Source organism: Cyprinodon tularosa, unplaced genomic scaffold (genome assembly GCF_016077235.1).
Source record: "Cyprinodon tularosa strain WSP-4 unplaced genomic scaffold, ASM1607723v1 ctg656, whole genome shotgun sequence".
NCBI classification, from domain to species: domain Eukaryota; kingdom Metazoa; phylum Chordata; class Actinopteri; order Cyprinodontiformes; family Cyprinodontidae; genus Cyprinodon; species Cyprinodon tularosa.
Window position 1 is genome coordinate 735,115 of NW_024039403.1, and position 114,443 is coordinate 849,557.

General features: G+C 39.5%; 3 protein-coding genes and 4 long non-coding RNA genes across 9 annotated transcripts; 5 read left to right on the forward strand and 2 right to left on the reverse strand.

Moving 5' to 3' along the window:
• Positions 1-49,741: 49,741 nt before the first annotated feature.
• On the reverse strand, positions 49,742-54,564 carry mmachc (metabolism of cobalamin associated C). 2 transcript variants are annotated; one of them, XM_038309091.1, is made up of 5 exons: positions 54,435-54,564; positions 54,087-54,296; positions 51,280-51,432; positions 51,003-51,179; positions 49,742-50,310 (listed from the first exon to the last, which is right to left on the reverse strand). In XM_038309091.1, exons 1-5 carry the CDS (start codon positions 54,522-54,524, stop codon positions 50,128-50,130), a joined length of 813 nt encoding a protein of 270 aa, XP_038165019.1. In that variant the 5' UTR covers positions 54,525-54,564; the 3' UTR covers positions 49,742-50,127. The 2 variants fall into 2 exon arrangements, with proteins under 2 accessions (XP_038165019.1, XP_038165018.1); XM_038309090.1 differs by having other exon boundaries at positions 51,003-51,182.
• A 2,508-nt stretch (positions 54,565-57,072) lies between these two features.
• LOC119799276 (anti-sigma-I factor RsgI2-like) lies at positions 57,073-74,214 on the forward strand. Its single transcript, XM_038309093.1, has 4 exons — positions 57,073-57,252; positions 67,345-67,842; positions 69,649-69,800; positions 73,284-74,214. Exons 1-4 carry the CDS (start codon positions 57,171-57,173, stop codon positions 73,326-73,328), a joined length of 777 nt encoding a protein of 258 aa, XP_038165021.1. The 5' UTR covers positions 57,073-57,170; the 3' UTR covers positions 73,329-74,214.
• A 2,788-nt stretch (positions 74,215-77,002) lies between these two features.
• Positions 77,003-90,539, reverse strand: LOC119799274. Its single transcript, XM_038309089.1, has 12 exons — positions 90,286-90,539; positions 89,472-89,539; positions 89,266-89,308; positions 89,023-89,171; positions 88,221-88,302; positions 87,642-87,813; positions 83,184-83,257; positions 83,024-83,100; positions 82,839-82,939; positions 82,587-82,675; positions 82,367-82,513; positions 77,003-80,133 (listed from the first exon to the last, which is right to left on the reverse strand). Exons 1-12 carry the CDS (start codon positions 90,287-90,289, stop codon positions 79,994-79,996), a joined length of 1,146 nt encoding a protein of 381 aa, XP_038165017.1. The 5' UTR covers positions 90,290-90,539; the 3' UTR covers positions 77,003-79,993.
• Positions 90,540-98,258: 7,719 nt separating this feature from the next.
• On the forward strand, positions 98,259-98,561 carry LOC119799251. Its single transcript, XR_005282830.1, has 3 exons — positions 98,259-98,311; positions 98,391-98,426; positions 98,496-98,561. It is a non-coding gene; the product is annotated as an uncharacterized LOC119799251 (long non-coding RNA).
• Positions 98,562-98,565: 4 nt separating this feature from the next.
• On the forward strand, positions 98,566-99,429 carry LOC119799249. The gene is made up of 4 exons (XR_005282829.1): positions 98,566-98,638; positions 98,750-98,803; positions 98,887-99,051; positions 99,124-99,429. It is a non-coding gene; the product is annotated as an uncharacterized LOC119799249 (long non-coding RNA).
• Positions 99,430-99,961: 532 nt separating this feature from the next.
• On the forward strand, positions 99,962-100,408 carry LOC119799278. Its single transcript, XR_005282837.1, has 3 exons — positions 99,962-100,011; positions 100,104-100,222; positions 100,311-100,408. It is a non-coding gene; the product is annotated as an uncharacterized LOC119799278 (long non-coding RNA).
• A 62-nt stretch (positions 100,409-100,470) lies between these two features.
• Positions 100,471-101,658, forward strand: LOC119799277. 2 transcript variants are annotated; one of them, XR_005282836.1, is made up of 7 exons: positions 100,471-100,538; positions 100,602-100,695; positions 100,774-100,879; positions 100,939-101,043; positions 101,115-101,169; positions 101,296-101,412; positions 101,501-101,658. It is a non-coding gene; the product is annotated as an uncharacterized LOC119799277 (long non-coding RNA). The 2 variants fall into 2 exon arrangements; XR_005282835.1 differs by having other exon boundaries at positions 100,477-100,695.
• Positions 101,659-114,443: the final 12,785 nt, after the last annotated feature.

Genomic DNA, 114,443 nt, shown 5'->3' on the forward strand with positions numbered 1-114,443 from the left:
CCTAATTTTCTAAATCAAGACTATGATGGACCAGATTTAGCCAAAACACCAAGGTCTAAATGATGTCTGGTGTTTGGGGGGATATGGGTTTAGCAAAAAAGGTGATCTGTGAGAAGTTTTTTTTTCAATATAGAAGAATATTTCAGTTTGTTTTTTAAGTTAAATTAGGAATGATGTTAAATGCCCATACATGCTCCACAGGAACGGGGCATTTGTTCGTCTCCCAGGATTCCAAGTGGAAAAATTATGTTGTTTGTCCTCACAGCTTTTATAACACATCATCTGGGCTGAAGTTTGTTTTTGTTCCTGTTCTTTTTTGCATATTTTTGCAGTGTTGCAGAGTATATTCAATTCAATTCAGTTTATTTCTGTAGCACCAATTCACAACACATGTCATCTCAAGGCATTTTACAGTTCACCAGATCATCCAGTCAGACTGGTTCAAAATTTTCTATCTAAGGAAAACCAGTTGATTGCATCGACTCATTGACTCTTCAGCAATCCCTCACACTAAGCATGCTTCTAGCGAAGGTGGAGAGGGAAAACTCCCTTTTAACAGGAAGAAACCTCCAGCAGAACCAGGCTCAGTGTGAGCGGCCATCTGCTGAGGCCGACTGGGTTCAGAGAGACATATGCAGGCCCTAACTCTGGGGTTGTTGGTTTTTGGGCTCTATTTTCCTGCCTCTGCCTCCTGCCAAAAGTCGTTTTTTTCCCTCTCGCCTCATTAAAGTTAGAGCAAAAAAAAAAATCAGTTTACTGATGCTGGAGCCAGAGCTCGCACCGGTGCATAGCTAGCAGTAGTAGGTTTATCACTGGGACTGGTGAGGTCGTTGAAAATTGAAGAGATCCTCTGAGTGGATAACAGCCAGTCGACAGCCTTCGTTTTGGATTTATTCTAAACACTAAAAATAATGTTTGAATGTGTTGGTTACAGGTTTTCACAGGGGACCCTTGTTCAGTCCATCTAATCAGCTCATTACAAGTCAAAAAAGGGTCATTTCCAAACCACTGCAATACCCGTAAAAATGCAGGAATGTTACCTTTCTAGATGCAACGGCACCTCTGACAGCCGGATTCAAGAAAATGACTCCAGTCCTGATTCTCTATCGTACCTATATTATTGCCCCTCTAATAAAAAGCTGACGAAAGCACCAAAGGTAGCAGAGTTTGGGGCAAAGGTCATCCACTCTTGCCCCTCCCCTACCTGTTTTCTAACCCTTCTGACTTGTATGTGTTTATTTCTCCTTTTTGCATAAAAAACAGCCCAGTTCCTTGAAGATGCAAATTAAAACATGATTTATCCAATTACTGTCACGGACTTTATGCTCTTTTTCAGGTAAAACTAGTTTGACATTTGTAGTTGAGCTGATGAACTAGTCGTTATGCTCTTAGCTATGCTCTAAAAAACATTTACCGTATTTTCACGACCATAAGGCGCACCGTACTAAAAGGCGCAGTCTCAGTTATGTGTCCCATTTCTGTATTTAACACACACATAAGGCGCAGCGGACTATAGGGCGCATTTTTTATATACAGGTACAAGTCCTCTACTACCTTTAAATAGCTCTACTGCGTATTTTAAAAATACAGCGGGCCCAAAACTGAGTATGACTGTGCTTTATTCATGTATTTATTACAAATTAATCAAACCTGGGAGCTGGCCATGAGACAGACACATCGCAGATGACACAGCGCTGTGATGACTCCTAAATTAACTTAAAATCCTGAAACCTGCCGACGGAATATGTTCGCTTTTATTGCCGGTATCCTGGTGCCTGCAGTTTAAATTATTTAGATGAAAAACACCTGCCAGCCGCCGCGGTGAGGCTGCTGTTGAAGGGATTTACTGTCGGTGTACCGCTGGTATGTGGGGGTCTGAGCGCCTCCGACAGAAATAGATAATCTGGATGAACTGACTGCAATTAAGTTTTCAGGTGGACTTTCTCACTTAAAAACATATTAAAACTACTTTATTCCCACTGATCACAGCAAATATAGCTGCAAGATTTAGATTATTTAGATGAAAAAACACCTGCCAGCCGCCGCGCTGAAGAGGAGACGCGCCCAGAGGCTGCTGTTGAATTAAGTTTTCAGGTAGAAAAATAGAGCGGGAGCAAAACTGAGTATGTTTGTGCTTTATTCATGTATTTATTACAAAGTATTAATCAAACCCATCAAAGTCATCATCCTCTGTTTCTGAATTAAACAGCTGTGCTAAATCAGACATGCCAGTTTCCCATCTTCGCTGTCAGTCACTTTCCGTGCAGCGCAGCTCCTCAGAAATAATGCCGGCTTTTGCGAAAGCTTGAACAATAGAGCCAGCAGACACGTTAGTCCAAGCATCTACAATCCATCCGCAAACGGTGGTGTAACTTGCCCGGCGCTGCCTTCCACTTATCCTGAAACTGTGCTCTCCGTCTGTCATCTATCGCTCCCACGCCGCTCGCAGCCTTACTTTGAACGGCCGCTTTCACACCGATGTCGAGCGGTTGAAGTTCCTTTGTCAGACCCCGGGGATAACGGCGAGCACAGCGTTCATTTGATTCATCTTTTTTTTTCACATCGGCTGTGAGATGGGCCACAGCGATGGTGATGCGTGGAAAAAAGCACCTGGTCTCCTCACATACACCTGCCTTTCATCATCTCCCCAGCCCGTTTCATTTGCGTTAATATCATATGTCATCAGAGCGCTGTGTCTGTCTCGCTGTCAGCTCCCAGATCAGCTTCTCTGATTGGTTGATGCGGCGCGTCCAGCAGCAAAACTTCAAATTTTCCATCTCGAGCAGCAGCAGCGCGTTGGCGGCGCGCTCCCGACGCGCTGCACCTGCAGCTCAAAACGCGCTGCAGGACCTTTTGCTGCACCTATACGCGCGTCAACCATTGACTTTGCATGTAAACTCGCTGCTTCTGCTGCACCTGCTGGGTTGAACAGCGAGCACAGGGTTAATTTGTTTCCCCATGTTTTTCACATCAGCTGTGAGATGGGCACGCATGGAGTTACATATTAACAGCGATGGTGATGAGTGGAAAAAAAACACCTGGTCTCCTTACATTCAGCCACTCTTTCATCATCTCCTCAATGAGGTGGTCTCAAAAGTCGCAGTTACAACACACATAGGGCGCACCGCACCATAGGGCGCACCGCACATTTTGAGGGGGAAAAAAGACGTTTAAGTGCGCCTTATAGTCGTGAAAATACGGTACAAATAAATATGTAATGATTATATTTGTAATAAGTATTATTTCAGCAGCAAAAGGATAAAAAGTGCTGTTTCTTTGCTCTAAAAGCAAAGTTATTACAGTAAAACCAAACTTAACAACAACAGAGTGTTGGTGAGTGTAGAAAGTTATAACTCACTTAAAATATTAGTATTGAAGTTATTGATGCTATAACAAACTATTATCATAAACAGTTTTAGTTGACTAATTCCAGTTTGCTCAGTTCAGCTGATGACCCTATTAACCTTCACTGACGAGGTCTTTACTTTATAATAACCTCCTGTGAAATTTTAATTTTCCTACTTTAAGAGAAGATTGCTGAGAATATATCACACTCTGCAAAAAAATGGAAATCTAAACAAGTCATTTTGCTTCACTGGGAAAAATCTAAATCTAGATAAGTCATTTTTTCTTAAAATAAGTGCATTTGTTCTTGGATTGAGGAGGTAAAAGAGACATTTTGCCAATGGAACAAGACAATTTACATTTAAAATAAGAAAACACAATTACATTGTCTTATTTCAAGTGCATGTTATCTAATTATCTTGTTTTAAGAGTAAAAATACTCATTCCATTGGCAAACGGTCTCATTTACCTGCTCAAATTAAGGGTAAATACACTTAATTTAAGACTATTTTACTTATTTCTAGGTCGTTTTTTCCATTGTTGAATAAATTGCATTTTTTCTTGAATTAAGGAAGTAACCTAGACACTTTGCCAAAGGAACAAAACAATTTACATTTAAAATAAGAAAAAAACAATTTCTTTGTCTTATTTCGAGTGTATATTATCTAATTATCTTATTTTGGTGGTAAGAATGCTCATTCTATTGGCAAATCATCATCAAATTACCTGCTCAAATTAGGGGTAAATAGATTTTTTTTAAATGTATTTCTATATGTTTTTTGCAGTGCAAGTATCTCATTGAAGGGAACATTTCTGGATGTGGGAGCGCAGGTTTGCTGCTGGGGATGTTGTTGCTCAGATACTCACTGCTGAAGGTGTTGATCTTTGTTGTGATCCACACACATGATGAATGAGCGACCGAAACTACCCTCCACTCTTAATCTCTTGACACATACTGCGCGCGTGCACACATGCTGGAAAAGATATCATTTCACCTGCTGTTTAGAAATCAGAGTGCTGTGATGGCTCACTGCTAAAGCTGCAAAAATTCACACATCCCTTAAGAGACCTCCATGTAGGTGTGTGTTTGTGTGTTTATGTGCGTCCAAACAGGATTCCTGACACAGAATCTGATCTATTGTACCTGCTGTCTGTTATTTGTTTTGTTTTGTTTTTTCTTGTGTTTTCTTTAAAATTTTCTTTTAGTTTTGTACATGATGAATCATAAGCAATAAAGAATTACCGAAGAATTCTGGTTTCACTGAAGCTGAGTGTTAGAGTTTGGGGCTCAGAAAGAGGTCTGGATGAGTCTCTCATCGAGCGGGAATGCTATGACTCAGAACTGTGAAATGACCACAATTTGAGTGTTTTTCTCAAATCACATGCATACAGTGCCTTGCAAACGATTCCTTTGAGCCTTGAAATCACAACATGTAGGATTTCTATTGACAGATCAACAGTAGTGCATACTTGTAAAGTGAAAGTAAAGATTACATGGTTTTACAAATAAAAATCTTTAAAAAAATTTGAATGTTTTTATATTGAAGACGTTATGCTGAAACAGACTTAAGCCATTAATATTTCCAAAAGTCTTTTAATGAAATGCTAAAATATTTGCTACAGAGATTGGTGTCTGGTCATATTCAGAATTTAAACTTCTGAAATTACTTTAAATATGAAATTATGTCATACTTTTGAATAAATGATCAGTGAGTAATTTTCATGTGAATGTGCTTTACTGGAGGCTTCCATGTTTGTCAAAGAACACTACTGCCACACTGGTTTGTGACGTCACGGTGCGGTATCGGCTGTTGATCAAGTCCCAGTGCTGTATCTGGTGTTTGTCACAACGCGCTATTATCCAAGTCATCTTGAAAACATTCTTCTTCCAAATGTTGGCTACATATTACGTGTTTTTTCTCTGGCCAGAAGTTCGATGGCAAATCCTCCCTCTTCAAGTTGGCGATCCAACGACCAACCCGTCCGTGGAGGATCAGGAATCAGAAAGGTGAAATAACTTTTTTTTTTCTTTTTTTTTTTACCCGATGTATTCCAACATCCAACTTCTTCTTCAATAATTGTTGTTGATTGCAGATGTGTCTAGTAGTTCCCATTGATTTAGCTTGTAAAGCGGGGAGAATGGCGCTAGGCTAACCGCACCGTGACGTCACTGCTGGAAGATAGCAGGAGGGAGGGGTTACTATATTTGGGCAAAAATGGCCGCTCCCAGACTCAGTGATCACTGCGAAAATTATTATTTAAATTTTTTTTCCTGATTAACGCTAAATTCATTAAATCACTGTGAGCTAGTGCTGTCAATATTATCGGGTTATTATCGTGTTAACGCGAGGCCATTTTAACGGTGATAATTTTTTTAACGTGAGATTAACGCTATGTGGTTTTATGGTAAAATTTTCCAAGTACATCCCGCTGCAGCCTGCGGAAAGGCGGGGCTATTTTCCCCCAGTCTATGCATTTCTCATAGGCTTCAAGAGCGGAGCTCCTCAAGGAAAAAAGACGCTCATACACTGGGTGACGCTAGTGCCTTTTCTTTAAGCTCCACCACCAACAAACAAGTTGAGTGTCTGGTAACTAGTAGCAACCTGAAATACGCTGAGAAAACAGATTACTGAGGTGAAATGGAATCTCGTAGCAGCACTCTTGCTGTCTGTGTACGCCACAGGTCGGTATCGTGTGTGTGTGTGTGTGTGGGTGGGTGTGTCTGTGTGTGGGTGTGTTTGTGTTCTCATTTTTGTTAAGAGGCTGAAAAGTAACTTTCTAGAGCATAGACTACCTCCATCTAGTGATGTCGGTCTATTGATTTTGATGTATTGATTGAAAATTGTTCATTATTATCTTGGTTAATTAACATCTAATGTTAACTGTACTACATTTTATAGCAGTAGGGTAAAATGCTTGTCTTTGTTCAAAAGACTGTATTAACTGTAAAGACTGTCTTTTACATCAGTCTGTTTTCAGGGCCTTTTTTTTGCCTACATATTTGTTATTTTTTGCTACATGCCTCCCCATCTTCTTGCCATATGTTTCTATGGCATAAATCAGTGTCTGTGACCTGTTTTCATTTAAAAAAAGAACATTGGCAAAAACCTAGCCTGTATGTATTTTTTGTATGTCATCGAGAGTATTTAAATGATTTTCAATCAGAAAAAAAATTTGCGATTAATCGCGAGTTAACTCAGGCATTGACGCGATTAATCGCGATTAAAAAAATTTAATCGATTGACAGCACTACTGTGAGCTTATTAGTTTTAGGTATAGATAATGATCCATTAATTATTCCTTGCTGACTGGACTTTTCAGTCAGCTGGCTTGCTTACGTACAATTTTTTTTCTAATAAATCATGATGTTGTAGAAAAAAAGGTTTACCAGCAACAACAGTCATTAAGGGTTTAATATGCTTCCTTTGTGCCTGGATGGATAGTAAAGTCACCAACTCCATCCTGCTTAAGCACCAATTACTTTTTATTCTAAACCCAATTCATATCTAACAATATGAATTTGCTCCACAAGAACAGTAGGACTGCATTAAAGGGAGTAAAGTAAAAACAGTAAAAAAAAATTAAAAAAGGCCATAAAACACAGCCAACTACTTACCTTATTTTAGTAAATAGAGTCCATATTTTATCATTTTGAAATACAGGAATATTTAGTTAAAATTAACAGATGGAAACTTTATTATAAAATAAAGAATATGATTTTTACTTTTAACTCTTCTAATTGTTTTCATGGCATTGTTCAGGAAATTAATGTATTTGTTACACGTTTTTTCCTCTACAATATAATGAGTCTCTGAAACTGATTGATTGCACCCATTCCCACTCATGTTGTGGTGCATTTGATGTATAATCTAAGAGAACCAGAGGAATCCGATCCCACCAATGCACCAAAATGTCCACTTTCACTGTGGCACATGCAGAAAAATGACCCTCTATCGTACCACATTAATAGCATAATCTACAGCAGTCTCACGTAACACATTTTATTTCAACATTATTCCTTTGAAATAGAAAACATGGAGCTTTTCCAAGAGGGAAATTATATGAAAAAATCAATTTCTAATATGTGAACTGCTAACAAAAGATCAAGGTCAAGGTAAACTTTTTAAATATTCTAATAATTTCAATAACAATAATCTTTGGTCATTTTCCATCACACTTTATCCCAAGCGGGGTCGCGAGGGATGCTGGTGTCTATATCCAGCTGTTTATATGCAAGAGGCGGGGTCCAACCTGGAAAGGTTGCCAGTCCATCGCAAGGCAACACAGAGAAAACCATTCACACCTAAGGAGAATTTAGAGAAGCCAGTTAACCTAACAGTCATGTTTTTGGACTGTGGGAGGAACCTGGAGTACCCGGAGAGAACCCACGCATGCTCAGGGAGAACATGCAAACTCCATGCAGAGAGACCCTGGGCCGGGAATAGAACCCAGAACCTTCTTGCTGCAAGGCAGCACTGCTGCCCACTTCAACACTGAACAGCCCAAGAATATGACAAAAAAATGATTGTATTAAATCCATATAGCTGTTTTTAACCTGTGATTTTATTCATAAAATATAAAATCACACTGATATTTGCAGACCTTAATTTAGCCACATTAGAGAGCTTGCAAGCATGAAGGTCCAGTTTAAGGTCCTACAGTCCTGTTTTTGGATTGTGGGAGGAACCCAGAGTACCCTGAAAGAACCCACGAATGGACAGGGAGAACACATAGACTCCATGTAGAAAGATCCCAGGCCGGTGAATCAAACCTTCTTGCTGCAAGGCAGCAGTGCTACCCACTGCTCCACTGAGCAGCCCTAAAACTGATCAAGTCACAAAAAATCTCTTCTTTTGTTTGACTCATGGTATAAAGTGCGCTGTTTCTGGAAAATTAATCAAGATTATACAGATTTATTATTTACTTTAGTGCAAACTTGTAAACAAATTCTGCCTGGTATAAAAATCTTATTCTGTAAGGACCTTAATTCTTGTCTCTGTTTAGGGATTTTATGTTTAAAATGAGAGAAAAAGAGAACAAGAGAAAAGAAAGATGAACACACAAACATTTCTTTCTCTTTCATGTCATAATGAACAGTGACTTTAAAACCGAGGCAGCTCCCGAACCATGACTTATCTGTTCTGTTTACACCTAATCCACTGCTAGACATTAGCTTCTGTGTAAACAGCTTAGTCTCCTTCAACTATATCAGAGGCGTTTCAGGTTACAGCAGAGCTAAACCAAAGATTTCATACAGCTGCTGCTCCACATTTAAAGGAAGAACCACAGCAAAGAGCCTGAGAGCTTCTCCTGTCAGCCCTGCAGCCTTCGTTCACTACTGGAAAAAAGCTGACTCCAGGGCTCAATTTGGCTTACTGACATCATAGAAACAACATCTTATAGATCACAAATAGTGGCAGGGAGTGTCATGATGGGTATCAGGGAGGCCCAATATGCAGAACACTGACGACACGGATGGAAAGTTTAACAGAGTTTATTTGCAAGTTCACACATATAATAAAGACTGATGCAATGGTTCTGGGCTGGGACCGGTTCACTGGCGTCTGTGAGAGAGACAGTTTGGTTAGCGAAGGCTTGGCAGAGACTTGACTTGATTGTGTTCAGATTTGTACCTAGATGAATGTAGATGAGGCTTTGGGAGCGGAACTGTTGGGTCCGGAGAAAGCTTGGTTTGGCAGAGTCCTTAAGCTGTTTCAGCGTCTTACTTCTAAAGGCTGGTTTGACCTTGGCTTGTGTTTCCAGCTCGGAAACCTGAGCTGCTAGGAAATCCAGAGAGTGAGTCTTCAGGTTTGGCTCGGAGGGCAGGCTCAGCAGGTTAAGCTCTTCCAGAGCTTCACAGGAGGAAAAAACAGGAAACCAACTGATTAAGACACTGCGGCGTCGAGGCAAGGTCTGAAGGCAGCTTAAGTAGTCCAGGTCCTCCAAATGATATCATCAGCTGCAGGTGTGCAGAGCAGCTCAGCAGGGAGGATCCAGGGCGGACTCTGCTGGAGAAAAGGTGTATTTCTCCAGCTCCCAACAGTACCCCCCCCTCAACGACCGCCCCTTGGCGGTGCGGAAGAGGTAGACGGGAGGGAACGCTCATACTCCTCGATGAGAGAAGGGTCGAGGATGTATGAACCAGGAACCCATTGTCGGTCCTCCGGACCGTAGCCCTCCCAGTCGACGAGGTACTGCCAACCGCGACCTCGCCGACGGGAGTTCACGATCCGGCGAACGGTGAAGGCCGGATGTCCATCGACTTCCAGGGCGGGTGGAGGGGAGTCGGATGGAGGGCAAATGGGACTAGAGATGACTGGTTTTACCTGGGAGACGTGGAACGTAGGGTGAATCCTGAGTGTCGGGGGAAGTTTAAGACGGACGGCGGAGGGGTTGATGACTCGAGTGATCTTGTATGGGCCGATGAATCTCGGGGATAATTTGCGGGACATCCCCTTGAGGGGGATGTCCCGCGTGGACAGCCAGACCTCCTGGCCGACCTTGTACTCGGGGGCTGGACGTCTCTTGGGGTCTGTGAACCTCTTAGAGGACTCAGAGGAACGGTTGAGTGCTTGGATGGTCTCTCTCCAAACACGCTGGCAACGACGGATGTGGTGATTGACAGTCTTCACCGATATCTCTCTCTCGTCTGCAGGGAAGAGAGGTGGTTGGTAGCCGAGGCTAACTTGGAAGGGAGACTGACCGGTAGATGCAGACTTGAGTAAGTTATGGGCGTATTCTATCCAGGTGAGATATTGACTCCAATCGGTGGGATTATTGGAGGTGAGACAGCGGAGGGTGGATTCGAGGTGTTGGTTCATCCTCTCAGTTTGACCATTTGACTGGGGATGATAGCCAGAAGTTAGTGACACTTTACAATTTAGAGCAGAACAGAAAGCCTTCCAAACCTGTGAGACAAATTGGGGACCACGATCTGAGAGGATGTCCTGGGGAATACCATGGAGGCGAAAGACGTGCTTGATCAGCAACTGGGCGGTTTGATAGGCCGTAGGAAGCTTTCTGAGAGGGATCAGATGACAAGATTTGGAGAAACAATCTACGATGGTTAAAATAGTTGACATACCTCGAGACTCTGGGAGACCAGTGACGAAATCGATGGCAATATGGGACCAAGGACGTGAGGGCACAGGGAGCGGTTGCAGCAAGCCGGAGGGTGGCTGATGAGAGGCTTTGTTCCGTGCACAGGTGGAGCAGGCTGTCACATATTCCTTTACATCTCGATGCAAAGTGGGCCACCAAAACCGTCTTGAGATCAGTGAAACTGTTCGGCTCACTCCCGGATGAGCAGAGAATCTTGTCGAGTGCATACAATGAATGAGACGAGACCTAACAGACGAGGGAACATAGGTACGGTTAGGTGGTCCATTACCTGGATCAGGTTCTGTGGCCAGGGCAGCGTTGATTAAATCTGTTATCTCCCAAGTGACCATTCCAACGGTACATGAGGCAGGGAGGACAGGTTGGGGTGACTCAGGTTGATCCACAGCGTAGAGACGAGAGAGAGAATCGGGCTTGGTGTTCTTAGATCCAGGTCTGTAGGAGATAATGAGATTAAAACGTGAAAAGAAGAGAGACCACCTTGACTGTCGAGGAGTAGCTTGTTTAGTGGACTGGATGTAGGCAAGATTCTTGTGGTCAGTCCACACCAGGACTGGATGCTCTGCTCCTTCGAGCCAGTGTCTCCACTCTTCCAAAGCCAACTTAATGGCCAAAAGTTCTCGGTCCCCAACGTCGTAGTTGTGTTCTGCGGGAGTGAGTTTACGGGAAAAGAAGGCACAGGGATGGATTCGTTGATCAGAGTCGAGTTTCTGAGACAAAACTGCCCCTACACTGGAGTCAGAAGCATCAACCTCTAGGATAAATTGCTTAGATGGATCTGGTTGGATTAGGACTGGAGCTCTGGAAAACAAGGTTTTGAGTTTGTCAAAAGCTGCTTGTGCCTCGGGGGACCATCGAAAAACTCTATTGGAAGAAGTTAATGCAGTTAATGGGAGGGCGGTTTGGCTGTAATTTCTGATGAACCTCCGGTAGAAATTAGCGAAGCCCAAAAATCTTTGTAGCTGCTTACGGCTTTCTGGAACGGGCCATTCTAAAACAGCTTTTATCTTCTCTTCAGAAGGCTTAACCTGCCCGCCCTCGAGCTCAAACCCTAAAAAGGTAACTGAAGATTGGTGAAACTCACATTTTTCAGCCTTTACAAAAAGTTTATTCTCTAGAAGTCTCTGAAGAACCAGGCGGACATGTCTCTTATGTTCAGATAGATTCTTGGAGTAGATTAGGATATCATCAATACGAATACAAACACATTGAGAAAGTCTCTGAGGATGTCGTTCACTAGGGCCTGAAAACATGCGGGGGCATTTGTTAAGCCGAAAGGCATGACCAAATACTCGAACTGGCCCAAAGGAGTCTTAAATGCCGTTTTCCATTCATCTCCTTCACGTATCCTAAGGAGATGATAGGCATTTCTTAAATCGAGCTTTGTGAAAACGGTAGCTCCTTGTACAGGCTCAAAGGCTGAGGCGAGAAGAGGAAGAGGATATTTGTTTTTGATAGTGATTTGGTTCAGGCCTCTATAATCTATACAGGGTCTCAAAGAACCATCCTTTTTTCCAACAAAGAAAAATCCTGCGCCCAACGGGGATGAAGAAGGGCGAATTATTCCTGCAGCTAGCGACTCGTTAATGTATTTTTCCATTGTTTCACGTTCTGGTTTGGAAATGTTATAAAGTCTACTGCTGGGTAACGGAGCACCGGGTAATAACTCGATGGCATAGTCGTATGGTCTGTGTGGTGGAAGGGACGAAGCACTGATCTTACTGAAAACAGGAGCCAAATCATGGTAATCAGGGGGTACCGGAGTAAGATCAGGGACGTCCATCTCCCCCCCACCTCTAGGGGACCCCACAGCGGGAGCTGCAGAACGGAGGCAGGTCTCGTGACACAATGTGGACCAGGACTCCACATGACGATCGGCCCAATTAATATGGGGATTATGCTTCTCCAGCCATTCTTAACCCAGTACCAGTGGGGAACATGCGGATGAAAAAACAAAGAAGGTTATGGACTCTCGATGGTTACCTGAGATTAGAAGTTCAAGGGGTTGAGTTTGGTGGGTGACTTGATGAAGTTTTTTCCCATCAATCGCAGAGACTCTGAGAGGCTGGGTTAAAGGAACCGTAGCAATTTGGAGCTGTTGGACGAGATCAGAGTCTATTAAATTACGTTCACATCCAGAATCAATGAAGGCTGAAAGAGAGAGGCTCTGGTCGAGGAAAAACAACGTGGCAGGTAGCAAAAGACGAGGAGGTTTTTCATTTTCTTCATGGCCCGTCAGACTCCTCAAAACCTCTGACGGGCCCCGGCTTTTGATTTTTCTGGACAGGAAGCAATGAAGTGTCCACTCTCACCACAATAAATGCAAAGTCTGCCCAAAAATCTCCTTTGCCTTTCCTCAGGAGACAACCTTGTGTGTCCAACCTGCATCGGCTCCATCTCAGTTTCTCCAGGATGAGTAGCCTGAACAGGCAAAGGGAGAGGCTGGCTCTTTGGCTTTGGTCTGGATAACTGTTCTGTGGGGGCAGAAACAACAGTCACGTTATTAGAGGCGGGGGCAGAGGAAAATAACGCCAAACTCTTATGTTTGCGGCTGTTTCTGGCCCGAATCCGGTTGTCCAGTTTTATAGTTAATTGGATTAGTTCTTCGAGTGTAGCCGGTTCATCGCGGGTAGCCAACTCATCCTTAATATTTTCGTTTAATGCTTCGAAATAAGCACTCTTTAAAGCACCCTGGTTCCATCCGGAAGCAGCTGCTTTAACCCGGAAATTTATAGAAAATTCGGCCACAGAAGAATTTCCCTGTTTTAAATGAAGCAGAGCTCGAGAATCAAGGGTTTGGTCAGTGTCTTGGTTGAATACCTGGGAAAATTCAGAAACGAAATCTGAATAGTGACAGCTTAAGCTTTCATCTGAGGCAAATCTGGCTTGAGCCCAAGCCAGAGCTCTTCCTGTTAACTGGGAAAGGATAAACGTTATTTTCTTGTGGTCCGTGGGAAAACTGCCAGGAGAGTTCTGGAAAATGAGACGACTTTGAAATAAAAATCCCTTGCAATCAGTTACGTTACCAGAAACCTTCTCTGGGAGACTTGGGCGGAACTCGGATGACGTCACAGCCGGTGACCTAGGCGGAGGAACTGGACCCGGAAATGGTTGGGTTGCTGGAGCGGTGTTAGCATTACTCACGTAATTTGCGTAGCTTTGGAGCCTCTGGTTTTGCATCTCAATATGTGTGTTTAGTTCATGGAGAGCCAGAGCGTGTCCATGAATTTTAGCTTCTTGCTCCTCTAATCGACGGAGGAGGTGATCTGCTGGGCCTTGTGTTTGGCCGCAGTGTTCTGTCATGATGGGTATCAGGGAGGCCCAATATGCAGAACACTGACGACACGGATGGAAAGTTTAACAGAGTTTATTTGCAAGTTCACACATATAATAAAGACTGATGCAATGGTTCTGGGCTGGGACCGGTTCACTGGCGTCTGTGAGAGAGACAGTTTGGTTAGCGAAGGCTTGGCAGAGACTTGACTTGATTGTGTTCAGATTTGTACCTAGATGAATGTAGATGAGGCTTTGGGAGCGGAACTGTTGGGTCCGGAGAAAGCTTGGTTTGGCAGAGTCCTTAAGCTGTTTCAGCGTCTTACTTCTAAAGGCTGGTTTGACCTTGGCTTGTGTTTCCAGCTCGGAAACCTGAGCTGCTAGGAAATCCAGAGAGTGAGTCTTCAGGTTTGGCTCGGAGGGCAGGCTCGGCAGGTTAAGCTCTTCCAGAGCTTCACAGGAGGAAAAAACAGGAAACCAACTGATTAAGACACTGCGGCGTCGAGGCAAGGTCTGAAGGCAGCTTAAGTAGTCCAGGTCCTCCAGATGATATCATCAGCTGCAGGTGTGCAGAGCAGCTCAGCAGGGAGGATCCAGGGCGGACTCTGCTGGAGAAAAGGTGTATTTCTCCAGCTCCCAACAGGGAGGCAGATATTGAACATTTGAAACCTTTTTTGTGTTTACTCTGCATTCTTGGTGTGTTTTTGCTGAACTGGCCTGCAGGAGCAGAGATTTTAAACTAATCTATAGCAATAATAAAAACCTGAAACACTTTGCCTGTTGTGTGGCTGCAGGTTGCTCACTAAAGTCCAAATTCAGAAGAATCAAATTCGAACTGTTTGCAACATAGAGCAGAAGACAGAGGTTCGCAGATGACTTTAGTGAATGTTTTTTTCTTCTGAATGTTTTCTCTCTCTCCTCTTTATCTGTCCTCACACCCCTCTCTCTGAGCTCCAGCTTGGGAAACAGCATCCAGCCCCTCCACTTCCCTTTCTGTATCTTTCCACTCCTTCCTCCTCTGACATCAGTTGTTCTGCCAGCAGCTCAGTCGCTGCGCTAACACCACTGGCAGGGAGGGAGCTCTAATCCATCACACCACACTTGAAACTGCAGGATCTCCCAGCTTTGGCTTTTCTAAAAGCTTTCCTTGGAGGAAGGCTGGAGAGGCTGCAGAGAGACCAAATAAAAAAGCCACATAGACCTACAGAGGAACTGCAGACAAACAATATGGTGACAAAGTGTTCCCCCTTACAGTACCAATATACATTATTTTACGCTTTTAGTCATGCTTAACTTAGACTTATACAAACTTTATTGTCATTTTTGTACACACAGGGTGTATACAAAACAACATTTTGTTTAGTAAAGCTCTCGGGACATTTCCATTTCTAAAGTGCAGCAGTCATAAAATATAAACATGGTGATCAAATGTAAACATAAGACTGGGATAAGATTTACAGTTTTCCAACAAATAGCGCTTTTGTTTTTGTTTTTTTACCCAATTTTATACAACATTCAGCCATCTGATCGCACTGGAGAAAAAGCTGTTGTAGAATCTGCTGGACCTGCATGGGATGCTTCGAAGCCTCTTCCCAGAATGCAGCAGGGTGAACAGTCCATGATGGTGGTGTGAGGGGTCATCGATGGTGTTACGGGCTATATTGTCTATAATGGAGGGAAGAGGATCCCTTAGCTTAAGCATTTACGACTGCAATAAAAAAGATTATTCTGTGCATCACACTTATCCCAAGCAGGGTCGCGAGGGGAGCTGGTGTCTATCTCCAGCTGTCTACGGGCGAGAGGCAGGGTACCCTGGACAGGTCCACAGTCCATCACAGATACAAACAACCATTCACACTCACACCTAAAGGGAATTTAGAGAAGTCAATTAACCTAACAGTCATAGTTTTGGACTGTGGAAGGAAGCCGGAGTACCCAGAGAGAACCCCTACATGCACGGGGAGAACATGCAAACTCCATGCAGGAAGACCCCAGGACGGAAATCGAACCCAGAACCTTCTTGCTGCAAGGCAGCAGTGCTACCCTCTTCGACACTGAACAGCCCAAGAATAGATCACAAAAGCATGATGTATTAAATCCATAAAGCTGTTTTTAACCTGTGATTTTATTCATAAGGGCAACACAAACTCCACTGATATTTGCAGACCTTAACTTAGCCACATTAGAGAGCTTTCAAGCATGAAGGTTCAGTTTAAGGTCATGCAGAATATCAATTAATGTGAAGCTGAGACTTTGATTTGGCCAATCCAAAACCTTCTTCATTTATTTATTTAAGCCACTCAGAAATGGACTAGCTGGTCTTGAAGCAGCAAAGCAGATCCATCCCACAACCGCAACCATGTTTAATTTCATTTTTATTTGTGATGTAGCAGAAGGCTTGGGGATTACCATATATCTTTTAGAAAATTAATATATTCTTTTTACTGGGTAAACTTGTCAGTAAAGCTAAGAAAGGACAGGCTGGGGTTTCAGAAGATGTTCTAGATTTTTTTGTGTTTTTTTTCCTGGATCCATCACTGATGCAACTTTGGTGTAACTTCCACCTGCAGCTGTCAAGAAAGTTGATTTGGTTTCATGAAGCTTAAACAATTCATTGGAATAATCGATTATTAAAATAATCATAAACTAGTTTAGTAATCAATTAATCGTTAACTGGCATACAAAGAGTGTAAAAAATGCTTTTAGCTGACAGAGCGACTCACTTAAAGCAGTAATTACATCAAAATTGTAAAAATAAAAATACATAAACTCCTCTAGTTTAAAAGTTTTAGTTTTACCTGGTTTAATTTTCTAAAGTCTTCTTTAAGGAACCTTTGGCTATCTGATTATTATAAAAAAAAAAACAATCGACAGATTAATCAACTTTCAAAATAGCCGTTAGTTGCAGATATTTATAACTTTTTTTCTTATTTGTTCTTTATGGACAGGAGCTGTTTTTGTTTGTTATTTTATCAGCTCTTCTAGCATATGTCATGATTGAAGAGATTTTAGGATTCTACAGGTCTGTCAGGCTTGGGTGTCGTCAGGAAAGTGATCTCAAAAGTTAGGTTAAATAAACTTAATTAATTAATATAACAGGTTAAATTTTTACTTTTCCCAGTCGGGTGAAGTCGGTTTGCAACCTTTTAATTCTCTAAAAATTGTATAGGGATTTGAAGGCTGCCTTTTGCATTTATTCCCATTATCTCTATCTGAGATTTAAATATTTAAATAAATTTGATGAGGAAAAAAAAGAAAATCCAGAGGAATTCTATAACAAGGGGAAAAATGTTCTTAAAGGAATATGTTCACAACCCTTAAAGTACAAATCCCCATAATCCCAACAGCAAAGCAAGTTTCAAAGCCGTTTGGGATAATAGTGTGCATTTGTAAGTGGGTGACCATCTTTAAGTTTGTGTGTTCGTTTTGATCTGATCCCTTCATTTCTCTAAGGGCAATTTTAGAGCAGGAGCATGAAGCATAGAGTCCATCTAATGCAATAAGTCAATGATACGTCCCATCATTGCACAAAACTGCCTTCCAGGGGAGGCATGAGCACTTTCTCCCCCTGCAGATTTCTCCTTTTCCAACCAGTTCAACATTTTAACATTCTGGTTCACGTCCCTTCATTTCACACTTGATGACGGTGCTGCAGTAGATAAAGTTATAGCAGAGATGAATCCGTCCTTCCATTTATATTAAGTGGTGTAACCGCTGTGTGGAATAATGTGTAGAAGAAGGTGAAATGCTCTGCATCACATTTAGACTGACCCCACTTTATAAAGGTACATATAGAGTTGCACTTTGTAGCATTAAAGACTCTCTACTATGGGGCATTATATGAGCAGAAAAGAATATGATGGTTAGCAACTATGTTTTCCTGTGCTTCCTATTTAATATAGTAGCAATAAAATGGGTTTTGCGATTTTTTTTTCCATATGAGAAAAGATAAAAAGAAGGTAGCAAGAATTTCATAATCTTTGTGTGTTTTAGTTTAAACTTTTATTTATATTTTCACTTGAATTGTTTGCACATATGACTGTTTTGTATATAATCTTGCTGCATATTTTTAATGCAGTAGTGATAGAAATGTCTTAAGATATATTTTTTTCTTCCAGGTTTAGTGTTTTAGTTTATGAACTATTAATTAGTTTCTATTTCGTTCTCCTAGGTCAGTTTTACTTGATCCATCTAGATTAGCCTGCTTCCCTCAGCGTTCATGCTTTCATTTTGCTACAGTTGTTGCACATCTCCACTGAATAGCTCCCCTGGGTTCTTCGTTTTCCACCCGTGTATTGTATGCTTTTATTGCTAACAGCAGCTCCAAAGTGCATGTCATATCCAGTTTTCTTGAGTTGCAACTAAAACACAGCAACAGCTCGATCCTTCATCCCATAAACTCTCAACATTTGCAAATAATGCTGCACCATGATGGTTCCCCATTTGGATGGTGTTCTAAATTTGAGGTTTAATGATCATTTTTCATCTCACATAATACTTAAAGTTACTGCTTGTTTTGATCCTTTCTCTTCATGATGCTGATGTATGTCTAAGGTTCTGTATCAAGCACCTGAGATCATAATAAAAATGTTGTATTTGCAGTTATAGCTATTTAGTAACTCCAACTGTCCACGGGCGAGATGTCGGGTACACCCTGGATAAATGGATGGATCTATTTACATGTTCAGCAGCTTTAGGACTTTGGGTCATTTCAGTCATCTCAGACTTTTATTTGACAAATATCACCTACTTTGCATTGGTCCAACACTTGAACAATCCCAATAAAACTCACTGAGGTCTATGGGTGTAATGTGGAAAACTATGAAAGTAGTTCATCGTTCTTCTGCAATGGAAAGAGTCAGACGAAGTAGTTCTGGCATCTGATCAGGAAACTTTATTTGATGGCTGTATTCCAATAGGAACAGGCCCAGGGGCAAACCCAGAACAAGCTAAATAGAATTTATTACCTTACTGGATTTTGAATGCCTCCGGTTCCCCCAGAATGAGCTGAAGAGATCCTTTGGGAGAAATATATGATATGATGGATGGATGGATGGATGGCTGGATGGATGGATGGATGTTAAAATGTTAAAGGCTGTTAATTTCCCTTAACCTTCTTAAAAACACCATCTATAGGAAATACTAACAAACTGCTCTACAGATTCATTCAGATTGCATCAACAAAACAAAGCAATAATATGAACATAAAGCAGATTAGATTCATTGAAAATATAAACTCTGCACTTAGACAGAGGGAAGCGGCTGCCATAGGGAGCATCAAAGCACCCTGAGGTTTCTGTAAGGCTCTTATTTTCTTTGTCTCTCATCTCTTTCTGTTCTCTCCCTGAACACATTCAAAACTGATCACTGAAGCTAACTTCTGTCCATCTTCTACTTCTAGCTGTTTAAAAATGCACTGTTTCATATTTGGGGTTTTATTGACTAATAATTAAAATAGTTCTGTTTTTTGCCATGGCTTTAGATTTTTTTTTTTTTTTTTTTTTTACTGATCCTTTCTTGTTTTTCTGCAGCACTGCAAATGAGCAACATTGTCTTTTTTGTCAGGAAGGTGATTGATTTAGCCTCTGTACCAATGGCCTGGCAGCGGAGTCACAGAAAGATTGAAACTAAACAGAAAGCTAAATTACCATAACTGAAATGTGCATTCTTTTTTCAGTAAACACTGCTCATCGTTTAACCCCTTCAAATCTCTTTTTTTTTTTTTTCCATAATTTCTGAAGTCATGTGCCTTCTGACCTTTTTCTCCTCTCCTCTACCCTTTCTGCTTTGCTTCTCTCCATACTGATTTTATCTACATCTGGTCTTTCTGCTCTGCCTTGTCTATCTACTCTATTTTTTAGCAGGAACAGCAGCTTTTTCATCCAATGTGACCTCTGCCAGGTTTGTCAGATAGCAAGGTTAGGCCATCTTTACTGGAAACCTAATGTAGAAATAATGTGGAGGTAAACAGAGTGACATCCAATCAGAAAGCCCATCTACAGGTGCTGGTCATAAAATTAGAATATCATGAAAAAGTAGATTGATTTCAGTAATTCCATTTAAAAAGTGAAACTTGTATATTATATTCATACATTACATACAAACTCATATATTTCAGATGTTTATTTTGTTTAATTTTGATGATTACAAATGACAACAAATGAAAATCTCAAATTCATCATATCAGAAAATTAGAATATTACTGAAGACCAATAAAAACAAAGGATTTATAGAAATGTTGGCCAACTGAAAAGTATGAACATGAAAAGTATGAGCATGTACAGCACTCAGTATTTAGTTGGGCCTCCTTTGGCCTGTATTACTGCAGCAATGCGGCGTGGCATGGAGTCGATCAGTCTGTGGCACTGCTCAGGTGTTATGATAGCCCAGGTTGCTCTAATAGTGGCTTTTAGCTCTTCTGAATTGTTGGGTCTGGTGTATTGCATCTTCTTCTTCACAATACCCCATTGATTTTCTATGGGGTTAAGGTCAGGAGAGTTTGCTGGCCAATTAAGAACAGGGATACCATGGTCCTTCAACCAGGTACTGGTAGCTTTGGCACTGTGTGCAGGTGCCAAGTCCTGTTGGAAAATGAAATCTGCATCTCCAAAAAGTTGGTCAGCTGCAGGAAGCATGAAGTGCTCTAAAACTTCCTGGTATGTGGCTGCGTTGACCCTGGACCTCAGAAAACACAATGGACCAACACCAGCAGATGACATGGCACCCCAAACCATCACTGACTGTGGAAACTTACACTGGACTTCAAGCAACGTGGATGAAGTGCCTCTCTTCTTTTACTCCAGACTCTGGGACCTTGATTTCCAAAGGAAATGCAAAATTTACTTTCATCAGAGAACATGACTTTGGACCACTCACCAGCAGTCCAGTCCTGTTTCTGTTTAGACGCTTCTGACGCTGTCTGTGGTTCAAGAGTGGCTTGACACAAGGAATGCGACAGCAGAAACCCATGTCTTTCATACGTCTGTGTGTGGTGGTTCTTGAAGCACTCACTCCAGCTGCAGTCCACTCTTTGTGAATCTCCCCCACATTTTTGAATGGGTTTTGTTTCACAATCCTCTCCAGGGTGCGGTTATCTCTCTTGCTTGCACACTTTTTTCGACCACATCTTTTCCTTCCCTTCGCCTCTCTATTAATGTGCTTGGACACTGAGCTCTGTGAACAGCCAGCCTCTTTAGCGATGACCTTTTGTGTCTTGCCCTCCTTGTGCAAGGTGTCGATGGTCGTCTTTTGGACAACTGTCAAGTCAGCAGTCTTCCCCATGATTGTGTAGCCTATAGAACTAGACTGAAAGACCATTTAAAGGCTTTTGCAGGTGGTTTGAGTTAATTAGCTGATTAGAGTGTGGCACCAGGGGCCATCAATTTTGAACCTTTTCACAATATTCTAATTTTCTGATATGATGAATTTGAGATTTTCATTTGTTGTCATTTGTAATCATCAAAATTAAACAAAATAAACATCTGAAATATATGAGTTTGTATGTAATGTATGAATATAATATACAAGTTTCACTTTTTAAATGGAATTACTGAAATCAATCTACTTTTTCATGATATTCTAATTTTATGACCAGCACCTGTATCTTCTGCACCCAATAGGTGTGATGCTGAAGTCCAGCAGCTAAAGGCAGAGAATATTTGTCCATGTAAGCAAATCTCAAATTTTAAACATTGTGGGGTTGAAATACTGGCTGATGCATTCCTCAGTAATTATTGAAAAGTAACTGGGGTCACAGGCCTTCTACTGACGGGGGGTCAAACATGGCACTCAGGAGCCACAATGCCATGTCTGATTTCTGCTGCTAGCTCAGTGGAGCCTCGATTGATCCTGATAACTCAGTGTGTCAATTTGGCAGCGATAGAGAATAAAACATCAGCTGAAGCATCAACTATCTCTCTCCTGCTTCTACTGCTGTAACCCTTAAAGGTTGATGATGTCACACCAACTGATGTGAATCATTTTTGATCATTCTGTGTTCACTGTGTAAACTCTCCATTTTAACTTTTCTATAATTGTCTCTTAGCCATTAATTTAATTTAATAAGCCAATAGAAGAAACCTTAGGCAAACCAAATTCAAACGCCAAACTCCAACAAATTTATACTGAAATGTTATTTGGAGCAGACCCCTGCACACATTTAAATCATTTTTATAAAAAAAACAAAAAAAGTTTATTAATATTAAAGGGTTATTAAATATTGCAGTTACTCATTGGCTTTTTTTCCCCAGTAAGTTGACATAGATATTAGGCAAGGCAAGGCAAATGTATTTGTATAGCACAATTCAGTACAAAGACAATGCAAAGTGCTTTACATGATTAAAATACAGGAAGATAAAACAGAATCAAAGCAAGTAGGAAAAAAAATTATAAAAAATGCAGAAACAAAAAAGAATATTAAAAACAGTTGGACTAAAGAAAATATGTTTTAGTTGAACTGTTTAACTAGAACAGTGGAAGGCAATCCTAAACAAATGTGTTTTTAGTCTTGATTTAAAGGAACTCAGGCTTTCCGCACTTTTACAGTTTTCTGGAAGTTTGATAAGTGGAGCATAGGAACTAAATGCTGCTTCTCCATGTTTAGTTCTGGTTCTAGGTATGCAGAGCAGGCTGGAGCCAGAAGACCTGAGTGGTCTGGAGGGTTGATACACTGATAGCAAGTCTGTGATGTATTTAGGTGCTAAGCCATTCAGAGATTTATAGACTAACAGAAGTATTTTAAAGTCTATTCTCTGAGATACAGGGAGCCAGTGGAAGGACTTTAGAACTGGGGTGATGTGCTCTACTTTCTTAGTCTTAGTGAGGACACGGGCAGCAGCGTTCTGGATCAGCTGCAGCTGGCTGATCCACTTTTTAGGCAGACCTGTGAAAACACCGTTGCAGTAATCAATTCGACTAAAAATAAACGCATGGATTCGTTTTTTCCAGATCATGCTGAGACATTAGTCCTTTAATCCTGGAAATGTTCTTCAGGTGAGAGAAATCTGACCTTGTAATTGTTTTTAAATGCTTTTGGAGGTTCAAGTCTGAATCCAACAATTTTGCAAACCCTTTTGCAGCGATCTGGAGAAGCCTTTGACTGAAGACACTCTGTTAGTTTTACAGTTTTTGTTTTTTTTTGTTATTTGCTAAAATGCTGTTAACTTAACAGATAAGTTATGCTTAAACAGATAAACTTCCGGGTGTCCATGAATAATGTAATTATGGTACAAAAATTACTTAATTCTATCCTTAACTCACTAAAGAATGCTAATACACAAAAATAATACACACGTCCTAAAACACGAAATGTTTTAGGAGTTTTCAGAGATAATTTTGACTTTGATTTACATTTTTTCCATGTAAAAATTTTTTTTTTTATCACGTCATCATGGGACATGCTCAAACCAAATATGGTTAAACCATGTTTATCTGTATTTTAGTTATTACTTTCTTTAGATTAAACACTATATACCATAATGTTAACATGAAAGGAAAACATAAAACTCAAAAAGACTAGATTTATGTTTAAATCCTAAGCTGAAATATTTAGCTCCTGGAAGTAGCATAGATCCCATTCCTGGTGCAGATCGTGCACAGAAAGGATTTAAAAGAACTGATTTTCTCAGGAAATATATTATTAACCTTTAACACGTTATATTTTAGTAAGCTTACTATTTCTGGAGAGGGAAAAACTTAATTTAGGTATTTTTTACAATATAAAATTGAGGGCAACCCGGAAAACCTGGATATCTGGATGCACAAATGAGCTGATGGTACGGATCGTGCTTCTGGGACGGATCGGGTAGTGAAATCCCTGAACACACTTTTTCAGTGGGGAAATACCCTTAAACAAGATAATCTGATAGAGGCTGGACAATATCTGAGGCTAATGGGAAGGTTCCTCTTTCAGAAGCACAAGAACCCAAAACTGAAGCTGTAGCGTACTGTTATAATGGTTTTGGTTCTGTTTAAGTTTTCATTTTTGGTTCTCAGTTATGCTTTATTTTAGTTTATTCTGTGTTGTTGTCTTTAGGTTGTTTTTCCATTGCTTCAGTTATCTCCAGGCCCTTCTCTTCTTGTTTTCCTCTTGGCCATTCTTTATTTTCTAGTCATTGGTCTTATTTTCCTTTTGCTTTATTGAAGTTATTTTCCAGTTTTAGTTAAATCCTTTTTACTCCTTGTTGCCGCTCTCCTTACCCCTTAGCTGCTTCTGTCCACACCTGCTCCCAATTAGCTGACCTTCCCACTCTTTGTTCTCTTTACCATATATACTCCTCCTCTGCAGTTCCTCATTGCTGGATTCTCTTCCTTCCTCATGTATGTTTTTGCCTTGAATCTGATAGTTTTGGATCCTGAGTTCCTTCCCTGGATTTGTGTTTCTGTTACCATCTACCTCTACACTCAAATCTATTAAAAAAAAAATAATTTCTGCCATTTTTTTTCTCTGCTTTTGGGTCCTTAACAAACATCCAATAAACTTGACACATACTCATTTAGAGAAAAGGGTGTTCATGTGCTGTAATGGTTTATTAAAAGTGGCAACTTACCTCCAGCAGGAATGCATTAGTATTTACATTTAATATCATTTGCAAAAAAGTAGCATAGATTTGAGTTCCTAGAACATTTTAAGGTATTAAAAAATAGCATTACTTTTTGTTGTTCTAACGCCTATATTTCTTGTAACCTAACAAAATGAGAAAGAGAGTGTAAAGGTTTTTATAAAAAGTTGTTAGGTTCTTATTTTCAAATGTCATGCAGACAGCAAATAAGGTAGAAGTGGATAAAGTTTGTATGGTGGCTCATCCAGAATTTCAGCTTGAGACCTTTCTTAGCTGAAGCAATAATTATAATCATCCATTTGCAGAATAGAGCAAAATTATTCATTTTCTGTTTCCAGTGATTAGATAAGGGAATCCTGAGACAGAGATGTGATGAGAGGTGTTTCCAGCAGCTTTCTGACCTCGACATGCTGACCTCCTCTCTGATAGAAAATATCCCTGCAGAGCTGAACTCCTTCAGAAAAACAGAGTGAGAGTTTTTATTCAGTGGACGTATAGAGGATAAGTCGCATTTATACTTTTAAAACATTAGAATGAATGAGAAATAAATCAAATTAAAGGAAATTGTTTTGGAAAAATAAAAAAGTCAAATTATGATTGGAGCGATCTTGTCAGACCGAGACAAATTTAGTTAAATATAGTCATCTTGCTTTTAAAAGCAATTGAGTCCTAAAGTGCTTTCCTAGCTTTACATTGAGCGCTCTGTCAGGATGGGGAGCCTGAATCTGTGCTGCGCTACAAGAGAAGGTGAAAAAGGCAGATTAAACCTCAGAATAGCAGCTCAGAGTTCCCTTTAATAGAGCTCGTCTTCCTCCGAGACTAACAGCTCATTACCACAGAGCTTCCCCTCAGGACCCCCCCCCTTATTGTCACCAGCTTCTAACCCTTTTCTTCAAACCGCCACATCTGCATTAACAACTGTTAGCAATATTACAGTAAACATCCTTCATCCTCCTTTGTTTTATTTCACATTTTTTCCTACTGTAAAATCTACCTTTCAGTCTGCCTTCATCTTTCAGCGTAGGACTCACACACACCAGCTTCGCCTCTGTTCCCCTCTGTCCCCTCGCAGGGCGGCTCTTGTCGACAATTTTCCTGATTTGGAAGGTTTTGATGAGAATTCCCCACCTTAATCTCCTCTGTTTCCTTACTTAACCCTCCCAGGGGCTTGTCAGAGCTGCTCTGACCGGCACACACCCACTGACGCGCTCAAAAATGACTACATCACCATCACTCCCTTGCACACACTTGCTTTAATGTACACTTAATGAGGTCTCTCTTTACTTTTTCCTCTCAGTAAGGAGTCATAATTATCATTCTGGTGCTCGACTTCAGTGTCATATTGAATCATAGGCTAAAAAATCTTTGAGCTGCTGTCAGAACTTTGTCAGACTGGATAATTATCCATGTCAGTATCAGGCAGAAACAAAACATTAAAACACCAAAGAGGTCTTAACCAAATAAATGGTTAGTGGAGAAAATAAATTAGAGTTTGTTTTTCTGCTTTGCAACATAATTCTTCTTCACATATCCGCCGTTGATATAGGTGGCGTCCCAATGAATTAGAGGTTCTGGATACGGCCTCATTAGGCAAGCTTGTGATCAGCTGCATCCCTTAAATTATCATCTCAAAACACTCTGGGCCGGATCTATCAAAGGTTTGCTTGTATTAAAACGTGAGCTATTTCACTGCGCACGCTAAAAAATGTACAAACTGATCTATCAACAGCGTGCTAAAAGGATTTGGTCTTTAAAACGTGCTAAATAGCGCCTCTTATCCATTCAGTACGTTTTCTGCAATGAATATGCAATATGGGGCGTTTACACGCAAAAGTGCGTCTTGTGGGAGGAGAACATGTAAATATATTAATTTAGCACTCGCAAAGGGATTTATTAAACCTGAAAGCAATTTTGCTAACGGTATCTGCTCTATAATTAACACGTTTCAAAAGAAGGTGCAAATGGTCTGTATGCATAATTGCGCACACATAGCAGCGGTTATTGTCGCAAGAAGGAGACATCGAAATGAAGCAAGGAGACGCAGAGAACGCATTTTTTCACTCCGTGTGAATATTTTTGGAATGAACGAGGAAACGATCATCAAAACGTATCGTTTATCCGGCATTGCCATTTTGGAGCTGTTGGGGGAACTCCGAATGGATTTGGAGCCAGCCACAAGGAGGACCCACGCAATACCAGATATCACAAAACTCCTTGCAACATTGCACTTTTTTTGCATCTGGGTCATTCCAGCGTACGGTTGCAGCGAGAGCTGGGATCTCCCAATCTCGTTTTTCCGACGTTCTAAATGCCATGTCGCCCTGACGCCCTACCGGAGAACCCCGACCTCTGTGCCTGTGGAGCAACATGCCAATGCTGCGGGGATGCGTACGCGCAGTAATCTCATCCACCGTCACTTCTTGTGAGCCATTTGGTATGTGCATTTTTCTACAAGCCAATACAAAACACCTGTTTTTTTTTTTGTTTTTTTTTTTTTTTGTTTTTTTTACTGCAGTGAAGTAGAAATTCAGCCACATACCACCTTAGGGAATAAAGGTTGCCAAAGTTTTTTTTATATATATATTTATATATTTTTTTTTTTTTTTTGGAGGGGGTGGGGGTGTCGCTGTAAGATTTAAATTTCTTAATGCACTAGTTTGTACAAACTACAAACTACTTTGCCGCAAAACCACAAAACGCGCAAAACCATCATTTAAATAGGGCGTCTCCAACAGTTTTGCACCTGCCACCAGTTACGCAATCACTCTTGTTAAATCACCCGCAAACCATGGTTCAGCCCCTCGCGCAAAATTCCAGTTTGCGAGCGCAAATTACTGCACGCAAAATTGTATCTTCATAAATCCGGCCCTCAGTTGGGTAAGAGGTGCAATCATCAGAGAAGCAGCGAAGAGACCCATGCTACTGTATCTCTGGGGATCTGCAGAGACCCATACCTTAGGTGGAAAAATAACTTTTAAAAAACACTACAAACATCAGGCTATGATATAAAAGAGAAAAGATGAAAGCTATCTATTGTTGAAATAAAAATGGCCCAATTCCATTCTCAAAGTGTGGTTGTAAAAATAACTGCGAGAATCTGAATAGATTCAATGACATCAAAATGAAAGTTCTTTACACAGAACTTAAACTGAAAAAAGCCAGATGAACAAACCAGCTAAACCTTAGCATCTAGCAGTGGCACTGGAGGGTAGAGAAGAGCTAAATAAGGCCAGTTCTGGAATAAAAACCTGTGTAGGGCTGAAAACACAGGGAACTACAGGGAGGTTCTCCATCCAGCAGGAGAAAACCATCAGCATCCTTTATTGGATGCTGGATTTTGTGGCAATCCTTCATGATGAGCATGCATGTAGCGACAGTGGACTGAATAACTGGAAGAAACTAAAATTTTACAGATTATATGTCAAAGGTTTTTAAAAAAAACATCAATCCTCTCTCAGCACTTCATTATTGTTGATCCACATAATTGAATTGAATATATATATATATTTTAAAGATTAAAGTGAAGGGGCAAGCAGGTGGAGCAGTGGTTAGCTCGTACGACCCATGTACGGAGGCCTTAGTCTTCAACGTGGCCGACCTGGGTTCAAACCTAACCTGTGGTCCTTTGCTGCATCTCTCTCCCCCTCTCTTATACCCCCTTTCCTGTCAGCCTACTGTCAGAATTAAAACAAGCCACTAGCACTGCAAAAATGAAACAACAAAAAAAAAGATTAAAGTTGCAAATTGAAAAATAGGCAGAGAAACCCCATGGGGTGGGAATACTTTGACAAGGTGTTATTCTGTAACCGTATTGACCTCTGTGAAATGAAACCCGTTCATGCATTGCAGTCAAAACACAAATAAATTCTGCAATCCTCTCAGAAAGTGCTGAATCAGGCCTTTGAATGTTATAGCTGCACCACCTGTGTGATGGATAGTGTGTTGAGCCTTTTCTGGCTAAAGGTGTCGTCTTACTCCCTATGGAGAAGCTGGACAGAAGAAAATGACCAAAGGAGATGTTGTGACTTCTAGTCATACTAACTCATTTCGCCTAAATAAAAAAAATTAGCTGTGTCAGTAAACCAGGGCCTGGTTTTCTAGAAAAAAAACAACACAACATACCTAACATAGACATTTGTGTAGAATCAGATATTTTTAGACATTGGAAGAAAAGTTCTTAACCTAGAATATTCTTATCTTTAACCATAATCCACCTCAGACCCTCTCATAACCAGCACCCTGCCCCACAAACTACACACTTTACCCCAGTAAGATGATTTAAAGAAAAATGTTCTCCAGTATTTGCCAGATATACAGGTTTACAGTTATACTGAGGTCTAAAAACAGCCATTTTACAAATGAGTGGAAAAAGAAGGAAGGAAACGGCAGGAAGAAGGCGATAGGAGAAGAAAAGGCGTAATTTAATTTTTCCTGTCCTCCAAATAGCCTCCCTCTTTTCACCAAGAAGCTTTGCTATTGATCTGACATAAGAGCTGTGAGTGCAGATGAGTGCATCCCTCCTCAGGACTGATTCAGCCTGACTGAGCTCCAAATGTCAGCGAGAGTAAATGAAAAATCCCTTTGAGCCTCGTTTGGAGGATTTACAAGGCCGATCGTCACATGAATCCTGACAGCTGGAAATGAGATACGACATATGAAGAACATCTGCGCGAGCTCGCTTCACTCTAAAATCACTCGGTTTGTTTTTGTTTGCATAGTTTATAATAACTAAGCACCATAAATTGTTGTGACTATCAAAGTTAAAAGTCTTTTCCTTTGGTCAATTATGGGATTTATACTGCAGGATATGATTTTATTTTTGCATCTCTCAAACAATAATGTCCAGATAACTTATTACTACCGATGGAGGTATCACTGTGTGGATATGGCAGGTATATGTATACTGAGGGGAACTGCTGTGGAAGTTATTCGCCAAAGACTGAAACTATGGGGCTCCATTTGTAAAGTTAACCTGTCAAAAATTATGAGCAATATTAATGGTTATTTAGCGTGTTTCAAGAGGAAAAATAAGGGGTTTATTTATTTCAAAGTCATTTTTTCTCTACGTCATTCATTCATTTATAAAAATCTTACTTCGTTAAATCGACATTAATTTTGGAGCTAAATATTTATTCAACAAACAAAATATTTAGTTTGGGGCTACATATTTATTTTAAAAAAACTGAATATTTAATTTGCAAACTAAATATTTAGTTTGGGGCTAAATATTTACTTTATTTAAAAAACAAAATATTAACTACAGGTGCTTGGTTCCAGGTACTTAGAGATTCAGAAAGCCCATATTCTTATCTTCAGCTAACAAAGTATACATGTCAGATGAAATAATACTACTTATATTTCAGCGATAGTATCTAGGTGCCACTTTATTGTCTCTATTATACTATATCCATTGGTTGTGCTGTTCTTTTTACATCTCTTTACAGGTGATGAAGGACACTGAAGATGTTTTATCATTGTCTCCCTTTTATCTCCTCTCTCTTTCATCTTTTCTCCTTTTTCCTGTTTTTCCTTTCCTGTTCTACTTACATTGCAGTGTCCATATAATCTGTAAAACTCCCTGGATGAATTATAATAAAGCAATTTATATGCATAAATCAAGCAGAACACTCTTGCGATAGCCCTACTGCTCCACTTGTGAAAGTAAAATCTGTCGGCCCCTTTTTTGTCATCTAGACAATTATTCTTATTGCCACATTGCCAGACAGGACACTGTTAAAATAAAAAAATAAATATTTAATTTGCAAAGTAAATATTTAGTTCTTAGCTAAATAATTATTTAACAAAGTAATTTTTGTTAGAAATTAATGAATGAAATAGTGAAAAAATTCCTTTGAAAAAAAAATAAGCTCCTAATTTTTCTCTTAAAACATGCTAAATAACCATAAATATTGCTCCTAATTTTTGAATGCTTCACTTTACAAACAGCGCCCCAAATGAATCGCTTTCAGAACACAGACTGATATATGATGGGTTAAGATTAACATTTTAATTAAATTTAATTTCAGCTTTTCGCTGCACTTATGAGAGAAAACGACACAAGGGCCACAGGGCTCATATTCAGAAAAAGTGTTGCAGGATTTTTAGTCATACTAATTATATTAGGTTGCAAACAAAAACTTAAAAAAAAATGTACTGCAAGGTTTTGGACAGATCCATAAAAAATGTTAAATTGAAGTAAAGTTATAAAACAATCCAGTGTGTCACGCATGTGTTCATCAGCTATGAATATGCAGCAGATCAGAGTCCACCTGTGCTTGATTAGATCTCTCTGTGATGGTTTGGGAGGTTTCTCAGAACAAGAAGCATCTTGAAGACATGGAAAGATAAGGAAGAAATTGACAGAGAATTTTAAAACAGCATTAGGCTTTGATAAATCAGTATATCAAGCTTTAAAGATCTGGAAACAGTAGATTAGTAAACACAGAGGAAGCTGCTGGCGACCATCAGTTCAAAGGTAGCTTCAAGACAACACTGAGCTAAAGGTCATTTCACTGTGTGCTCAGAAAATTCAGATTTCTATTCATTTCTAATTTCATTTATTGATTTATGAGTCCTGATTTTCCATTTACGTAATAATAAAGGTTTTTATTCAAGGTTTATTCATAAAATTTTAATGTTTTTCCAGAGTGTATTTAATTTGTTTCGAATACATATTTTCTGACAGCAGCTTTTCCCAGACGAACTTTGTCTTGTCAGAGCCATCGTTTTTCCATCGTGTTCTCTTTCTTTGCAAATAAATAAAGTGCAGACTGAATGAAATTCATTTATCTCATTTATTCAATACTTTTTTCAAACAATAACAGTTTTTTTTAAAGTAATTAGTGTGAACTTGATATAAAATGGTACTAGTTGTTTCATAAAAAAGTAATTGGGTTTAAAGGAAAAGTCCGATCAGCAAAGAATAACCAATGGATCATTATTTATACCTAAAACAAATTTTTGTTACAATCACTGAGTCTGGGAGCGGCCATTTTTGCCCAAATATAGTAACCCCTCCCTCCTGCCATCTTCCAGCAGTGACGTCACGGTGCGGTAAGCCTAGCGCCATTCTCCCCGCTTTACAAGCTAAATCAATGGGAACTACTAGACACATCTGCAATCAACAACAATTATTGAAGATTTCCAGAGGACTTCACCATTGAAATTCACCAGAGCTATAGTGAAACTGACAATGCCCACGTGCATGGCAGCTGGATGCTGGAATACATCGGGTAAAAGTGGAAAAAAAGAGTTATTTCCCCTTTCTGATTCCTGATCCTCCACGGACGGGTTGGTCGTTGGATCGCCAACTTGAAGAGGGAGGATTTGCCACCGAACTTCTGGCCAGAGAAAAAACCCGTAATATGTAGCCAACATTTGGAAGAAGAATGTTTTCAAGATGACTTGGATAATAGCGCGTTGTGACAAACACCAGATACAGCACTGGGACTTGATCAACAGCCGATACCGCACCGTGACGTCACTAACCAGTAGGTGGCAGTAGTGTTCTTTGACAAACATGGATGGCTCCAGTAAAGAACATTCAATGAAAATTACTTTGAATTAAAAACACTGATCATTTATTGAACAGGATGGAATAATTTCATACTTAATGTAATTTAAGAAGTTTGTTTTCTGAATGTGAGCGGACTTTTCCTGTGAGAACAATGGAAAGGCTGAAAATGGACAAAGACCAGGAACTGACCCCAGGACAGCGTTGCGGTGCTCCTGCTCTAACATCCTGTTATAGATTGAAGAAACATTCCTTGAGCTCAACTAGGAAAAACACAAAGTTTTAGTTATCAGTGCAACATTCAAAGAGAGAAACTTTCAACACCGGTCAGTGGCAGTAACACACATAACTGAGCTCCATCACACTCATTCATCAATAGAAGGAAACCTTTATATTCATTTTGAAGCAGAACGGTGCACATACCTGCAGGATGGCATTAAATAGAGTCAAATCTACAACTCCTGATGCTGGTTTGGATGATTGTCAAAAGGCTATGAGGATGAATTGATTATGATATCATAAAATTAAACAATTGCTCTCTAGAGCAAATTAACTTTTACTGCTAAAGAAAAACGTATCGTTTCCTCCCTTGGAATATTTTAGAGCAGTGAGTCCCTGACCGCTGATTTCAATTTGTAGAATTAGAATAAGTGTTAAAATATCAGAAAAGCTCTTCCGTGTTTGGGTGAGAGATGAGTTAGATTGTTCAAGACGAGAACAGAGAGAGAAACGGATGGACATGATTGACCATCTGATGGACACTCAGAATCATCATGTTTGGTCGGGTCTGATCAAACCTGCCTGAGTCAGATTAGTCCAGATTCATTTGTGTTGTTTTTATTCAGCTTCCAGCATCAGGTAACGTCCTCTGGGCAGTCAGAAGCTCTGATGACTCCAATAATTGGATCTGTGACAGTAAGCAGATCCACAGTAATCAGGTTCAGTAACAGAAAACCAGTTGTTTTCTGTTACTGAACCACTAGTTTGGTGTCATTCTGGCAAAATGACATCAACATTGAACATATCTGGACTAAATTGTTCTACTTTAACTACAGGTTAAAATAGCTTCTGCTACTTTAATGTGGCTTATTCTTGAAAATTAAAAAAGGATTTTTAGTGGCCTCTAATCTCACCATCGTCGTCGTCATCATCTTCAAGAATAAAGTACAACATAAAAATATAAAATAAGGCAATAATAGGAATCAGTTTTAGCTAAATAAACACATCACAACAGTTAAGTCCTGCCAGGGTTAAAAGCAGGCGAATAAAAGTAAGTCTCCAGCTGTTTTTTAAAATTTGGCGGTGAAGGAGCCTCCCTAATGTGCAGCGGGAGGCGAGGAGCAGCGACAGAGAAGGCTGTCACCCATCTGAGCTTCCTCCTAAAGCTCGTACCTGCAGGAGCTGCTCTTCTGTTGACCTGAGGGACCAAGGAGGCAAGTAGGGGTGAAGAAGCCCAGAGAGGTAAGATGTCACTAATATCTCCTTATATTGTCATAAAGCTGATCCTCAAACCCAATAGCAGCTTTAAGAACCTTGTTTTTATCAACAGCTTTTAGTTGATAACATTAATAAAATCAGGAATAAAGTTCATTTTTATCTGGAAGATGGACAATTCAGGCCTTAGACTGAGGGGTGCATGTCTGCATAGTTGTAAAAATGGTAATAAAAACATTTAAAGTTTTTACTTTTCTATGTTAAAATGAATTTTCCTCTTACCGTGTACAATTGCTTGTCCACTCTAAAAACAACAAGCTAGGATTAGATCAGTGCAGATTGCATATGCATATGAATAAAACTCAAATATAATACCTTATTGCTTCACATCCAAGCCATCTGTGATTAAAACAGTCCCACTGTTACCTTCACTGCAAGCCCTGCCAGTTAAACGTAGGAGCAACGCACATTTGGTTTACTTTGTGTTGTGTCAGACTGGAGTGCTCTGAGAAGTGCTCTCCAGCTGTGCTCAGCACCGACAACTCTATTTATAAAGAGAGCGCGAGGCGTGGGAGAAGAGCTTTATGTAGTGTCAATATTTTAGACGGTGGAAAAACTACGGTGATGTGTTACCAAAGTCAGAGAACAGAGAGATGCGCGTGTGTCTGAATCACACTCACGTGCACACGGTGGCCTGGCCTATAATCATCCCCATTTAAAATGCTAATTTGCTCTCTCCCGCAGGTGCCTGAGTGTGTTTTAGACTAAATTGCTCGTCATAGCGGGTCAATCTGAGCTTAATGAATTCATGTGTTCTCTCATTACAGTTACTGATGCAGGATGTCGGACGGCAGGCAGGTGCTCTGAGCACTTGAGGGTTTGAAAGCAAAGCCTCCACCTTCTCTTTGCCTCCTCGGTTCACTCAGATGAAGTTCCACATGTGCCCATGAATATTTCACTCGCTCTCTTGGATAAGACTTGCCCTTTGACCTTCTTCATTACAGGCTATATTTTACGTAGCTCAGTGACTCTGAACTACCAGTCAGATAGGATCACGAGTTCTGGGGTGATCTAATCCAAACCACATCTGACTCTGAGGTTAAACAGTGAAAGAAACAGCTTTTCTAAATAGATTGACTCTTCTTCTCGTTGACTAAGCTATACATTTTTAATTGCCCTTAGGCCTGAGCTTCTTCTAGGCCACTCTGGCACTGTGATTAAAACTATTTTATGTAGCTGTGCTTGGATGTTTAGGATCAGAGAATTGGCTGTTGGCCAAAGAGTTGATGTTAAGTTTCATTTGATCAATCCTTTACTTGTAACCCTCCATGGTTTGCTTCACATGGCAAGCTGGAATTTATAATATATATTTTTTAAGAAGCTCTTTTATAGAGCTAAAAGTTTCTCTGATAAACACTCTCCTTTCGGCTTTGGTTTGTTTTGATGGATGTTTCAAGTCTAGCAAGGTTTGCACATGTGATGCATTATTTTTTATGTTGGATAAAGAGATTGAGGTTAAATTACACTTAGAGAGATTTTATCTGCTAATAAGGTGAAAATAAGATAAGTGGCATTCCATTTTATTTTAAGATATTAGATTGAGTTAGGAAAGAAAATGATTTTTATTTCTCTATCCAATAAAATCTCCCTAAATGTAATAAAGTCTGATCACAGAACAAAAACTGTTTGGGATTATGGAAGGTTAATAACAATTAACATTAATAACAACTGAAGTGTTTATGTTTGCTGTTAATGATGCAAAAAAAAAAGGCACCAATTTACAGAAGTAGCCATTCATAATTTCCCCACTTTCCTTGGCTGGTCCCCATAAGATTCCTTTTTTAAACATCCATATTTGTACAAAAATATTCTGTGGTTATTTTTTAGAAATTAAGATCTAAAGAGAAGCATCACCTACTGGTCAGACCCTATAATTCAGTGAAAGGATGGAGTCAGAATTAAAAAATATGCACGCCCAGGAGAAGGCCGGTGGCTGGAAGTTGGAGGGGATTTTGCTGCCATTCAGCTGGCATTTGGTCAGTGTCACGTCTTGGTTGTTTGTGGACCCAAATGCAGAGGCAGGGAGGCAGAGGTGAGTTCTTGCAGATTTAATCAAAGGCAACAGTTTAACAAAGGCAGGAATCCAAAAATCCAACTAAAAATGTAAAGCAAACCAGAACCATGGAGACATCAGGGGAAACCAAACACGAGGAGCCAGGGAGAGGCGAGGTATGAAGACGACAACATGACAAGCCAGCAACAACAAGGAACCAACCAGGAGTGACTGCAGAGGAAGAGTAAATGTAGCTGACTAAAACAAAGGCAGGGCTAACGAGCTGACAAGGAGCAGGTGTGATGAGACAATGAGGGAGCCAATGGGAAAGGAACACACACAAGAGGGCAACAGAGGAAAACAACAGAAAAACCTGAGAACTAACATAAATCTAGAAACTACAACAAAATAGGAATTAAACCAATAAAACTAGGAAACATGGAGCAAAGTAAAGCTCAACATAACCAAAACTGTTATGTGACAGTCGGGAAGGTCCATTTTGAAAGGCTGCTACTGTACACACACACACCAAAATCCAACTGATGAAGCGCAGTTGTTTCTGTTCAGGGTAGACATGCGTAAGCATACAAGTATTCATCATCTTATGCTTTTTGCTAAGTTCTCTGCTTCATCATTGTTTTCTTGCTGCAGGCTGAAATCAATGCATACAGCTAAACCTAGAGAATGCAGGTCTGACTCTGACACCGAACGCTTTATCTCCAACCATGGGAGGAAGGCTGGTCGTAATATTTTCTAAAAGCTAAAGGGTCTCCTGGCCAATCCTCATCGATTCTCTCGTGCTACAGTATGGTACCACTGCCGCTGGCATTAATCAAAAATGATGATCCTCCAGGGGGGAGACTTTCTAAAGGATTAAGGAAATGAAAACCAATAAGAGGGAAAGAGAAATACATCACGTGTACAAAGGTTTCATGGATTATGTAAATGTGGCTGCTAGCTGTTTGTGTTCCAAAGAGAAGCAATAAGGAATCAATCTTACACAAGTGACTGATTTACAGTTCATCAGCAGCTGTGATGTAATGCCTAATGCATGGCTATAAATTAGCTCATTCAGCGGTGGAGGCTTTAACATGACACACAAACAAACCATGTGATAACGACAAACCTGCAGAAAACAGCAGGAACAGTTTCCCTCCTTTAGCCTCGGCCTCCACACTCTGACACGTCCCACTGACTGTTAGGTTATACTTTGAACAGGCTGTTCATTTTTTTTTTTGTTGTTTAAAAATATGAAGTATATATTTTTTCTAATTTCCTTCCTAAACTATTTTAATATCCAGCAATATTTGACTAATTTAGTGGCTTGTTGTCTTTAAAAGTGAACCACCTTCCCAAACTCAATACTTCTGCAGCTCCTGAGACTTTCATCCAGCATTTCCTTTTTTTTTTTACATGTTACTCCCCACAAATGTGACAAGCTTATGTTTCACCAGCAGTGTCCTCAGTGTTCATCTCAGTCACATGTACACAGGGGGGATTTACAATTAGGCAATGCTAGGGAATTGCCAAGGGCCCCAAGTTCCTAACCTGACTCCGCCAGATGGATTTGTTCCGCATATCCATCTGGAAACCTTCCGTTGAAGTAATTTTGGGAAGGGGCGAAAATACTGGTTAGCTGATTGGCCTATGTTGGTGATAGACGGGCCAAATAAACCAATCAGATCAACGAAGCATATGACGTACTAGCAGAGCGACGACGAAAACACAACCACAAGCCAGCCTATTCTTGCCGAAACCAGTCGGGAGAAGAGCAAAAACATCTTTTCCTCTGAGAAAAGCCTCCAGAGCAGTGTTTTGCTCTTCTTTCAGTAAAGAAATACTCTGTAATTCCGATAAAACTTGCTACGCTAACGCTAAAAATAAAAATTAGCGTGGCTAATTTTTAAAAATTAGCGTTAGCGTGGCTAAAAATAGCCACGCTAACGCTAGTTTCATCGGCTGAAGCCGCCATGTTCTTTAGACTGAACGGTCGCGCTTCTCATTGCGTCACACCTCAACCCGCCTCAAAGCCAACGCTGATTGGACGTTTGTTTTGGTGCCATCAGAACGCTGATAATATTGTGTCTCAGCCCCCCCTTCAGTGTCCACCATATTGGATCAGTCAATTTGCTGCACATGTTCAGAAAGGTCCAAACAGACAGCAGCAAACCATTTGAAAACAAACGATGCAAAGAGCAGTGTTGCCAACTTAGCGCTTTAGTCGCTATATTTAGCCACTTTTCAGACCCCTCTAGCACTTTGATTTCTAAAAAGCTCCTAGCTCCAAAATCTAGCGACTTTTTTCTGCTACTGGAGACTTTGGAGACAACATCTAAAAGCAGCGAACTCTGCTCTCCAGAGCGAGTAGATTGGTAACCCCGCCTCCTGCTCTCCTCTATCTTGTCTGCTGTCGTGATTCATGCAGCTATTATTTCATCCAAATGAAAAATGGAGAACAGATAAGCAGATCATGGCTTGTCTACAGCGAAAAGAAGGACTGGGTTATTTACTTTGGCCTTTTTGGAAACACAGGAAGGAGCAATCAGCTAAGTGAGCTTAGTGCTTGGAAAAAATCTTTCATTCCTTTAGAGACAGCATGAAAAGTCAGCTGAGTACAAAACATAGAGAGGAAAACAAGAAGAAAAGGGACAAGAAGAGAGGGACACAACCTAGAACAGATAATGGATGTCTATTCTATTAACATTTCTCTATCTGGAGAATGGGGCTGTTTGATGTGTTGTCTTCTCCATTCAGAGGGCCCCCTGCCTGTCTTTGCCTTGGGCCCCATATTTCCTATATCCGCCCCTGCCTGTACACATAGGATGCCTCAGGTTTTACATATGCTTTTAAAACCAAACTCTGCTTTAAGCTTGTCCACCACAGAGTCCGCTGGGTTTCCTGGTGTTAATGGTTCACTAATGAGTTCTAACAAACTTCTGAGAACAGCTGGATTAATATTAAGATTAGATTTCACAAAGACTGACTGGAATTTCATGCCGTATCAGAGCAAACAGGCTGAATATTAACATGCCATACTTATCCAAACCATTTAGATGAATCCTTCTACTTTACAGTGATGCAAAAAATCATTATGTTGGTCTATCAGCTAAAGTCTATATAGAATACTTTTGTGGTTTTAATATGAAAATGTTCATCTGTTTATAAAAAAGGGCAAATATCTAAATTTCTCACATTTGTCAGGTAAGCAGAATGAAGGATGTGGATATCCAAATTAATAAAATCCCCCTCAAAACTCAAAACAAAGGACTAGTGCAAATGATAAGCACATACTGGGAAAAGAGAAATAATGTTCGGAGGATGTCTGTATTGGCGCAGTACTTTAGTTAAAATTTTATTTTTAATGGATACTTAGCTTTGAGCCAACATTTGTGGCATATTTGATTTCACACCACATAGTCTAGTTTATTAAAACTAACTCTGCAACAACAGACATATAAGACTTAAACCTCATTATTATACCTTTTCCTCAGTGTTGGAGCTCAGAGATTTAAATATATCAAATTCTCAGGGGAATTAGGCTCATCTAAAAGAGGGGATTATGTAAAGAGAATCTCACCTGGTTGATTTACCTCCAGTACAGAGGAAGGGACATGGTGTCAGGTGTTGGCCTGCAGATCTCCCCCAGAAAGAAACTGGTGAATCGCTAATGTGTCATGTGGTATCCATATTGTTTTTTACATTAGAACCTCAAATTTTAACGTGTTTTATTGGTTTATCACCTAAATCTACTCCCCAAAATTACATGCAGCTCACAGAACGAGAACTCTTGGAAGGTTTGTGTTTGACTTTTAGAAAAATAAGTACTGAAATATATCAATTATTCCGAAAAAAAATTAATAAAGGTGTGCTTGCCCAGGTTTCCTGCCTGCATTTCTGTCTTATATATATTCCCAACCAACTGCTCCAATAGTAAGTAAGTAAGTAGGTAAGTAAAGTTTATTTACATTCATTTTAATTCAGTTTATTTCTATAGCGCCAATTCACAACAGATGTCATCTCAAGGCATTTTCCAGTTCACCAGATTATCCAGTCAGATTGATTCAAAGTTTTCTATCTAAGGAAAACCAGTTGATTGCATCGACTAATTGACTCTTCAGCAATCCCTTACTCTAAGCATGCTTGTAGCTACAGTGGAGAGGAAAAACTCCCTTTGAACAGGAAAAAACCTCCAACAGAACCAGGCTTAGTGTGAGCGACCATCTGCTGATTGGGTTTCAAGGAGACAGAAGCAGAGATACAAAAGGCAACTGTATAGGCCCCCCCTGTCCAGGAAACACACAGCCAGGCAGATGAGCTGTGGGCCAGCTCCTAGAAGAGAGCACATCCAGTTAGTCACAGTCAGAGAAACAGGACTACACTGGAAAACAGGCCAAGCTCCAGCATCTAGAAACAAAGGTGTTGATGGCAGCAGCACAGCTGATATTTCTCTCCAGGATGGAGTCACAGCCAAACAGGAACAGACCAGATGAAGCTACTATGAGAAAAAGCAGAGAGAGCAGAACGTTAGAGATTGAACTAACAGATTCTGCAGAGTGGGAGAATAGAGATAGAATGAAGCAGAATGATGAAAAAGGGGTCCCTATGTCCTCCAGCAGTCTAAGCCTATAGCAGCAGCATAACTATAGAGATAGCTCAGGATAACCTGAGCCACTCTAACTAGAAGCTTTATCAAAAAGGAAAGTTTTAAGCCTAGCCTTAAAAATAGACAGGGTGTCTGCCTCACGGACTAAAACTGGTAGTTGGTTCCACAGGAGAGGAGCCTGATAACTAAAAGATCTGCCTCCCATTCTACTTTTAGAAATTCTAGAAACCACTAGTAAACCTGCAGATTGAGAGCGAAGTGCTCTGTTAGGAACATAAGGAACAATCAGATCTCTGATATCAGATGGAGCTTGGCCATTTAAGGCTTTATATGTGAGAAGGAGGATTTTAAATTATATATAGCACCTTTCTCAAAAAAGTGTCAGTGCTGTACAACATGAGGCATTAAATTAAAAAAAAGCACCTTAAGAAATACATATAGACAAAATAAAAACAATCATAGCAGCCCTTGATAAAAGAAGTCTAAATTGCCTGGTTAAGAAGTAGTTTTTTTTTTTTAATCATCCATGGGGTTCACCAAGCACAGGTAAAGAGGCAGAGCATCCCACAGTCTGGGTGCGACAGATTGAAAAGACTGCAAAAAAAAAAAGTGAGGATGAATCAAGTTGCAAATGTAAGAGGGAGCCTGTCCATGCAGGGCTCTAAAGGTCAGAACCAAAACTTTGAAGTTTCTGCCGTATTCAATGGGAAGCCAATGTAGAGCTTTAGGACAAGGCTTATGTGAGCTTTTCTAGCTGTACGTGTCAACATCATTGCTGCAGAATTTTGCACACAAGTTGCAATTGAGCTAGGCCTTTTTTGTTCAGACAAGTGAACAGGCTATTTCAGTAGTCAGAACGTGATGACACTTATGCATGGATGAGCATCTCAAGGTCATTTTCAGAAACTAAATTTCTGAGTTTTGCAACGTTAAGCAGTTGAAACAAACAGTATTTTATTAACCCTTTATAGGGCAAGTTACTGATTTTGATCACTTGCATCCCCCTTACAAATGGAGTCCCCCCACCGTCCCTCAGTGAGTTCTAGAACCAAAAGATCTAGATCAGGTATTCAGCAAAAATACTGCTACATGGCTGTGTATCTAATTTTTGCATTGGACCAATTAGATGAGCCCTTGAATGATATATTACCTACTGTAAATTAAGTTAAAAAATGAAAAACTAAGCCAAGAAAAAAAAAGTAAAAAGGTCATTGAAAAGTTAAAAAGTTAATAAGCCTAGTTAACAATTATATTTAGGTTTATAAACTAAAGAATGTAAGTGCCAGTATCAGCATTAATGCCTCTAAGGTTATGCTGGACCAAAAAATGGGTTTCTTTTACTCAGAGTGTTTTTCATGAATTTCATAATTTCATATTTCAATTTTATAGAAGCACTTTGTTATTTTTCTTAATATATTCGGGCAAGTTGGCGTTTCTTGTTATCACATTGACATACATTTTTCCATCAAAATATCCTATTTTTTGAATGTTTGAAGCTAATAAGGTCTTATTTCAACAACATGATTGACTTGAAATTTGGATTTTCAAAGTATTTCAGAGTGCCCTGTAAAGGGTTCATTGTTTTTTGTGCTGCTCCAGAGACAAATACTACCTGATGGACTTAGAGAAAACAGCCAGCTCCTTTATTCGGATGGCAGTGTTTTGCATGAATGCGGACGCGTTTGCCACATTAGAATCAGCTTTTCATTTTTGCTCAGAGATCATTTGTAAGGATGAGAAAACCAGAGGAGGAGCAGAAAGAAAAGAGGCCCGCCAGCATTATCTGATCTGATATCCAAATCGATCTGATGCTTTATTTAACACATGGTTTCAGTATTTGTGGGTGTGAAGGAACAAACATTCCTGCTTTTAACGTCTTATTGAGGCTGGTAATGAGATGTCTTTCCAGACTCTCTACCATTTTCAATCCTTCTCCACATCTTTTGGATTCCACTGTTTTCAACCAGCCATTAACTGGCTGCAGGGGGAACGCCTGAGATGGACTGTTGGTTATATAATAAGCTAAGAAAATCTGAAAGGGGGATTTTTGACATTTAAAACCCTCTAGAAACACGATGAACAAAACGTTTTAAAGACAGAGAGACCTTTGAGTGAATGGGAGACTATTAGTCGCTGCTGATAGGCATGGTGCAGGAAGAGGAAAGAGTCTAACCCTCTATTTAAAAAATCCTCTGTTATCAGTATCCCCCCCTCAGTATTATTTAGTAGCTGTATGAATATTCAGCTACATTCCCAATCTGTTTCTGCACACGCTGAGCTCCTAATTCCTCTGTTGCTGGTTCGCTGCTGGCCTTTCCTCTCCTCTTGTTGGCTGATGTCTGTGGGCGGATAGCGCTGCTTCACTGATCCTCAACCCATGAAACACCACTCATCCTGTCTTTCTCCTTGTTTTCATCCGAAAAACTCTCTTGGTGCCACATCTTTGTTTTGCAGCACGCAGCTGCAGGCAGATAGAACATTTTTGCCTTTAGATTCCAGAGACACATCGACCTTTTGGGGTTAAACAACAACAATGCTCAACTTTATGTCAGTTCTAGAGGCCATTATCATGGCGAGATTCTAGAACACTTCAATGCATCAGCATTTTATTCAGTAAAATATGGCTGATTTGAAAGTAGCTCCTTCATATTATACATATCTTTTGATCTTCCTCACTTTCTGTCACACAGCACTTTTTCTGGAGAAGACCACAGGCTTTTAAAGAGCTGTACCAACAGTAAAAATCTGAAAAGTGAGGAAGACATTTTATTCAGCTCTTTTAAATCTTACACTCCTAAATTAAACTCATGGTCACAGTAAGGGAGATGCAGAGATTCACAGTGGATCTGTTAACAGAACAGTTATTAGTAATGCTGCCATTTCCTTTCAGGAGAGCAGAAATAGGAAAACCAAAGTGAGAAAGACAGCATTTGGAGGACAGAGCAATCTTCCCTAACTGATCAAAATCACCACTGCACGACACCCTGAAAACAGCATTCCCATTGTGAAACATGGTAGTGGCAGCATCACGATGTGGGGATGCTGTTCTTCAACAGGGACGGTAATGTTGGTCAGAGTTGATGGAAGAATGGAGCTAAAATCAAGACAATCCTGAGATGAAAAACAGGTTGAACTCTAAATCATGTCACAGACTCTGCATCGCACTGATAACACCAAACTAAAACACTGTTTTAAAGTTAAGACTGTTCTATTCATATAGGGAACAAACTGAATCTGCGTCAGCAGAGAAGCTCTCCCTCCACTATGAGGGAGTTTAGTAAAGATAATGGGGCAGAAACACAAACAGCTAGTAGATTTTTACCATAAGACTTAACTGTTACTTGTTGTTTCTGGTCAGTTAATGCATATAATGCAAATTCAAAAGTTTCTAACACGTTTTACAAAAAAAAAAAAAAAAATCCAGTCACCACACAAACAGAGTCAAAGTTATTGAACACTGCTGTTAAGTTCAGTTTGTTGCTGTTGTTTTTTTTTACCCAGATGATCACATTCAGTCATTAACTAACAGCTTTTTCTCCCCCTGAACAAGAACCTGGCAACAGTCAAACAGTTGACTGCATTGACTTTAACTTTAGAGCAAAAGCTCAAACCGTGAGACAGCGAGGAGGAAAACTCCCCATCAATAGGAAGAAACCTTGGACTGGTGCTGCTGGAGTAGTACTGGTCTAGAAGTACTTTCTACGCTAAAGAAAATGGAACTACTGATTTAGAGTGATGAGTACTAGTACTGTTCTATTTACATTGCAGTGTCCATATAATCTGTAAAACTCCCTGCATAATTATAATAAAGCTATTTATATGCATGAATCAAGCGGAACACTATGGCGACAGCCGTACTGCTACACTTGTGAAAGTAAAATCTATTGGGCTCTTTCTGGCATCAAGACAATTATTCTTATTGCCACATTGCCAGACAGGACACTGTTAAAAAAAAAGAAAAAAAAGAGTACTGAATACACATGCAAAAGTATATTTTGTTTTTAGAGGTGAATACATTTTATTATTCTTATCGGGGGGGGGGGGGGGATTCACCATTTGGCAATACTAGGCAGTTTTCTAGGGCCCCAAGTTCCTGGTCGCCCCATAAAACTCTGTTTACATGTATGGTTAATACAAGTATTCCTTAATATAAATATACTTTTGCTAAAATACCAGCAGCAAACCATTTGAAAACAAACGATGCAAAGAGCAGTGTTGCCAACTTAGCGCTTTAGTCGCTATATTTCAGACCCCTCTAGCACTTTGATTTCAAAAAAGCACCCAGCACCAAATCTAGCGACTTTTTTCTGCTACTGGAGACTTTGGAGACAACATCTAAAAGCAGCGAACTCTGCTCTCCAGAGCAAGTAGATTGGTTACCCCGCCTCCTGCTCTCCTCTATCTTGTCTGCTGTCATGATTCATGCAGCTATTATTTCATCCAAATGAAAAATGGAGAACAGATAAGCAGATCATGGCTTGTCTGCAGTGAAAACAAGGACTGGGTTATTTACTTTTGGAAACACAGGAAGGAGCAATCAGCTAAGTGAGCTTAGTGCTTGGAAAAAATCTTTCATTCCTTTAGAGACAGCATGAAAAGTCAGCTGAGTACAAAACAGAGAAGAAAACAAGAAGAAAAGGGACAAGAAGAGAGGGACACAACCTAGAACAGATAATGGATGTCTATTCTATTAACATTTCTCTATCTGTAGAATGCGTTCGTTTTACAGGTGCTGGTCATAAAATTAGAATATCATGAAAAAGTAGATTGATTTCAGTAATTCCATTTAAAAAGTGAAACTTGTATATTATATTCATACATTACATACAAACTCATATATTTCAGATGTTTATTTTGTTTAATTTTGATGATTACAAATGACAACAAATGAAAATCTCAAATTCATCATATCAGAAAATTAGAATATTACTGAAGACCAATAAAAACAAAGGATTTATAGAAATGTTGGCCAACTGAAAAGTATGAACATGAAAAGTATGAGCATGTACAGCACTCAGTATTTAGTTGGGCCTCCTTTGGCCTGTATTACTGCAGCAATGCGGCGTGGCATGGAGTCGATCAGTCTGTGGCACTGCTCAGGTGTTATGATAGCCCAGGTTGCTCTAATAGTGGCTTTTAGCTCTTCTGAATTGTTGGGTCTGGTGTATTGCATCTTCTTCTTCACAATACCCCATAGATTTTCTATGGGGTTAAGGTCAGGAGAGTTTGCTGGCCAATTAAGAACAGGGATACCATGGTCCTTCAACCAGGTACTGGTAGCTTTGGCACTGTGTGCAGGTGCCAAGTCCTGTTGGAAAATGAAATCTGCATCTCCAAAAAGTTGGTCAGCTGCAGGAAGCATGAAGTGCTCTAAAACTTCCTGGTATGTGGCTGCGTTGACCCTGGACCTCAGAAAACACAATGGACCAACACCAGCAGATGACATGGCACCCCAAACCATCACTGACTGTGGAAACTTTACACTGGACTTCAAGCAACGTGGATGAAGTGCCTCTCTTCTTTTCCTCCAGACTCTGGGACCTTGATTTCCAAAGGAAATGCAAAATTTACTTTCATCAGAGAACATGACTTTGGACCACTCACCAGCAGTCCAGTCCTGTTTCTCTTTAGCCCAGGCAAGACGCTTCTGACGCTGTCTGTGGTTCAAGAGTGGCTTGACACAAGGAATGCGACAGCAGAAACCCATGTCTTTCATACGTCTGTGTGTGGTGGTTCTTGAAGCACTCACTCCAGCTGCAGTCCACTCTTTGTGAATCTCCCCCACATTTTTGAATGGGTTTTGTTTCACAATCCTCTCCAGGGTGCGGTTATCTCTCTTGCTTGTACACTTTTTTCGACCACATCTTTTCCTTCCCTTCGCCTCTCTATTAATGTGCTTGGACACTGAGCTCTGTGAACAGCCAGCCTCTTTAGCGATGACCTTTTGTGTCTTGCCCTCCTTGTGCAAGGTGTCGATGGTCGTCTTTTGGACAACTGTAAAGTCAGCAGTCTTCCCCATGATTGTGTAGCCTATAGAACTAGACTGAAAGACCATTTAAAGGCTTTTGCAGGTGGTTTGAGTTAATTAGCTGATTAGAGTGTGGCACCAGGGGCCATCAATTTTGAACCTTTTCACAATATTCTAATTTTCTGATATGATGAATTTGAGATTTTCATTTGTTGTCATTTGTAATCATCAAAATTAAACAAAATAAACATCTGAAATATATGAGTTTGTATGTAATGTATGAATATAATATACAAGTTTCACTTTTTAAATGGAATTACTGAAATCAATCTACTTTTTCATGATATTCTAATTTTATGACCAGCACCTGTATGTGTTGTCTTCTAAATTCAGAGGGGCCCCTGCCTGTCTTTGCCTTGGGCCCCAAATTTCTTAAATCCACCCGATTCTTATGCACTACTTTGTGTTGGTCTGTCACATAAAGTGACATGACATAACAACGTAATGCTGAATGCATTGCTGTTTATGGTTCTGATCCGAAAAGAAAAAATATTTAAAGTTAATGTGGCACTTAAGTCTCTTATCCTCATCTGTATTGTATAACACATCAAACTTAAGTGTTTAAACTACATAAAACAACTCCTTCTCTGTTCAAAACATCCAAATGCATGAAAGACAAGAAAAGAATATAAAGGAAAAACTTTAGAATATCTCTCTTGCTCTAAATGTAATAAATAAAAGTCAGAAGTTTGGGTTTAGAGGTGCGACAGCTGTAACTTTCAAATTAAACCTTTATTTATGACCAATAAAGCCACAAATAAAAAATGAAATTGAGTGCATTGTAGTTTATTTTTTATGAAGGAAATGTTAAGGTTTGCATCAAACTGCAGCTCCAGATATAGACAGAATAAGGAGATAGAAGAAGGGGGAAAAGAAGCTGGATGGGGCAAAGAAGGAGGTATTTGGGAATTTAATTAAGTCCATGGTCTGGCTCTCTGCAGGCCTGCGGCACACTGCTCTAAAATGCTGATTCAGTACACAGATCCAGCAGTACAGGAGACAGAAGGAGGGGAGAACAAAAAGAGATGCAATGAGGCACTAAGGAGTAGAAGAAAGTGTTGCAATAAAGAGCCACAGACCTTAAAAATAAAAGCTGTGTGTAAATTATCTGTTGAAGGAGACCTAGTTAGAGAGCCGCAGCGTTGAAGCTGTAAACCTTGCTATAAAGTGCATGGCAGGTTATCTGCAGTCTGTCCCGGACTTCATCAAGCATTGAACATTTTCCAGATGCTTCAGAAAGAGCAGAACTAACTCCAAGCCTGCAACAAAAGAAGACAACACTGACACCTAGAGGTGTAAGCATGAAACTGACTGCAGCTGAGGACCACCATCCAGACATCCATACAGTCCAGAGGGGGAAGCCTTAAAGCATCTGTTAATAACCCGATCCGCTGATGGAGCTGAAAAACTGCATGTTTGAGACTTAAAGCCAAATTGTTTCCCTGTTGGCAGCAGAGTAGAGGGTTAGTCACAGTTTAGAGTCGTCAGTCTGTCATCAGCCTGGAGGACCAAAGCGAGAGCTCATCTATAATGCATCAAACTGTCAGTTAAACCTGAGACAATACAGGAGTGAGATCAATGAAAGGCTGCACTACTTCTTTACTATTACACAGCAGTTTTATTTCTCCTCACAACAATAGTTTTGACCTATTTTAAACATTATTCAAGTTTCTTTTTGGTGGCAACTGTTACTAAACTCCATGGAGATGAAAGAAAAAATGATCAAACCTACCATGTATTTGCTGTATTAACTGTTTATTAATACAATAATAGCCTTGATATCAGATCATGTTTCATTGTTGCAGGTACGCTCTGTGTCATCTGAGGTTGGAAACTAAAAGCCTCACCTTGCCTTCCTGCTCCGTTTATTACAGAAGTAAAGGTTTGATTTAATGAGGACAGTTTTTTACAAGGAATCACTACAGTATTTGGGGTCTGGAATACTTATGGATTTCAGGACAAAGTAATAACTCACATTTTATACTGATGTATAATTAATAAGGATTTATTGCTTACTGTTCCTTTAAAGAGCTTTAGTTTTTGGAGACTTGTTTTCTGTGTGGCTCACTTAAGACCCAATCACTACATTTCAGTAAGGCTGAGTTTGGGACTTAAGCCCAGTTCCATTTCTCTCACTAGCACACGGTTTTGCACTTTCATATGTAAGGTTAGTGTGTCCCAATAGTTATAAGAGCTGGGGCGAAGTGCCCTCCACATGGGCGTAGGTTTGCATAGGGACCATAGGGACATGTCCCTACCAACATTTTGGACCGACCTACTTGTCCCTACCAACAATTAGATGTGAATAACATGTTTATAATTTCCAATACAGCTTTGTTGCAGCAGTAGAGGAGTTCTGAATGGAGGACATTGACAGACGAAAACATTTTTGATCTAAAATGCAAAATGTTTCTATATATTTTTTACAATTTTGGTATAATTCATGCTGTAAGTGGGTGTCCCTTGAATCTATTGAAGTTTGGTGTCCCTTGAATCTTCTATTTTGATTTGTTTCATGATACAGAGAGAATATTTAAAAGATAAGAGTGGGTTTAAGCTCTGTTTACCTCTGCACAATTCTATATCCTCAAAAGAAATAATAGGATAAATCCACATATAACAGACATATCTAGACTATACTTTGTTAAATAGGCACAGATTTACCTTCTGTCTTAGTTGCTGGTAATTTCAAATGCAAACCTTTTCAAAGAGGAAAAAAGTCCTAATTCCACATTCATCAGAGCCAGTGATGCTTCAAACATTGATAAACAGCATCTAGTGTGTGTAACGCTTATAAAATTTGTATTAATGTTGCAAGAAATTTTGATTTTCTCTTTAAACAAAATACACCCTGATTTTCACGTCAAGCATACAAAAACGACAATGCATATTTTTGCATAGGAACAATGACATCAGACCAATGGTGTCCGTACCAAAGTTAATATCAAACCTGCACCCTTGGTCCTCCAACCCTTAAAATGATCCATTCAGACCGATTGAGGTCGGGAGCTGACTTGGAACAGAGTGGCTTCCCAGAACTCATTTAGTGAAAGGAAAAATGCTGTCCGGCTGTTGAAAAGAACTGCATAGATGCAAGTATATTTTTACAAAAAAAATATATTTTGGGATATCTTAGACGTAAATGCAACTATTCCTTGTAATAAACAAATCTACCAAGAGTTTTTATTTTCAAGGTAAAGTAGGAGGATTCTGACCACGGTGGGGTTGGTTGGAGGTTGGACGTTCGGGCTCCGCAGGGTCAGCAGGATCTAATTCACGGTTGATTCGAGTTTTTTCACTAGGCTGTTACAGCGAGTTGATTTCCTGTCCTGTGTGGGATCATTGCTCCGTTTCTGACCCAGTTTGAGTCCATCCTCAGCTGTCAAACTCGTCTCACACTGGAACGCCCTGAGGAGGTTATGTTTGGCTCATCATTGGAGGACTAGTTAGATCCTGAGGCTGTTTGAGATTCAAGATCTACTCTAAACATTTGACTGCCACCATAGTTGATTATCAATGTTCTGCCGAGGAGTCATGGGGCCACTCAGACTTAAATAAAGGTTCCATGAAGATCTGAGCAGGGTTTGGTTTGGGGCCTCTCATATACCTCACTTGATTGAACAAGTGTTTTCATATTTCTTTAGCTGTTACAGAAATATTTTCTTAAGAGTTTTCAGTTGGAAAAAAACAGGACTCCCACAAAAATATGATTTTTAACCCTTTGAGGAACCAGTGGCAGACAGTGGGAAGCGCAGCCTTTAGCCAATCCTACTGGCTTCTATCTGGTGTTTAGGCTTTAATAAAGAGTCTCAAGTAGTGAAGAAGTCGAGCTTATTGTTGTTTCAGAGGAAACTGCAGAATAAAGATTTTTACTCACAACAGTTTACATAGTGCATGGTTTGATGGCCGTTTATCTATCGGCTCTTATTCTTTGCCTGCATAAATCAGATGCAATTGTCAGCTGAATTTATATTTTCTATGTGGGGCCCCTGGCCAGCAGGGGGCCCTAAACTGACAATGTTTCCTAGTACCTGAGCATACTGTTTCACTTGATTAGAAAAATATCTTCGCTTTGGCTTAAAATGACTTTTAACGGAGTATCAGCAGCTAAAAACAAACACCGGCCTAAAACTGAAAACTGAAAACATGTCGGATGTGATCAAGCGGCCGAGGTTAAGGGACCAGAATGAGTCCAGGGTGTCAGCCATGTCCGTTCGCCTGGCTCTGTGTGTGCGGGCTGAGATTAGGTTGAGCATCGTCTTTTGGGAAGAAGCCCCAAGTGGTGAGCAGGGTGAGACGCTGGGCAGGGGGGGTGGAGAAGTACTCCTTCTGTCTCTCTGAGTAGATCTGCTCAGAGGGGATGATGTCTCTGTAGCTCCAGTCCTGGAGACAAAACCAGGAAAATGTCATCATAAATAAAATGTTAAATAATCTGAGCAGAGAGCAAATCTAACAGATTACATCATTTACATCATCTCAGTCAGGGATTATACACTTGTTAAATGGTTAATCATCCATTAGACTCATATAGCTTAAAAACTTTACATTCTTTCAAAAAGAGGTTATGTTTAAATATAAAAACGTATCTTGAATTAAAGACTAGGACTGCAACTAACAATTCATTTGCAAATCAATTAATCTGTTGATTCCTTTTTCAATAAATTGATTAATAATCGAATAGCCAAAGGTTCCTTAAAGAAGACGTTTTACAAAATTAAACCCGGTGAAGCTAAATCTTTTCCACTTGAGGAATTCTGAATAGAGAGTATTGACAGAGAACAAAGTTTATCTTAAATGCAAAATGTTTATATACATTTTTGTAATAATTTCTGCTCTAAGTGGGTCACTCTGTCAGCTAAAGACATGTTTTATAGTCTCTACACAGTTAATGATTAATCGATTACTAAATTAGTTGACGATTATTTTAATAATCGGTTAATCTGATTGTTTCAGCTCTATTAAAGACTTTATTCTCAGCTTCTGAAGCACAAAGGAGCTGAAATTGTTACAGAAAGTTCTTAAATCTCTTACATGTCTGCTGTTTCCCTTGTTTGTCTAAAAGTTGAGTGGTTTACCTGCCAGTGGAAGTTGAACGCCTCCAGCAGCTTGATCCTGTCCTCTCTGGAAGGAACGCAGTCTGGAGGAGCGGGCTGCACCAGCTCAGACCCAACCGTCACTCCTTCAAACACCAGCAGGGCTCTTATAGCGAACCAGCCCCCCAACCTCGGATGGATGCACACTCCAAACATCTTCTGCTGAGCAAACGGGTTTAATGAAAGCCAGTTGGAGGAACAGCTACGATAAATGATCCAGTGGAGAAACCAATGAGTTTGGACCAACAAACAGCCTTACTTTTCCAGCCCAGGGCTGGTCTGTGACGACAGACTGTTGGTAGTAGAACGCAGCTCCAGATACGTGTGCAGCAGTCTGCGCTAAGAACTTTGGCTTCCTGCTGGGCAGCAGCTCGTAGTCGTACCTCACATCCACCTTCAGCTCTGGAGAAGTCTGAGGGAGAGAAAGAGACAACGTTTAAGTCTACCAAATGGACCAGATTTAAGCAGAGCGAACAGACATGATGGAACATCTTAGACCGAACATTCATCCCACATGGACCCTACAGACTCAAACCCAGAGAGGAAAGGTCATCTTTAACACACAGAAGACAACCTTTCAGATAACAGCTCAGAGAACTGGAAGGGGAAAGTTCTGCTTTCCTAAAAGGAATGAAAAAGGACAAGTTAAAACATTAACGCAACAATATTCTGACTTGTGCCACAACTTCTCTGCACATCCTTGAGATCCCATGAGAGCTACAGCAGGTCCCATTCCACCAGGGCTGCAACAAACGTTTATTTTGCAAATCAATTCATCTGTCAATTAGTTTTCAATTAATAACTCAGATAGCAAAAGGTTCCTTAAAGATTTTTTATGAAATTAAACCAGGTGAAACTAAAACTTTTCCATTTGAGGAGTTCTGGATAGAGCAGATTGACAGCGGAAATGTTTTTTTTTAAATCATAAATGCAAAAGGTTTCCTCATTTTTTTTTTTTTTTTTTTTTTTTTACACAATCTTGGTATAATTGCTGCTCTAAGTGGGTCACTCTGTCAGCCAAAGACACACTTTAGAGTCTCCACACTGCAGTAATGATGAATCGATTGCTGAATGAGTTGACGACTATTTCAATAACCAATAATCATGTTAATTGTTTCGACCCTACATTCCACACACAATCAGCATGGAGCTATGAGACTTTCATCTGTATATAGAGCTAAATGCATTCACACTTAAAACTTACCCAGTTTTGCCTAATTTTAACCATAAACTTTACTGTATTTTAATGGAATTTTAGGCAAAGACATAAACAAATGCATATCTGTTCATCAGATTATGACGGATTGTTTTAAATGATGTGAAAAGAGAACATTCATAGCCAGCCTCTTTCAGTTTGATACCAGTAAATAAAATCCAGAGCAACCAACTGCCTTCAGAAGCAGCTAATCAGTTTTAATTTAATTTTAGAATATAATTCAGCTGTTGTTTGAAGGCCTGAGAGGTTTGATAGAGAATATTAATGAACACAACATCTCTACTACTGTTTGCTCACCTGTGTGCTAAATGTTAAACTCACCTGATTTATATGAAACTATAATATTCAATAGAAATTATTTACTTTTGAATAAAAAAAGGATCAAATTAGGACAGTTTAAAACATGTAAATAAATATAAATATCGGGTAAAAGGCTTTGGCGATGTTTAAGACAGGCCTAGATTATAAGAAAACATCCCAAGTTTAGAACATTTAAGCTCAGTTTAATCCAACATCAAACTGGTAACAGGTAGGAGGAACTGTCAGTAGAACATCTACAAGTTCTACACTTTACAGATTTGGTATATTTGGAGGAGGAGAAGAAAAAAGCAGAAAGAAGTTTTACTTTCATGGCACCACAGCCCATGTGAGAGACGGTGCTCTGTTCCAGGGCTGGGCAATTTCTATACACCTGCAATTTAACATAAAGCTACGTTTAAATGGCGGATGCACTCAGTTTAGGTCACATTACACTTAACAAGAGTTAAGTGTAATCCTCTAACCCTTCAGGTGGCGGTAATATGCTTAAAGTGGAATTGCTGCCAAACAGAAGGAAAGAACGAGTTGCAGCTAGTATGCAGAACCATGTGTGAAAGAAGTAAGAATGTTTGCATACAAAGGTAGGTCCTGTGACAACAAACCATGGACAATTAAGCTTTGAATGGCATGAAAACAATGAAAACCCAAAGTGAAACATCTAAATGCTCAGGAGAATTTAAATAAAATTACAAAAGTGATTGAAAAATAAAAAAAAATACAATTTTAATTTTTCGCAAACATTGTTTAGAGGACACTTCATTTCAAATATGTGAGCTACTTAAAAAAAAATGTATGCATGATGGAAAACTAACACTACACACCACCCTGAACAGATCACCCCAACAGGGGAAGCATGGTAATGGTTGCATCATGCTGTAGAAATGCTTTTGTTCCAAGCTATTTTTTTGTGATAATGCAAACTCGTAAAGGTTCAAGGAGAGTGAATAATTTCACAAGTCAACAGCGCTTGTGCTGAATTAGCTGCTCACACCACAAAGACACGACTCACTACCAGCCTGTGAGCCTTACAGTTGGATTTACATAAAATTTCTGTTTCTGTAATAATATGTCACACTATCTAAAATTATATAATAAACATATGACCATATCTGTAAGTGACTATCATCCAAAAATTAGTCACAGAGAGGAGAGCAGGGATCTGTTCATCGCGCTGAATCCAAGGAGGAAACCTAAAGCTTTACTGCAGTTAGGGATGTTTATTGTACCCTTTCTTTCTGTGAAGCATTGTACAATAGGTAGACTTGCAGACTTATTTAGCTTTAAACTTGCAGTCAACAGAAATATTGGCACCCAGCCTTAGCCTCTCTTTGAATCAAACAAACAAAACAACCCCAGAATAGATCCAGGTGATATTTATTAGACAATCATTCAGCTCCAGACACATGCCAACACCCACTTACATCTCCACCCACACATGCCCATACGTACCTCTAACACATGCACCCTACCCTTAGAGACAAGACAAAAAAATGCATCATTGCCTCTACAAAATCTTTGCCAGGGTTGCTTACTTCTTCTCTTACTCGTTGAACAGCAGTGGAGACACAGTGCTGCACACATTGGTCTATGGGGTCACTGGGCCTTTGAACGCCCCTCTGCTCCAGGAAGGGCAGGAAGGCCTGATCAAACATGGCAGGAGTGCTGAGCACCACCACAGCCAGGGTCTCATCATGGTAAGGGAGGTGGAAGGAAGGAGACAGCACAGAGTTATACCAGCCAACCTGTACACACAGAGCCACAAAGGTACAACAAATACAAGCTGAACATGTTAAACAATCAATAATAATGAGAAAGACAAACATTTATATTTATCTCAGAAACCGATTCAATATTTAGGACTTTTAACAACGCTGTCCTACCTTTAGAGGGTAAACCTCAAAGCCTAGTTTAGTTAAACAGCTGTTTAATGGTTCTATAACACCCTGCACACTAACAGAGGGAGCCGCCATTGTTGCGTTGGTAACGACCCGCTTGGACTTCTGGGATTTTGTGTTCTTTGCGAGACACACTGAGAAACAGCCTCGTTTCCGCTTTATTTTTTTGCAACACAATGAGTAAAATCATAAACAATTAGAAAAAAAGCAAAAAATTAAAAAAATAAATAATTAGCGATGTGTCAATACCAAGAGGCTTTTTATCTGCCTTTTTTACTTCGACTAGCTTCCTCCTAAGATGCATACCGCCACCTACTGTACATGAGTGTGTAGCAACATTACTTTACGTCTATCAAATTCTATTTTTTATTTTGTATTCTGAAGATAAATAAAAAAAATGCTTTCCTTAATCTGCAAATAGCATTTATAGCATTCAAAAAATATCCACTGGACTTGGTTTCGAAGATTTGAAGATGTTTCGCCACCTCTCCAGGAAGCTTTCTCAATTCAAATGACTTGGATGACTGAGAATCTTCATCAGCATTTCCCAATATTGCTTTAAGACTCCATTCTTTGCCTGTCCTTCCAACCATTCTTTTCAACTTCTCACTTTCATGTTCATAAGTTTTACAGTTCATCAGTACGTGTTCTATATTTTATTTTTCTCCACGTCCTTCATATTTATCATTATTTTCCTCCCTATTAATTTACTTCGATTAACTAACGAACAACAATACCCATAATTCCTTTCTGCTGACGCACTACGGCACTCTGTAAGGTTACTTTCTTCCCCGTAAAATTGTAGCGCCCCCTTCTGCTATGAAGTGTGTACTACAGGTACTGGATGTATAAAAAAATATATATAAATAATAATTAAGGATTTCAGTGAAATGAACGCTCAATCAAAGAAAAAAAAAGAGTAATTCGAAAGTTTTAAGCGCCTATAATCTTTAGAAGCTGCCCGGCAGAAATCTTCATGTAGAAGTTGCTTCTGTAGAAGATGAAAATGTAAAGCTGGAGAAAAGGAAACATTAGAACAGATTGAAGATTAAATCATCGGAAACTATTCCCTAAATTTAACAGCTCAACTATTGACATAACTCATTATTTTGTCTCATCTGGTGTATTTCTGCATACTTTTGTATTCTAAGTAAAACTTCCAAAGCATATATTTATTACTTGCAGTATTAAATTATGGTACAAACAGAATTATTCTGTTAATGTATTTAAAGGAGAAAAACGGTAAGATACACATTGGGAATAATAACGAAGCCAGTTTCGTGACATTTTACGTAGTTGTATGTAAACGTAATGGTAAAAAATGGCCAGCAGATGTCGCCAGATAGATTCAGTGGTTCAGAAATCTTTACCTGCCCGTGAGGCGTTCAGGCTTCTTAAAACTTCACCTGAAGAGAAACCAGACTTTTGGAGGTCCATAACTCTTTCAACCATGATGTCAATTAGCTATTAACCTGTCTGATGCAATGACACCCCTTCTTCCAAAATCACCCCAAAACATACTTATTGTTATGCCTTTAAAGTAGTTTCTCTCTGGGATTATTAAAGTGTTTCTGATTCTGATTTCTGATTAAATATCTAACATAAAACATCTTTCAGTTGTTTTCTTTTATCATATATGCCAAGGGTGTCAAACTAGGGTGCCAAAGGGCCAACCATCAAGTCCTCATGTTCAGACTGGACTCATTTAATTAGCTGACTGGAGTCTGCTGTGATACTGCTTGGTTGGAAAGAAAACCTGCAGCTATGGCCCTTTCTGGAACCAGTTTGACATCCCTGATCTTTGCAAAAACTTCTGGAAATGCAGAGGTAGACTACAAAAAGGGGGCAATGTGTAAGTTTTAATAGTAATCGTAAACATATGACTGAAGTGTAGAAACAGCCAAGATGGGAACATTTTATTAACCTCAGTCTTATAACAGTCCAGTGTGGCTGCCTATTGTGGGAACTTCCACTTAAAAAAACCAAGCATCTCTCTGGGGAAAACATTTTTCAGATGTTTAGAAAGGAAATGAAAATAAGCGTTTCTTGCCTTCACATTTTTATTTAACCACTGATGGAGTAATACATTTTTGTTTCTTTATTACCCATCGCATCCTCTGTGGGAAAACCCCATGAAAAGAAAGATTTTACCATTATAGTTGGTAGAAACCAGTTATTTCTAAGAAAGATAAACACAAGAAAAAATAGAACCTGAGCACAGAATACATCTGAATATTGATTTAAAACTAAAAGATGAATTATCTTAAATATTTCTATAAATGATAAGTAAAAGTGTAAGTCACGATAGTTTGTTTATTTTTTTTAATGTCACCGCTGAATCGGACCAGTAGAAATTAAGAAAGAGAGCTGGAAATAAGTTAGGCTACTGGAGAAGAGGCTCTGTTATGATAAAAAGTTGTTAAACTTTGTGAAACCATCGATCAGCCGGAGTGATCGCTCCTCCAACCAGCAGCAGACTCTAACAGGGAACACGTGGCACTGCTGCTGGGCAGAGCGCGCGCTGCGAGCAGCGGGCGGCAGCTTAGATCCTCCTCACTTCCTCCTGTCCACTGAAGCTGCTGCTGCTGCTGACAACACGCAGCCCAGCCCTCCGCACATATCATTTACCAACAGAAAGCTTCCCATCGCACCGCCAAGCCGGCAGAGGAGGAAGTCCTGACATTTGACAGGAAACGATACTTTACGGCCGCTGTCCTTCTGATGATGATGATGATGATGGAGGCCAAACTCTGGATGACTCTTTCTGCGCTTCTGCTCCTTCAGCTGGGAGCCGCTACCAGTGGTATGTGCTGTTTTTATTTCATAGAGCTGAACTTCTCATCAGGGGCGTCTCTAGAAAGTTAAGTGAAGGGAAACAAGATGGGGGCTTAAAAACAAGCTGGGATTTCACAGCAAAACCTTTAAAGTCGTTGGGAAGTCATATTTAAATGTCAAATGATTCTGGCTTAAAAATTTATATAAATTAACTCTTTATCAACCATATTGTCCCAAAAGTTAGAAAATTTGTATTAAAAAAATAATTCCTGTGGGTTTTTTTTTATTATCTTATGCAGGCCAGTTAGTTATATGTCAGCCTGAACACCTAAAGGGCTGCTTATCATGTCGCAGTGAGCTTCTCTCAGGCATGATGCAGATATTTTTGATTTATGCTCCAAATTGAAGCTTGGTCTGCGCTATATTATTCCACGCCAGACTTAAAAAAAATGCGATCACCTAAAACCTGCTTTGTTACAGTAATGCTTAAATGTATTCATAAGCATTTAAACGTTTATTACCTAAATGTGTGTGTGTATGTGTGCTTCCTTTATTCACTGGTTGCACATCACCTCCTCATCTGCCCAGCTTCCTGTTCTCTTTTTCAGATTATGCAGCTATACCTCTCTCACATCCGGTGTGTCTCTTTCAACCTGTCCTCTGCTTTTAGTCCTGCCTGTTTCCAACCTCTTAGTCTTTTGTTTTTCAGTCGGCTCCTCCCACATGAAAGCAAAAGGAGCTCCTGACATTTGAAAAGCTTTTTATTACCCTGAGCTGTCTTCCTAAATGGACAGAAACCAGCAGGACTCTGCAGGAGCACATTTATTGGCTGTAATTGACGAGTGTAGAACATTGTGATAAATGACACATCTAATTTTATTCAGCAGCACATTGTCATTTTACTCACTTTAGGCTAATTGGCTACCTCTGCGCTACAGCAGACTATGTAGAGCATCATGGAGGCGAGGGTTGCAGCTTCAGGCTTTTTTACTGTGAAAGGAAGGAGAGAAACGGCATTTAATTACCTTTCTCCATGGAAATCTCCTCTAAGCTGTCAGAGCAAAGACAGACTTTTGAATTATTTGGCCTGTTTTACCTTTTTCTGTTCTTTCTTTTTCTATACACTAAACTTACTAAAGCAAGTCTCTACTGACTAATTATTTAGTTGGGGATTTTTTTTTTTTAAATCCAAACCTTATATGAACTTTTATCAACACTTTTCAGCATCAAAGATTACTGGTTTAAACAAAAAGCAGCTTTTTAATAGCGATGGCATTTATTAAGAATAAAATCCTCCCTTCCCTGTTTAGGATTTACGGATATAGATTTTTTTTTCACCGCTGTGGGGATTTTGGCGAGCTCTTCTTTGCAGTATTGTTTTGTTTCCGCCACCAAGAAGGTTTTTGTAAGTAGTAGCTTATTGTTTGGGGTCACAGCACTACACCTCAGATTTAATCCAGACTTTGACTAGGCCAGAAACCTTTACTTTATTTTCATAAAAGCATTTAGGGGCTGACCTTGTGTCGTCCTGTAGAGCCTCTTTCCCACTGATAATACCAGGTTAACGCATGTTTTTCAAACATGGGACGACCCGCTAACAATCGGCATTTTGGTCCCTTCCCTCTGGCAAAAAAAGCTGGGAGTAAAGGGCTGGTTATCCTCCCGCAGCAGTGTGTCGCAGTGAGCTTGTCGCAGGTATGATGCAGATATTTTTGATTTATGCCCAATTTTGAAGCTGGTCTGCGCTATGTTATTCCTCGCCATAACGCAAGATTGTAGGTGTCTGTGTGGCGGTTTGAAGAGCTTGTTTGCCGTCGACACACAGTTCACCTGTTAGTGTCCCGAAAGACCAACCGTAACAAAGAGTGTTTTAGCTTCGGGAGCAAACCAACGGACCGTCGCACAGAGCTACAGATTAGAGTCCTGTATGGTGTCTGGGATAGTGTCCCAGGTGTGCCAGGCGCTGTGGAGGGCACTATAACCAGAGTTTCTGCCATTAGGTACCAAACAGGAGTTTTGGAGAGGTGCACCAAAGTGCCTGTGGAAGGGGGGAGGCCTATCTGCGTTGACTATGACACATACTCAGACGACCTGGTTTCTGAGCATAAACCAGGCTTAACACGTCAATGGCAGCTGCGTGGCCTATTTCCCCCCACAGCTGCGTGTAACTCCACACATGTTGCTCTCCATTGTTTACTTTCCTGATTTCTGTCGCACCGGTGACATCATCAAAACTAACCCAGCGATATGATGTCACCAGACATGGCTGCAGGAGGACCGAGGCCACGCAGCTGCCAGCGAGGGGTCAGACCAGCTTTTTATGCCAGTGGGAAAGGTGAAAGGTGAAAAACCCGGGTTAACCCGGTATTTTCAGTGGGTAAGAGGCTTTAGACGTTAGCAAACTTTCTTGAATTTTATACTGCGGTATAGAATACTGCTTTTTCAGCTCTTTCAGCCGATTACATGTTGGACAGGCTTTATCTTTGGGATTTCTTGCTTCATTATGCTTGCCAGTAATCACGACTTAGTGTGGCAAGGGAATTTAAAGTGCTTAGCTTTTTCCCAAAAGTCCAGGTTGGTTTTGATAGCTTTTTATACTTTTTTATGACCTAAAAATGTCATTTTTTTCCCCCTCTGGCTGTCATTCTCTGACATTTTTAGTGCAGAAGCATTTGTTTCAGTCCCATAACTCCCTAAGTTCCTTCTATGCCTCGATATCGCCATTCAGTGTCTGCTCTGGTGTAAAAAAACAAGCTCTGGACTGAACTCTACCAGCAGCGATTGCTGAAATTGGCAGCGTTTCCTTACTGGCAGGGTCAGGATATAAGGAAAGCATATTTTTCCAGGAACATGCTGCGTTGGTCCAAAAGTCAACGAGTAATATCGTGATAGAAGCAGGAGCTAAAGCGTCTTCATAAACCACATACACACAGAAACATAAACATATATGTTTAAAAAGCCCAGCCTTCTACCGCAGAGCTTGACCTGAGCAGCTAAAGCCAGAGAACAAGGGCTGCATTATCCAGTCAAGCACCTCAGTCTATTTATCAGCTCTGGTATCATCCAGAGTTCAAAAAGGCGTCTTTCTCTCGCAGCGTATTCTGTTGAGCTGTGTGAGTGATTATGGAGGTAATGAAAGGCATCAGGGTAGTGTGTTAGTGAACGCTAATGATTTCACATTAGATTAGTGTTCTGGTTTGCATCAAAGAAAAACAGGGAGGAACGGAGATGAAGCTTTGTGAGACGGTGATGAGGCCAGAGGGACGGCCGGAAGCGTGCTGTGCTTCAATGACCCAACATTGCTCACACCTTATTGAGACAGCAGCAGCATGGAGACGTCTTTCCTTAAACACAGAGACTGGAACTGTAAATATGCACCAATGAAAGCAGATATTTACATTTATAAACAGTGAACACTGCAAGGATGTGTCATGAACTTTTCCTGTTTTAAGTTCACTAGGGTTAACCAAAATAAATTTCGCTCGCAAATTGGGATTTAATATACCTTGTGCTTTTAAACAATGGCGTCTAAGGCAGTGGCCCTCAACCTTTTTGTGTGCCATGGGCTGTTTTAATGTTACACAATATTTTCATGGACCGATCTGTTCCAGATATAACCAAAATAAAAGTGAAGAAACTTTCTGAAAACACTATTACCCCCATTTATACTACCCTTGAAAAACCGATCCATGCAGAGACCGGTCCGAGCTCGGATCAGTTAACCAGGCTGAGCTCGGTTCTGATGACCGTTTACACGGTCCGTTAATGGGGTAAAAATGGGGTAAAAAATACCCCATTTACACTACCCTTGAAAAACCGTGCTGAGACCGGTCCGAGCTCAGTAACTGAGATAAATTGTCGTGTGTAAATGGAAAGCAAACTGAACTGAACCGAGCTAGACACAACCGGACCGAGCTGACTGCAGACCAGTTCCAGAGGTGGGCTCGGCTTGGTTCTCTGATAACAAGAGCGCATGAGCAGAACACGTCATCTCCGTCTGGCTGCACATCGCGATTCAAACTCCATTCCAGTAGTTGGCGGTAATGCCCCTCCGGAAACGGAAGAAGAAGAACTTCTTCTTCAACTATAAACATCGAAATCTTCTCCACGCAACATTTTAAATAATGGCATTTTAAACAATAACACCGAAGTACAGCAATAATAATCAAGCATAACTTTCTGAATGTGACAGGCACCGCCATTTTGATTTGCTTGATTCCCTCCTTCTTCGTCTTCTTCTTCTTGTGTTTTATGGCGGTTGGCAAACAACTTTTGGTGCATTACCGCCACCAACTGCTTGATTTCCTCCTTCAATACTGGCAGTAATACCGCAGATCGTCACTAGGAGGCGAGGAGTCGAGATAGCGTGATGTGTAAACGGTTGTCAGAACCGAGCTGGGCCTGGTTAACTGATTCGAGCTCGGACCGGTCTCGGAATGGATCGGTTTTTCAAAGCTAGTGTAAATGGGTCTTATGAGTCTGGGGGGTCAATGATCTAAGATACAGATACAACAAGCAGAGATGTTCTGATACAATTTTTTCACTCCCTATAGGACTGATGTTTGTGTTGTACCGATACCAGTTTGTTCCTATAGAGCGCACCTCACTATAAGCCACGCCCACTTTTTATTTTATTTTTTTTACTGGAAAGGCATGAAACTGGTGGTGGAGTGGAGATGGATGAGGTTGGTTCAGTCCATGACTGCTGTATGGAGAGATCCAGAGGACTGTGAGCTGATACTAGTGCTTCACTCGGGGACCTGGAAGATGGAAGTCCAACTTGGACAACACAGGTTGAGAGAACCTGTCCATGATGAGCAAGCATGAAGTGACAGTGGAGAGGAAACACTCCCCATTGGGAAGAAACCTCTGGCAGAACCAGGCTCAACATGGCGGCCTTCCGCCGGACCGGTAGAGTTGAGACAGGGAACGCAGTAAGAGTCCGGGAGGAATGACGCTCTGATGAAGCTTTAGCTACTATGGTGGAGAAGGGGATGGAGGTGGGGTAAACCGCGGTCATCTGAATGAAGTCCAACATAGCGCAACCAATTGCCAGCACTTGGGGCAGTAGACTGAGATGTAGATTCGGAGACTTTTAAAGCTACAGTGTGTAATAATTACAGGGATATACAGTCAGAAATGTAATATACATAACTATGTTATTTATCATCATCTACGAGCTCAGCCTCTTAACCTTAATATTTGCGTTGCCTTAGAATTCGTTATTTATAATTACATAGGAGCGGGTCTCGCAGCCATGGAGGCAGACATCTTTGCGCTACGGCAGCTAGGGTTGTCAAAAGTATCGATACTCAAAAAAGTATCGATACTGAAAAGTTGTATCCGGATACAATACTCGTTTTTAAAAGTATCGATACAGTGCCACCACCAGTGGCACCTAAGCAGTCATTCATCTAAAGTGCAGAAAAGAGGACAATGCACTTTCTGAACACTGTGTGATTGAATAATTCTGTGCACTTTTCAGTTTCAGACTTTTTTTTGTAAGAGATGCAGCTGCTGAGAATTATTTTTGTTTCTTAACCAGTTTGGCTTGTGTCATTGTTATGTGTGCAAAGCATAGCCAAGGAAGAAACACTTTATTTTATACGTTTTTTATCAAGCTTGCTCAATATTGTGCACAGCATAAAACCTCAAAATATTGTTCTTATTGTTTATTGTATTTATCTATTGTATTTTATTTATTAATGAAAATATTTCTGTAGAATTATTGAGTCTTTGTTTTTATCCTTGTGGTATCGAAAATGGTATCGAGTATCGAATATTTTCCTTAGTATCGGTATCGAGTTGAAAAGTTTAGTATCGTGACAACCCTAACGGCAGCGCAGAGCCAACAAACTAGCGATTGCGAGATCGCCCATTACGCTCGAAAGTAACTACGGCAAGTTGAGAGAGATGAACTGAGACGGTACTGAACAATAGATGGCAGTATTAAAATTATCTATGTAAACAAAACTCATCACTTGAGAAGGTAGGTGATGCGGACGTCGTGGAAGACATTTTGTCCCGTAACGCTCACCGTACTGTTGGGGGGGGGGGGGGGGGGAGCGGTGGGGGGAGATGTTCATGTTGCTGCGGTCTGCAGTCTGGACGTTAGATGTCGCTAAAAGTTACACACTGTAGCTTTAAGATGAACTATGGATGCTGATTGGCTTTGTTAGTTTAAAACTAATTGGCCTGTGACAGAGGTGTTTAAGGGTAAGTAAGTTCTTCAGTCGAATTTCTGCCTAGGCTCCATTTCTGACACAAACTCGACTTCCAGTGACCCCAGAGGCTGACTGGACAGCTCGCTGCAGAAGCACTGCTTTGTTAGATACATTCACATTAAAAGGAGAGTTTCACTCCTATAGTAGCCATCTTTGTTTTTGCTGGGATGCCAGACAGGAATTGAGGCTATTGTCTTTGTCTCTTTCAAGTTTATCAGTGCGGAAGTTCCACTAAACCTGGAAAAGAGCAGGAAACAAGCAGGTGGTTCAGAGTTGAAAGGCTATCTTTAGCATGCTCCTTATCTTAGTTTTCCACATCCAGAAGTGGGTCACAGAGCTCCAAAAAAGGTTTAAGTGCTGACAGACACGATACAAACCGACACCTGCCAGGCCAGAGGCAATCGCTGGTTATACAGACACAATCCAGCTCTTTGAGTTGGCTGGATGCAACCATGCTGCAGGAAAGCAGGAGCTGCCTAAACAAAGCAAGGAGCAGAGAGTGTGGAGAATAACAGCAGCACCTCGGCACTGAGGTGATTAAATGCCGTGTGACTTTTCACGTGAGGGTGAGAAAGGTAGCAGTGAGATCCTTCAGCTCCGAGGATTCACACACATCGTTCTCAGTCTTTCTTAGGCTTCCACTGCTTCACACGTCACACCTTTTCACAACCAGGTGCCTAGTTTTTGGAGCCACACTTTTAAGTGACAGAAGCATGCAAATATCTGTACTTCTATTTGCTTTGCCTTTTTTGACTTGATCTTTCACCTCCATCCCAGCACAGTGTAAATAAGATTATATGCTGCCCTGCTGCTGCTAACAGGTTTATTTATTTAGCAGCTGGCATTTCATCCAAGAAACAAATATAACCATAATATTATTTTATTATATATAAGTATATATAATATAATATATTTATTATATTTTATCATTATATAAAATAAAAAAAATGAAAATGTTAGAACTGTTTATTTACAGTCATGTTTATATTAACCAGCACCCCTCGCGACCCCAGTTGGGAGAAGCGTGTCAAATAATGAATCGATGGATGTTTATGTTATGTTATATATATATATATATATATATATAATTTTTTTTTTTTTTTTTTTTATAAAAGATTAAGTTTTCCAGAAAGCTGTTCCAAACGAAATTTCCTTTTGTTTTACACTTGTGTAAACAAAGAGAAAATCTGTCTAAGTCTAACCACATATACATGTATAAACCAGTCAATAATATGCTAGGTTTATTTATTTGTGGAACTGAGGGAAACTGAAACATGATCTTTATTATTATTATTTTTTTTTAACAATACAGAATTAAGACATTGGGTGTCCGGATTTGTTTAGGCCAGGGGCCCAACCTATGGCCCCATTTACACTACCCTCTGAAAAGTGATCCGTGCTGAGTTCGGACCAAGCTTGGATTAGTGAACAGTAACACACCACGCTAGCACAGTTGCTTGCCTCCTAGTGACGATAAACGATACTATTGCTTTATTGAGGTTGATTCAATTCAATTCAGTTTATTTCTATAGCGCCAATTCAAACATGTCATCTAAAGGCACTTAAGTATTAAATTCCAGATGATTTTAGCCTTGATAATGATGTTTGACGAAGGAGTTTTCTCTTCGATCAAAGGATTATTGGTTCAAGCTTTTGGCCTTGGCTGCCAAAGTAGCAAAGCGACCAAACTGTATTGGTTTGCTTGTTTACCGATATAAATTGATTAAATCACTTCCAGCTTACATTGGCTGCCTGAACCAAGGCTTCCATTAAGGTCATATTTTAGGAGGACATGAAATAATTGTCATCAGATTTCATCCCCCTGAGCTATCGCCCGCTCCAAGCTGCTTCTCTCATCCTCATTGTTATTTTAAGTGTTTTGATCAGGAGCAATGTTTGCCTTCCTTTACTACTTTTTTAGTATTTTTAATTGTATATTAATTCTGAGGCAAAATAAAACAACATTTCACATGTTGGAACATAAAGATATGAAAACCAAATTATGTCTGGACAGTTGTTTAAGATATATTCTGAAATGTAATTATCATAGTGAATAGAATCGGTCTATTACAGTAGGGACATTCAGATGGATCAGCATTTACAAGTGATTTAAAAGTGTAGAAAATGTGCACGTAAAATAGTTCATAGAAAAGCAATAGACAATTTATTATGGATATGGACAAAACTGATATTAACATCAGTGATGTTCTTAACTTGGTGGGATTGTTTGAAGCATAATGTTTTAAAAGCTGCTGGGAGAATCACGCGGAGAACAAAGATGGCGCCGGTAACGCTTGTGGGTTGTTTTCAGTGAATCTCTGTGATTTTTAAAGTAATTTTGAGTGATACATTTTTATTTTTTTTTGCTGTCATTTCACTTGTGCGGCGGGCAAATGTAATGAATTTGTACTCTCCCAACAATAAAAACTACTTGCCCCGGGCGATGCTTAACATCGAGCCCTGCTTTACAAGAATGTGTTTGAAGTCAAGGGTCAAAGGTCACCTTTCAAACTGAAGCAGTTTATAGTTGTTTTAGTCATCATCGTCCCTCACCGACCCATTCTAATCTCAGCCTGAGTCATCTCCTTCCACCAACTCCATTTCTCATACCTTTTGTTGTCCTGATCACACTCATCTTTTTCCACAACCACCGATTTTCATCCAATTAATTAAAAACAGATCTTAAAGAGGTCCAGTGCATGATAGATTTTACTACTATCTGAGTTTATAAACATAATCTTCACAATTAGGTGGGATTAAGATGAAATGAAGTAAAACTGATCGGAAGAGCTACTGAAATACACATGCAGGTTATATATCGCAATCAGATAAGGTGTCATTAGGGCTCCAACTGATGATCATTTTACTAATCGATTATTTTTTCGAATAATAATTAGCAAAAGGTTCCTTAAAGATTTTTTTACAGAATTTAATCAGGTGAAAGTAAAACTTTTCACTTGAGGAGTTCTGGATAGAGCATATTGACAGATAAAAAGTGTTTTTATCTTAAATGCAAAATATTTATATATATTTTCATAATTTTCATTAAATTACTGCTCTAAGTAGGTTTTTCTTTTATTTATTTTAACTGCTTAATAGTTGCAGCCCTTAATGTAATGCTTCAACATATAAAGTATGTTTATTTACAACATAAACAATTGCTTATTTTTAGAGGACTGTTTTCACCTGTGAAATCTTTGTTTTTATGTGATTCGTTTCTCTTTTTTTTTGCTGAGTTTTCACCTTGGTTTTTAGAATTTCATGTTTAACAAATACGACCATTTGAAATTATCTAATCATACGGTTATTAGAAAAAAAATGTTCAATTCTTTATTAGCATCTTTATGACAAAATAAATTGGTTCCTATGCAAATTAGGAAATGTTCCTTAGATAATATAAAAACTTCTTGGATATAAATTTAAGTTTCATACCTTCACTATTGGATAAGCCTTTTGATGCTCAAGCTCTTTTACTTTGAGTGTTTAGGGTGGAGTTACTCACACTTGGATTTTTTTACCACAGTAATGATGCATGAGAATCAAGTTTGAAGAAATAAAAATTTTAAAACCTATTAATCTATGCAAACCAGTGATGTAGATGGCCTATTATGGTGAACATCACCAATCTCGTTGACTAGTCCTACCTAAGAGGGATTTCTTGTGCTCTCTTCCTCTCACTGATTTCATCTTGACCATCTTTGCATTTGAATTAAGAACGAAGCCGACTAAAAGACCTCAAAGGTGAAAGACACTCAGTCTGTAAGGCTGAAAATGAAAAGATAAGGAGATATTTTATGTATTTTAACCCACCATATCACTCTGTATTAAAAAAAAGTGTTTTATAATCAAACAGCTCTCACTGATCAATGACATTCTTTTTTTTTTTATTTCTGCAGCTTCTAACAACACTGAAGTGCTGTCACCTGCTCCATACAAGAATGAAAGCACCACTCTGACGCCGTTAACGACGCCCTCTGCCTTCACCAAAACCAATGAAACTGGAACCAACATCACCGATGTGATGAACACTTCCCCCGTAACCGTCCCACACACCGATAAACCTGCGTTAAATCACAGCGAAACTCTAGACAACTCTTCCACACCTTCCATGCCATCCAATGCCACCACCCAGAATGTAACGTCCTCCACCACTTATGTCCCAACAACCGAACCTACAGTGACGGCTACAGCCGCCGGCCCTGGGTCCAATTCGACCTCAACACTAACATCCAGCAGCAACACGTCTCAGGGGACCACCACCCCTCAGCCTTCCAATAATACTTCTCAGTCTAGCTCTGGATCCACTACGGCCAAGCCAAACACCACCATAAAACCACAAAACAGCACCTTCACCCACGCTGGGAGTCCATCCGAGCTCAACAAGGAGGGGGGCAGTAAGTACTACTAAGTGTTCAAATTTGCTGTGGATAAAGCCCAGAGTGAATTAAAACAACCAACGCTGTTCTGTTCTTTGTTTTCCATGACATACAAGTGCTTGTCTATTCACACACAAAAACAAATGAACCATTTTTCTGGAGTCCTGTCACTACCAAGCACTACATTGTGTTTGTCTGTAAAAGGGACAGAAGGCATCATGAGACCCTGGCTTTGAGAATTCAGCTTTCTGTCGTCTGTTTCTCTCTTTGCTAATGTCTGCCCTTTAAATTATTCTTTTACTGTGTTTAGAATTCAGTTGAGTTTATTTCTATAGCGCCAATTCACAACACACATCATCTCAAGGTATTTTCCAGTTCACCAGATTATCCAGTCAGATTGATTCAAAGTTTTCTATCTAAGGAAAACCAGTTGATTGCATCGACTCATTGACTCTTCAGCAATCCCTTACTCTAAGCATGCTTGTAGCGACAGTGGAGAGGAAAAACTCCCTTTGAACAGGAAGAAACCTCAGGAAGAACCAGGCTTAGTGTGAGCGGCCATCTGCTGACTGGGTTTCAAGGAGACAGAAGCAGAGATACAAAAGGCAACTGTATAGGGCCCCCACTGTCCAGGAAATACACAGCCAGGCAGACGAGCTGTGGGCCAGCTCCTAGAAGAGAGCACATCCAGTTAGTCACAGTCAGAGAAACAGGACTACACTGAACAACAGGCCAAGCTCCACCATCTAGAAACAAAGGTGTTGATGGCAGCAGCACAGCTGATATTTCTCTCCAGGATGGAGTCACAGCCAATCAGGAACAGACCAGATGAAGCTACTATGAGAAAAAGCAGAGAGAGCAGAACGTTAGAGATTGAACTAACAGATTCTGCAGAGTGGGAGAATAGAGATAAAATGAAGCAGAATGATGAAAAAGGGGTCCCTATGTCCTCCAGCAGTCTAAGCCTATAGCAGCATAACTATAGAGATAGCTCAGGATAACCTGAGCCACTCTAACTAGAAGCTTTATCAAAAAGGAAAGTTTTAAGCCTAGCCTTAAAAGTAGACAGGGTGTCTGCCTCACAGACTAAAACTGGTAGTTGGTTCCACAGGAGAGGAGCCTGATAACTAAAAGATCTGCCTCCCATTCTACTTTTAGAAATTGCATATATAAGAATTGAGTTAATAGAACTTTATGTAAGACATGGTTAAAAAAAAAAGCAAAAACACTCATCAGCTGAGAATCTCTTCCAGTTGCAGTTCTCCTCTTAGGCTCCTGTCACATATTTCATTGACCAGAGGAACAGGAAGCATTTTGCTGCGCTGTGGTTAATGTTACTTCAAAGCAGAAGAGGTCAAACAATACGGCTTGGCTTACTAAACAGAGCTTCATAGCAACACCCATATATGGAACCCCTCCCCTATGCTAAAGTAAACACTGCAGGACCGAAATGGTGATGTTTTACAGATCAGGAGACACTTGTGCACAATGTGTGAAAGTATTTGTTTAATCACCTTTAATAAGTGCCTCCTCTCTTCTGTTAATTTTTTATTCATATTTGCATTTTAAGACCACAAAGTGACGTTTCAGTTGTAAAGTAGAAAAAAAAAAAAATCTATTCTTTCCAAAAATGTTTTATAAATTCAGAAAAGATTTAAACTTCACTGCTTTGTGATGCATCATAAACACCCATCATGCTTCCAAAACGCCTTTATTTAGCTGCGCTCTCAAATTTTAACAAATATTGTGGATTTTGCATTTGTAATTATTTAACTGGTTAAACAGGAAAGCTGCACCTCCCTGATTTTCTTTTTGTCCTGTCAGATGCCCATAGTGCTCCTGCATTGGACCCCCTTCTGGCTGGCCTTGTGTCAGCGTTCATCATCACCGCCATCATCATAACGCTGCTCCTCTTCCTCAAACTTCGCAGGAGAGATGCCGGCCCACAGTTTCGCCGGCTGCAGGACCTGCCACTGGTAAGCACGCCCCTGTACATCCAGGCAAAACTCAGCTTAGATCTATATGATACAGAAAACCTCATGTAGGGTGCCAGCCACCCCTGCGCTCCCAGACCATTTTAATTCCTGTTGTTGTTCCCTGTGTAGGTTTTCATGTTCATATGGTAACTTACTGAGGTATTTATTACAACAATTTACTAAAACATGTTTCATTTTAAGTCAGAACAAAACAAAAAAGTCATATGATTATTAAGGGAAAACAAAGAAATGACAAAAGAAATGTCTATGGCTTCTGCCATTTGAGATGTATGATATAGCAGCATCATTTTGTCCTGTTTTTCCCAAAATGCAGAGGCCTTGGCCTTTAAAGGTATACAGAATGGAAGGTTTCCTGTTTAAACCCACGGAAAAGATAAATTGCTAATTATAGTAAATATGCAATCATTTGCATGTTGCAGTCATGAGCAAACTTGGATCTACTGTGCAGAAATTATGCTCCAGTTACAGTAGCTGATGTACAAGCCCTGGCAATCAAGGGACATTTAGTATGGCAAAATATTGATGCAGCTGAAAATTAAATAATCGCAAAAGAAAATGAAGAAACTCACAGGAGTTTCTTCCAGAGTTGTTGTAGATGTTGATGGCTGTAGGGAGGAAGACTCTCCTGTAGCGATCTGTCTGTCTGTCTGTCACGAATTTGGAGGACTGTCTGCAGACTCCTGTTGTGTGGCATGGCTGTCAACAAAAAGAGTGGTTTGCTGTGCCCATAATGTTTTCTGTTTTATACGCCGCTGTGACTGTCCCCCAGACATCCACGGTTATATTTTTTATATTAATATTTTTTTTAAACAAAGCTTGTGTGTATGACATCATCCGCGCACCGGACTGGAGTTGTGACAGGCAGCCCGGTCCACAGGCGGCTACGCTCTACCCCTTCTATTCATTCTAGCTAATCTGAATCGTTCATTTGCAGAGCGAGATCATCTGTGGTAGCAGCACTAGACATCTTCCAGGCATGGGAGGAAAACTAGCAGCAGTTCAGCGGACAGGAAGAATGAACGGTAGCCGGCGCGCGCTGATGACGTCATACACACTCTGCTTTGTTTTAAAAGATATAAATATAAAAAATATAACCGCGGATGTCTGGGGGACAGTGATTGGCCTACATGTTCTGAATGCTGGCGTACCATAAAGAATAAACGATGAACAGTTTAGTTTGTGCCTTGAAGTCGTTGCCCATAGGAAGACGTTACTTGGATATAACCTTGGAGATAACTTGGAGATAACAGAATATCTTCAGAACGGCTCCAAATGACACTAAACTCATATGGGTGAGTAGAACATGATGGAATAACGTAAAATCAAGGGACCAATGTAAAGAAACGATGTTCCCTTTAAAGCTGAATGCTGTATATTTATTTCATATTTAGTGAAGTACTAGACTATTTAAAATCTTCATTAATTTACAAAGTGAATTAACCTAGTCCAGATAAAATAAGATAAAATTAAAATGACATACCTTACATAAATTACATGACGTAATAACTGCTCAGAAATCCAGGTATTGTTTTAATATCTGGCGTTCCTCACCTCCACTGCTGTCAGCACAGTGAATGGATGGGCTGGTGCAAAAATACGGACTGGATATGAACCTGGCATGTCATTATGTGAAGACGCTGAGATGCGTGAGTCTCACACCCAATGGGTGAGAGTTGACAGCCCTGCATCTATGGTGAGCTACGGTTCCAGACAGTCATTGACACTGATGTAGCAGCTGACCTGTCAGATCATCAAACACTCAACCTGTCAGATATTCACTTAGTCTCAGAGTGGCGAGGCGTGGGGCTTGATTTGTACGGGACGTGTTCTGTAGTTGGCTGCAGATGCATCTAGATCCTTCTTTAAATTCAAGGCATGTTTATCCCTTTAGTTTCGTACAAGAAAAACTATTTAATTACTTACTTTTTGTTGTTTTTTTGTTGCATATGGTAAACTGACAGCCCCTTTTTGCAGAGGCATAGCAAGAAATTTTTTATAAGGGTACCCAGGCAATAACGAATGTACACAGAGGGGTGGCCAATAGTGGATAGGCACCAGAACCTCACGTCAATCTACACTGTTACAGGAATATTAACAAGCAAACATCCATATTTTCTAAATAAAGACAAGCTATATTTTCCCACAGCCTTTGCTAACAGATAGACGCATATATTTAAACATCTGTGCTTTCTACATAAAAGGTATAGTGGATAAAATTCTTTCAGGTTTGAGTTCTGGGGCAAACATCTCTTCTATTATCATTACTCACCTACTTTTATCAATAATCATTCTACATAAAATTGATATTTACAAGTGCTAATATCTGTATAAATTGATCATTTAATAAGTATTTATTAAAATAGTTAATTATCCATGATTTTACTGAAGACTCCTAGATGACTTGCAGAGACACATCATTTTCTCTTTAACCCATAAAACACAAAATAGTTCAGAGAATTAATTCTGTACGTATTATCATTAATATTAGTACATTGATGTGTATAATTAACCATCTTTTCTTTGTTGTCAAGTAATTGTTAATATATGAAAAATGTACTGTTTTGAATATTCTACTTTAGAGTATTACTGCTGCCACCATCTGTATTGGAGGGGGAAAATGGTAGGGGTGGCCACTGATTGACTAAGGGTGGCCATGGCCACCCCTGGCCCCCCATCTAGCTCCGCTCCTGCCTCTATGTATTCTGTACTTGGTGCAGAATATGCATGCACACGCATGCTTTCACATGCATATTGACTATATGTATGCTACTCTGATGCCGTATGCTGAACTGACAAACTGGAAAAACGACCTAGAAATAAGTATAATTTTCTTAAACGAAGTGTATTTACCCTTAATCTGAGTAGGTAAATGAGACAGTTTGCCAATGGAATGAGTAGTTTTACTCTTAAAACAAGATAATTAGATAATATGCACTTGAAATAAGACAATGCAGTTGTTGTTCCATTGGCAAAATGTCTCTTTTACCTCCTCAATCCAAGAACAAATGCACTTATTTTAAGAAAAAATGACTTATCCAGATTTAGATTTTTCCAAGTGCAGAACGCTGGTTAACATGGTTTAATTCGCTACCTGTAGCAACAATGGTTAGCTTACTAATTCAGGTGTGCTAACAGCAGTTTTTATTCATCCTTCCTAACATTTTCTCTGAACTCTTTGTATAGCCCTGCTTTAGTTTCTCTTTCTAAACGCAGAACTTATGGCCTACTCTGACCAGAACACCTTATCTGCTGTGTTTCTGATTTATGGTTTTGGTCTTTTTGTTCATATTCAGCTCAGATCCACATTTTCCATGGTGGTCTGAATGGATGAATTCTGATATTTTTACCTAAAAATTAAGATTTAAGTTTGGGGGTCACCTATCTCAGTTCTTAATGGTAAATAAGCAGAAGTTAGGTTGTTCAATAATGTGATAATCTTTCATGTTATGTTTCCTTGCTTAGGACGACATGATGGAAGACACACCCCTGTCCATGTACAACTACTAATAGGATGTTGGAGTCGGACCGGAGCGTTCTCGACCCTTCAGTCTAGTCCAGCGATGCTGTGGTCGTTGAACCAGATCTCCATAATAGGCACCAAACAGAAACCTCCCTGGGTAGGTTTAGGCACACGCCTGGGATGTTTCTACTCAACCAGATTATTCGGACATTCTGTGGGAAAGGACCTTATTTCAATTGAAGTGGACAATGATGACAAAAGTCCAGGAGGAAACCCTTCGGAAACTGTTTGTTTCAGTGTTTGATTTTAAACTAGGGAAAAGCCTCTTTTCACTGCTGTACATATAAAGTTTGAAGTTGTAAATATTGTAGTTGCTCTTTTAAATGGTTCACAGCGGATAAAGTAGAGGGAAGCAGCTTTTGGTTTGCATCAGTCAATGACGGTAAGATCCAAGCGGTAGAGACGACTCAACTGAAAAAGAAAGCCGGGAAGAAAGAAACATTATTTTGTTAAGAAATTTTGCACTTTACTTTTCATACGTAAAAGATGGGAGACAATTAAGGGAATCAAGATTCTTTGAAAGATGGAAATAATTTTACAAATAGATGGTCCACATCTTGTTAGTGCTTTTAAGTGTTAGTGCATCAAGTCAGTAAAGAACTGCAGGCACAGCAGGAAATGTTATTATTAACAGTGTTAAAGGTTGTTTTCCTCAGGCCTGTAGTCCAGCTAAGAGGGCCTTACATTGGTAAATAAACAGAATTTATTCATTTTTCATTTTATTTGCTGGATGAACAAAGATTTACTGGTAATTTCTGATTTTAGTGATTTGTATTTTAACCCTTTTTCAATGCAATAAGGTGTTGTTGGAGTTTACTTTGGTAGACGGTGTAGGTACCAGATTGACTCGGGCTGCCAGATTGACTCGGGCTGCCAGATTGACTCGGGGGGCCTGCGCCTTTTGATGACGTCACAATACATAATTGTTTTAACGTTTGCACAATTGCGCAAATCATTTTGATTGGTCTGGACAGCTTACTAAAGTAATTATAGCGGGGTGTAGGCTTTTTTCGAAAGCGGGATTGCGGTTTGTAAACGGACAATTTTACGAAGAAATTCTCCATGGTCCCTGCGCCTTCCGATGACATCACCGAATTCGCCATGGGCCTTGCGCCTCCCGATGACGTGACATTATGGCAACGCCACTCAAACAAACTACATTGAGCCCGCGGTCTGCATTTGTAACGAGAATAAATTCAGGAGAATGAAGCTAAAGGGATACAAAAAATAAACTTGTAATATTACTATATATTAAAAAAATATATACCCATTTCCTGTAATCTGTAAAAAAAATTATGAAAAATTGATGTTTTAATGTATTATAGGTATTTGGTCAAAAATGGACAGTGCCAAACGATTACCGTTTATTGGCTAAATAAAATAGATTTGTGACAAATAGAGACCGCGGGCGCAATGTAGTTTGTTTGAGTGGAGTTGCCATATCGTTACGAGTGGCGTTGCCATATAGTGACGGGCGGAGTTGCCATATTAGGACGTCATCAAAAGGCGCAGGCCCCCAAGTCAATCTGGTACCTACACCGGTGTTCGGTCAGACCAGCATACGCAGAGTCAAAACCTGCTCATCCCTTTAGTTTATCCCTTTAGTTTTCTGCAAAAAAACATACTTTAAACTACCTCCACAGACATGTGTCCCTTTAGTCATGTACAAACAAACAATTACTTTCTTTTTGGTGTTTTTTTTAAGCGTATGGCGATCTGACCTTAAATTGTTTAAAATTGTTTGTACATGACTAAAGGAATACACGTTCGCTGAGGTAGTTTAAAGTGTATTTTTCATACAAAACTAAAGGGATAAATGCAAATTGACTTGCGCATGCATATTGACTATGGGTATGCTGGTCTGACAGGGTATGCTGATCTGACAGAACACCGGCCTTTATTCAGTACAAATGGGGGGAAAAAGGTTGGATAATGGCTTTTACATTAAATGTTAGCATTGTAAATAGCATGCATGCTAAAACTGACGTAGAGCAAAAAGTCTCAATTAAAATTTACAACAAATTTATATAAAAGAAGAGATGATGACATAATTGGCCTTCTTTTTAAATTCAGAGTAATTTTTTTTCTCTTTTTTTTATTTATTTATTTTTTACTTTGCGTTAGCCTCACCTTCTACTAAACATGCAGAACCAAAAGTTTTTAAAATGCATAAATGTTCTGGTTTTGCTTTCTGTTTGTATAACATCTGTATTTTACATCATTATTCCTAAATTATTGTAGACATTACAGTCGTATAGTGAAACTTCACAGAAAGTAATTGAAGGCTCAGATTTTTCTGTGCTGTACTTGGTAGTGCAGTGCTGCTCCACCCCCACCTATTGCTGAACAGGGCCAGTCGGTTCTCTAAAAGAACGCTGAGATGAAAAAGAAACTTAGAGATATTTCTCCTCACTGCAATCCCTTACAAAGGTTGAGCTTAGCTTTAATGTTAACAGACGCACGCTTTTTTGGAATCCATTCATCACGTTCTTGTCTAACAGCAAATGCAGCATCACAAAAACCTCTTGGTTGAATGAAAATAATTTTAAAATGAAATTTTGTGAGGACTTGTAGGTCTGCACATAAAAAGGTAATGGATAACAGTGGGAAGATTTAACTTTCTGATTTAAATTAAAATACTTGGATGTTGTTAGAATTGGTTTTGAATTTAGGTGTGAAATATGAGACTGTTTTTGCTCCAAGTTAACTTTGTTAAAAAAGTCAAACTACTTCCAGTCTAGTGGAAATAGGGCTGGACAATTAATTGTATTTGCAATATAATCGCAATTAAGCAAACTGCGATTTTCAAATTGCAGACATGCTCAATTTAAGTCACATTGAAATGAACAAGAGTAGGACACAAAATGTCTTTCTGCAGATCTTTAGGAGGCAGAAATATGCTTAAAGCGGGTTTGTTGCCACACAGAAGGGACGGGGATTCCATGCATGAAGTAGAAGTAAGAACTTTTCATGCAACGGTTACAGAAAAGTCCTGCAACAATGGACTGTCAATGAGAAACGGAATCCCTGGAGTAAAACATCTACATCACAATAAAATCACAGTATTGGTTGAAAGTAATCCCAAATTAGATTTTTGGCAAAATTGTTCAGCAGCAGTTTAAATTCAGTTGGTATCATGGTATCGATGCAGGAATCACTGATTAAAATCAAATAAATGTTGACATTTACATGTCCCTGATGTTCCGCATACTTCTAACTTTATTTTAAAAAATGTTACATCTTTCATGTTGGTTATGAAATCCTCTGTTTGACTTTGCTGCGATTCTTTAAAGCTTCCAGAAAATAATTCATCAACTATTTTCATTAGATTGCGTAAGCTTATTTAGGTTTTTATGCTCCATTTCTCTCAACATCACATCTGTTGAATGAATAATTGCTGACATTTGTAAATTATTGACCGCTATTTTACAAATAAAGGTGTTTTGAATTCCTCCTCAATGCTTCTTTCTCTTCCTTGTCAGATATCACATATAAACAACCTGTGATTTGAGCAGCACCAAGAAAAACAGTAAGAAAAAGTAAATTCATACATTCCAGAAAACAAAGGTTTAGCTGTTTTTCTCTAAAACAAGACTTTTAAATACACAATTTACATATTTCATAAAATATGTATAGATTTCCTCTGCAATAAAAGGGCAGATTAACATAAAATGGTTTTATTTATAGGCAGTCATTGAGCTTAACAAATATTTATTACTTTTTTAAGGATTGTTCTAAAATAAATAACTGACGGTGTTTACAGTTCTGATCAGATTTATCGGGTCCCTTGGTCAAGATGTTTAGGAGGCCTTAAAATAAAACCACCTTTTATAGTTGAAGGATCATTATATACAGAAAATAAAAAAACATATTGTTTTGCAATAATGTCAACGTTGGCACTTTATTTTATTACCAGTACACTTCTGCCTATAGGAGAGGCCTTATATGCCCGTCCTACATTTTACCAGAAGACCTTTCATTAATCCTTTTGCAACGTATCCATAGATCATCCAGAATCTTCAGCTCCACATCTTTTCTGTTTGATTTACATCTGGGGTCAAAGGTGGCGATGGATCCAGGGAGCGATATCTGCTCGTCTGTTCTATGATTTTGCTCATTACTTTTTGTCATGATGGTTTGTTTTAGTTAGTCGGAACCCATCAGTTCTTAGTTTGTTTTTGCCTTCCAATCATTTCCATAGATTGTATAATGTAGAAAGTTTTCCAGAGCCACTGGAAGAGAAGCAGGCTTAGACTGAAAGTCACAAATCAGGATGTTTTAGAAAATCAGACAAACTCAGAAATAATTGGCTTAAAGAAAAAGGAAAATTCAAACCGATTGTTTTGGAAACGGATATTGATGCAACTGGTGATCTGTGGGAAAAAATATGACTAAATGTTTTTATTAAATTTCATAATTGAAATAAATGTGCATACATCTAAGGCTGGATCACTGTAAACTTTGCTTTAAGTTAATGACTAAAATTTGAGCTGCTTTGATATTTGTTCCCTTCTTTAAACATCTTAGCCTTCTTTGTAAATCTTTAAGAGAAATGTTTAATTCTGTATTCTTCTAAAAAGTCCTAAGAAATTATCATAGAGGAATTCCAGGAAGTGCTTGAACCTCAAACCCTGCAGCATATAGGAAAAAATAATTTAAAAATCTCCCCATCAGCAACAAAATATGGAAGTCATGAAGGAAAGTTTAACAGCCTGATGATCCATCCGGCCTGATTTACATCAGACATGACAACACGGATAGATCGTCTGTCTTGTTTGGGCCAAGAGCGCGGTGGAGGGACTGACTCCATAATGTCCATAATGGTTTTTGATTTCTCTCTGCCTCCATTTCTGACAGTTTAAAAGGAGCCAAAAAGCATCTCTCAGGATTCCTTCTCCATGAGGAGAAGAAGCCCATTAAAGATCCATTACTCTGCCACACCGGGTCGTCCATGATTGCAAACTTTGAGTCTCTGATCAGCTGCTGCGTGAAGATGAATATAAACACATTACATGTGATGATTAGTGAATATTACTCTGAGTCTTTTCTATCGGGGCAATCAAAGACTTTAGCTTGGAGCCCTCTACAATCCTTTCTTTGAAATTTCCGTCCCATCTTACGACGGCGTATTAGGAAAAAAAAAATGGAATTTAAATTTTTGAGTTTAAAGTAGCATATTTACGAGAATGAACACGCAAATTTATGAGACGATAAACATGCAAATTTAGAAGGAAACAAGTAGCAAATGTATAGGAATAAAAAGGCAGATTTACATGAAAAAACATGCAAATTTACGAGATATTAAAGATGCTAATTTAGAAGGAAAAAGTAGAAAATCTACAAGACTGAAAACACAAATTTAAAAGAAAAAAACTTGCATATTTAAGATATTCTAAGCATGCAAATTTAGAAGAAAAATTTAGCAAATTTTAAAGATTACAAGCATCCAAATTTATTGTATCGTTAATTTTTACTTTATAAACTTCCATGAGGCCATTGCACCGTCTTATTCCATCGCTAAAGCTGCCCATTCATGATGTATTTGCATGTGCTTTATGTAGCACTTTATTCTGTAAATGTATTTTTAAATCTTGCAAATTTGCTGTTTTTCTCCTAAATCCGTGTTTCTTTCTTATTTTGCTATTTTTTCTCTTATATTTGTCTATTTCAATTTTGTAAATTTGTGTTTTTTTACTCTCAGCTTGCATGTATATTCTTGTAAATATGCCACTGTAAACTCAAAAAATGTAAGTCCCATTTTTTTTTTTCCATCTTTGAATGGTCCTAATACACCATCGTTCCATCCCACTATGGATCCCACGGTTTCTTTCACCACATCAAAGCGCCACCTCTCCCCCCTCCCAACAGGCTATAATCAGAACTCTCCTTTAGTCATCTCTTGCCTAAAAATCAAACATTGAGGTTTAGTAATTAGCCCGTCGCTCTGTAAGAAGCTGTGATTTATAGTCCGCTCTGCCTGTGAGCTGAAGCCATGGCAGCCGTGACAACAGTTTAATTTGGGTGGCTTTCATTGCAACGTTTCATAGCTTGTTAAGAGAACCCCCCCGTATTCCTGGCTTTATCGCTAACCGTTTTAAAACAAGCGGACGGCCAGCTTGATCAAAGACATCTGCAAACAGCTGCCAGCCGCCTGCGTTTGTTCCCACAGCTCCATGTTCACCGGAACAAGTCCCAACACGACTTTAAACTGTTATTCATGAGGAATCGTTTCCTGAAGATCAGTTTATGTTCATGATCTAAAATAAAAAATAATCTTCCATTGTGAGCTCTGTCTTACCACTTCTGGCAACAAAAAAAACAGATTTCTGAAAATAATATATTTTTCTTTTTTACAAAATTCAAAAGTTTACAAACAAAACATCCAAATGTTCCTTCCAGGATTCTTCTGTTAAGTTTTATCCCTTTTTTAATGGAACCTACTGCATAAAAGCATTTAGTCATCACCATGCTGCCACCACCATGCTTCACTCTGTGGATATTGCAGTCAAAGGGATAATCTTCCTGCTTTCATGGGGGCCGCAGCAGCAGTGAACATTGCTTGCTTTAACTTTCCCGCTTACACTCCTGTTTTCACTGATTCCAAGTAGATAACGCAGTTCTTTTTATCACTTTTATTTCCCAGAATGATAATTTAAAGGTCTTGAAGACCAAAGTCAGGCTCTGATGCTGGGTTATCGTCCTCATCGTCAAGAAGTTCGTTGGCGTCGTCCTCCGGAGCAGCGAGGTCACTCGGTGTGGACGTATCTCTTGGAGGTGTCAGTCGGTGGGGAGCTGGCGGTAAACAGAGAGAGATGTTCGTTTGTGAATGAAAGTTAGCAGATATCCCTTTGCTGTGCCGTCAGGTGGGATCGGGTTGGAAAACTTTCGGATCTGCGTTTTCCTCGCTAGTGACTGCATTTTTTTATCCACCTCTGTGTGCGTAAGAATCCTTGAGTGCCAGTGAAAATAACTCGGCCTTAAAAGGACCTGATTGCAGTGGGAAACAATCAGGCGTAGATTGTAATCTCTTCCTGGATCTGTTCTCGCGGGTGAGCAGAGTTTCAGGAAGAAAAGACTGTTAGCTTCAGAACTGCAGGAAAACAGCGGGACCACTGATGTCCATCTGCTGCTGATCGTTCCGCTCTAAACAAACGCAACATAAAAACATCTTTCAAGCTGTGCAGTTTATTTTTATAATTATTTTAGTAGCAGACTGATCGATTCCTTTGTTTAAATCTGAGGTGAGAAAACAGAAAACCAAAGCATGAGAATAACTTCCTGTGGTTTCCTGACATTAAAAATACGACCGGCAAACGCATATTGAGATGTTAAAAAAATAAAACGGTCTATTACTGAAGATGAAAGTGAAACCTAACAAACAATGCTGCCTGCTCCTCTGGGCGAGTCAGAGCTGATGGATCAATTGGGAAGGTAAGGGCCAGGTGGTGCGGGGGCGGAGCTACATGTCCAGTCTTGCTGAAAAGTCATCATCCGACTGAGCTGCTCTGCACAATCTTCTCCTGTTTCTGTCTCATTCTGAAAACCTGTTTATTAGCAGGAACAGGAAGACGCCTAAACTGTCTGGCTCAGCCGGGGAAACCTGGGCTCTCCTGCGTTTCGATATTTGAGTTTTAACGACATAAAGAAGTGCATAACAAGGAGGTAGAAAGACTGCAGACGTTTAGCATCTAAAAATACCTACATGAATTCAAGTCTGAAAGAAAATCCAACAAAATGAATCACTTCTAGTATTCAACCACCCAGAAAACAGTTATTCTGGGTTTAGTTTAGAGTTGATAAAAATCCTGCAGTTGTATTAAAAAAGAATCATTAGAGAAAAGAAGAGAAAAAAGTGGGATGTTTAGAGAGACATCTGGAATAATTAACCAGCGTTTCTATAGGTTTATGAAGCTTGAACTGAAACATCTGTAAGATAATAATTAGATTTAAGGCTTACTGTGTATGCGTCTCATTAAAACGTAAAACTCCTGATGCTCAATACTTTGGTTATGTGAGTTAAGTTGTTATAATGTTGTTAAGTGTTTCTTTGTTCTGGTATGCAAAGAGAATAAACTGACTTAAATGCATCTTGGCTGGAGGTTTCTTCCTGTTAAAAGGGAGTTTTTCCTCTTAACTGTCGCTACAAGCATGCTTAGTGTGAGGGATTGTATTTGAGTCAATGAGTCGATGCAATCAACTGGTTTTCCTTAGATAGAAAACTTTGAATCAATCTGACTGGATGATCTGGTTGAACTGTAAAGAGACCTGAGATGACATGATGTGAATTGGAGCTATAGAAATAAACTGAATAGAATTGAATGTTATGGACCTGTAGATGTGTCGCTCTGTCAACATGTCTTGGTCATTCAGACTGTGTAGAACTTTAGATCCTGAGGAATTCATTTGGTCCTTTGACTGAGGCGCCGTTTGGATATTTAGGAATTTTCAAGTCACCTTACTCACCTGCATATTTCCTGGAAAGTAGCCAATCACAGGCGGGTTGCTTTGTGTGGCGGTTAACGCCTTCAGAGTGACAAACGTTGACATGAGCGAGCAGAAACAGATCCACAATCCACGAGGAGAAGGGAGGCTGCGAACGCGTGGAAATCAAAACATTCATGTGTGTGTGAGATATTGGGGCCCTGAGGTTCTCTATTTGCACATGTAACATGTTAAACAAGAGCGTGAGGAGCAGCTTATAGGCGTCCGTATGAAGTAACGCTGCTCGAAGGAGTATTTATTGTGTGTTTGGACTTTTGGTAGAAAACTGATGCCATACTTTTGCCCCTAGATGTAAAACATTCTAGGGAAAAAAAGAGACTAAAATGTCCGCTGAACAGTAAAAAAAAAAAAGGTGGCAGTATCATAATGTGGGTATTCATTTCTCCAGCAGCTTATTAGCTGATGGGTGAATGTGAATGCAGAGAATTAGTCGATTGTTTTTCTGTTTCAATAAAATACAGTGGAGTAAAGAAAATCTAATAGCTTCCAGCAGAGTGAACTCTGTAATTTTGTTCATTCCTACCCGGGTCCTCCTCCTCCAGCCAGGACAGATCATCAGAGCTGATCTCTGCCAGACTCGGCGTTGGGCTGGAACTCTCAGAGTCCGAATCTTCCTCATGGCCTCTAAACTGTCTGCTCCTGCTGGAAGGAGCCAGGAATGGCGAGTCCTCTGAAAACCAATGAGAAATGCTCTTACAGGTTCCTCCTGCTGAGGGAAGGAGAACCAGAGAAGAGAAGTGTACCTAATGTCAGCTCTGATACCAAAAGCTGCGATCCGTGTCCTCTGGGATTCAGACTCTTCACCTCCTTCTGCAGGTCTGACAAGGTTGTTCTGTGGCGAGGGATACGGTGCAGCCCATGACACAAAATAAAAAGATGTAACATGTACAAACAAAGCAAAAAGATAATCAGCAGAGATTGTTTCCATTTTTATCTTAATTTCAGTGCCTTTTTTGACAATTGCACATCAATTGCACTTAAAGCAGATCTCATACCTCATCTGATAGAATTTGGTTGGAATGCCATGCAAGCTGCGGAGAGTCTTCAACTGATATCTGCTGTGTCTTCTAAAGCTTCCTGTCAGATCCTCCAACATCTGTCAACAACAACAAAACAAACAGCAGAGGATTAGAGGCAATGCAACAAAAGGCCTGAAGCAGACGGGGAGGTGAGTGTTTACCTGACAGCTGTGTTCATATTGTCTTTTCATCTTCTCTGCCTCCATCTGCTGGAGGCGCATGTCCGCCTCTGTTCCCCCTTGAAACAGAGAGGAGAGATGTGAGCGGTGGTTTCCTGTCTGAATGTACGGAAGCAGAGCGCTGCTGGAACTAGAAACTCACTCAGCTGCGTTTTCAGCCTGTCCAGATCTATCCGCAGGAAATCCACCTCATCACGCTGGAGCCTGGAGCTCCAACTAAGGGATCAGAAAACATGTTGCATCACTGGCAGGACGAGGATGAACGCATTATCTGATGATACAGCAGCTCTATGGAGCAGATTTTTATCACTTTATCACTTTAACATTTTTTTGGAAATGGAAATTTTAAAAAGATAAAATAAAACCAAGAAATTACTTTCAAAAACTTCTGTATCAAAAAAGATTTTCATTTTTCAAATGTTATTTTTTTATTTTATCAAATTTCTTATTTATATAATTTAAGTTTTATGGATTGCATTCTTTTCTAATTGGGTTTTGCAGATCAGATTCTCTTTACTTCATCTTGAGTGAGGAGCAAAGAAAAGCAGCAATATGTTTATTGGTCAATGGGTTCCTATTGGGCTTGAAATAAAGAGAATAATGTGTAGAACAGAATTTGAAAAGACTGCAATTTGTCCACAACAACAACTTGACAAATCTATTAAAGATTTACAATAAAAATTAAGACTGAAAATTTTAAATCCGAAAAGAATTTTATATACCGGTATATATATATTTTTTTTTTTTAAGTACTATGAGAAAACAGCAAAGTTACTCTCAAAACCTCTCCTTTCCCTGTTCATTTGTTTATTGAAAAGGATTAAAACACAGTCTGCTTCACCCACAAAATGAGCTATACTCTTGGTTTAACATTAATAATAAAAAAAGGTCTTTAAACAAAAACAAAAGCTGGAGAAACATAGAAACAGAAACAAACATATATATTATATTATATATATTTTTAAGTGAAACATGATGGCTTTACCAGAGAATCTTTTTAAAGATCTCTCTGGGTTCTGAAAATAGGGAAGTCATATTTAAAAGTCGAATCATTCTGGCTTAAACATGTATATAAATGTAATCTTTATCTCTTTATTGAAATCAGAATCCTTTCCTTTCCCATTGAGTTGCGTCCCAGTGTTCATGGATGGTCGTCTGTGTCTTCGGCAGGCGTAGAGCTAACAGAACTGGCAGCGTTGCGAGGCAAGGGCTCAAACGTGCGGCTGGAAGCCTTCTACACCAAACCAAGCTTCTGCCGCCCTGGCGTCCTCTTCCACAACATCTTCGTCCCCACTTTCCTCCTCTAAATAAAAAATGGATGACGGAGGAGACTCATCCACGACCTCCGACACTAAACTCTCCTCCTCTTGCATGTTTCCGCTGTCCATAGCGTTCCTTGACAGCATTGTTTCTTTTTTTTTTTATATTAATATATGTTTAAGTTTTCAAAGTGCAACATACAAAAATCACACATGCGAGTATAAAGCATACATATCTATCTATGAAGGCAGGGGTGGCATGCTAAGAAACTGGGCGGCTGTCGGGGTCAGTCTTAGACTGAGAAATATGGTCCAGAATTGGCTGCCAGATACTACAGGAGCCCTTAACATCGTACTGCGGTTTTTCCAAATGAAGAATCTCAGTAAAATCGCTTATCCACATTTTAAACCGAGGAACCTTGTCAGTTTTCCACAATCTTCATATTACTTTCTTAGCTATTTTCATTCCATAAAACACAATCGTTTGTATAGAAATGCTGCAGTTCCTCAGTGAGGGAGAGTATCCATACAATATAATTTGGGGGTCGGAATTAAGGTACATTTATACACTTCAGAGAACCGTTTGAAAATGTTGCACCAATAATGAAAGAGCTTGGAGCACGACCAGAACAGATGAGTCAACGAGCCATCGGCGGATTTACATCCATCACATTTTGGGGATATTAATGGGAATATTTTGTGCAAATTTGTTTTTGAATAGTGGAGCCTGTGAAACACCTTGAACTGAATTAACTGGTGCTTTACATTATTAGAGCATGATCCAATCCTCCCAGACCTCACTCAGATCTGCAAGCCCAGCTCCTCCTCCCATGCAGCCTTCAGAGAGTCTGTGGCAGAATTGATTCCCTCTGCAAAGATGCCAACAAAGCTTGATTTTTTTTTATTTTTTTTTTTTTATTCTGGGGAGCCCAACAGCATTCTGCCTAACTTATTTTCTTCTGGGAGAGATACGAAGTTCAGGATGTTAATTTGAACATAATTTCTTATTTACAGATACCTGAAAACATTTGTGTCCAGAACAGAGAAGCGGTCCCTCAGCCTTACAAATGAAGCAAACCTTTTGTCGATGTACAAATCTTTGATTGTAGTTAGGCCTTTTAGCCTCCAATTTTTAAATGATATATCTGATAGTGATGGGGGGAAAGTATGGTTGTGGTAAATTGGCGCATGAACTGAGGTATCTGGTATGTCACAGTAGACCTTCATTTGGTTCCATATCTTTAAACAGTTTAAAACTATCAAATTATTTACTCCAGTACTTCAGGGGGAAATTGGTGCTGAGAAAAGGAGTGTCTGAAGGGAACCGTTTCCAACAGTGCTTCTTTCGATAGCCACCCAAGGAGGTGGATTTGCAGAGAGTTGTTGAGCATCACCCTCCTGCCAGTAGACCAAGGCCTTGCATTCGCTGCCCAATAGTAATGTTGAAAGCATGGTAATCCTAATCCCCCCTTCTCTCTTTGTTTATGTAAATTTGCTTTTGATATGCTATGGGTTTTAAAATCCCAGGCAAAATTATAGAGTCCAGTGATTTAAAAAAGGCCCTTGTTAAAAAAAAAATATGTAGGCTCTGAAAAAGGTACAAAAATTTAGGAAAAGACACAATTTTAATGTGTTAATGCGGTCAATCACTGAGAGTGGGAGCGTTCTCCATTTCTCAACATCTTTCTGAAGATTGTCCACTTTTACTAAAACTTTCAGTTTGAAAATTTGTTTTGGGTCTTTTTGCAAAATAACTCCAAGATATTTCAGTTTGTCAGTTATCTTAAATAAAAGATTATCTAAGAATTCAGTAGGGAGGCTTGCACCCAGTGGCTTAAATTCAGACTTTTGCCAATTACTAGCATAACCTGAAGTGTCACCAGATGACTGAATAAGATCTAGAAGAATTGGTACTGACTGCTCAGGATGTGATTCAAAGACCAGAACATCATTGGCATACACTGTCGTTTCTAAGTCAGCTATCTAGTGCTACTTGGTCCAAATGCAGGCTGCTCAGTGACGCAGTGGGTAGCACTGCTGCCTTGCAGCAAGAAGGTTCCGGGTGACTGTTAGGTTCATTGGCTTCTCTAAATTCCCCTTAGGTGTGAGTGATTGTTTGTCTCTGTGTTTCCCTGTGATGGACTGGCGACCTGTCCAGGGTGGACCCCGCCTCTTGCCAGTAGACAGCTGGAGATGGACACCAGCACCCCTTACGACCCTACTTGGAATTAAGGGTGTTGATGGATGGATGGATGGATGGATGGATGGACCAAATGTAATTTCTAGGGATGCACGATATAATCGGCCCCCTATCGGTATCGGCCTTAAAACTGAATATCGGACATCGGCCACCCCACCGATATTTAACCCGATATTTGATCAGCTTCTGAGTTTCTAAAGTCTTAAAAACAATAAAAAATACTACTTCTTCTTCCTCCTCAAAAACTTCTTTTTTACAGACTTAAAAACTTCTAAAGACGAAGGAAAAAATATTGATACATTAAAATATCACAATATCTTCCTATGCTGATATATTGCCATTTAAAAACACCATATCAATCTCTTTTACTAATGAAATACAAAATCCCCCGAAAATTCACAAAATTTTGCCATATTTTTATATGTTGATATATTGACGCAGTATCGATCTATTTTACTAACAAAATCTCACAAGAATTTGCAAAATCTCAAGAGAGTTTGTAACAGAACGATGAAATTTCACGAGATTTTGAAAGTAAAATAGATCGATACCGCGTTTTTAAAAATCTATTTGATATCAGCATATGAAAATATATTTGAGTATATTATTTTTCAGAGTGTCAGAAATGGATAACAAAACTGCTATTTTCAATGACTACTTATTTTTGTCCAGCTTTAACATCGGTATCAATATCGCTTATCGGCTACATGAGTTTTAAAATATCGACATATCGGATATCAGCCAAAATCCCAATATCGTGCATCCCTAGTAATTTCCCATTGGGAACCTGCTAGCACTAAGTTGCTAAGTTGATAAAAGACCAATCACATTCAATTTATCCACTGGTGTAAAGTCGTGCACCACTCAGGAGAATTCAGAAAAAGCAACAATTGGAACGTTTCCCTACGACTTTAAAGAAAATGTCAACTTTTATCATTTAAATATATCTAAAATAATAATAAACCAGTCTTCTAGTGATGGGGGGGGGGGGATTTACACATTTGTTTGTTATTTAATTTTTACTGGCTGCTACTAAAGCCAGATTAATTATTTTTTTCTACATTTCCATTTACAAAACATGATCTTTGCTTAAGAAATAATGGATGAAAATCCCCTCCATATAGCAGCAGTTATATCCCACCTCTCTTCCAGGTGGCTGCGTGATGCGGCCTCGGTCATGAACCCCCGCAGGCTGCTGAGCTCACGCCCAATCTCTCTCCTCCACTGCTCCATCCTTCGCTCCACTCCTGAAATCAGGTCTTTCCTTTCATGGTTCTTCGCCCTGAGCTCCTCAGCCAGACTCTGAACTTCCTCTGTAGGAAGCAGCAGAGAGGTAAATCAGAACAGAATCTTTATTTCATAGATAGTGGGATGATTCCAGTGCAGAACAGCTGGAGAACATTCAGTAATCAGGTTACTGCTGGTATTGAATAAACTAAACAAATTATTCTCATCTTAACCATTTGTATTCTCCTTTCAGCTGCTCTGTCACAGAACATTTTAATTAAACATACATTGAAATGTATGTTTATAGTGTGACACTAAAATATAAGCAATCTTTAATTACCTAATTTAATTGTTATTCATATGCAACATTCTCTGGAATAACACACTTTTGTTTATCCTCGTTTAAAGCGTAACATTGGACTGGACGTGATGATGGGAAGATAATGAAATCTAGTTAAAAAAAACTTAGGTGAGAGGTTTTTAAAGCAGATACCTTGCAGAGTCTGAATGTGGCTTTGCTGAGATTGCTTCTCCCTCTCCAGGTCATGTAGCCTCTGGGTGAGCGACTCGGTCAGCTTGAAAGCGAGAGCAAAACTTTGTTGCAACATATAATACTGAGCAACACAGATAAAAATCACAAACCGTGAAAGAGAAGGCCCAGCGCTCAGCTTGTGGCTGTAAACTCCATATATCTTGGGTTATAATGCAGGACAATGTATTTTGCACTCCAGTGCTTTTCAAGGATTTATTATCTTTAGGAAGTGATTTCTTTTCACATTTATTTATGCTGAATTGAGTACCTTTGTTGCCCTTATAAGTGATATAAGTTATCACAAATTATTTAAAAATCTGTTGAATGATCACACTGCAAATAATTGAAATCTCAATAATCATTTTTTTTTTCTAAAAATAAGTGCATTTTCTTGAATTGAAGAGGTAAGTGAGACACTTTTCCAATGGAACAAGACAATTTACATTTAAAATAAGAAAATAAATTGCTTTGTCTGATTTCAAGTGCATACTATCCAATTATCTTATTTTAAGGGTAGAAATACTCATTCCATTGGCAAATAATGTTATTTACCTTCTTATCTACCCTCTTAGATCGTTTTTGTAATGCAGAAACAGTGAAGTATGGCAGAACCAGCATACGATAAGAGTTTTACTGTCAAAAATGTTGAAAACCATGAAGCCATTTTATTTCCAGCTGATGAGCAACGCTGTATAAATCAGATGCATAAAATCCTGCAAAAATAGACTGAGGTTTGTTTTATCAACTTAAAATGAGCACAAACCTGGCTCTGTATCTGGAGCTGTGACTGAATGGCGGCCAGGTCAGCCCACTGAACATCTGAATGGAGAGATGATGGAGGCGTATGGAGAAGCTGGGCTGTATGAGACGGAGCAGGAGGGCTCAGATCTGAACCCAATCCTCTTTCCTTCACTGTGCATGAAAACTTAAAGTTAGAACAAAAATAGAAATGACTGTATAGAGCAAATAAGAGGAAGTTAAAGGCAATCTGAAAGACCCCGCCCACCTTCTGCTCCTTTAGATAATTTCCCAGCAGAGCTCAGTCTTTCCTGTTGAAACATAAAAAAATCCAAAATTACAACCCATATCTATGTTTTTTCCCCCATACGCGTCATCTAAATAAACTAGAAACCATGTTATCCTACGTGTGTGACTACTGCCCCCTGCTGGTGGGTACTACATTAGCAGGATAGAAAGTGGAGCTGTCCTCACCCTCATGTTAGCGACACTGCCATCAGCTGCAGACAGGATGGAATTCAACTGACTGTCCCAGTTCATGTCTAGATGCAGAAACAAAAAGTCAAACATCATCTGTAATTACTCTAATTCATTAATCACTCTAATTCATTAATTACTCTAATTCATTAATTACTCTAATTCATCACTAATCAGCATTTTCTTCCTCGGTAGAGTCATCTGAGTAAGGCTTCCAGACCCTATGAGGATGTGAGGATTGAGTTGCAGGAGGTTCGAGCTTTTGCAGCTGAGCAGTGACATCCAATAGTCTGGATATATCCAGGTTTCCTGATCATGAGTCAGATCGCTTTCCCTGTTTAATTCTTTGCAGAAACATTTCCAGGATCATGGATAAACACTTCTGTTGTCATTTCTTTGCAATTATTTTTCTTCCTTAGAATGAAACTCTAATGCCAATGGGAGCTGCATAACAGCAAGACTTTTTATTATTAGCTGTTAATACATTTGATCTTTCAGTAGTTAGTATATCTTTAGAAGATTAATACAAACTGTACGTCATAATTAGGCAGCAGCTAAAATGTGAAAACGTATTCTTTTTAACTTCAAAACAAGACAGTCATCCTGTGGCATTAACGGTTATAGCGGTTAAATTCAGTTTCTCAGCAGTTGGCGCATCGTCGCATCGCGGTTGCTAAGCAACGAAAGGTTTGGCTTTAACTTGGGTCTTAAATCATTTTTTAACAAGTGTCCTTTCACATAGACCTACTTACTAAAACTAAGGAGAATGAATCACATAGAAAACAAGGATAATTTAAGCTAACAGCCTTACCCATTTCTTTACACCTCTTCTAGGGGTCCAAGCTTTAGCCGTTACTGCCCTCCCCTCTGAGATAAAGTCAGAAAGATGTCCGGCGGCAGCTTTAAGTCAGTCCGGCTACAGAGAAGAGCTGAAACACCCCTGAACCTTTCCTTCGGTGCGGCTCACCACTTACTACCAAGCCCAGACTATAAATAATAAAATAAACGCTCAAGGACTCCCTCCAGCTTCACTTCTTTTTCTTCTTCGTCTTTCTGGTTCTTCTTCTTCTTCTTTGTGACGTTTATCCGCGGTTGGCAAACTATTTGAATGCACATTACCGCCACCTACCGGTATGGATTGTTGAACAAAATGACAGTATTCTAGCCAATATATTTAGTCCCTTTACTTTATTTCCTAAATATTATAATCGAATATCATCCGTCTTTGCCTGATATAAATACTATTTATAAATAATATCCTAAATGTTATGTTTTATTCCTAATATCCTGCTGTGACTTTTATTTAATTGTCTTTCCAGTTCATCTGCTTCTCTGCATTTTATTAACGGACTATAATTAGACTTAGACAGATTTATTTTTTGTCATTTTGTTTTCACAAGTGCAAAACAAAAAGAATATAAACATGAAGAACACATAAACATGACTGTAAATTTACAGTTCTTACTGTCACTGTCTTGTTATGCTTTTTTTTGAGTGTTCAGTTTAACTTTGCTCCATGTTTTCTAGTTTTGTTGGTTTAGTTCTTATTTTGTTGTGTTTTCTGGTTATATTTCAGTTCTCCGGTTTTTATTTGTTGCCCTTTTGTGTTGGTTTCCTTTTTCCTTTGCTCCTTAGACCTCTCTCTTCACACCTGCTGCCAATCTGCTCGTTAGTCCTCTCTTTGTTTAGTTAGCCATAAATACTCTCCTTGTGCAGTTCCTCAGTGCTGGTTCCTCGTCTAACTTCGTCCAACTCCGTCTTCTGTGTTTTCCCCTGAAGTCACCATGGTTTCTGGTTTGTTTAACTTTTTTCATGTTTGATTTTTGGATTCCTGCCTCAGCTGTGTGTTAATCTTTCATTAAATCTACAAGAAACTCACTTCTGCCTCCCTGCGTCTCCATTTGGGTCCTCAAACCACAATCCAATCCTGACACTAACATTTTCATCTTTTATTTATATATATATATATATATATATATACATATATATATACAATGATAAAATATAATAAAATACAATAACCCATTTTATAAAACATTCAGCAGTCTAATGGCAGTGGGGAAGAAACTGTTATGGAAACTGCTGGACCTGCATCGGATGCTTAACTAATATTCACAGAAAAGTGTTTAGTGCAAAGAATCCCACATGAAGACCAGCGTCTTTCACGAGACCAGATTGAGTTGTGAAACAAATCACTCGCCTTTATGCATACATAAATCTAAATGCTGGCATACAGCTATAGCAGTAATGCTACGTGAAACTGGACTGTCCCTTCGTTTAGTGACAAATGTACAGAAAAAATATCTATATAAACAAAAATCTGTCTCACAATGGAGTGTAATTTCGACTGCTCACCATCTGCTAGAAATCAACACCTACAGCTTGGAGGAGAAAGTCCGCCCACTTTGTAAATTCCTGAAGGTAAATATAAATCCAAGCAGGCCTGTTATTCAAAAAGTAACGCATGTCTAAGCACCATTTCAGTAAAAGACTGGATCACTGATTACGTTGAGTCAATGGAGTCAAACAAATGCCTGTTATTGCTGTTATTCTCCCATTGACAACATCTTTACATAGTTCCTTAATGTGATGTTCTGAATATTGTATTGATATATTGATTTAATAAAAACATTCAAAATGTCTTTCATTCTTCTTTACCATATTAAAAATATATGTGCATTCTGTTGAATGTGACTGCAAGAACTAAATATAATATTCGGATAATCAATCTGATGAGAAACATACTGTACCAGTAAGTCAGTAAAGCAGAGGGTAAGTGATTAAAATGAGAAATATAAAAACGTTAGAGCACATACTATGTCCAATGCAAGTATCTCATTCTGAATGAACACAGCTGTAACACCTGAATGGACTGAGCTATTTAAATCAAAGTAAATGACATTAGTCTGGACGTGTCATTAAAAGGAAAAGAGCCATGCCAATTGGAATGAACAAGGATCTGAAACAGCTTAGGGCATTCATCAGCCAAAATTCCAAACAGCTGTGACCATTACATTTAAACCTATCCACAGGTGTATTACATCAGGCTAGGAGCTACATAAAGCCATTGAAAACAGAAATAATCCTTGTTGGGCTTGGAAGACGGGTGTAATCTTAAGAGAAAGAAAAAAAAAAAAACAACACAGTTTTTACATAGTGGTGGTAGCAGTAATTGTCTGGACCAGTTGTTGAACTTGCAATGGATCCCAGGAAAGTTCAGGAAATCGTGGACCTTAAAATTAACTACATATCCAGAAGATGCAAACAGCAGTACATCATCAGACGACGAGCATCTATGTTTGTTTTGCAAGGTAAGTGCATTATTAGAAGCCAGTAAGTATAATTCCATAATCTAAACATGGTGGATATATTGTCCTAATGCAGTGGTGTCAAACTGCACAGCAAATCCAACATGCTCAAATCAACACTGTCAGATTAGATTTTAACATCCTTGAAGTGTCTATATGGGTCCAGCGAGTGTTAATTTGACTCTTTTTGAAGAGTTGGCGCTGTAACTCTTATTTAATGTTAAATAATAAATCTTTCTGGAGTTGATAATTTAACATTTAAAAGGGAAACGCCGTTTTTTTTACATTGGGCCCTTGATTTTACATTATTATATCATGTTCTACTCACCCATATGAGTTTTGTTTCATTTGGAGCCGTTCTGAAGATATTCCGTTAGGTTCTATCCAGGTAACGTCTTCCTATGGGCAACGACTAGAAGGCACAAACTAAACTGTTAATAATTTATTCTTTATGGTACGCCAGCATTCATAACATGTAGGCCAATCACTGTCCCCCAAACATCCTCCATTATATTTTTTATATTTCTATTTTTTAAAAACAAAGCGGCGTGTATGACATCATCCGCGCACGCCGGCTACCGTTCATTCATCCTGTCCGCTGAACTGCTGCTAGTTTTCCTCACATGCCTGGAAGATGTCTAGAGCTGCTACCACAGATGATCTCACTCTGCAAATGGAATTGAACCATTCAGATTAGCTAGAATAAATAGAAGGGGTAGAGCGTAGCCGCCTGGTGTAATGTACATTGTTTAAATAAAGTGTTTTTTTTGTTTGTTTGGTTTTTTTTTAAACAAAAAAAAAAAACTCCCGTCCGGCGTGCGGATGACATCATACAAACTCCACTTTGTTTTTAAAAGATAAAACATATAACCGTGGATGTCCGGGAAAGTGACTGGCCGACATGTTATGAATGCTGGTGTACCATAAATGAACAGTTTAGTTTGTGCCTTCAAGTCGTTGCCCATAGGAAGACGTTACTTGGATATAACCTAACGGAATATCTTCAGAACAGCTCCAAATCACACTAAACTCATATGGGTGAGTAGAACATGATGGAATAACGTAAAATCAAGGGTCCAATGTAAAAAAACAAAAAACAAAATTCCCCTTTAATTACACCAACTAGGTGTTAGAATTGGAAAATTAACACTCATGTTTTTCTAACTACATAGGAATTATTCTCTAAAGACTAAAAATTTTACTTTTCTGAACATATAAAAATCCCTTTGGAAAAATAAATAAAGAAGCAATGTTTTTTTCAATAAATATTTATTTCAAAAGTGCATCACAATTGGAAAAAATATTTTTCCAAAACTTTGCTTTGTAACAAAATTCTGAAGAGAAGTAAATTTAAACTAAAAGATATTTTCATGCACTGCAGAGGAGGTTCATTTCTCCAATTAAACCGCCGTTTGTGTTTAGGTGTGTCGATGTTGATGAGTTTAGCCACAAATTACATAAAATATTCTTCTACAAACCCTTTTTTCAACATTATAGTTACAAAGATTACAAGTTAGCTAAACATGATTAAACTTTCACCAAAGCAATGTGGCTAATGTCTCTCACACGGCTCTATCTTGACTCAAGAAACTCCATAGAGTTAGAAAAAAAAATAAAAAATGTAAAGCATCTGAGAGAAATTATTTACCAGTCTGGGTAAACTGGTCTGTATGAGAGCAAAATGGAGAGTAATGTTTTCCTCAGCTTTGTTTGGTACCTATAACATTGGAGGCAGAGTCAGTGAATGTTCTCTTTGGGTGTCAAATCCACTATAGGAGTTCAGAGTTGATAGACAAAGAGTTATTTTCTTCCATTTTAACACCTCCAGATTTATTATGTTACACTTTTTTTTTTTTTTTTTACACGTAATTTTAACTATTAACATGTGACAACTCAGTTATATTTGTATAATATAACTCTATTAAGAGCTAAATTAACACTGTCTTTGAACAAAGTCTACTAACACCATATTATTTAACATTTTTCAATTTGCTGTGTGGTTCCAGAAAGGGCTGCAGGTTCTTTCCAACCATGCAATAGCACACCAGACTCCATCCATATCAAATTAGTCCAATTTGAACATGATGACTGGAGGCTGTTGTGCTACTGATTGGTTGGAAAGGGAACCTGCAGCCACACAGCCCTTCCCTTTGACACCACTGTCCTGATGTCAGGAAACTTAATCTGCTTGCATGCAAATGACTGTCTAATTAAACATATGTATGAACATCTTAGATGGGGAACTGCATTATATATGCAGGCAGAAATCAAATAAAGAGGAACATCTGGCCAAGGTTGTAACAACAGCTGGGGAGGCAAACGACCTTTTTATTGAATTTCAGGGCTCAATGTTAACCATCGCCCGATCTCCCGGGGCAAATGGTTCTTATTGTGAGAGTACAAATTTGATGATCGCAAAAAAAATTGTATTTATCACACAAAATTACTTTAAAACCACCGACATTCGATGAAAACGACCCAGAAGCGCTGCCGGCGCCATTTTTGTTGTTTTGCACACCTTCTCGCGTGATTTGAAAAACCGCGAGATTTGGAAAAAAAAACGGGTGATTTTCCGCCAGATGGCGTGATTTTTATCCGGGAATTGGCGCGAATCAGACATATTTTTTTCGACTTTGCAGGCTAAAAAACAAGAACAAGGCAAAAAAAAATAATTTGTAAGTAGAGTAAAACACCCGCCACCTATTTTACCCTCCACCCGATTCACTCATCATATGGCAGTCTTCTGTACAGTGATGCAGGTGTACATTAAAAAATGTTCATTAATTTTTTTTTCTTTCAGACATTGGAGAGGTGCATTTAAATGTTATAGAGCTAAACATGTTAGATTGGTGACCTGTTATGTTATTATTGTCTTGTTGATGCGTTTATTTTGTCAGGGAAAACTAATCCTGAGTCAGTTAAAAGTCAGGGAATTCTGAAATGATGTCAGACTGTGGAAACACTGTATAAAATAACTATGTGTAATGATTCTCTAGAAAAGTCACATTATATTAATAGTATTATCTTGTATAAACATACCGTGACTCTAAAATAAAAGTTAATAATTTGTGACATTGAGTTCTACCTTGTTTTTAACCTGTCAAGTTTTATTTTTAACATTACAATTTATATTTTTCCAAGCACACAACAGTTTAAAGCAAAGTTTAGTTTGAAAAGAATGTGCAGGAAGGATTGAAAAGCATGTTAACACCGTAATGTAGGCTTGAGTTCATTATCTGACGCATGCAGATACACACCAGGAACCTGGAAACTTAAAAATACTGAATTACAAAAAACATTTAAAAAAAAAAACATGTTTCATTGATATATATGCAAAAATAAATATTAGGAACTATATTTATCAAACATTATACTGGGCAAGTAAAAATTGTTTCTGGGCAAATGAAATTTGAAAAATCCTTAACGTCAACCCCTGAATTTCATGCCAGCGAATTAGTTGGACACTGTGGGTGGGAAAGAACCCATTGTGCCGTCGCCAGCCTGGTATTTCAATTCAATTCAGTTTATTTATATAGCGCCAAATTCACAACACATGTCATCTCAAGGCACTTTACAGTTCAACCAGATCATACAGTCAAATTGATAAAAAGTTTTCTATCTAAGGAAAACCAGTTGATTGCATTGACTCATTGACTCAAATACAATCCCCCACACTAAGCATGCTTGTAGCGACAGTGGAGAGGAAAAACTCCCTTTTAACAGGAAGAAACCTCCAGCAGAACCAGGCTCAGTGTGAGCGGCCATCTGCCGAGGCCGACTGGGGTTCAAGGAGACAGAAACAGAGATACAAAAAGCAGCTGTAAAAGGCGGCCCCGTCCAGGAAACACACAGCCAGGCAGACGAGCTCCAAGGCAGCTCCCATGCCAGAGGACGAAGAGAGCACATCCACTCAGTCACGGCCAGAGAAACAGGACCACACTGGAAAACAGGCCGATCTCCAACATCTATAAACAAGGGTGTTGATGGAAGCAGCACAGCTGATGTTTCTTTCCAGGATGACGTCACAGCCAAACAGGAACAGACGAGGCAAAGCTACTCTGAGGAAAAGCAGAGAGAGCAGAAGGTTAGAGATTGAACTAACAGATTCTGCAGAATAGGAGAACAGAGAGAGAATGAAGCAGAATGATGAAATGGGGGTCCCTATGTCCTCCAAAAGTCTAAGCCTATAGCAGCATAACTATAGAGATAGCTCAGGATAACCTGAGCCACCCTAACTATAAGCTTTATCAAAAAGGAAAGTTTTAAGCCTAGCCTTAAAAGTAGACAGGGTGTCAGCCTCACGGACTAAAACTGGTAGTTGGTTCCACAGGAGAGGAGCCTGATAACTAAAAGATCTGCCTCCCATTCTACTTTTAGAAATTCTAGGAACCACTAGTAAACCTGCAGATTGAGAGCGAAGTGCTCTGTTAGGAACATAAGGAACAATCAGATCTCTGATATCAGATGGAGCTTGGCCATTTAAGGCTTTATATGTGAGAAGGAGGATTTTAAATTCTATTCTTGATTTAACAGGAAGCCAATGAAGAGAAGCCAGGATAGGCGAGATATGATCTCTCTTTTTAATTTTCATTAGAACTCTGGCTGCAGCATTTTGGATCAGCTGAAGGCCTTTAACTACAGTTTGTGGACTTCCTGATAGTAAAGAATTACAATAGTCCAGCCTTGAAGTAACAAATGCATGGACTAGTTTCTCAGCATCACCCCTGGACAGGATATTTCTAATTTTTGCAATGTTCCTCAGATGAAAGAAGGAAATTCTAGAAACCTCTTTGATATGGGATTTAAATGACAGGTCCTGATCAAAAATAACACCAAGATTTTTTACTTTATTATCTGAAATCAGTTTAATCCCATCCAAATGAAGTGACTGGCTAATCAGTTTCTTTTTCAGAGACTCTGGTCCAAAGACTATAACTTCTGTTTTATCTGCATTCAGAAGCAGAAAATTAAGAGTCATCCAGGTTTTTATGTCTTCAAGACATGCCTGTAATCTATGTAATGGGTTAGCTTCATCTGGATTTATAGACAGATATAGCTGGGTATCATCAGCGTAACAGTGGAAATTAATCCCATGCTGTCTAATAATTCTACCAATTGGGAGCATGTATAAAGTAAAGAGAATTGGTCCTAGCACTGATCCCTGTGGTACTCCACAGGTAACCTTTGAGCGTGTTGAAGATCTATCATTAACATGAACAAACTGAATTCGATCAGATAGATAAGATTTAAACCAGTCTAGTGCTGTTCCTTTAATTCCAACAAAATATTCAAGTCTTTCTAAAAGAATATTATGGTCAACTGTATCAAATGCAGCACTAAGATCCAACAGGACGAGCACAGATACAAGTCCATTATCTGAGGCCATGAGAATATCATTAGTGACTTTCACCAGAGCTGTTTCAGTGCTATGATGAGCTGGTATGGAAAAGGACATCCAGCAATGGGTGAGTATTTGGCTAGAAGAAAAGGGCAACCATAATGGAAAGGTCGGAATACCGCCCCATAGAAGTGGGAAGAATTAGAACTGAGGCAGATGTGAAATGTGTGTCCTTAAAGTGAAGAATTTACAAATTTATCTCCTAAACAGGTGACCGAGCCACTGGAACTGGTGGGCATGGATCTAGTGGGTAAACTCACAGTAACAAATGGTGTTAATCAGTACATTTGTTAATCATTGATTATTTCACCATAGGCAGAGGCCTACCCACTAAAAAACAAAATCAGCAGCTGAGGTCACCAGTTGTATACTTGTGGGTTTTTTTTTTTTTTTTTTTATACAAATTTGGTGCACCTCAAACGCTGCTTACAGACCAGGGTACAGAGTTTCTCAAAAAGGTAAGTACTGAGAAATAATTTCACAATAAGTCAACACAGTAGTGCTGACTTCTCATTCTCTTAGGTTAACTATGGTTTGTGTGAGAAATTCAATATAAAAATATGTTTTAGCTCGCCATACCACCTACAAACCAATGGTCTAGTGGAGAACCTGACAATTCAAAGGTTGTTGTTCAAACCTATCAACCAACATCTTGGTAATGTGGAGCATTACCAAAAGTGTGACTAATGGAATTCTAACCCCCCAGGTCCTTAAATTGGTTGCAGACCATCCACATAGATGGGACGAGGTGCTGTAACTAACAATGTTTGCCCTGCGGACCAAACGTCATTTCACAACCAAACATTCCCCATATTATTCGATGATTGCCAGGGAGGCCAGGTATCCATCACAGATACCACCACAATATGAGGTAAGGTGTGCACACATCTTCCCTGTTGGGGCCAATACTATGTCACAACACATTTTCTATACTTGCTTACAGATCACTGATCAGAAGATTGAGAGGCTAATTTCACAGGAGGTTGTGAGCCGAGGCCTTTCTGAGCAGGAAGGAACCTACCAGGAAGTGTCCTCAGATATTCAAGAGTCATGAAAAGGTTAGGCAGAGGAAAAGGCAACGGGCTGAGGAGGAAAACTTTAAGGTGGGTGACAAAGTTCTTCTAAAGAACATCAGGCAGGAGCAAAGGGAGGGTGGGAAAATGAAGGCAGACATGTTGGGTCCCCTCATGATCACTAAAATTGAGGGCAAGAGTGTGGAGCTCATATCGGAGAAGCAAAGCTAAAAATTAATGTAGATCACTTAAAACCTTACAGGTGCTGGTCATAAAATTAGAATATCATGAAAAAGTAGATTGATTTCAGTAATTCCATTTAAAAAGTGAAACTTGTATATTATATTCATACATTACATACAAACTCGTATATTTCAGATGTTTATTTTGTTTAATTTTGATGATTACAAATGACAACAAATGAAAATCTCAAATTCATCATATCAGAAAATTAGAATATTACTGAAGACCAATAAAAACAAAGGATTTATAGAAATGTTGGCCAACTGAAAAGCAGCCTCCCACCCTGCCTTCCCCCTGTGCTTCGGCCTCCCGCCCTGCCTTCCCTGCCCTGTGCTTCGGCCTCCCGCCCTGCCTTCCCTGCCCTGTGCTTTGGCCTCCCGCCCTGCCTTCCCTGCCCTGTGCTGCGGCCTCCCGCCCTGCCTTCCCCCTTTGCTGCGGCCTTCCCCCTGTGCTTCGGCCTCTTGCCCTGGCCTCCCCCTGTGCTTCGACCTCTTGCACTGCGGCCTCCTGCCCTGGCCTCCTGCCCTGGCCTCCCCCTGTGCTTCAGCCTCCCGCCCTGCCTTCCCCTAAAGTTGGTGAGTATTCTAATGTATTCCACTCCAGTTTGTCTAGGTTTTTCAATTTTTTATTTAAATTTTTAATTTTATTTTTTTTGGGGGGGGGTCAGTGAATAAAAGTATTTGGGCAGGTCATCATCCCAGAAAAATCTGGAGTCGGATTGGTCTATATAAATTATTTTCTGACAACATGATGGACCTGGCCTCTAGGAAGAAGTCGGAGAGTGAGGTAGTTATATAATTTTTTTTAATGGCTGTTAATGTAGTTCGTACACCTGTTATGTGGTTATAACTTTTAAATATTTGTATCTTTGCAGGTGATCAATACCTGTTCTTACTGGGCAGGCAGACTGGGGCATTGATTCTTATCTCATGACCTCGGTATGGCAGGGGACTGTAAAAGGTCGGAAGAAGGCAAGTATCATTGCATAAACCAAACAAGCTGGATACAGAGTTTGTTAAAGTTGGGTCTTTCACAGGTGCCTTTGATGACCTAAAATGTGGTGGCAGCGGCTGTTTGTCACAACCACCACTGGACGCTTATTGTGAGTACTAAATAAGTTATTATCAAATGTTGTACCAGATCTGTCTGACCCGGTTTATACTAGACAGGTTTTTTTACCCCATGGAAAAGAGGGTAGTTAATGTTGACCCCTTTGGTGCAACTGAAGCAAAAATCGAAAGGTACCAGGAGATGACCAGGTATGTCATTGAGAGAGGTGACAAATGTACAACAATCACAATACATGCTTATCTGACTGTTTGAATGTCATACTGCAGAGCTTTTGTACGCAAACAATGCCTGGTCATAGGGAGGTGCAAACGCTCCACAGTGCCTCACCCAAGGCAGCAGGATGGTACATCGTGTGGCGTTCTCGTGTGCGCAGTAAGCAGACATTGTACAATGTGGCCCAGCGAGGCCAAAAACTGACTGCAAATCCTCAGATTGCAGAGTTTATATTAAGGGGTCGAGAAGCGGCCTTCCCTGTCCAGGCGGAGGGTGTGTCAAAACTGAGGCTGGACTGGCAACGACTCTGCTGGCAAAGACAGGTGAACTACTGCAGCCACTGTGTGCTTATAATGTATCCATATTATCCTTGCCCTAATACTTATCTTTGCAGATGACCTTTCGGGATCGTGTCGGGCATGTGGGGAGTTCAGCTTACAGGTGACTGGGTAAGTCGGTGTGTTGAACATGACTGCTTATTTTGAAGCCTCAGGTACACCTTTTAGCTAATGTAATGCTTCACCTAAACCCATAATTTGTTTCCTAACCGCAGTCTAGTTATCTTGTGTCTTCAGATTGAATCCAATAGCTGTTCTGGGTGGAATCACTGCGCCTGTGTAGGATATCCATCCACAGTGGGAGACTATCACTGCCAGGCCTGTGAGGAATAAACCATCAGCAAATTTGCAAAGGTCTGTTTTGTCTTTTATTTTTTAAGGTGGAGAGGTTGACAGCCAGTGTAAGATGATGACTTAATGCAATTTTTGAATTTCCCTATAGTTTTCTTTCCGATGGAACCGCTCCACTGAGGACTCCATCTCTTCTGCTCTTCACCTGAGCCTGGCACACCTGGAGGAGAACACCCACGTTTTGATGCTGATTCTGGACTTCAGCTCAGCTTTCAAAACCATCATTCCACAGCGTCTGATAGGATAACTGGAAAAGCTGGGCTTCAATACACCCCTCTGCAATTGGCTGCTAGACTTCCTCACAGACTGCCCTCAGTCAGTCCGGGTCGGACAGAACACCTGCGATGTCATCAGTCTAAGCGCAGGCTCCCCTCAGGGCTGCGTCCTGAGCCCCCTGCTGTTCACCCTGATGACACATGACTGCGTCCCCAGGTTCACCACCAATCACATGGTGAAGTTTGCACCATATTTTTGTGCACTTTACTGAATCTTTCCATATATGCCTTCTGAACCATACATTTAAACTGTTAAAATTGTGATCACTGCTGCCCTTTAGATATGATGTTCATTTCACTGTAAGCTGCTCTTTCAATTAAAAAGGCTGTATGCATCCAAATTTTTTGACAAAAAATAAAGTTTGTCTAAATTAAACTGAGTGAATTTCAGTTGTCTGTGTCCTGTAAATCGATCTGACCCTCAAATGAAGAAAAGAAGCCTGTTTCAAAACATGATTTAAACTCTGTCCAGCTAGAGTTCAAAGAGTACCAGACAGTAACTTAAAGGTACACTATGCAACCGGTGTTGATTTTCCAGCGAGGCTCCCCCCAGAGGGCGAAAGTAAAAGTGCACTGTCGTAAATATGCTCAGCTGTTCTCCTGGTTTCTCCGTCAAGCCAGGCGCGGTTGTTTTGAGCTTAGCAGACAGGCGAACGCAACGAATGACTGATGCTGCGTTCACACCGCAGCTGGTGCAACAGAAGCGGCGAGTTTACATGCAAAGTCAATGGTTGACGCGCGTCAAGGCACAGCAAAAGGTCCCGCGGCGCGTTTTGAGCAGCAGGCGCAGCACGTCGGGTGCGTTTAAGCATCTGACGCAGGGAGAGAGACACAGCGCTGATGATCACTCCTCTTAAACAGTTTATTGACGCCTAAATTAACTTAAAATGCAGAAATCTGCCGGCAGAATATGCAGTTTGGATTATTTAGATGAAAAACACCTACCAGCTGCCGCGGTGAACCGCGAGGAGGCGACCCGGCCAGAGGCTGCTGATGAAGGGATCCCTACTGTCGGCGCACTGCTGGTATGTGGGGGTCTGAGCGGCACCGACAGAAAAAATATTGAAGGCAGGATAATAATCTGAATGAACTGACTGCACTGATTATGTTTTCAGGTGTATTTTCTCATTTAAACACATATTAAAACTACTTTATTCCCACTGATCACAGCAAATATAGCTGCAAGGCAGAGAAAGGATAGTGAAGCTCCGCCCAACGCGCGTCAGACACACTTTTGCCTTAAAACTATTGGGCTTCTCATCCTTCCTTACAAATATTCCCACTTTATATTCTATTCTCAAATTATGACTGTTTTGAAAAGAACATCTTATTGGAATCTTAGTGTTCAGTCTGTATGCAATTTTAAGGTATGACACCATAATGGGCTCTCTACTGGTTTCATCGCCCCATTTGTACAAAGGGGTAAAATAGGCCCATTTCAGCAGATCCAATCTGATTTTTGTGGCCTACCTGCTGATGCACAAACGTTACTTATGCATTCACAGTATTTAAATCCCAGAGTTAGCAGCTACGACTACAGTGTGGGTATTACACGTCATGCTTAATACTATATATATATCATATAGAATGGAGATAAATCAGGAAACGGTAAACTAGATTAACTTGTGACAATCGGGGTTCACAACACAGCTGTTTGGAGGGATTAGTTGGCTGTGTGGTTACCCGAACAAAATGTTACAAAATTCAACTGGTCAGAATAAATGTTATTTCTGGCATAAGATATATCCAATGTCTGTGGAGACTGTGAGATATGGTAAGTTGAAGTTTAATGATCAAATAAACGCATGAGTCACAGCATATGGAAGCATTGGAGTCTGCAGAGTCTTCACAGATTAAGCTGTGATCCAGCGGGATCTAGAGGAATATAGGCTGTTAAATATTCCATCACCTGGGATGTTTAGATGTTATCATGATGCTTATCGTCAATTAGGGTTGTAGCAGGTTACTTTAAATTTGTAATTGTTGTTGATTATTTTTCATGCCGCAATTATGAACCCATCATGATGTGTAACTATGTTCATGCTGTCAGCTTATTCCCTTCTATTGTTTTGAGGATGCCACAGTTTTTTCTTTTACATGAAGAACAACTTTAAATCAATCGAATCGAATCAATATGGAAAATCTGAATCGATACCCAGCCCTAGTGATGATGGTCATCGGCAGTACAAGGCCAGATTTGTGGTGAAGGGGTATAGCTAGAGAGCGGGAATAGATTATAGTGAGACAGTCTCCCCCACAGCCAATATAACAAGTGTGCGTGTAGTCATGCAAAAGGCAGCCCTAGACCAGTTGATGCTACACCAAATGGACGTAAAGACAACATACCTACACGCGCCAATAGACCGAGACATTTACATGTGTAAATTACAAAGGTCAATGTATGGTCGGGTCACAATTGGAACGAAATGCTGCACAAGTGTATGATAAGTGACAACTTCACACAGAACCCAGCGGACCGTTGTTTGTACACAAAAGAGTCAAAGCAGAAAGGGAAGGTGATCATAGTCATTTGGGTGGATGATCTGATAATCGCAACGAACAACACGAGAAGTCTAGAGCAAGTGAAATCAATGCTCTCCAACATGTTTAAGATGAAGGACCTAGGCAGGCTGAAACACTTTCTAGGCATAGACATCAGTCAGACTGATGAGTGTGTAATAATGTCAGAGCAGAGGTATGCTGAAAAGATCCTCACCTGATTTGATGTGCAGGAGTGCAGAACACACGAGACCCCATGTGAACAAAAGGTCGACTACACTGATGATGCGCCTAAGATGGCAGCTGTGAGGAGATGCAGGGAAGCTGTAGGTAGTCTTATCTACTTAGCTGCATGTATGAGACCTGATCTTTGTTTTGTGGTAAGCAAGCTTTCACAACATTTTGCAAACCCCACAGAGGAAAACTGGGTGATAGTGAAACATGACTGATCGCTTAAATTCATGTTCATGTTTAATCATATGAGATATTACTATTTTTCCTTGTTTACTCTTAGAACAGAGTGGGGTCACCTCGTTAGGAAATAATCAGACAGTAGGTTCTGCAGCGTAGCTATTAAAAGATAAAATAACCACATCTTTTTTTTCTATCAGATATCTACCATAAAATCTCCCTATTTTATTCCTTGATTGTTTCGCAGCAGTCAGCCTGGAGGCTCTGCTGCTTCTTTTAATGCTTTAGCACAGCAGGTTCTGCATTTGTTCGCCCCGATGCCCAAAATATCACATATATTCACACAATATATACCGTAAACTGAATTCCGGTTCAAGATTTCTCTCTTCCCTTTAGCATTTTTGTTATTTTGCTTTGTTCCTGCGACACACTTTTAACTTTGAAGACATTTCTAACTCCTCTGGAAACGAGTTGGACTGTAAATAATTATTTTCCCTTGATATAAATAGTCAGTGCTTTTGAGAAGAGAAAGAGGAAAAAATTAATTTTTTCTCATTTTTATTTTCAAGACATACAGGATGACAGAAAAAAGACGTGCACGTACATTATCTTCTCCCCATGTTATGGAGGGGGAACAGATTATTTCAGGCAGCTGAAATATATGGTTCCCCTTCCTTTAATTATGGCAAATAAAGAGTAAAAGTTACCAAATCCACAGGGTTTGTTGTTGGTGATGAGGGGAATAAACACAGTTAAAGACCCACAGGTACATTAATTTATTCCTATTTTATGGAGGGGGAACTGATTATTTCAGTCAGCTGAAATATCCTTTCTCTCATCTCCTCCTCCCATGTCTTTGGGAAATAAAAATGTCCTTAATCCAGTAATCTGTCATATTTTACATTAGAAGGGGATTAACCAGAAAGTCTAACCTTCGCAGGACGTCTTAATCTGTGTGCCCTGCTATCAACCAGTTTCCATCCTCTTATATCAGCAATGAAAAATTAAAAATACACTACGTGTTGGAAATCTGTGTTTGGTGACTGACGTTTATTTCTGTCAGGCTGAAGGGACAAAAGTTGGAGAAATACTGTTTCTCTTGGTGTTTAAAAAACAACACAAAACAGCGTAGGAAGACCTCGTTAATTTATTTATTTTACAAATTAGTAAAAGGAGCAACAGAATGTTACAATATTGACAGGATTATATGAGCTGTTTTTACCATGAAATGATCAGGAGCGCCGTGAAAATGGTCAGATCTGCCTCTCTGGCTGCAATGCGCGCTCCTGACACAGGGGGAACAGATTTTCACAGGGAAACAGAATTTCGCACAAGAATCATTTAGTGAGTGGACCTGAGGCTTCTTAGGCCTAAAGAGAAAATGTTACAGTGGCGTTGGACATATGCAGTGGGGATTATTTTACTCCAAAGATCTGAATGGGTGTGAACATACGACAGAGTATTAGGTTTAGGCTAGAGATTTGTATATTTTTTTTATTTCGAGAATAAAACCTTCATATTGTGAGAATAAAGTCATATAATTATGAGAATAAAGTCCTAATATTGCAAAAATAAAGTTATATTTTATCAAGCGGACTCAGGTTGCTGTTTGGTGATGCTGGTCGGTATGATGGCTTCATTCTCGATACTTTTCAACATTATTCTCATAATATTAAGACTTAATTCTCGTAATGTCGGGACTTTATTCGTTTAATTTTATGACTTTATTCCTGTAATGCTATGATTTTATTCTTGAAATAAAAATCTCTAGCCTGGCCCTTATACTCTGTTATTTGTATCTGGGCTCTAATCATAATGGCAATCGGAAAAACTCACCTCTCATTCATTAAGAAATTCATTTCCAAATTCAGATTCATGTTTATTGTAGGTGCAGAGTTCGGATTGTGGATCAAAGGTTCAACAGTCCCACTGCCATCAGACTGTTGAACCTTTGATCCACAATCCGAACTCTGCACCTATTGCACATTATCGGGCATCAAATGCTGCTGAACTTTTAACTTTTAGCCCTTTAAATTGTTCATCTCATTGTATTTTTCAATAACGCATTTTTTGCACAAATGCCATTTTGCACTGAACCACTGCAACTTGCACACTGTCTCTTATCCTCTGCACTGTTCACACTTTGACCACTGCTGCACTTTTTGTATTTTTCTATAACTCGTGCCATTTGAAATATCAATGCAACGTTCATAAGCTGTATGTAACGCAATTTCGTTCTGTATGCACCCTGTGCATACAAAATGACAAATAAAGAAGTCTAAGTCTAAGTCTAAGTCTATTGTAAAATATTTCAAACTGTGGTAGAAAACCTTAGAAAGTGAGCAGTGAGCTTTAGAACTCCCTCCTTTGCCTTATTAAATGCAAACTTTGACTAAACTCTCGTTTAGCTGAGGATGAAACTATATTATTGCAGAAAAACGTGATTTGTTTGGCTAATTAGCTGCTGCAATTTGCAAGCTTATCTAAATCCTCTCAAACACGCGCATGCGCAGACCCATCGGTTGCCATGGACACGGAGCGCATTTCTCAAACCGCTCCTTTCTAACCGGGACCTTGAAGCTCGAACTTGCTGCAGTCTGTGGTTTGCTAACTTGCTAAAGATGACCTTCGCACCAGAGGACAACAACTTGTCGGGACATCGTCTGGAAGGTTTATGTCACTCACTTTACTATGTTAATTAAAAAAATGTTAGGTGAAAAATTATTAATTTGATGTTTTTATCATGAAGCTGGCTACATGCTAGGCTACATGCTAAGCTAGCTTAGCATGTAGCATCTTTGACATCTCAGAATTAAATGTTTTTCAGTCGACTGAATTCGTCTGGAATGTTAACAGTGATTTAATGATTTGGAAATAACTCTTATTTCTATTTGAGAGAAACACCTTTGTTGAATTAGATGTGAAATGTTTGAAAACTAGATGGCGTAGCTCTATGAATTTTAAAAAATGCCATTTGCTCTATATGGATATGTTGGTGAAATTACATTCAATAAATATTTAAATATATTTGAAGGACTTTTAACATAATATATTATCAAGCCAAACTGTTTATTTTTTCTATTTAATAAAAACTTTTAAAAACAAGATGGCGCCTGGCCCCTTCTGACAGAGAACAAGTATGGTCTCCATGGATACAACAATAACAACTATAAGGTTTAAAATTATTGTGGAAAAAAATGAGATCCTTTCATAGAAAATAAATGTTTAATCAAGAGTTTAGAAAGGAGGATGATATTTTTATGTTTACAGGGAGAAGGTAGAATTAAAACATCATTTTAGAACAATATATTATTTAAACGTATTTCTGAGCTCATTCTTCATTTTTCTTCAGCCCTTGTTTAAAATTTCAGGTGAATATAAATCATTTCATCTCATCTGTCACCAGTAATAATACAATTTGTTCATTGAGGTCTCATTTTCTAGATCTTCAAAACATTCAACACTGGAGGGTTTCGCCTAAACCATTAAAAGTTCTGTATAGGACCCTTTCTTAGAGTTTTTAGGAAAAGAACAAAATTCTTCTAAATAGTTTGCTAATGTCTATTTCTGCTCTGGGCTTTTTATGTGTTAATAAATGTCTTTATTTCTACTCTAGGATGCACTGAGGAAGGGGTCTGATAAGCTGAGGTTCTGATTCTGAGAAATTATAGATCTGAAATTTAAAGCCTGATGTTTTTAAGCTTTTATTTCTGTCAACTATTACAATTTTCTGCTTATAGTTATTAAACTTCAAATATTCATGATTATATTACCAAATCACCCAGTGGAACTTTTTTTTTCTGATAAAGATTTTTAAAAAAAAGTGTTTATTGGCAGCTTAAAATGTCCTTTAATCTGAACTAATCTGAATGAACAGTCTAGGTCAGCAGCTCCCAAAGGGGGATGCGTGCCCCCTAGGGGGAGTTTAGTGTAATTGCAGGGAGCGTAATCGAAATAAAATAAATAAGTGAACCATTTAGAGCGTATTTTTGTATTGTTAACATCCTGAAATAAAAATCTAAACCCCATTAACCAGTAAAAAAAAGATTTGAATATAAAATAAACTTACAACTTAATAGTTTTCTTGTGATTTAAAAGATATTGTAGTTTTTTGTTCTTAAATTAGCCGTCAGCAAAATAGCTGGTGAGGACCAGCAAAATGTCCTCCCTTTACAACAATCGTTCCTTAGTGTTACGGTGAAATCAGAAAAATGCTCCTCCCACTGATGCCGAGGACCATATACACAGATATATACATATATGGAAATACTTGTGTGTAGTTTTGTATGTATGTGTTATTTTAGAACGATTTAAATGTTTCTTTTGACACTAATCAAACCACTAGCATTGTTTAGATGTTTTTTAATGAGTTTTAGCTAACAGATGTTCTTGTTGATTAAATCTACGTAAACCTGAGTAACTCACACAGGCACATCCAGCAACCTAAAATAAAGCATTGAGTTTTGTGATTTAATGTTCCTTAATTAATGTTCCTGGTCTAATGATTTTTTCCTCATTGCTCCAGACGCCCCGCTTCCATCTGATCCTTTCCTGGAGCTCTGCATCTTGATCACTGATCAGGTTGATTTTCCTTTAATTATCAGTATAGAACTGTTCTCCAGGGACCATGAGGAAGTTTTTACTGAGGAAGGTGCAGAGGTTGAAGCGGTGGTGTTGGTTTATGAAGTGACAGAGGATTATGAGGAGGTTTGGTGGCTTCTTACTGGTCAGTCTCTTGATGGGTCTAGTGACGGCTCCATGTATGATAGCTGTGATAGCTCTGAGGAAGAAGACGATGAAGACGGTGACCACCTTCCACCACAGGGGAAGAAGAAGACCACCGACCTCCAGGGACCGGCTCTGTCTCCCGGAGGAGGACAAGAGAGGAAGACGAAGATGAAGAGGAGCCCCCTGCCAAGAAGTTTTGTTGTAGGGAGGAATAGTGAGGAGAGGAATTTCACCAAGAATCTTCATTTAACTCCTTTAACAGCTTCTCACACTGAAGAGAAGCTGAGACTTAAGCAGAAGAACCAAACATTTTACCAACTTGCTTTGGATCATCTTGCAGGAGGAGTTAGACGTATTTTCTTGGTGATTTGATGACGATTGGAGGTGGATAGGCTGAAAGACTGGAAACAGTCACATTTAGATATTATTTATTGATTGGTTTGATATCTGGCAGGTCTAGGGATGCCTTAGGTAGCGTCTTGCACCGTGGCTTTTCTTTACCCCGCTGCTAGATTTTGTTTTAAGTTTTAGATGTTAAGAATTTTCCTTTAGTACAGACATCTGAGCAGAGACTGGAGATGTGCTAACAATTTATAAAAGGTGTGAAACATGAGAGCTTGTTAAGGCAGAAATAATCTAACATGCTCTACGTCTAACGACAGAGCTGGACCATCTCCTGGGTAACAGAAGGCAAACCAAACAATCCACACAAACACAGAACGAAATAGAAAAAATAAAAAAAAAGACAAAAAACATAAATCCTGGTTGAAAACAGGCGAAGCAAAAAGGAGACAAACCAAACTGAGGCAACAGCTGGACATCGCTGCTGGGGACGCATCAAAACCTCTAAGGAGTGAGACGTCGCTGCTGAGGACAGAAACACAGGAAGTCAAACTAAGATCCTAAAGGTCTAAAAGTGGAGATGAGGACAACTTAAAGTCTAGAGGCAGAGGGACAAGGCTGCAGTGGAGACTGATTAGAAGCTCTCTAGAGCAGAGCTCTCTAACTCCTGTCCTCTACAGCAGTGTTTCTGCAGCTTTCAGGTGCATCTCTCCTCCAACACACCAGGATCAAACAAACAGCCTTTTACCAGACCTCTGCAGAGCTGAATGACTGATGAGGGAAATCAGCCGTTCCATTCAGGTCTGATGGAGAAGAGATGGGACTAAAAGCTGCAGCATAGCAGCTCTGGAGGAGTGGAGCTGGACAGCCCTGATCTAGAGCAGGACAATGCTGCTAGATCTAGAATAGAACAGTGACACAGCTTGAAGTGGTCATCAGTTGAACTGGTCTCTGGGATGATGGTGAGAAGGTAAAGACGATGCTTGGAGGGACGAATTGATTTCAGAGCAGTTTAAAGCAGAGGACAGGACTGATGGAAGGATGTGGGTTGTGAATGGCGCCGATTGTTAGAACCTGCTTTCAGCTGTGACTTGATCTAGTTCTAGATGTTCCTCTGGTCAGTTAGTGAAATATCCCTCTGCAGAAATACTCCCCATATGATCTAGGCCAGTTCTGACCACACTGGATCTCCTCTGTGTTTTTTTTAAATCCCATGTCGGACCGAGCCGCTACAAGCTTTGGGCCGTCAGAAGATGCTGATGAGATCTACGGCGACCAAACCAGAGGAGCATCATCTGAGCTGCTGACCTTTACAAAGAGTGAGAGCATGTACAGTAACGAGCAACAATCATCCATCATTTAGATATAAAGTCAGCATTTCAGGTGGCCTCACTTAATTTTTCATTTATGTTCAGACACTGTGGACGTCCAAAAGCAGAACTCCTGTGAGGAACCGGGACATCCAGGATGCTGAGGAGCCTCCTAGTCCCCACCTGAGGACGGCACAGAGGAAAACACCTGGAGTAAGCCTTTATTAACATGACAAACAGACAACTCAACTTTAAAATTGGTGTCGAGGAAATTCTGTGGATTAATTTAGCTTCTTTTTTACAGGAGAAGCAGGTTGAATATGGAAGCAGTGATCTAGCAGTGGGATCTCAGTGGAGCAGAGTCCATCCACACGTGTTTGAAGGTATGTTGGTTGTTTGACTAGAGAGGCGTCACATGCAGACAGTTTCAGACTCTGAGGACACTTTGCTTTCATTGATGAAGGAGCTGAAGCAGAGGATGGAGAAAACAGACCACTAAGGAGGAGAAACATGGCTCCTCGATTTGTCTCTCCAACATTCTGGAGTCCTGGACTGAAAAACATTGAAGAGCCCACAACTAAACCATCAGTCTGCTCCACCCAGAAAGAAGGTAAAGAACCTTTATTGCTTCCAGATGTTCATCAGTATTGGTGAAGGTAGTAAAAACATATCTAGAACAAACAGATTGAAAAACCACAGCCATCCCATCAAGGTGGTCTAACCTTTAATCCTTATCTTTCCACCTCAGTTTTCATCTCTGTAACCAAACCTTCACCAGAAGCAGAAGTTAACGGTTCAGAAGCAGCTTCTGATCCAATGTGGGAGAATTTCCCCCTGGTTTATGTCTGAAGGGTTTTTAGAACTTATTAAAGCAGAGAAACGACCCTGATGAAACCGACTGAAGACTCCAACAAATGCAGCATTTTCAGGCATTTTCTCCAAGCATCCATTGTCTACAGTTATCACTGCTGTTAACTTTAGCTTCTCCCTGTGTGTCTTCCTCTTCTCTTGGTGAAAGTTCCACCTCTCCCAGTGTTTCTGTGTTTAAATGTCACAGCCTAGCGTGTTCTCTCACTAACTCCTGTTCTTCTTTTCCAGATGGTCAGCTGCTCCTTGGACCGGCGCCTCTGTGTCTGTTGGACGTCTGCTGTCCTGTTAAAGACTCGCTCGGCAGCAGTAGATGGGCGCTGACATGGAGCCGGGTTCTTCTGGAGGATCCTTCCTGCTTAAAGCTAGTTTTCCTCTCTACTGTCACCACTGCATTGCTCAGGAGGAGGGACTGCTGCATTCATGACTGGATGTGATTGGCTGAGCTTCCCTGGATTGAATATGTTTCTTTAAACCCCATAATACACTAAATTTATCTTCATCATATTGTAAATTGGATCTAACTGGATGTTTATAAATTAATTTAATTCTGTTTGTGTTGAATTCTGTTACATGTTTCTGTTTTAAAGCTCTCATGTAAATTGCCTTGATATGACATTAGCTGTGATTTGTTTTTATTTTAAAAGACTGAATTATATCAAATCTTGCCTAATGAGTCTGGTTCTCTCTGGTTCTTCCTGTCATTCTATCTTCACCTGTTATTTATTATCACTATAATAAAGGTTTGATTTTTGTTAAGGCTCTTGAAATAATTGGCTGTAAATTGGTTCTTTATAAATAAACAAACTGAAGTCAACTGGAGCAAGAGTTCTAATATTACTATAGTACAGCTCTTCAGCATATTTGTAGTTATTATTGTTTCTCATGTAAACAGAACAATTGTTCTGGTCATCTTGCAGCTTCTGAACAAATTAGGTCTATAAAGTTTGTGGTTGTTGTTCATCAGTGGCGGTTCCAGAAAATGTTGGTAGAGGCGGCCAGTTAGCTCTATAAAAAGGACAGAAAGCATAAAACAACTCAAGTTAGGGGAGCTAAAATCAAACTGCACTCTGTAACAAACCATAGAAAACAGGTTTGTGGTCGTTGTTCATCAGTGGCAGTTCCAGAAAAAATCTATAGGTTTGCACAGAGGGGAGGATGAAAATTAATAGATGTTAAAAACATTTTACAGTCAATCTCTGCTGATCACAATAAACAACAAGAACATGAATTCAAACATCGATATTTTCCAAATAAATCACTAAAAACAGACCAGATTTTCATGAGGTCCTTGGGAATGAAGCTCCGCTCATATTTATATATTGGTGGAAGTTTAATAAAAAATTTTTCTAAATAATCACTCGACCTGTTCTAACAACTTCTATGTTATTTGTTTTGGGGTTTTTTTTAACTTTAAATGTTATTAAAATCCTTCCAGATATGAACCCCTCCCAGAGGTTAAATACTGTCTGTGGTCCTTAAAGAGTCCTTGCATTGGATTTGGAAAAGTGTGGAAACGCTGCCTAATAAAACGCTCTGCTTTACCAGCAGTAACATCAGAGCCTTAATGGCTTTTTTTCATCACAGATGAAAGATCTTGCTGGCCAATAAACTGCTGGCCTGTTTTCTCACCTAAATTGTTTGTGAAAATTGAAAAACATCAAAATTTCCCTTGTTGGTTTATTTTAAAGATGGCAATTAAAATTTTAAACTTCTTTGATTTTAATTTTTTTTTTTAGTTAATGGGAATTAATTTGAATCATTCTTTTTTGTCTGTTGTAAAACAAATGCTGTGTTAGCCTTGGTTCTAAAATGCTCTCTTGGTTATTCCTTTGAATCCAGGAGCAGTGAAGTACCTGGGATGCTCAGTCAGTCACATAAAAAGTCTGAGGTTTTTGTCTTGGAGTTTATGTAGTAATTCTGAGTGGCCAGTAGATGGCGTCATTGGTTTTAAATTAAACTAAACCCGGTGTCCTTATCCCTTTATAAGGCACTCAGTGAAATACTTTGAAAATCTACATTTCCAGCCAATAGTGTTATTGGAATCCAGGACTAGACCTTATTACCTTTGTAACATAAAAAAAAATATGAATAGTTTGATGGCAAAAATGAATGTCAATGCAATAACAAGAAACGCCAACTAGCCCAAATATATTGAGAAAAATAACAAAAGTGCTTCTATAAGAAATTCATGAAAAACACTCAGAGTGAAACAACATAACCTTAGAGGCATTAATGCTGATACTGGCACCTACATTTGTTTGTTTATAAACCTAAATATAATTGTTAACTAGGCTTATTAACTTTTTAATTTTCCCTTTTTAATGTTTCAATTAGCTTTTAGCTTTTTTTTTTTTGACTTGTTAACTTTTTTCCCCAACTTAATTTACAGGATGTAATATATCATTAAAGGGCTCATCTAATTGGTCAAATGCCAAAATAAGATGTACAGCCATGTAGCAGGATCTTTGCTGGCTGGATATAGATCTTCTGCTTCTAGATCTTGCATACGCCATTTGTAAGGGGGATGCAAGTGATCCAAAATGCTAACTCGCCCTATAAAGGGTTAATTGAAACACATCTGTCATACAATACATGAAAT

Coding starts and splice junctions, on each gene's coding strand:
- mmachc (XM_038309090.1), bottom strand. CDS start 54,524: ATGGCGGCTCCCTCTGTTAGTGTGCAGGGTGTTATAGAACCATTAAAC. Junction 54,297..54,434: donor TTGAGGTTTACCCTCTAAAG/GTAGGACAGCGT, acceptor CTGTGTGTACAG/GTTGGCTGGTATAACTCTGT. Junction 50,311..51,002: donor CGTTCAACTTCCACTGGCAG/GTAAACCACTCA, acceptor TTTTGTCTCCAG/GACTGGAGCTACAGAGACAT.
- LOC119799276 (XM_038309093.1), top strand. CDS start 57,171: ATGATGATGATGATGATGGAGGCCAAACTCTGGATGACTCTTTCTGCG. Junction 57,253..67,344: donor GCTGGGAGCCGCTACCAGTG/GTATGTGCTGTT, acceptor TTATTTCTGCAG/CTTCTAACAACACTGAAGTG. Junction 67,843..69,648: donor GCTCAACAAGGAGGGGGGCA/GTAAGTACTACT, acceptor TTGTCCTGTCAG/ATGCCCATAGTGCTCCTGCA.
- LOC119799274 (XM_038309089.1), bottom strand. Junction 89,309..89,471: donor GCAGTGTCGCTAACATGAGG/GTGAGGACAGCT, acceptor ATGTTTCAACAG/GAAAGACTGAGCTCTGCTGG. Junction 83,101..83,183: donor CAGGCTGAAAACGCAGCTGA/GTGAGTTTCTAG, acceptor CTCTGTTTCAAG/GGGGAACAGAGGCGGACATG.